This window comes from Acanthopagrus latus, chromosome 22 (genome assembly GCF_904848185.1).
Source record: "Acanthopagrus latus isolate v.2019 chromosome 22, fAcaLat1.1, whole genome shotgun sequence".
In the NCBI taxonomy this organism is placed as follows: Eukaryota; Metazoa; Chordata; class Actinopteri; order Spariformes; family Sparidae; genus Acanthopagrus; species Acanthopagrus latus.
In genome coordinates, this window is record NC_051060.1 from 13,466,991 (window position 1) to 13,588,886 (window position 121,896).

At 41.8% G+C, this 121,896-nt stretch overlaps 3 protein-coding genes across 6 annotated transcripts; all 3 read left to right on the top strand.

Moving 5' to 3' along the window:
* The first annotated feature begins 16,627 nt into the window (after window positions 1-16,627).
* On the top strand, window positions 16,628-21,662 carry LOC119012161 (cartilage intermediate layer protein 2-like). Of its 2 annotated transcripts, XM_037085703.1 has the most exons (10): window positions 16,628-16,695; window positions 18,650-18,751; window positions 18,942-19,002; window positions 19,128-19,161; window positions 19,282-19,317; window positions 19,631-19,669; window positions 19,756-19,927; window positions 20,080-20,189; window positions 20,349-20,532; window positions 21,445-21,662. In XM_037085703.1, exons 1-10 carry the CDS (start codon window positions 16,643-16,645, stop codon window positions 21,548-21,550), a joined length of 897 nt encoding a protein of 298 aa, XP_036941598.1. In that variant the 5' UTR covers window positions 16,628-16,642; the 3' UTR covers window positions 21,551-21,662. The 2 variants fall into 2 exon arrangements, with proteins under 2 accessions (XP_036941598.1, XP_036941600.1); XM_037085705.1 differs by lacking the exon at window positions 16,628-16,695 and having other exon boundaries at window positions 18,971-19,002; window positions 19,631-19,706; window positions 19,748-19,927.
* Window positions 21,663-23,302: 1,640 nt separating this feature from the next.
* Window positions 23,303-25,296, top strand: LOC119012594 (cartilage intermediate layer protein 1-like). Its single transcript, XM_037086567.1, has 7 exons — window positions 23,303-23,329; window positions 23,457-23,490; window positions 23,612-23,647; window positions 23,924-23,971; window positions 24,058-24,229; window positions 24,811-24,920; window positions 25,080-25,296. Exons 1-7 carry the CDS (start codon window positions 23,318-23,320, stop codon window positions 25,265-25,267), a joined length of 600 nt encoding a protein of 199 aa, XP_036942462.1. The 5' UTR covers window positions 23,303-23,317; the 3' UTR covers window positions 25,268-25,296.
* Window positions 25,297-37,041: 11,745 nt separating this feature from the next.
* On the top strand, window positions 37,042-114,756 carry LOC119012681 (glutamate receptor ionotropic, kainate 2-like). Of its 3 annotated transcripts, XM_037086707.1 has the most exons (17): window positions 37,042-37,278; window positions 44,482-44,558; window positions 66,391-66,558; window positions 68,233-68,496; window positions 70,969-71,150; window positions 73,466-73,519; window positions 76,017-76,190; window positions 92,542-92,685; window positions 93,448-93,555; window positions 93,665-93,778; window positions 93,916-94,122; window positions 95,720-95,943; window positions 100,126-100,244; window positions 101,595-101,812; window positions 102,866-103,091; window positions 107,110-107,360; window positions 111,726-114,756. In XM_037086707.1, the coding sequence occupies exons 2-17, from the start codon at window positions 44,537-44,539 to the stop codon at window positions 111,888-111,890; spliced, it is 2,640 nt and encodes an 879-aa protein (XP_036942602.1). In that variant the 5' UTR covers window positions 37,042-37,278; window positions 44,482-44,536; the 3' UTR covers window positions 111,891-114,756. The 3 variants fall into 3 exon arrangements, with proteins under 3 accessions (XP_036942602.1, XP_036942603.1, XP_036942604.1); XM_037086708.1 differs by lacking the exon at window positions 37,042-37,278 and having other exon boundaries at window positions 43,991-44,558; XM_037086709.1 differs by lacking the exon at window positions 37,042-37,278 and having other exon boundaries at window positions 43,991-44,558; window positions 68,233-68,490.
* The last annotated feature ends 7,140 nt before the right edge of the window (window positions 114,757-121,896 follow it).

Here is a 121,896-nt window from a genome sequence, read left to right on the forward strand (position 1 = left end):
AGGAGACGGGGCGCAGCAGGGGGGTTCTACCAATCATGCGTCAGCACAGAGACATTCTCGGCTGCACGCCGTCACACATCAGAGATGAACAATAAAGTGGAAGGGGTGAGTGAGAGGGCGCTGACAGGAAGTGGATGATTTCACTTGTTGAGGTGTGAGGCCTGTGATGAACAGATATGCAGGTGTTAATATCCTGCAGAAAGGAAATAGTTGCACGCTTTACTGACCTCCACTGAGCTCGGGGCTGTCCTCGGCCGGGCACTGAATGCTTAATGCCTGGTTCTCTTTTCAGACGACGCAGCGAGAATAGACTAAATTCTTGGCTCATTTTTTAGTGGCGCTATGAACAGAAATGTTTTATGCCACACAGAAGAGCCACACTGAAACGCTCCTTTGTTTTTTGTTCACCATCATGGAGCACGCCTGGCTCTGAAAAATAACCAGATCAAGTGTGGGACTCTAGCGCCCTCTTGTGTTGTAGCCGTCTTTGCTTCCTGAGCACACTGAAGAAAGCGAATCAGACGTTTGGAGTGAAATGCAGGTCTGTCTTTGTAAACCAAGAAACTACAAATGATGTTTCTGACTCTAGGAGCTGATAGTGGATGGAAACAAGATGAGAAAAGCTTGTTATTGTCCCGATACACAGTAAAGTATATCTTCTGATATACTATAGGTCATCTGTCTATCTCTCATCTGCATTTTATTGATCTTTGCATCTTGATTCACAACTGTTTTCTTTCATGATATGATTCTTTTTCCTGTGTCATTGTTATATATATATATATAAAACCTTGTCTGCTGTCTGAAACAACTTTATTTTCTGTTTATGTAATCAATGATAAGTTCATTTACTCAACCACTTATATATAATTTATTTGTGCTTGTATTTACATTCCATGCTCTGCTCTGCTACAAATAATTTACCAGACAGCATTAGACAGTTTTTAGATTACAGCTGGTCAAACCCTTCTTCCTACGCTGTGAAAACCATCTGTCTCCAAATTTGGTGATTTTGAATTTCTCTGATGAATTGATGGATTAAATGTTCCTTTACGTTCTCAAGACGAACTCATTAAAAACCCTCTTTGCTGTGCTGAAAAGCCTGCAACCAGGCTGGTTTTCTGAGCTACTGAAAGAGAGTTCTAGGTATGCAGAAGTCTCATAGGACAGCAACGCTACAACATATATGACGATCTTATGGGATCTGATGCATTGCTTTACATTAAACTACACATGTTAAATGTGAAGTGAATCAGACTCCAGGCAGGCAAATAGTGAAACAAAAACCTTTAATTAGAAAGGCGGTAATCTAAAGCCCAAAAGTCCAAAATACGAGCAACAGAACTGCCATAGACAAGAAGGAGCAAAATCAAAGAAAAATAGGAGACACAGAAAAACTTAAAGGAGTACAGGCTGCAGTGAAGCTCGGGGGAAAACACACACAGCAGAGACCAGGAGGAACAAACACAGGGACACTGGGAACTAAACAGGCAAACTGCCAACAGAAAGAGGAAAAACACAGTGACTAATTACACAGGAGGCTCGTCAGAGACAGGCGAGACTAATCAGGACAATCACAAGGGAGGGAAACCATGAAGAAACACAGGAAGTAACGCAACATGACACATGGGGATGGACCATACAAAATAAAACAGGAAACAATAAGACTGAATAGCAATGTCACGGTTACTTGTGAGCTTAACCTTAAAATATCAGATCAGAACATAAATATCAGGCATGATAATTAAACACTGACAGGGACTCACTGTGAAAGAGCTGTACTTTTACTTTTGATACTTGGAGTACATTTTTCTGACAATACATACTTTCACTTAAGTAAGTTTTTGAATGCGGGACTGTTACTCATAGCGGGGTATCATCACAGTGTGTTATAGTGAAGAAAAACATCTGGCACTGTGATTCAGATTTCTCTGTCCTTGTTCTTTTATTTTACAATATTGTACTCCTTCGTATCAGACACTGAATATCTGTCTTCGTCTTTGTTATTCCTGTTGGACCAGGGACATAAGGGAAATAGGTCCTGGCTTTATGATTCTATCTGATATATAAGTCAGATATGTTGTATTTTTATTATAATTTTTTGGTAAATGTGTTTCCCCTTGGGGACCCGGTGGCCCAGTGTTTGGAGCCGCCCTTCTTGTGATAGTGAGAACGGCTCTGGTTCAGTTCTGGCAGGGGACTTTTGCTGCATAATGTCCCCCTCACTTTCTCCCCTTGTTTCTTTGTTGTCTCTATCAAATTTAAACATTTTTGAACATTTTTTAAAAAAGAACATGAATGAAAAGAACATGGAACCATTAGGACTCGTGACTTGCTGAGACATGACACCAATATGTCAACATATGGCTGAAGGTGTTTTCTGTTCCTTCTAATAACCTCGCAGTCGTCCCTTCGTGGATGACGACCATTTGTGTTTTCAGTGTTTGCGTAACAGGTTGCTGCTTGCCATTAGACTATGCTAACTGTTTACATTATAATGAAGCAGAAATGCTTTCAGCAGTGGCAGCGGTCACCAGAGAGTTAATTTACATGGAACTTGAAATAACCTGAGCTGGCTTCCTGGGGCACCGGCGGTGTTTTTCTCAGCTGGGATTCGTCCTTCAACCACAGAAACCAAGGTTCAAGTCTTTGCCTGGTGGAGTCCTGCTGATTTGTCCTTTCAGCAAGACGCTGAATCCCTTTATCTCCAGGGAGGTCGTTCTGTAATTAATCCTGACCCCGAGTCACCCCGGAGGATTGTGAACAAGAGGAGAGCTTCCCTACTGGGATCAATAAAGTACCTTAAGGTTAAAGAAAATATGTCTGTACAGTAGCAGGCTGCTGTTTCCACCACTAGGTGTCAGTTCGGTGTTACTTTAAAACTGCAGAGGCGGTGGAGTCACTGCTTTGAGCACACAAAGGAAATTTTGCTTTCAGTGTAATGACACTTCATCAGATGCTGTTTGATAATAACACAGTTTTTATCTTTCTTTTTTTATGCCTATCTTTGTCTGCAATCACTGTATATCTGGTGGTGGAGGAAATATTCAAATCCTTGAGTACTGATAATACGCTGTAAAAATACTCTGTTACAAGTTTAAGTACTGCATGCAAAATGTTAAATGTAATCAAGTGTTATCAGGAAAAAGTAGTCAAATTTTGAAAAGTGAAAGTAGTATATATTTTATAGATTCCTTACACCGTGTGTGTGTGTGTGTGTGTGTGTGTGTGTGTGTGTGTGTGTGTGTGTGTGTGTATATATATATAATTGCTGTCACAATCAAGTGACACCTTCATATTGTTTGTTTAAAAAGAAGAATTGCAGGCTGGAACCATGAAATGATTTTGGATGAAAATGACTTTCTGTCAATCGACTCATCGATTAATCAAGAAATTGTTTCAGTTGTGTTTGTATACTTTTGTTTTTTTTTTGTTTAATTCAGTACAAATCAGTATATTTTATAACATCTTCGTATGTTTTTTTGAATCCATTGTCAAAGGATGTACTTATTACTTGTTAAGTGACAGAATATATAGATATGACGTAAAAAGTATAATATGGCCCACTAAGCTTTAGTGGAGTTGACATAGAAAGTTGAATGAAAAGAAAATACTCAAAGTACTCAAGTGGATGCCTCAATATTGCACGCTTAATCAGTAACTGCGCTAGTAAAAGATACTGCTTTATGTAATACACTTTTCTTTAATCTCTGTAAAGAACCAAATATAAGATTCCTTTAAAGGGTAACTCTGCTGATTTTACACATTAAATTGGGTTTAAAGGTCTTGGGGACAACTTTCCATGTGAAAAATATTTGTATAAAGCCTTTTGAGGCCAGATGAAGTTGAATGTAATCGCATGGATTGCCTCCAGTGATGCCACTCAGTGGCAATGTTGCATTGTGGGTAATGTAGGTATCCGGTTTTGGAAAGGAATGCAAGGAATTTAGAAAATATATATCACTGGTTCTGCTGTATCGATTTTGATCTTTTGTTTTAAAAACTTTCCATGTCTGCCAAAACCTGGTGCATACATTACCCACAATGCAAAGTGAGCCATGGTGTGACATCACTGGAGGCAGTTTATTAGATTGAATGCAGCTTCCTTTGGAGCCACAAAAGGATTTATACTACATTTTTAATGCAGTAAAACTCCCCAAGAGCTGTAAACACACTAAATGTGTAAATTGGTGGGGTTACCCTTTAAACAGATGTGACACTAACTCAATAATTAGCACTGAAAACAAAAGACAAAAAGTTGTGTATTGTTAATTATTATTTGCTGTGCATGACTTTATGTTTTCATTATATAAATCGACATGTTTGTATTTATATAAATATATTTATGAGATGCAGTGGCCTATATTTAGATGCAGGTAGCAATCAGTCGCTGACGGGTTTCTGTTTCTTCTAATCAGGAGCCATTTGTATTTAATAGACAGCTAATCAGTGCAGACAACATTTATTATCAGCTGATTAACAGTACTGTCTATCAAACTAAAGCTCAACAATCTCCTCTCAGCATAATTTACATGAATTATGGATTTAAAAAAGAAAAAAGCTATCAATATTGTGAGATCAAGAAAGAAAACAGGTTAAACATGACGATACTTGTCTTTGCCTAATAAAAGAACAGGTGGAGGCATTATGTATGCTGCAGGATGACACACTGTGTGATTATTATTCTGCATACTTCTGAGTCCAACGCAGCATGTGTTACACTGTCACAATCACATTCTCATTCATAATTAAAGGGGGGGGGGAACGTGCCCTCGTTTACTCCATGTTTCCTGTTGTCGGGTACACGATGTCTGGGTGTTCTCTCGGAGACTTCCCCCGTCTCCCTGGGAGCCAGTGCCCGTCAGACCGTTTTTAGGCAAAGAGGCCGCTAAGGAAGGGCTGTCAGCGGATATGGATGTTTCCAGAGCTCATTAAAGGGCTGTCTGCTGCATGCCAGGCTCTGGGAGACAGAGCCGGAGATAGAAGGCAACATCATAAAGGAATTCCATCCATCATGTTCCTCCGTGACATTAATATCTGTCACGCACCTCTGACAGTGTTATACTGCACCCCTGGAGTGAGACATCTTTCTATCATAGAGCTGCAACGCAAGCCAAGAGGGAGTGAGGGAGTGTGTGTGTGTGTGTGTGTGTTTGTGTCGTCATGTAAATGTGCGTGCGTCTCTGTGTACTTACATTTGTTTGAAGGAGAGAGGTTCATAGATGTGTTACCCCTTCTGCCTTGTTCCTGTTATAAAACACTGACTGCTGCAAGACTCTGTGCTTTTTCCCACTAGGAAAGCTTCAGTAGTATTCTGCACAGAGGCGGCGTTTTCAACGCACAAAGCACTCCGGGCTGTTGAACCAAACGCTGAATCCGGAGCACTATTGTGGGATGTTTACATTGAGATGATTCATAATGCGCAATATCAGAGTGAAGAAGCAATATTGAGGTGAAAGCGCTGTGCTCAGCACATTGTGGATTTAAATGCGAGTCCTTGCTGTAGGACGTGCCGAGCCCCCCGCGTCCTGCCTCCTCGCCGAGCTGTGTGCGAAGCAGGAATGTCCCCAAATTATCCCCTTAATTCCTTCTCTCACTGAGACTTGCTTGATTCCCAGAGGAGAGACTCACTTCTGCGTGACTTCACAGCTGCGCCTCTGCCTCGCAGGGATTCTGTTGCTTGCTCAAGGACACATCAGCAGCAGCAACTTGGATGAAGGACTGTTTTGCTGTTTACTTTGTCACCCTGGAGTCAAACAAGAAAAAAAAACAAAAAAAAACGTAAATAATCCAAACATGCATCACACTTTGGGAAAGTATGCTTTAGCTGCGTTTCAGCATGAAGACTTTCAGAAACTTTACTTAAGCAGGAGTTGTAAGTGTAAGTGTTGTCATAGTTTTAGCTAACTTCCTGTCCTTTCTTCGTCACCACACTTGAGGCTGCTCTCTTGCCTCTATTTTCTATATAATTGGTTGGTCAGAAACAGACACAGATAACTGTGTATTTGATCATCCCTAATAAAATTCCTCAGCAACGCCTAAATTATCAGTAGAACTGCTCATTATGCAGAGTGTTTAACACTGTTTAATGTTATTATTACAGATGTAGGCATAATTTAAAGTCTCAGCTGGTTGAGATGGAGATAATATTAGACGATAATTCAAACCCCCCCCCCCCCCAAATTAATTCATTAGCTGCTCTCCACTGAAATGTCTCTGGAGCTTCACATCAAGGCGGCGTTGCCATATTCTTCCAAGCAACTGAATGAGACGTGGACTTGGACCCACTCCGCAAACCTAGACATCCCAAACTGATCTGAGAAATATGATCTATTTCAAAGCATGTCACATGTTATCAATGACTGTTTTAACATTTCAACCTTTTTTCAAATCTGCTCTTCTTTTTTTGTAATTCTCGCAGCACCTCGAGATGTATTCTCGTAATGAAAGCTGCCATCGTTTGACATTTAAATCCAACAACAGGTCAATAAATTAAACATCGACGGTGGGTAAACAAATTGCCTGTGAGCTGTGCTGCTTCTTGGCAGAAGTATCTACTGTCTCTGAGCCCAGGCTATTACCCTTAGACTCCTCCGGTAATGCTCCCCTGATTGAAATCAGGCATTGAGGAATACAGTTCACATTCACATTATGGGATTATTAGACGCTTTATTCCCCCTGTGCCAAACATCAAGTCTCCATTTGAACCTTTGCTCTCTGTCTCTTTCTCCGCAGATCATAACCAGACTCAGCAGTTTTGACCTGAATAATCAGCCAATAAAACTGTAAATCAAGCTGCCGTGGATGGCTTTTCAATTGCACGCTGGTTAACCCCCGAGCGGATCCATTTTACTATGGAGATGGCTCACACGGAGGCCAGAGTGTGAAAGACTACGAGTTGTGATCATCACTGAGCATTCTGTATTTTTTTCAGTATCTTCTGCTTTTATATCGTAGCTGTGTATATTGCCTGCTGCATCAATTCAAGACATTTTAGATTACACTTTATAAGGTTACATGTGTTAACCATTAACTGGCTCCTTTTTTAGCACATTACTTATTCACCAGTGGGACATTTGTTAACCTACACTGGTTCTATAAGAGCTTTGGGCTACACCTCAATTTAAAATATTAAAATTAATTAAAAACATGTTCAGAGTTAGAAGGATTCATTTATAGTTATTTGTAATATTGTGTTTTGTTGTATGACAGAGCATCTTTAATAAATGTTATTTAGGCACCAGCCGTCTAAAAAATTGGACCTTTAAAATGTCCCAAAACAACTAGACCTTTATTATGTATGTTGTTGAGTTATTCATAATATCCAAGCTAAGGGAAATCTACAAGTTTACTGAAGGGAATGGTGCGCTTCACTTGGTCAGCTGTGGCTAAAACAGCCAGGATAGAGTCAAAGACTGAGGGAAGGAAGACAGAATACAAACAGAAACATTACCTCATCCATAAACATTTGTGCCTGAGTCACGTCAGATGGGTTTTTGTCACAAATGGCAGTAGTTTAACTGTGTAATTCATCACCTGCATTTGTCTTTACTCGCATTACTCACTGGAGTGTTTATTCGCCTTAAACAGCCGGATTACTTTCCAGTGCTTTAGCTGTAGGCTAGGAGGCAATGTCACGCAGAGGATGTGTGACTCTGTGTGAAGGACTCAGGTCAATCACTAGACTCAGCACTCACCAGAGAATCCGGTTCTCTCACCTGTTAACAACTCCGAATCACAGCAGAATTTGATGTGTGTCTCAGGGTCTGGCTCTCTCACCCCCGAAGAAATTACATCACCGTACATGTAAAAACACCATTCTTATGGCACTTCCACCTAACAAGGCCTGAGCAAAGCATCTTAAGATCACAAGTCGTGTGTGTACCTACTTCCTTACTTGTTATTAATGAGCAGTAATCGAGAGGCTATTAAAGGAAGTCTCTTCGATTGTGGCAAGTAAGCTGTGGAATATTCTCATGCTGAATAGAGCATTAAAACGTGCTTTAGCATGACTAATAGAGAGACAATATGCAATTATTGGTTTACTAATAAGCAATTAGTTTATAGTGATTGTGTGTACCTTAATGCAATACAGAATTTCCATCAGTTTTCTGCGCCTGTTTGATATTTTTAACTAACTTTTCAAGGATTTACTTCGTGACCATCTCTTCTCTCTCTCCGTGTCTTACTACTCCCCCCCCATATTTCGTTAGATTGCTGCAGCAGCAGTAGAGCGCTGACTGGTTCTGACAGGACTCTCCTTGGACCTCTCCTCCGGGCCATTTGTCAGCAGGCGAGCCCCGCGCAACGGAGTGCAGATTGGCAGTTGACTGTAACAGAGTTCAGTGTGAGCGAGCATAGGCACCGTAGGGGCTGCGAATGAGAAATAATACAGAGCCGAGCTGAGTAAACATGATCCTGCAGCGTAATGAATCAGTTCATAGCACTTCCTTGACAACAGAAGCCTGTCGGGTATAAATGAAAACACATGCATAAATATTCTCCCTGGTTAATATTTTATCAGCTACAACCCGCCCTGCATCCACATGAAACACCACAAAGTGATGAACCAGCATCCATCTCAACGGTGACCATATGTTGTTCCACATTTCTTCTTCGCTGTTTGTGAGTTGAGCGAGCGGCGCAGCTTGTTTGCTACAATTCTCCCCTTCCAGCGCAATTAATCATAATTTCAACCATAACACAAGTGCAAAAAAAAAAAAAAAAAACACCTTAATTCTCCCGAGTGCTGTTTTTGTTTGCACCCTTGAAACTCCTCCAGCAAACGAGGGTTTCATTAAACACCCCCCGTTCTGGAGCAGGATGCCTAAATCACAGCTGGTGTAAAAAAGCATAGGTGACTGGTGTTTTCATAGATGAGAAAGGAGATATGTGCTTCTAATTAGACTACTGGCTATCTCGGCGGACCTCCTGTCACCGCACGCGCCCAAACGCTCTCCTTAATTACTCGCAGAGAAAAGAGGATGTCAAGTGAAAATAGCAAGCAGGCTCCGTGCGACACGCGCCGGGTGATTTCTGCTGTGGGGCAGCGGAGATTCACGCCACGGCGCAGGGAAGGATTCTTTAGATGTGCAATCAATCACAGAGCTGAATGCAGCTTTGAAAGAATAACTGTGGCAGCAGCAGTTAAAAGGGGGTTTTGACTGGACCAGATTTCACCATGAAACTCCCCCAACAGATTAATACATTAAGTTAATGTTCAGTTTTATATTAACTGTATCTTTATATCACTCTGTGAAACAGTACTCTCATGTACAATTATTTTCAGACAAGACGGTGACTAAGATAAAAATTTGACTACTTATGATGATGAAACTTCCCAAATTCATTACTCACATTGCGACAGTTGTTTTTCCTTTCCCCCCTCTCCTCTCTGTAACTGTCTCGAAGTAGAGTCTTTCCCCTGCGGCTCCAGTCGGCTGACAATAGAAGGGAACAACTTCATCGCTGCTGCAGTCGAGTTGATAAACAGCAGTGAAGATGAATCCCAAAAGTTTAACAGTAATCTCTGAGCTCTTCTCCCATGTTCCCACTGTTCCAGATTGGAGCAGAATCCGGGTGTTTTGTTCTCCGGAGGGTCTGACTCTAATCCAGACTCTTTAGGCGGCTCCAAGCAGCTGAGCCCCCCTTCTCCACCCGGCCACGCAACACTCTGCAGACATCTTGTGTTTTGTTTAGATAGACAGCCCCCTAGCGGCACAAGTTCACATGCAAATGAGAATACCTTATTAAATATTGTTTAATCTTCAGACCAGCCAAATGGGACGTTGTGGACAGTTTCGCTCCGCTAGACGTTATGAAAATCTCAGAATTGGCATGGATTCTCAGTTGGCGGCAGCACCCGTCTGATCCAGACAGAAATGTCTCAGCAACTACTGGATGGATCTTTATGAAATCTTACACTCATGATGAATCCCGATAGTTCCCTGATATTTCCTATAGCGCCATCATGAGGCTGATATTTGTCGCTGCAAGTGAAACGCCTTTGTTTGGATGAATTGCTATGGCATTCTGACTCACACATTAATGTCCCCCGTGGGATGAATTGTAATCACTTCCCCGACTTCTATTTCTGCAACATTTTAGATTACGACCAAACACCTGCAAGATGAATGACCTCCCCGTCAGCCTCGGATGACCTGTGTGTCAGGCTAATTGGCTAACATAGGATGGTGAACGCGGTACCTGCTCAGCACCGACATGCAGCTCCACTGTGCCAGACAACATCCACCATGGCTTCAGACTATTTGTGCAAAGCATATGCACTCCTCAGCATTTTCACTCAGTTTTGTTTACACCGTTTGCTTTTTTTTGGCAGTAATTTAAAGCAAACACATTTCATCACCATGATGCAAAGCTCCATGTGGATATAATGCTGCACCTGCGTTTGCAGCCTGCTTTCGGAAAAGAAAAGAAAAAAAAAAGAGAAAAAAAAAACAAGTGTGGAGATTTTGCATTCTGACAAATGATGGGAGAAACCTTGTGTGCTCCGACGCACCTGTGGCACATCATGATTGCCCGCAAGCCCCGGAATTGTAAGCGAGAGCGGGAGGTACACAACAACCCTCCACGCTGGGAGAAATCAGACAGAAAGAAAGCAGCAGGGACGGGTAAACTAACACAAACTTGATGTTTTCTCGGGGAGGGGAACAAGACAACACTGCATTCTTTGGCTTGTTGGTGGGTCGCACACCTCCTCAGTTACCATGGTAACAGCCGTCCCCGCGGAGAAGGTTTCCGGCTCAATCCCGGAGGCCAATGTTTGATTGAATGGTTGTCAGGATGCAAGACGAATGATGACGTGTAAGAGCCTGCACTGTCTGACACACTTCACACAGAGAGGCACGGTTAAAAGCAATAAAAGGTTTGTGTGTGTGTGTGTGTGTGTGTGTGTGTGTGTGTGTGTGTGTGTGTGTGTGTGTGTATGCACAAGTGCAGGAGTGCGTGTACGAGGCATGCATTAAAGAGTGGGTCACCGGGGGGTCTAGAAGGATTTTTACCGGCCTGAGAAAAATATCAATGAGTCCTCACACTCAAGCTCGCTCCCCGTCAGCTGGAAGTACACACATGCATATTTCAGGGCATGGATTCTGTAGGACCTAATGTGTGCATCAATAAAGTTACCCATCGCTGCGTGTGCATGTCTTTCTTGTGCTGCAGGTATGAAATGACTGCAACAGAAACACCGTAGTACTGGCTGCAGCTTACATGTGGTATGAGACTGTAGTAAATGCAGTCCCACTCTGCATGTGCAGCAGTCACAATAATACCTTTTTTTTTTTTTTGCATTGACGGGCACGGGTTCACAAAATACCTTTCTCCAAATTGAAAAGGGACTGCTGTCATTGAATTGTTCTCATGTTTCCTGCCAACTCTTTGCCTCCACCAGTAATAAGCAATCCAAATAAATGAGAAACAAGATACGGATAGCTGCATTTAAAAGGCACATTATCAAAAATCACTGCTATGTCTTTCTTGCCTTTTTCTTTTTTGCAATGAAGTGAAGTTCATTTCCAGTGATAATTAAACCCTCGCCACGTGTTCATCTTCTTACCTCTTTACTTTACATAAATTATCCTCGGGCCACTTTCTACCACGGTGGACTGAAACAGTTGGAAGCTGAAGACAAGGCAGAGAAAATAGTCTTTTCCAGTTCATGGTTATTCTCGGCGCCTTGTCTGCCCAAACTATAGGCACATATGGAAAATAATTAAGGCACTTTAAAGTCTAACGTCAACGTTGTGTCAATGCAACATGCAGTTCTCTTTTTTGAACGGTAACCAGTTGTTGTTAGGTCGCGATGACTCTTTTGGCTAACATCCAGGAACACCGCCGCCAACAGTTACAAACAAAACCAATCTACATCTCTACTAGCAGAATGTGGTGTGACGTCTGTCTGTTTCACAAGCTGCTTGTCTTCTTCCTGTCAACTCGACGGTTACGTTACCTTCTCCTGGTTGCTAACGGTACAAACCTGAACACGCTAGCAGAAATGCAAGTCATTTCTATGGCAGGGCTCGCCTCCCTCACATGCAAAACGAATTCTCCGCCCAAGGAGATTGAGATTGGTTTAAAGAAATACAAATGAGCCAGAGCGTTTTTTAACCTGCTCTAGAACTATGATTGGCGATGCCAGAATGAGATTACCTCACTTTATGCAGCTACGTTTACTGTGTCTTGTCTTAGATAGCCATTAGCAACATTAGCTAGCGACTCCACGCACCGCTTTAGTCTAATTTTAAGAGCTTGGCTAACGACAGGTTGCTGCGGGTATTTTTCTTTTACGCGTGTTGTTCAGAAGAGCTTCCAAGGACTAAAGTGACTGACGCACGCTGTCCTGCGAAAGCTGTGCTGTACTACGGTACATTTTAGTAGTAAGGTACGTATCTGACCGGCTAACCTTACCATTGCTGTCAAAAATGCTAAAACCGTTCAAAACTAATGGATAACAGAGCACTTTGGTGCACTTTGGTTGAAAACAATGCTAACATTACTGCCAGGTTAACAGCAAATCAACAAATGTGTATTTATCAAAACTCGTCACGCTGCATTGTGCAAGCGAAGAATCACCACCTCTACTTCAGATGTACCATTTGTACTATAAGTAAGTGACTAGGGGGAAGCAGGACCACCAGCCAATTCGATGAGTGGTTCGCGATTGCAATGGTAACGTTTATGACCCCCCTGAACAGCCTGTTTCATTAGAGGTGAGTGTGGAGCACTGAAAGGTCACAGTGGGCTTCACAGACACACAGCAGCACTAATGCATTGTGAGAGCATGAAACATTTCACCTGTGAGACGTTACAAATGACCTTGCTCCTTTGCTTTCTTCAGTGCTGAAGGAGCTGAGATATCCAATAATAAAGATAGAAATACACAGGTGTGCTGTGCACGTCTGTGAGGGCTTTTAGTTTTCCCAGTAATGGGAACCTGCTTGAGTTTTGTAAGACCTCTGCAGAGGAGAAATTGTCAGTCTGGCCAGGGTTTGTACTTTTCTGAGCAGTTGTCTCAGGTTGAAGGGATTTTGATGGGAAATAAGACGGGGGAAATGCACAGTTCATACAATGGACAAAGCACATTACTAGTAGTTCTAATTTGTTAGCTTTACAATACATCAGAAACACACTATGTTAATGCTCTATGCATTTATAATGCGCGTTATTTCACCCATATTGCTGACATGGCCACAGTGGTGTTTAGGCAATGGTGATAGTTTTCTAGTTTTATTTAATCAGGTTTTGAGATGTGCCCGACTGGTGTTCATACCTAAACGACTGAATGACTCTAATGGCAGTAAGTCTCAAAACGACATACATGATCGATGGACAATCGCTGAACCAGACCTTTGTCAAGCCAGACCGTTGTCATGTGGTAAACGTTGTAGATTGATCTAGGGTTAAGTTTTGGCACCAAATCTACTTGGTTAGGTTTAGGAAAAGGTCATTGTGCGGGTCAACAGAAGTATATTATTAACGTGACCTAATTTACAATAACTCACCACTGACTTTTGGTTTCGCACGGTACAAGAGCAGCTTTCTCCTGGGTCAAAGTCATCCATCAACTCCATCCTCTGCTCCTTTGTCACTCTCTGTACTACATAGCCTTTGCTTCTGTCAGCTACTCGTGGTCACAGCCTGAAAACGAATGTAACTATGGGCTGTGATAAGCTGCTTGCACATGCGACCTATGAAGCGTTTTTTTCGATGAGAACTGGCAAGAAATGCGTCTTTGCGATTTCTACCTGAATATTCTGCTTGTAGGTTTTGTTCCCAGCCTTGTTTTTAGCTGCAGAAAGAAGGGGAAAAAATATTTTTTTCTGCTTCAAACTGCCTCCTGAAGGTGATAGAAGTTCTTGGCTCTTCTACCTATACTCCATAATGGAGGCATTTCAATGGGCTTTGAATGTAAATTGTTTGAATCGCTCCTGTTTCGTCCAGCTGAGAAACATCGCTAAACCACTGTGTCGACAGCGCAGATGGAGCGTTTATTTCCTCCCCTCTTGATTTCTGCAATTCCCTTTTCACCTGTCTTAGCGTGACATAAAGCGCTTACAAAATGCTGCTGCCAAGCTCCTGACCAAGACCACCAGCAGGTCTCAAGCTGCACCAATCCAATGTACTTACAATGGCTTCCAATCAAATTCACAGTCCAGTTTAAGGTTCTTGTAATCACGTTTAGAGCCTTGCATGGGCAGGCACCTGCCTACATCAAGGAGCTACTGCAGCCATATTACACCAGAGGGAATCTGAGGTCCTCTCATCAGGGTTGGTTGGTTGGTTGGTTGGTTTGCTCTTGCTCCTGTTCCAGGATCAAGACAAAAGCAAAATGTTCTTTTGAGGTTGAAGCTCCTAAACTTTGGAGCTCACATTTAAAAAAGAATTAGAGGAAAGAAAAGAATTCAACACATCTGTTTAGACTGGGTTTTGTTTCATTTTTTCTTTTTCTTTTTGATTGTTTTTTTTTACGTGAAGCCTTTTTTTCTTTTTAAATTTGTATTATTGATACACTTATTTTTAATTTTAGACCATAGGTAACTAATTTGGCTGTTTTAGAAAGAGAATTTGGAGCACTGAAGCATGCATTTGGTTAATCAAAGGTGTCATTTGAAGAAAACATTTATTTGTCTTTTTTTTCATAATTAAAACGTGTTCATTAAACTGCTGCCTGACAATTCGGTCTGACTGTTGTGACAAATGGTATTTAGGAGAGATAAGATCATTCAGCTGAGATAGTTTTTGTGTTTTTTTGTTAAAGCTGGTGTCAGGTAACATTTTTCACTTTCACTTACAATTACCTCAGCCATCGTGATTAAGATGGAGATTGTGCACTTGTGTAAATCACTGTCAACTGCTGCGGTTTGCATCCATCCTTCACTGGAGCCCCGCATCCCGACTGGACTGCTCACTTTTATGGCCATCGCACTACTTCCTGCATTGATCGGTGCTGAGTGTGACCAATGGACATTAACTGCTAATGCAGATTAGTTGCATGTGAACATAATTTTGTTGCATAGCGACTGCGGTGGGCATTAGGTGAACGCCTCTTAATGTAGTCGGTCGTCGGGAAAGCTCTCACAGAGACACATAAACAGGAGAGTGTGTGTGTGTGTGTGTGTCTGCGCGTTTGAGATCCCACCTAGAAATTGCTGTTTTCTCGGCGCTCCATCTGTGTAAATGGGACGGATGGTCACCACAAAGTCTGCAGTCAGCCCCTCCACCACACGAGGATGGAGACACCAGTGATTTCCATGGAGACGGAGGAACGAGGGAGGTGGGGGTAGAGAGATAGAGGGAGGTGTGTGTATGTTGCGGGGATGATAAATGAGTCTACAGCATGCTGTCATTTGTACTTTGGCATCCAGTCCAAAGCACAATTTAGTGTAAAATATTACGCCGGCCCCTTTGGATGACAAAGTTTAATGCTGATGTATGAATAGACACAGACTGTCCCCAGCTGCTATTGAACAGAGGGAGGTAGCTATTCTTCACAAAGGGCAATTAATTAGCGTACACACAACCACTGCAGAGGATGGACACTGAAAAAGGGCAGCCGTACTCTGGTATTGTACGTGTAACAACAAAAAGCAGGCAGGCCAATGTAGCGAGCAGTGACGTTAGATGATTAGAAAGAGCTAAAAGAGGGTGGGCACAGAAGAGGAAAACACTGAAAGCTTTGACACAATGCATCGCACATTTCTTGATATCGACATAATTAGAGCGTGTGAATTTAAACGGTATTTTTTTTCCCAACAAATTCACGAGCCGGGCTGAAATCTCTTGAACAATTTGCATATCACCCAATTTTTTTAACACATGCTCATTATTTTTTGGCATTCAATTCAGCGTTTCACTTTGCAGCTCATAAGAGGCGATGCCCTTAAACCTATTCAGATCATGTAATCCCTTGCAGAAAAAAACACAATTTAATTAAATATCTTTTTAAGCGCAATATGTAAGAATTTAAAGTATAAACTATTCCAAACCGAATATTCATTGTGTTGCATCTCCTGAAGTTAGCATGCTAACCAGATAGCCCCAACCAGTCTCATCTTCTAACACCACTTTTATACCTCAAGGGGCAAAAGTCAGATTGTTTACTTCAGGCATCTAGACTTCCCGCTTCACTTCTCTCCTCTCCCTGCCTCAACCTGCCATGTGTGCTGCCTCCCTGAGCTTCATGGAACCTTTTAGCATTTTCAAGAGTTGCAAAGTGCAAAGTCACTGTTAAAATGCTAGAATTGCCTTGATTCTGTTAGGCATTGTTCGGTGTCCTTCAGAAAAGCTGTGCAGACCAGTTGGAAAGTACTCTGGGACAGTGCACAGACAGGTCATTGTTAATGTGCGCGAAGAGAATTCAGGAAGATCTTTGCAAAAGCAGCTTGGTTAAACTCCTCAAACAGAATGTACCCAGGCGTCAAGATGTTCCGTTACCCTGAGACAAATTACCCGCCTTATATAACTGCAACAGCCTCTAAAATAACTGTCTTCAGAGTGCAGGTGCTGTGCACTAATTCCTATCAGCCACTTGCACCTGAATCGTCCTTTTATAATTACAGAGATAGCATGACAGCTGCCTTTAACTGCGAGAGGCGGCCAAATTTCTGTCTGGATTAGGGCAATCATGGCAGCTGTGCGGTTTCAGCCCCCAACCACAGTTCTGCTGAGGACAAGAAGGTAACTGCTCCAGCTGTAAATGTTCATTAACATCGCAGCCCTTAGCAAAAAATAGTTTTTGCAATTCGAGTATGCTTATTTTATGCTAAAACTGAGGCAGTATACTTGAAGTGTACTTTTTATATACTATATTTTATATACTTAAGAAAAGTATAGTGAAGTATACTTGGCTTATACTGAAAAGTATAAAGAATAGTCTAAGACTAAGCGCATTAATACTTAGACTTACACTTATACTTTAATACTAAAGCTTATACTTGTACTTTAGTATACTGTAACACCCCTTGTGGACTGTGACGCAAAGACTCTTTGGTATTCTGTTGTTGTTGGTGTAATTATGGTTTGTGAATGTGGTTGTGAATAAGATGACGTGTAAGACGGTTGCGGGTTAATTCACATCCTTGTTCTGCGGTTAAATTGTGTCGAGTTAAGAAAGATGATAAAAATGTTGGCACCGTGAGTGAAGGGGTGTTTTCCGGGAGAGACTTCCTGTTGTCGGGAACTTGTCAGTGTGTGTGGTAATAATTGGCAAATCTCTAGCCAGAACTTGCCAAATTACAAATACTAATACTTAGTACATCTTGATGTAAGTGCAGATTAAGGCTAAGTCATTGACTTGTCCTTACATGTAAGTTAACAGAGTAAAAATGTTTTTCACAACACATTTTGCAGGTATTACCCTTGTTATAAATGTACATGTTAATAAACTAAAATGTAGACTTGCAGTATATACTCAGTACACTAGTAGTATATATAGATGAGTGTACTTGTTGTATACTTGAAAGTGTTTCGCTGTTAACTTAACATGACCTTATAAAGTATACTTAAAGTATACTTTTATAGACTTAAATGTTCCAATTTAGTCCGAAGAAGTATTAAATCAGTATACTTTGTAGTACGCTACAAGTACATGGTCCATAGTATACTTGCTATACTTACACTCAAGCATACTTAATAAAATGAACTTCAAGTATGCAACTTTTTGCTAAAAGAGTTCCAGTTAACTAGTCTAAAGATGTGTTCAGTCAGAAGAATATGGGCTTTCACATAGTTTAGCCCACATCTGTGTCTGTCTGTCTGTCTGTCTGTCTATGTTGCAGTTCCTTACAAAGTGAATCATTAATTGACAGTTAACGATTTATTTATCTTTACAATTGTTGAAATGTTAAGTTGTGGTTCAGACTGAAGGAATTTGAAATGACCCAGAATTTAAATCTATCTCACCCAACCCCTACAACACATTCATATATATGTTGGTTAGTTAACTTTACAGCCTGTCTAAAAACACATTGGCTCCATTCTTCCAGCAATCACATGTTATTTATTTAACAACTGTATTAACTTATTGTTTGTTATTTGTCTGTGACTTCGACCTTTGCCTTAACTACTATCTTATCTGTGATGGCCCGTTTCCAAGATTCTGGCAGGGGACGTGCTGAAACCGCACACATAATATTGCAAGTGTTTATGTTTATGCATTCATTATGTTGTATAAGACATGCTATAAAAGTGAGAATGCAAATGTTCTAGGCTCTGTGAGGTTGTAGTCACAGCAGAGGTCTAAGCTACATGCTAACATTGGTAATGCTAGAATGCTCACAATGGTGATGAAAACATGCTGATATTAAGCCGATTTAATGTTAACATCTTAGTACAATGTGTTAGCATGCTAACATTTGCTTAATACTGCTAAATGCAAAGCACAGGTGTGACTGATAGGGGTTAGTGGCATACTGGGTCGGAAACAGAGACAACGTATTTTCGCCGACTTGGCAATGTGAGCTGGCTCACTCACTCCCAAAACATTGTCTGTCCTTATGAGCTTCTAGGCCCTAAAAATCCCATTATTGCAGCACTTCTGCAAAGTGCTGCAATAATGGAATTTGGTCTGCAACACATGATGTCATTGAGTGTGACTGTTTACTTATGTTGGTATTTGAATACCTGTCGGCAGAGTATTTAAGGTGAGAACCGGTAGAGAGGCTCATCAAACCCCGAGAGGCATCAAACCCCGAGCAATCCACGCATCAAACCATTCAACTGAAAGGTCCTGCAGGTGAGGTTTTTTTTCACTTTTACAGTGATGTTGTTTTTGAAGATTCACACTAGTTTCCAAATGAAAATGTACTAAAATTCAGATGTATTAGATATATCAAATGCAGTGAAAATTGAAATATTGTACATGAATGTTATTATTTCATGCACCAGACCTTTTATCTAATATGACGCAATCATTTATTCCTAAGGAACAAACAACTTCTTTATATTTTTAAAGGTCCCTTGCTATCTTCCATTATGATTAAACTGGTAATGTATGCATTTTTGCATTTTGTTTCAATGTATTCAAATGAATTATTTTTTACATCTTCGATAAAGATTTAATGTTCTGTGTCCTCTTCTGTGATTTGAACCATTTTGATTCTCTCTGATAGTTAGGTGTTGCCATCATTGCAGGGCTGCTTTTCGGTAAGTTAAATCTCAGTAACTGCAATGGTCGTGATCCTAAATACGATTGTGACTTGTCAATAATTGCAAATAGATGCAGTCATGCCACACAGTATTTATTATTTAACTTTATGCTTTTAGCTGAAAGCGACCTGCTGGCCATCGAAGCAGCTGAAGGTAAGACCCCTGACCGATGCTCAGTGTCTCCTTGCTCTACTGAAAACTCAGACAGGAAGACTGTCTGTTTCATATCAAGTCAACTTCTGTAACACCTCAGCAGTTTTTAAGTGATTTTGGAATGGCAAGTCGTTTTTTATCAGATTCTTGTGAGGTCTGAGAAAAAGTCAAACAAAGAAAAATCATTTGTCACACAGTAGTGTCTCGTCCACTCTCCTCCCCTCCAGCTTAGTTCCTTTCTGTGGCAGTTCTGACAGTTAAGGTACCAACAAAACCATTAAGTGGTTCTGATGTTTTTTTGTTTGTTATCTAGTTCAATCAGGAACGCCCAGCAACGTGCTTCACCACAACCGTAAGCGTGTTCACCCTTTTGTTTGCACATATAATTACAGTAAGATTTCTGTTTACTAACATCTCAGTTGAAATACCTCACTCCAGAATGCTGGACAGGCTGGTTTGACAGAGATGACCCTTCTGGAACTGGTGACTGGGAAACCCTCAAAGAACTTCGCAGAGAGAACCCAGGAAAGATCTGCCCAGAACCAGGAAGCATGGAGGTCACGACTCTGTCTGGGCTCAGTGTGGGCACAGCAGGGGAAGTGATCTTTAGGTAAGTTCTGAACAAACTTTGAATAGTTTGAATGGGTTTATAGGATTCAAGCTTCGTTCTACTGAATGACAAGAGAATGGCTGAAAAGCACTTCTGTGAATGCATCCACTGGATAATTTTCAGTATGTGTCTCTCTGTTTTTTGTTTTTCAGAAATGACCTGACTGATGGATTCGTCTGCAGAAACCAGGACCAGTCTGACAGAACGTGTAATGATTATCGTGTTCGTTTCAGCTGCCCTCCCCAGTACTGTGGTGAAGAAGGTACATTGAGAGCACATTGTACATATGCAGTGTTAAGCTGCTTATTCAAAGTGCATTTCACCTTCTCTTTCATTGTTCCTCTGCATAAAACACTTGTTTAGAATGACTCTTTGGTGCCGCAGCTTCCCACCCGTCACCGTGTCTTTCTTTCATTGCTAGTCACAGTGTGCTGGACAAGGTGGTATGACAGGGACGATCCCAGTGGAACAGGGGACTGGGAGCCTTTGAGCAACCTGAGGAGTGAAAACCCCGGACAGATCTGTGACAACCCGCTGTACATTGAGGCTGTCACCACTGGCAATAATCCTGTTCTAGCCACCAGCACAGGGCAGACCTTTCATGTGTAAGTTGCCTCATAGGGAAAGAACTAAAAAGTTTGTATGATGTAATTTCAGCCCACTAAACAATCGATATGTCTTAACATGAACATCTTTTTTGAAAATCCTTTAAAATGTATCACCTGGAGCTAAAGTTTGACAGTGGATGGAAACTTTGTAGATGTACATTTACATTCAATCAGATCACATTTTAATGAGTCCCATGAGGAGACTGAGTAGAAGGCACATGACGTCTGAAATTTGAAACGTACAGCAGCTGAGCCTTATTTTATTCTTCAACAGCTTTGACTGAGAAAAAAAAGTATTTGTGCTCAGAAGAAGCACAAATAACCCTGTGTATTGATTATTTACTTTCATTTTCCTTGGATTTCTGAGACATTTAACTTTGAAAAGAGGTCACACCTGACATTACAATGCAGTATTACACAGGATGATAAGTAGATCTTGTCTTTTGACAAATCAGATCATGTTATTATCACAGTCAAACAATGATCTGCGGGTTTAATAATGCACCTTTTAAAGTTGGGTTTGGTAAAGTTGAAGAGAATGTGGTTGAGTGCTGCGAGTGCAGCGCATTGTTGTCATCGTCGGCATATCCAACTACCTCGTGTCTCTTTCACATGCAGAAAAACTGTTTTAATTGGTGGGAAACTATGAAGCTCAGCGTATGATGGAGCCAGGGTATCTCTCATATGAGATACAGTTTCGGTTGGACTTGCTCGCTAATAGTTTTTGCAATACACAAATAACATCATGGAAGACTTTCTGTGCACGTGGGCAGGCAGGTTTGATTGCTTCAAATATGAAAAAAAAGCTTCTTACATGAATTACGAAACCGTAGCTTCAAAGAAGTTCTTTTTTGCTTTCAGCATTGTCATCATATACTGATTCATTAACTGCCAGGACTCATTTTTCAGCTTCAATCCGACTGTCGGATTCGTTTGCCGCAACGCGGACCAGAGATTTGGCGGTTGCCGTGACTACCAAGTTCGCTTTGGATGCCCGTGCTTGGGATACAACTGAGAAGAAGAGAAGATATTCAATTTTTTATTTTTGTCTGCTTTTTCTTTTCTTTCATGCCTGATGAAAGATGTATAATGAGCTTTTTTTTTTTAAATAAATGAGTTGAATGTAATAACCTGTGTCGGGTTTTCTTTAGGCCTAATAGGCTGTATTTTAATATGCTATAGTGTATGAAATATATTTATCTAAATTTATCAATTTGTTTTCACAAAAATCACCAGAAGTCATCATTTAAGGGTTAAATTGTCACATTTTTCTTCCAGGGGGGCATGCCCCTGAACCCCTTCTTGCATGGAGGGAGCCCAACATTTCTAGTACCCTTTACTACATAGCAGATTTTTAATTTTGGAACTCTGCCTTTCTAAAATCCTGCATATGGCCCTGAATCTCTCCCAACCCCTACAACACATTCATACATCTGTTGGTTAATTAACTTTACAGCCTATCTAACGTCACACTGATTCCATTCTTCCAGCAATCACGTTATTTTTTTAACAGCTATATTAACTTATTGTTTGTGGTTTGCCTGCAACCTCAAACTTTGCCTTGCCACTTATCTTATCTGTGATGGCCCATTGCTGAGATTCTGGCAGGGGGCGTGCTGAAACCACACACATAATATTGTATGTTTATGTTTATGAATTCATTGTGTAGCACAACACATGCTATAAAAGTGAAAATGCAGATGTTCTAGGCTCTGTGAGGCTGTAGTCACAGCAGAGGTTTAAGCTACATGCTAACATTGGTAATGCTAGAATGTTTATAATGGTGGTGAAAACATGCTGATATTAAGCCAATTTAATGTTAACATCTTAGTACAATGTGTTAGCATGCTAATATTTGCTTATTACTGCTAAATGCAAAGCACAGGTATGGCTGATAGGAATTTGTTTTGCAGATATTAGGTCAGAAACAGAGAATTGGATGAAGGGTCGGGTCTTGCACTCAGATTCTTGAGTATCCCCCAAAATAAATTTTCGGCATTTTGGGAACGTGAGCTCACTCCCAAACACATTGTCTCTGTCCTTTTGAGCTTCAAAGTTAAAGGAGCTGAAGTGCTGCAAAAACTGTATTTTGAAACAGGATATGTTTTTTGACCTATTGTGTTCCTACACTCCCACAGCTTCTCTTTCATTGTTCACGTGCATAAAGCACTGTGGGAACACATCACCTTATCCTCAACCATTGTTTGTCCATTCAACCCTTGTGAATGTGAAAGCTATTATTTTCTAATATGTAAATTTAATCGAGAATCACTTGTCTTATATGGGACATTGTTTTCTTTAGGTGTGGTCCTCAACACATGATGTCAGTGCACATGACTGTTTACGTACGTTGGTATTTGAATATTTGTTGGCAGAGTATTTAAGGGGAGAACGGGGAGTGAGGCTCGTCAAACCCCACAGCTATCCACACATCGAACCATCCAACTGGAAGGTCCTTCAGGTGAGGTTTTTTTTTGTTTTTTTTTCACTTTCATTCGTGCTGTTTTTGAAGAGTCACAATAATGTCTCTTCTGAACTTTATTTTTGTAAAAATATAGTTCATGTTCCAAAAAGTGGCATTTTTTATGAATGAGAATTTAGTTTCCAACTGAAAATGTACTAAAATTCAGATGTATTAGATATAACAAATGCAGTGAAAATTAAAATATTGTACATGAATGTTATCATTTCATTACTTTTTTCTAATATAACACAATTGTTAGTATTCATCAGTAACAAACAACTTCTTTATATTTTTAAAGGTCCTTTGTTATCTTCTATTATGATTAAGCTGGTAATGTATGACTTTTTGCAGTTTGTTTCAGTGAATTCAAATGAATTGTGTTTTTTACATCTTTGATAAAGATTTAATGTTCTGTGTCCTCTTCCGTGATTTGAACCATTTTGATTCTCTCTGATAGTTAGGTGTTGCCATCATTGCAGGATTGTTTTTCGGTAAGTTAAATCTCAGTAACTGCAGTGGTCGTGATCCTAAATACGACTGTGACTGGTCAATAATTAGAAAATAGACATGGTCATACTATAAAACATTTATTATTTAACTTTATGCTTTTAGCTGAAAGCGACCTGCTGGCCATCGAAGCAGCTGAAGGTAAGACCCTCCATTGTAGTGTGATAAAGATTCTCAGCCGATGCTCAGTGTCTCCTTGCTCTACTGAAAACTCAGACAGGAAGACTGTCTGTTTCATATCAAGTCAACCTCTGTAACACCTCAGCAGTTTTTAAGTGAATTCGGAATGGCAAGTCGTTTTTATCAGATTCTTGTGAGGTCTGAGAAAAAGTCAAACAAAGAAAAATCATTTGTCAGTAGCGTCTCTCCATCTCTCCTTCCCTCCCTCCTTCCTCTTTTCTCTGGCACCCTGGACAGTTAAGTTACCAACCAAACCAACACCCAGCACCTGCCCTACCCACATCCGTAAGAAGATTACACCTTTTGTTTGCACATATAATTACAGTGAGATTTCTGTTTGCTAACATCTCAGTTGAAATACCTCACTCCAGAATGCTGGACAGGCTGGTTTGACAGAGATGACCCTTCTGGAACTGGTGACTGGGAAACCCTCAGTGATCTTCGCAGAGAGAACCCAGGAAAGATCTGCCCAGAACCAGGAAGCATGGAGGTCACGACTCTGTCTGGGCTCAGTGTGGGCACAGCAGGGGAAGTGATCTTTAGGTAAGTTCTGAACAAACTTTGAATAGTTTGAATGGGTTTACAGGATTCACATTCTATACTACTGCATATGATACATTAATGTTGTCTTCTGCACAGCACACTCAGCAAAACAATGCATTTATCTGAACAGTTGTTGAAGGAGCTCTGTGGAACTTTTGTGTTGTTTAGCCTATGTGAGCAGATGCCATTATTAAACTAACATTAGCTACTGGCTCAGCATAGTACAAGATAACCTCACACCTTAACCTCTGGGGACCATGAACACCTGTACAAAACTGCGTGGTAAACAATTCAGTGTTTTTGGAGATATTTAAGTCTCAACCAAAGTGGTAGAACAAACAACTAAAACATCAACAGACCATCCATAGAGCCATGACAAGAGCATGGCTGAAAAGCATCCATTGGATAATTTTCAGTATGTGTCTCTGTTTTTTTCTAAGTTCTGAACAAACTTTGAATAGTTTGAATGGGTTTACAGGATTCAAGCTTTATTCTACTGAATGACAAGAATGGCTGAAAAGCACTTGAATGCATCCACTGGATAATTTTCAGTATGTGTCTCTCTGTTTTTTGTTTTTCAGAAATGACCTGACTGATGGATTCGTCTGCAGAAACCAGGACCAGTCTGACAGAACGTGTAATGATTATCGTGTTCGTTTCTGCTGCCCTCCCCAGTACTGTGGTGAAGAAGGTACTGTATGAGCACATTGTACATATGCAGTGTTAAGCTGCTTATTCAAAGTGCATTTGACCTTCTTTTTCATTGTTCACGTGCATAAAACACTTGTTCAGAGTGGCTCTTTGGTGCCGCAGCTTCCCACCCATCCCTGTGTCTTTCTTTCATTGCTAGTCACAGTGTGCTGGACAAGGTGGTATGACAGGGACGATCCCAGTGGAACAGGGGACTGGGAGCCTTTGAGCAACCTGAGGAGTGAAAACCCCGGACAGATCTGTGACAACCCGCTGTACATTGAGGCTGTCACCACTGGCAATAATCCTGTTCTAGCCACCAGCACAGGGCAGACCTTTCATGTGTAAGTTGCCTCATAGGGAAAGAACTAAAAAGTTTGTATGATGTAATTTCAGCCCACTAAACAATCAATATGTCTTAAAGCGAAACTCTTGCCAAAATGCAACCTAGGCTTTTTTTTGTGAATGTGCCCAAGTCAAACCTTAGTGTAAAAGCATAATCACATCGAAAGAGGCACTTAAGATTTATCATATTTCATTTTCGGGTCAAACTCATTTTCAATGGGAATGCTACAGGCACTTTTACAATAGTATCAAATTCCCTATTTTTAAAACACTAAGAAGGCTCGACACAACATGAAACTTTGCTCGTAGTATCACCAGGGTCTCTACACATGAACACAAGCACTGGGAACACTGTTTGTGTACACAGAGTTTACTAAAAAGAAGAACTCAAAGATAAGTTTTTGTACAACTCACGTTAGCAGATGCTTGTTCCACTAGCCGCCGTCCTGATTATATTGATTTCAGAATGTGACTCAATATGGAGGATTGTTAAGGTGGACTGCTCCTAAAGCTTAGTTCCAAATAAATGCATGGATAATTTGTTGTTTGGTCATTAGCGAAAAACAATATTGACCTTGAAGTTGAAAAAGAAGCCTCATATCAGAAACAATACTAAAATAAAAAGCTGGAAAAGTCACGTGCATTTTGAAAATCGACACTTCTCCACTGGCAGGATGGTGGCTAGCAGAACAAGCAACTGCTAATGTGAGTTGTTCAAAAACTCTCTTTCTAGTAAAGTGTGTACATAAACAATGTTCTCAATGCTCATGTTCGTGTGTAGAGACCCTGGTGATACTAGCAAAGTTTCATGATGTGTCGAGCCTTCTCAGTGTTTTGAAAATAGCTATTTTTGATGCTAAAAGTGCCCGTAGCACTCCCATTGAAAATGAGCTTGACCTGAAAATGAAAATATGGTGAAATGCCTCTTTTGTCGTAATTATGCTTTTATATTAAGGTTTGACTTGGGCACATTCACAAAAAAGCCTAGGTTGCATTTTGGCGAGAGTTTCACTTTAACATGAACATCTTTGTTGAAAATACTTAAAAATGTATCACCTGGAGCTAAAGCTTAAACAGTGGATGGAAACTTTGTAGATGTACATTTGCATTAGATCAGATGACTTTTTAATGAGTCCCATGAGGAGACTGAGTAGAAGGCACATGACGTCTGAAATTTGAAACATACAGCAGCTGAGCCTTATTTTATTCTTCAACAGCTTTGACTGAGAAAAAAGTTTTTGTGCTCAGAAGCACAAATAACCCTGTGTATTGATTATTAATCATTTTCTTTCATTTTCCTTGGATTTCTGTGACATTTAACTCAAACCTGACATTACAGAATGACACCAAGAACAATGCGGTATTAAACAGGATGTTAAGTAGATCTTGTCCTTTGACAAATCAGATCATGTTATTATCACAGTCAAACAATGATCTGCGGGTTTAATAATGCACCTTTTAAAGTTGGGTTTGGTAAAGTTGAAGAGAATGTGGTTGAGTGCTGCGAGTGCAGCGCATTGTTGTCATCGTCGGCATATCCAACTACCTCGTGTCTCTTTCACATGCAGGAAAACTGTTTTAATTGGTGGGAAACTATGAAGCTCAGTGTATGATGGAGCCAGGGTATCTCTCATATGAGATACAGTGACGATTAGACTTGCTCGCTAATAGTGTTAGTAGTATATGAATAACATTGTGGAAGACTTTCTGTGCACATGGGCAGGCAGGTACACAGGTGAAGACATTTCATTTGGGCAGAAGGTAAGGACCACCACAGATACCAGATTGTTTTCTCTTTCCTCTTCAGAGTATTAGATGTACTGATTGCTTCAAATATGAAAAAAATGCTTCTTAAATGAATTACCAACCCTAGCTTTAAAGAAGTTCTTGTTTGCTGTCAGCGTTGTCGTCATATACTGATTCATTAACTGCTGGGACTCATTTTTCAGCTTCACTCCAGCTGGTGGATTTGTTTGCCGCAACGCAGACCAGAAATATGGCGGTTGCCGTGACTACAAAGTTCGCTTTGGATGCCCATGCTTGGTTTAGGCTGTACCCCACAGCCACCACTGAGAAGAAGAGAAGATATTCAGTTTCTTATTTCTAGTCTGCTTTTTCTTTTCTTTTCTTTTCTGTCTGATGAAAGATATATAATGGGCCTTTTTTTTCCTTTTTTTTTTTACAAAATACATTTTGACTTGTATGAAAAGCAGAGGTGTTACAAGCAACACCAAAGGGACCCTGGCACCTTTACAGCTAAATAGGATTCAGCCACAATTCATTTTGTCCTTTACGTCTGTGCTTTTCCCACAGCGCCAAAATGTCTGCACAAGGCCCATTAAGTGATTTATCAATCTATCTTGTCTTTTTAGCGATCGTGAAATTATTACCTCGTAGAACTCTTGTAAGACATAAATCAACAGTCAACAGCAATAAAAAATACTAATGAACAGCACGTCCCCTTTGTCATTAACTTCCACTCATAACTCTTCACAGCTTGTTAGGATTATACAAACGAGCTCACGGGCTTTCGCAAAGTTGTGATTTAGTGTGAGCGATGCAGACTTGTGTGTATTCAACAGATGGTGGGAACTGATATGATATACAGACGGTAGGCGGTGCTGGATAGCAGCGCTGTTCAACGGCATTGTGGCCATGTGGAGGAGCATAAGCCAGTGAATCTGAATTTCATATCCAGAGCACATGAATGCACTAACAAGCGTAGTTAATGCAGGCGCCGCTTCTCTTCCTTTTCCTCAACCTTTAACTTCCTCTCTATTTATAGAGGTTCGTGTTGTCGGTGCAGGCCTGGTGTCTCTTCAACCTCTGCTCCTCTGACCTAAATCACACCTCTGCCACGTTTCCCTCAAAGTCAAATGCTCCTGATGCGAGCCTACACCTACACTAACTGCTGCAAACCCCCTCAGTGTACACACACACACACGCACGCACGCACGCACGCACACACGCACGCACGCACGCACACACACACACCAATACACACACATTGAGAGGAGCAGGGAGGTACAAGGTGATTCCTGCTACATCAACGCCGTCAACATTTCCTCAGGAGATGAGCGCTCGTGATAGGTGCTGCTGGAGAAGAAAACTCTGCAGTGCATCATTCGGAATGTGAAATGAAGGGAGAAAACTTTCCCACTGTCTGCTGTGAGGAAATACTTGGGGGTTTTGCTAATACCTGCATGTTTGCACTGCATCAATATTTCAGGCCATATTTATGTATGTGTGTGTGTGTGTGTGTGTATATATATATATATATATATATATATATATATATATATATATATATATATATATATATATATATATATATATATATATATGAGGTTAGCGAAGTATGAAAAGAAGACAGTAAAGAGCAGAGGGGGGGAGTCAACTGGGTGCAATCTGGTGAACTTCACTTTTTGGTTTTTTTTTTTATGATGAAAGTGAAAAGAAGGAATTGTGCGATCGGATGGCGAAGTGAAATGAAATCTGCTTCAAAGCGTTATGGTGTTCCATTCTCTTCTATTAATCTCCCAATATTCCATGGTTGTGGAGGCCTATTAATAGACCAGGGCATGATTAAGTGGTGAAGCACTGTGCCAAAGAGGGAACCAAGCTCATTTTCTTTTTTACCCGTCCTCTCTCTTCCTTACACATTCTCTTCATACTCCTTTCTTTTCCCTCCCCTGGTGACTTTATCTTCTCACTCTCTCTCCCCTTCCTCCTCTTTTCCATAAGTGCATACACTATATTACACGCCAAGCTTCTTTCACATAGTTTAGTTGTTAGTTGAATTACGTTAAACTCAAGGGGGTGGGGATAAGGTCCTTAAATACATTTTTTTTTTTTATTATTAAGCATTTAACAAAAGGGTTTATGCAAGTGTTAATTGTTATGAGGCTTCAAGAGGAAGAGTGACAGCCTTAACGAGAGTGGATAAACCCACAGCGCAGCGTGTTTCCATCACTAAGTCAAGCTGGATCAACACTGAAGAGTGTCCATTAGATGGAATTGCAGGAGAAAAAATATGCACAGAGAGATCCCTACTTATACCTGCAATCGCAAGGTGTCCTTGAGTGGAAGTAGAGCACGTGAAAAAAGGGGTTTAGCTCATTTTCGTGCGTACAGACGTGATTAATGGGGAAGAGGAAAGGAGGAGAGGAGAGGAGAGGAGAGAGGAGAGGAGTGACCTCGGCGAGCTCAAGACCGGCCTCGTTTCATCACCTCCAGAACAGCGAGGGCATAAATGAGATCAAACTCCTTCTTTATATTTCAACGCTGACGCTCTATCTGCTGGTCCACATCCAGATTTTATTCTCTGGGTTTTACAGGGGCTTAGGTGGCAACGTTTTCCTGCAGGATGGACTTTGCACAGGGCTTACTGTGCAGATGCTGAGGACCTTTGTAACAAGTATTTGTCTATTAAAACCACACCGAGGATTTGTGCGAGGAGGAGAAACCACTGACAGCAATTCAGACTGCATGTGGCTTGAATATGTTAAAGGAGATGTATTATGCATTTTCAATTTTTTTTTTCTTTTCCCTCTGTTTGAATAGGTTCTGGTGCATGTCAAAGATCTTGAAAGTTGAAAAGGCCAAAGTCCAAAGCTCCACTTTCCTACAGTAAACACTGCTCCAGAAAGGCCTCATCAGTAGTCCCGCCTTTAATTCTGTGACTTTGTGACATAACACTGCGTCAGCGTATCACACATTTGCTTAATTTAAGCCTTGTGGCTAGTTTGGCATCTAAGAAGTAATTTAGCACAGCTGGTCTGTCGTTGTTAACAGTGCTGGCTCAGGCATGTATGAGCGGACCAGAGCATTTTGAATAGAGTGCTGCAGAACTGGACAATGTAAGAAAGCTAATGTGTTTTTTACATTTAAACCTATTCCACTTCTAACCCCAAATAAACTTGATACGTCTCTTTAAAATCAACCAATTTGTCAGGCAGGAAAAGCGGCAAAGTGTCTTGATATGATCGTGAGTGGGATGTTTAGAATTTCATACTGAGAGTTTATGCCAGCATTTATTCATCTCTTATGCAATGAAACTGCATGAGCGAAAGCGATGTATTTCTGTCACTCAGCATAAGAGTTTCAGATTGAAAGTAGCTACATTTCTTGCGCATCTCATACAGTGTGTCCTTAAATCTCTCACAGCTCTTTGCAGTGAGCGAACAACCGGTGCTTTAACAAATCTGTCACACTGTTTACTATTTCTGTTTATCTGTCCAATATATTTTTAAACTACTGCAGTCTTGGCAACCCATGAAAACACTTGAGCTGTGGAAGGCACAGTCCATGTACCTTGAGTTATATTTAATAAATCCCTAACCAGGCAATTTCATAATTCTCAAATCCATGCGTCAAATGCTATTTATTCTAAAGACCCAAATTTATCACATTTTATGACGCTATAAATTTGATTCATGGTGAATTATGTGTAAATGAATGAGCTCAGCCTCCATCACTACACTCTCTGGATAGTGAAACAGCAACTTTAAATCCCTCTTACCAAAGCAGTATGAGCCTGAAAAGCTATTAGAGCATGACTCCTGAGAGATGAACAAGACAAAAGCGTTATGCCTGTACCTTTCCGGAAGGTGAGAACAATACCAGGCTATTTTCACTCTGACAAGCCATATTAGTCGTGCCAGCTTTTGCCTGCCGGCAACTCCTACGTGATAGCTGTCTGGGACATTTTGTTTCCAGTCACACTAACTGATCCCTTGATTGAAAACATTGAATGCTGAGAGGGTGTTATCCCTGTTTGGAGTTTCTGATCCTGGATGTCTGAGGCGAATGCTGGGCCCTCTCATCCTTGGCTGCAACAGTTGATCCCCGGATCTTTGTGGAAACAGAGTGGATTGCATTACTGAGGTGGAAGCGTAAAAAGGTCAGGGATGTGTTCCTGCTGTCACCCCTCGCTGAGAAGATGACTTAAAATGTTCACGTTACAGAAGGTAAAACAGATTTTAAATGGAAAAGTTGTGGCATTGTTACACCAATGAAAATATCCTGCCAGATCTACTTTAAAGAAATGAAGACAGGTTTTTGCATCAGATTGTTATATAGGTCAAGTCAGTTTGTTGTTTGTGAGTGATACATTTCTACGTCAACTTAATTTTAGTAAGTTTTTTGGGGTTTTTTTGGTGTATTAGCTACTTAAGAGTTTCAAATGACTAATTTTAATTGGGATCAACCTCTTCATTTGAAACATGCTGGTGTGGCATTTACTCACATACTCTTGTCAGCAACTGAGTAATGTTTTATACCAGAAATGTCAGCTCAGATAGTTAATTATTTACTTCAGTAATGCAGGAAGGGTGAATGAGGTTTGTATGTTTCAGCCTGAGGTTGAGGAAAGGTCATGTGGTCAGCTACGAATCCCATCATGCATTGCCCTAAATTGAACAAATGCAGGTTAATCTTTTTAATTGTTTTGTTGAATCTATCTGTGAAACCTGATATAACCTTAATCAGGTTTCTTACCTTAACCTTAAGAGGCCCTAACAATTCTGAAACCCAGAGGTCACATGTGTCCTTAGCGACTCTGTCAGGACACTCCCACATAGGGTTTAAACGCCTGCAACTCCCCTCCAGTCAGTTAGAACTGAAGGAGCCTCCTGGATGAGAGGCGAAATGTCTTCAAGAAACTGAAACACATCTGGTGGCCTATGATACAGCACTTAGAATCACACTAATGAACGTTTAAAAAGAAAATAATATTCCTTTCTACATTTTCTAAATTTGAAGATCTCCTGTAGTGTTTGAAATTGGTACAGTAATAACAGAAACAGTTAGAGTGTAAAGACCGAAGTCAATACTAGCCTTTGTCATGGTTAGCAATATTTTCATTATTGTGAAAATAAACAACCATGACTTATCTTAGTATGTATTGATTTTCAACTATTTTCTTCAGACTATGAAAAAGAAACATACATTGCATGCTGGGAAATTAGCTAATATGGGTATCATGGTTTTTTAGAAGCTTAATTTAATAAGATGATTGAACAATGTACATTTATCTAACTCATCATAAGACATCATAAGAGTTTAATTCACTTGGAACTTGAAAAGTATTTACATTAAGATAATGAAAAAAGGATTAGTTGATTCCTCTCGATTCCTGTATGGCTTTTTACTGCGTAAATACACAAATCTATTTTGTTATCGAGTTAACATCACAATTTAATTATGATTTGACATGCCTGAAAGCCGCCCTGTGATTTCCTGCATTACTGTGTGTGTCCACACAGGTCTGGTTTAGTATCACCAGTTGATGTGTGTCATCATGTTTGCGCCGTTCTTTTGTCATGGTGTGTCAAAAATTAGATCAAGCCCTGAAGAGTCACTAATAGGCACCTAGAGAGCCCATCAACAAAGCCCCAGATGTGCACAAATCAGCTGTGTGTGTTTCTACTCTTTCTTTACGCGTCCACATCTGCCTGTGAAAGGCCTTTCTCTTACTCTTGTTCACGGACGCCACAGATTGAGATGTCTTTGCAGGGGGGGGAGTTCATTCGAGGCTTTCCTGTATCAGAACGTGGAGACTTGTGAGTTCCTCTCTGATTCTCCAGTATCTTTCTCTGCAGGCAAACCCTTGGCACCGACCAGTCCGATGGGAAAAGTCACTTTTTGCAAGCGGTGCCAAGATTTCTGTTTGATGGCCAAAACACTATGTAGGCAGACGGATGCATCTGTCCACGTTCTGTCTATTCCTCACGTTCAAACTTTTCTCTCTGGGTCTCTATCAGCCTCTCCCTCTCTCTCTCTTTCTCTAATGCACACATGCACGTACACACACGCACACGCACACACACACACACACACACACACACACACAAACACAGGGGGCTGTTTCCTCATCATTCACACTGAGAAATGCCCTGTAAGGACGTCCTTATCCTGCAAACCAGACTCTGCTGGATGCTCTGTAATAACAACTCCAGCCGTCTACCATCCAATCAGCCTGGCTCTCTGCTGTGTATGCCTGTGTGCGTGTGTGTGCGTGAGTGTGTGTGTGGGTCCGTGAATATGTATGATTTTTCCCTCAGATCTGAAACCACAAAGCACAGACAGCATTTATTTCCCTGACAAGACCAAAGACACAAACAACTCATACAAAAATGAAGGGGGGAAAAAAGGGAAGATATTTATTTATTTAGACTTATTTGTGTTGTTATGTGATTATGTTCAGATGTTATTATTAGAAATATCTCTGAATTTTATATTTGTCCTATGAATAATGCTGTTGGCATCTGGCTAACTATGCCGAGGACCATAAATAAAGTGAAAAAAAATAAAATTCATAATAAATGAGTTGGGATGTAGTGAGCGTGCAGACGGACGGAAGTGGATTATGCTGCAGGAGAAGTTCAAGAAGTTTGGACATCCTGACTTTTTTATATGCCAGAAAACTGGGTCAGCTTTGCTATCCAGAGGAGTCAATTGTAAGTGACTACAGCCACCATAAACTTCTCAATCCTACCTTCCAGTGTGTGAGACTTTTCACGGAGTATTCCTTTGCAACAGCATGGCACAGATACGTTAGAATAATGGCAACAATGGTCGTCCTTTGTAAATGTTGAATACACAGTCTGTTGGCTTTTATTATGTACTTTTGTGCAAATGAATACAAGCCCTCAAGGACTATGAAGCATAATCCTTTAATTCTTCTTGTTCACTCTTGTCTGAAATGATGATGCTATCTTCGGCTAAAACTAATTTAAAATTATGGACCCAGAGAGTGAAATCGATTTAACTTGAGATACACAGTCCAAGAAAAATCTGAGCGTGGGCCAACTCGAAAGCCCTGCAAACCTGTGGCGTGTGAACCAACACGGATGTTTTCACTTGTTTTGCCTGATTAATCTTCTTCTCGGGGGTTATGTGTGCATGTAAGCTAAGGGCTTGATGCTCCTGCTCTCCACCTGCACAGTGCAGTGTGACGGATGTCCACTTTATGACCTACACATCCTTTTGCCTCCAGTGCCAACTCAACAGGACACGTCTATGGTTATCTCAGTGCTTTTTCATCCCTAACTTAATTTTAATACTTAACTTTTCACAGTACACTTTAGATAATCATGTAGGTGTTTTTAAATAGTGGGGTTAGTCTGTCAGCTAGCCTTGTTGGCTTCCTAAATAGTATAGCACCCCTCTCTCATTTTTTTATTTAAATCCGTTAAATCTCCCTACTGAGTTTAAAAATGAGCCTAATGTTAGGGTATGGCCCAGCTAACGTCGCTGACAATTGTTTTAACTAAGTTACGAATGAAAAAGCACCAAGATAACTACAGACACACGCTGGAGATAGACAGATAACTGTTAGCGAAGTCAGCTAGCGACACGATTAGTTGCTGTGGCTCATTTTTAAACTCTCTGCTGATGAAGCGCTGGCAAAAAATGAAAGGAAATGTGAGCATTAAAGCTCCAACCTTATTGCAGTATAAGGGATATAAATCGTGCTGCTCTATTTTTTAGGAAGCCAGCTAGGCTAGCTGACAGGCTAACCTCGTTAGTTAAAAACACCCACGGCATGTTCGAAAATGTTAAAAACACTAAATACAAAAACAATTGCGATAAACTATCAATAAAATATATATATATATATATGTATTTATATATGTATATATTTATACATATAAAGCAGAGTGTGAGAAGTATTTTAACTAAGTTATGGATAAAAGTCTAAATATAGACTGCAGTGTGCGAGTAGAGAGTTGTTGCACCTGTTTTGCTGGGCGAAGTTGCATCTTTATCATTTTACTGGTTTGTGGACTTTAGTTCACGGCGCCACCTACGTTCAACATGAGCTCAGGTCTAATCAGGCAGAATAAGCAGAAACATCTGCGTGGCTGAACTAGGGGCTTTCAGCGTGAATACATCCCACAGCGGCAGACATTTTGACTTGTCATAGCAGGAAAAAGCACAGGTGGAACTAATGATACTGACAATGGTGCAGTTCCATTATGTGTTCCGGCGAGCCATTACACTGAACCAGAATGCACAATATCAAGAGCACTGGCTGGAACTGCTACTCCAAACGGAATCCATGTTGTTATTAATGTTATTGATTACATCTGTGCTTTTCCTGCTCGGACCTGTCAGAATGTCTGACGTGAGAAAGGTCCACACTGGTCTCATTACAGATCAGGGCTGTCAGTATCTGTGGCGGGCGGAGGTGTCGCAATTGTCAAGGAAATCACTGGTATTGATTTTTATGATGTGATACACTGCAATGAGGATGCACAAACATGACTTGACTGCACCACAATGAATAAACACTCACAGACAAATCATATGGATAACGTCTCGAAACCAAGGGCAGAGGTAACTAATTACAGGCAGTCAAATTACTGCAGTTATGTAATTTTTGGGGTTGTACTTTTTGTACAAGTACTTTTTTTTCCAAGTCTGTAGTTTTAAGTATGCATTACACCATGTAGTCTACTAAGCATTTTTTTAGCCAATAAGGCTAGATGCTCACAAATGGGCAAATGAAAACCCTGAGCCCTGCAGCAGGTGCAGGATTGGAGAGGTGACCACGGCCACTGAGCAGAACAGAGCTGATGTTTTTAGAGCAATTTAGACTGAAAATTTGGAAATTAAGAAACTCTTTTGATTGAATGCCTGCAATTGACAATGCATTAAACAACAACTGTGAAAAAGTAACTAATCTGATTTGCATTTGAGAGGAATACTTTGTACTTTATAATTTCAATACCAGTGGTTTTACTCATGATCAAAACATGGCACAATACAGGAACTTTGCCACAAGCTTCGTGAAATAACTCTGTAATGTCCAAAATTATTATTTTTCCCCGAGAGCTTTATTTATCATTCATCAGCGTCAAGGTAACAATACTATAAAAAAGGACATAAGCATTGTGGCGGCATAAAGTTCATGCCTGAAAGCCACTCTGTGATTTCCTATCTTACTGTGTATGTCAACACAGGTCTGGTTTTATATCACTAGTTGATGTGTGTCATCATGTTTGCACCATTCTTTTCAGTGATGAGCATTAGATCAAGCCAGTGGATAGTTTTTCTCTCAGTGAGACGTTACATTCAACGAGGCATCGTGACAAATGGTAAATGTATTATAAGGAAGTCAAATAAAGGTAAAAAAAAAAAAAAAAAAAAAAAAGCAATGATATGAAATAATAACTTAACAAAGCCTTCATGATCTCTATGAGGATTTCTTGTAGCATACTGATTGTAATTGCACATAATTTGGGTAGACTCTAAGTATCTCTTAAATTCCATCCTTAAGGGTTCAAAAGTTGGGCGAGACTTTGGGAACTTGGCTTTATGGATGTGAAACTTCCCCAGCAGAATTATTAAAATGACAGTCCGGATTTTGTTCACAGAGTATGATATTACATCCTCGGCTTCCAATTTAACTGTATAGCTGGTTTCGGGATCAAGATAATCTTCTACTTTTTTCAAAAACCCACACGTGTACAGACACTCATACATTAATTTACTATTAGTGTTAATACACCTTGACAGGCACACACACAAGGATTATTAGTGGAATGAATGTTATGTACAACTCTAAAATTTACTTTAATGTGTTGGGGGACACTAAATTTACTGTTTTCCCTTCTCCGCAATAATTGCTGCTGAATCCAAGGCAGGTGTGACGATCGTCCCGCCCACAAGTAACCTGATTGGACAGGTTCTCGAACAGCCAATCCCTGAACAGTATCTGTCCTCCCTGCTTCACGTCACGTGACCTTGGTAAGCAAATTGTGGTTAAGTCGCTCTGATGTTTTCATTCATGCTTTGACGGGACTGTCAGTCTGAAGATGCTAGTTTAAGAACATTAGCCCTGATTCAGGACGTCTCAGCATGTCGTCTGACAGAAATGACGTGTGGCAAGAAAAACGTTAGCTTGTCGTAGCCGTTATTGCTAACTACAGTAGCTATAAACAGGACTACATAATGACGTCGACCATAATGACTTTTTAGCACGCTGTGGAGATATTTGCCAGCATCAGGTAAGCTAGCTTTATACTTCAGCTGAAGTTAGTCTCTGCTGTTTTTGATTTCTACAGGAAGTAATTTGAGCCAGTTAGCTAACTATATTTTTATAAGTTATATTAGCAGTAGTTTTATGTGTGTTGTAGACATTTGTAGAAGTAGAATTACCTATTTTTCTGCTGTCGCATAAAGCTACAGGTGAGATTATGTGCTGTGGTTCTGTAGTATGCTAATTTCAATGAGTGAATGAATGAGTGAATTAATGTTGGTTAAATGCATCTTGAAGAACAAAAATACAGATGTTCTCTCAGAGACTCAAAAGGTTTATTTTTGCCTATTCACAAAATAGTCTGCAGGACCAAAGAAAGAATAGAAATTAAAAAATAAATTAATACATCATACTATATTTTCTTTATTTTACATTATAGTCTGTGCTTGTTTTACATTTTAAGACTTTTTTTGTAACCCAACAGAGAAAAAGTCAATTTCCAGACTCCAGAAACTGAAACACATCTGTATTTTATATTGATTCTCATTTTACATGTTCCCTCTTAAATTATAATCTCCTGGGGAAAAAACAAACATTTTGAATACAGACAAGAAAGCCTTTGTTCACAACTTGAAAATGTATTTCCAATGTTTTTAAACACACAATGTCTCGATTTGCTCAGTTTGCTCATTATAGTCCTGATGAAGCTCACAGAAGTGAAGTGACAGTGGCAATTTGCTCACAATTATGATCATAGAATTGGTAGAATGTACCATATTACTCAACCATCATGCTTCTGACAACAGCTCCATGCCATTTTTGGCAGTATTGCCATGATAGATGGAAGTTACAGATGGCTGTCACAACAAAGTCAGAGTGCAGCTGCAGAAGTAAGTCTGTTTGACTGCGATTGCTGGAGGGGGGGATTTGCGGGCATCCGTCAGCACTAACAGGAAGTGACAGTGTGCAGAGAGGTCCTAATTACTGTCTCACTTGACTAATTGTCGTCTCTGAAGAATGTATTCCCACTGAGGTCCCGGGGAAGTCACTGACAGCATTGCTCAAGACATATAGGCCACTGCTGACTTCAGCATGCTGTTATGTTCAAAGGCACCGCTGAAGCAAAGCCACAAGTGGGAGAATGCATTGAACTCAAAACAGCCATGATTACAGGCTCAAGTGAGGCGCGTGGTATGGTGCATTTGCAAGGACATATGCTGTTATATTGTAGCTGTGAGAAAGGAACAGGTTGACGCGCTTTGTATGTAATTGTGAGTGCTAAAGGGGAAAGTGTGCATGTTTTTGTAGGGCCCTTCTTCTACTAAAAAATCCCCTTCATTCTTAGCTACAGTCATCCTGACATAATGGGCTGATGAAGTGAGACCACTGTTGGATCTCTGGAAGCAGCCGTGTTAGAATAAACTTGTAGCATTCGAAACAATGCGGTAGAGATGAGCCTTTAGTACAGGCCGACTGAACTGAATGAATGTCTTCTCTTTCAGGGTCTTAACCATTCAAAGTGCATCAGCTTCTCGTTTCCATGGTTTCCTTCCCTGTGCCAATGCTATCTTTCCACCAGTCTGACTGCAAGAGAGAGGGAGGGGGTAGAGAGAGAGAGCATCAGAGAGAGCGAGCGAGAGAGAGAATGACAGAAGGCTTTTAGCAGTGGTTATCTCTCCTTTGCATAAAGTCCCCTTTGCATTACCCAGCGCCTGAATGGCGTCTGAATAAACACACCAGCCCAGCTCATGTGGAAGCCTCCGTGGGTTACAAGCGAGTGGGTGTGTATAAAGTAATCTAATTTGTGGTCTCCTTCAAAAAACGACACGGTTTGATCACGGATGGAAAAAAAAAAAAAAAAAAAAGAGTACATCTCCCAAATGGCGTTTTTCCTATTAGTCACAATGGCGCTGAAGGAGCAGGAGTCATTTTAACACCATAATGAGACAATTTGCATTCCCCATCACCTCTTCTTGTCGAATCGGTTTACACACGCGGTTATCTAATCCTCACTGGCTTAAAGGGAAGTGAAAAGTTTGTTAAAGTGTGATTTCTCATTTAATAATCCAAATATCAACAAAACATAATCTCAGCAGGGGTACTTACGGGGAGAACAACTGATCCTTCTGTCCTTAAATGCCCGCTGCTCAAGCATAGACTTACAGTACTGCTCAGATGAATGTTGGAAAATTAGGTTAGCATCATTTGTGGGAACCTTAATTCTATTTCACAAATTAAATTGTGGGCAGGGGCACCTGAGGACTTTTTCTCAATGTAATACCTTATTATCGAGCCAGAGGGCGCTGTGACTTTAAGTGGAGACCTATGTGCCTGTCAGTTGACGTCTTCTCCCTGAGCTCAATAAGCATTCCTTTCATGCTGTGTGAGGCTCTGCTGACTTCTACGGAAACCCCTGAATTTTTCCATAATTATGCTAATGGTCCAGATGGTAGCATGATGAGTGCCTTTCTCTTTGATATCCTCGCACTGCACAGTGCTGCTTGTGTGCAAACCCACGCAACCTGCCACACGTTCAAAGTCAGTGCTCCCACACCGCGTATACTTGATCCCCTGTAATTGCTTTGGTGTTTCCTTTAGCTGATGCACCCTTAGCCCTCTTAACTACTAAATGCATTTTTTTTTTTTTTTTTTTTTTTTTTTTGCAAATGGGGATTTGACAGATCCGGTGATGTATAATAGAGTGGCACTCCAACAAAAGAGTGGGTAGGTGGCTGTATCATTTGCTTATCCACACATTTACCTTTATTTTCATTATGCTGCAGTGTCATAAAGATGCAACACGCAAGCGAAATGCAGTGACGTCAGACTTAAAGAACACTTTAGTGACATCAGAGGAGATAAATATGCCATAAAGTACGCCAAGGTCACCTGGAAGCCCAAATTTAAACAGGTCATGCAATAATATTGTAGGGGAGAACGGGATTGGTCGTCACATTCATCAGATCTTGCTCGATCTCCCTGAATCAGGTTTTCCGAATTGCGGTCAGAGGTCACCTTCAGGGTTTGCCACGTCAAAATATAAACATCCAGCTCTTGTGTGTTTCTTTTAAATGGATTTACGATAAAAGAATTAAGTATGAAGAGTAGATAGTAGTTTTCTTTGCTAGGCTACAACATCATGCTTCTCAGGGATGGTTGACACATGTGACAGTGAGTGACTGACACAAGGATGAGTTGAGTGTTATCGTGCTCTGTATTGTTCTTTTTGTTGTATCAGAAACGTTATGAGAGCAGGGACAAAACACGAAAGCATTTTGAATAGCGAGAGGCAGCAGTTGCATGACACATACGAAAAGCCAATCATCTGCTTTATCACAGGCGAACCAGGAAACATATCGGCCAATCGTGTTGAGCGCACAGTTTGGATTCATGTCGAGTTTAATCGATTTGGTGCAGCTGCGGATTAAATTCTAGGAGGCATAAAACAAGAGTGTGTCACATTAATGCACAGGATTACCGAGAAAGCTGAGGTTATTCAAACATTAGGATTTCAACTCGCATTTGTTCAGGTGCTCTGGTGGAATGAGCTGTCTTCATCATGTCAGGGCGCTGTGGTTTGAGCCGTAAAAGAGGTCGGTGTTGTGAAGCTGCGTGCTTGCGTAGTCGAGGTATTTTATGAGGGGAAAGCATTTTTGGGTAAAGTCACTGATCTTTTTTAGCTGCTTTTTATCAGATTTGACTGGTGATTCGGTGAATGCAGTTTTAATGTCCTGTTGACCACGGAAAGGGAAGTTTTGGCTCTCACATTCAGATAGAGGTGTGGTCTCGTTAGTTAGGAAGAACTGCCTAGCTTAAAAGGAGTGTGGTTATATACTAATTATACAAAAGTATTATACTAATATTCTTAAGGATAACACATTTTTTTTTAATTCCTTAATCACTTTTAAATAGCTAGCACCGTTAGCTTGATGCTAATTCACGATGGGAATTGCCATTACGTGCTAACAAATGATCCATTTTACTTCACGCTGAAGAAAAACGCAATGTGTGCTTAGGCTCAAAGGCACAAACCTTCATTAACTTCAATGTGGACACAAACTATTGACTGCTAACATCACATAGTGAACTTGCTGTGTTACTCTGCAGCTTCAACTGAGCAGCTACAGCATCCTCAAACGGTTAAAACTCAAAATTCCCTTTGGGTTAAAAATATAAATACAGACAGGAGAGGGCAGCACATTAACAGTATGTATGTTTATATGTTCTATTTTATGTATTATTACTTATCGCACTAGTTTGATGAGCAGGAACAGCTAAATGTTTTATCTGCACCATAGCAATGATCAGAGGGACTGACAGACATGGGATATGTGTAGCTTTTGGAAATATGTTTCAGTCTCCGGAGGTGTATGATTAAACTCTTTTCCTGTGACCTGGTGTTAAGAAAGAAAATGAAAGCCCCAATAATTCTTTATACTGAATTGCAGTACATATGGATTCGCCACCCAAGTATCGTTATTGTATTGAATTGAGAGATTGTCATTAGGGGTCGTCTAATTTCGCTTTCTAGAGGGCCGATATGATACAGATTATTAGAAATCAAGGAGATTTGAAAACCAATAGTTGGGACTGATTTATTTGCAGTAAAAATGAAACTTTGTGTACTCTTTGGTGAAACATTTTGTAAGAGGATGTTGCAAGTAGCCCATTGTCAAATAAGTTTATTTTGAGCTGGCTGCAAAATCACTGATACCGATAATCTGAAAATGCAGAAAATCCTCCCTGAAAACCAGTCTAGTCCTTATAAGCATATCCACTCAGCTCTGTTGTATTTAGGTTAAATAAAGGGATGATTTTTCTCTTTATGTTCTCCACCTGCAGGAGACGTGTGAGGTCGAGGTCGCTTCAAATGAAACGAAATGTTTCAAATCCATTCTTGAAGACTCGCTCCATTTTGTAATTCCTTTCCCCCCCTATTGCAAATGACAATGGGACATCCAACCCCCTTAGTGTGTGACATCGGCGGCGAACAAGACGTATTAAACAGTCATCATCATTTTGAATGGAAGAAGTCTGAGGAGAGTAAGGTCACTCCATTTCTACCTGACACTTAAGACTTCCATTACACATAAAAGGGGGTGGTGGGGGGGATCTGTTAAAGGGATGCGGTTCTTGAGAGATTCAAATGAAAGTGGAGAGTGTGACGACCAAACCCTGTTCTCCCATAGTGGCTTTATTTTGGAGTAGTTCAACACCACACACACACACACACACACACACACACACACACAGGCCAACCATTCACACCGGGAGTCACACAATGACGGTGTTCATTCAGGCTCCAGGACTCCAGTGGCGCCGATCAAAGAGCCCCTTTCACGTCTCCTTTGGGATTAAATCGTCCTCCATCCCCTCAGCGCACCACCACACCACCGTATACCTACTTATATAGCTCCAGCTGAGGCACCGGCCCATGAAGGAGCTGCTCTGGTGAAGTTGGGGGGTGGGGGGGCAGACACTGATAAGGTGCATGTAGTGTTAAATCAATAGCATGTAGGGCCCGAGCAGGAGCGGCAGATATCTATCTTGCCGGAGACGCGAGCAACGTTTGATTTCAACGATCAGACGCAGAAACGTGATAGGCCCATGTACAGTCAGAGATATGGGCCTGGCTTATTCCTTAAGAGATGTAACCAGCAGAGGATCAGCCCTCTGTGTGGAGGACACACACACACACACACACACACACACACTCTCGAGAATAGTCTGTTGCTGGAAGGCTTTCAAGTCTAAAGTGGAGTTATTTGCATAGGTTAAATATTCGTTGCCTTTCAGCAGCTACCGTCGATATCACGGATTTGCTGTTCTGCCAATTTTAATTTCCTTTCAAATTTCCTTTCATCCCACCTCCTCCTCCTCCTCTTCCTCCCACTCCCACATTTCTGGAATGAGGCTGGAAGTTGTTAAAAGGTCGCAGCTTTGAGATGCCGTAAAGAGAGGCGAGGTGGAAGTTGTGAATGATACAAGACAGACAGAGAGAAGGTGGGCAAAAGAAAAACAATGCAATTAAGTCCTGCAGGCATGAGACGATATCACCGGTGTGCAGAGGGTTGGACAGTATTTGTTGTTGTGTGCAGTGCAGTGCAGTTGTGTGTGTGTGTGCATGCGTTGTTGTTTTCTTTACGTGCCAAATAGAGTGTTAAACGCGTCTGTGGACTTTGCCAGGCGCACAACATCGGCTGGATCGCTTCTGGTTGGTTTTGAAGCATGAGGAAGACGAGGAATGTCTCTGTCCGTGGTGCTGAAGAGAGATCCCCGCTTCATTCGAATAACTAATTAGTAACTCTGTTTTAAATTCTGGTGCGGACCTGCTTCGCTTCCTGTGAGCCGATGCGCATCTGGTGGTCATCTGGACGGGCTGCATGCATCCAAGCCCCCGAAGTTGCACATTTAATTTCAGACAAATCCTCCAATCTCCGAGCGCAACTTTATTGGAAAGACACGGAGCAGCCCAGACGAGGTGGAATGAAATAAACTTTCCCCACTCCTCCTCCTCCTCCTCCTCCTCCTCCTCCTCCTCCTCTTCTTCCCCTCCTCCTCCTCCTCCTCCTCCTCCTCCTCCTCTTCCCCTCCTCCCCTCCCCGTTATTCCCCCCCACCTCTTCTCTTTCCCACCTCTTTCTATCCATCTGTATCTCCATCTCCCTCGCTCTCCCTCCTCGCTCTCTCCGGTGTGCGCGTTCACAACGCTAACCTTGGCTCGACGTCAGAGCCTGTGCAGCAGTGCAGTATAATGGGAGCGCAAGCAACCCAGAGCGCCTCATAGGGGGGCTGCATATCGCTGCTGTATCCTCTGCCTGGCGCTCGCTCTCGCACTCGCTCTCCCTCTCTCCGTCTCTCCAGCACCTCAGCCCCACAGCCCATGCCCGGGCGCCCCCCCCTCCTCACTGGATCCGTACCCTTCGACATGGATGTCCCGCCGTCCCTCGACCCGGAGGATTGTTGCTTCTTGGCGCAGTGAAGGAGGAGAAGGGGAAGGGAGAAAGGAATCATGCCGGGACTGCTAATGGATTTAGGGAAAGCGCAAGTGACCATGCCGTGATCTTGCGCATCCAGGGCCGCCGTCACCCTGCCTTGCCCAGCGACCGTAGAAGAATTCCGGGGGAATCGAACCCGCGCACCGGGTGGATTAAAAAAACCACTGTGCATTTTTTTAAAAACAACATGAAGATTACCTCCCACCATCTGATGATAACCAGTCTCGATTTCAGGTCCAACCTCAGGCTGATCCCGCTTCTGCTGCTGTTTCTTGGTTACTCTCGCGGGATGCCACACGTTTTAAGATTTGGTAAGAATCTGTGTGTGTGTGTGTGTTTGTTTGTTTGTTCATTTAGACACGATTTCATCTGTAACGACGTCCGGCCGCACCAGCCGGCCGTGTGGCCGCGCGCCGTGGAGCGACATTCACGGCACGCAGAAAGGCAGATTTGAGGAGACGTTTACGGTCTCACTCCCGCCGTGTTTTGTCACGAACAGCCGGCTGTAAAAAAAAAAAAAAAAAAAAAAAAAGAGAAGAATTTGTCGAGTTACATCTCTTCGTGTCCGATCATGTTTCGTGACAGTCATTTGGAGGCTTATAACCGGGTGCTACACGAAACCTCCAGTCCGGTCTGACAGTAACTTTGAGTGTAAATGAAGTGTAAAAGGAGTTTCTCCTATGCAACAGTTCACGGAGACGTGCAGCTGATGAAACTCGGAGAAAAAAACACCACCACCAGAGTCTTGTATCTACACGGCCCTTTTTAAACTGCTGACACCCCGACATGTCCTCTGCACCAGATGTTTACATGTAAACATTACACCCGGTGTAAGACTGCCAATCAATCACTCTGATCTCTCGCCGGGGGTCGATCAATAGTTTTACTTTTCATCTTTAATCCCGTTGAACCGCCATCCGAACGGGAATCCCTGTGGTTTTAACAAAAAAAAAAAAAAGAAAAGAAACAACTGACGGAGTAACATGAAAGTAACAGCTAAAACAGAGAAAATAATCAGCCACGTCTTAAGAATTAACTGTTGATGATGAAAGTGTTTCCTCAACAGTTGCTGATTCAACTTGGAAAAAAGAAAAAACTGCGCTCAAAAAAAAAAAAAAAAAAAAAAAATCACTACATCACATCCTCTTGTGGCTGTCGCTTAATTAGATCCGTCTCAGGCTGGCTGCTCAAAGTACACACAACATCTTGGAGTGACAGGGGGAACCCCCACCACCACCACCCTCCTCCTCCCCCCCCCACCCCTGACGAGCGGATGTCATCAAATGTTGACAACACATCCTTACAACCCCCCCCCCAAAAAAAATCCCCCCTGAGGGTCCTGTTTGAGAGTCAGGCCGCGTCCGCAACAGCCGCCGCTATGGCAACGGGATGTGCTTGTCCTCCTGCTGCATCCTCGGCCCGATGAGCGATTTCCCGTCTCGCACGTTGTCTGACAGACGCCGGGCGTCTACTCACTAATCCTCTGAGGGGGACCGGAAAAAGTCCCCGAATGATAGTATTGTGCACGAAAGTTTCCAGGCTGGAGAATAATGAGCACATTCTTGGGAGGAACACTGAGGGAATAATTGATAATGTGTCTGTGGAGGGAATTCTGGTGTGTGTCCAACAATATGAGATAATATTTGCCTCCACCTCAACATGCATTTCCAATGTGTCGCCTACGGTGACGTGCAGGATCTGGCAGCAGATTTATAATTTTTTATTTATGCAGCCCAAAAATCACACTCACATTGCCACCGTGGGCTTTTACAGTCTGTGCAGTGAAAGACATCCTCTGTCCTCAGACCGGCAGCGAGCAAGACAGACACAAGAAGCCAGATAAGAGGTGATTCGTGTCACTCAGATCTTGATCTCTCACGTCCGTGTTCAGGTGGCAGAGATGCTGCCAGAAACGCTGCTGTAAAAAAAAAAGAAAAAAAAAGAAAAAAAGCCAGATCTCTGTCCGTGGTCCTGAAAAAAGCGGCTGCACGAGCTGCCGAAGCTCCCGCTCAGGACCACAGGCAGCGAGCGGGCTCTTCGGTGCCTGTTGCTGCACAAGAAACATGACACTAAACGCCTCCCTTAAAAGCCTTTCGTCTCTTGGCTTCACATCTCTCTGTTATAACAAGGCTCCATTTCGCGTGGCGTAATTCGTTCCCTTTGGTGAAGATGATCTGCTTATCTGTCTGTGTTTGCTTGTACTGTGAAGGAGCTGAGTCTCCAAAAGAGAGGAGATGGATGACGATAGATTTGTGCGTGCGCGCGGCTGATTTTTATCAAAAGAAGAAAATGTATGTCAGTGTGCGATGGAGAAGAGAATTACAAAACTGCCTTGAGAGACAATAGAGCCCACTGGCCCTTTTTCCTCGAGCATTTCCTGTCCTGCAGGATGTGCTTGCTCAGCAGATCATCCCAGCTGCTCCTGCAGGAGGCCGGCTAAATGAGGAGGTCAGCTCCCCAGGGCCTGTCTGTTCCCTCACTGCCCCAAGTTCCATTCTGCCCAGACAGGCGGCTCACATTGTACAACCACTGTTCTCCTGTCAGCTCGAGACCTTTTACACACACACACACACACACACACACACACCATACAACCGAAGCATAGTCAGCCCTTTGTATGTAGGCAGAGCGACAAGTGTCAGAGGAAACAAAAAAGAAAAATCACGAGAAGCGTTCCGGCCACCAACCGCAGCCAAATGCTGAGCCGATTTCAACACAGAATTTAATTATTGTGCTCGGTGGTCCTCGTTTATAAATCTTACAGGTAATTCATTTACTTTGATTCAGAAATGGGCCGCGGTGCAGCCGTCACAAGGTACAATAGAATACCTTCCGGTGAAGATTCTCTCCTTCTAACTGGCTCACACTTGCCTTTTGGGAGCTCTGAATGAGACTCTGCAGCTACCGATACTTAAGGGTCTCACAAACCCGGAGAAAGAACTGAATGTTTTTTCTCCTCCCTTCAATAGCCGCTTTGGTTTTCTCTCCACTTTCACTCACACCGTAGGCTGAAGGAAACGCTGGAAAAACATCCACTTTAGACATGAAATGAAACGTTACCGCTCAGTAGTGAGGCACAAAAGACAGAACTCAGTGTTGAATTTGCAAGCTGAATTATAGTCGGGGAACATGCTAATATTCTCCTTGAATTTGAGAATGCAGTAACATCTGACCTTCTTCCTTAGATCATCTCAGTACAGTAGCAGTTTAAGATGCGGCTGCTCTCAAAGTTCATCTTTCTCTTTTTGTCGTAGTGGAGCTGTTAGAATTGAGTGAAGTGAGCAATCACAATTTTGATAAATTCTGGGTATATATATATGATGTGTCAGCTAACCTTAATCCTACTGACTGAGTGATATTACTCACAGGAGCTTCACTCCTGAGTGATATTACTCACAGGAGCTTACTCACAGTTTTTTCAATGCAGTTTTGATATATGGAACTATTTTACATCAGTTAGACGATACTGCTGCCCAATATTTGACCGATCAAAGATCCATCGATATCAGCATTTTCATTGACCGATATGTGCCATTATTAAAACTTAACGCAGAAAAAGATGCTTGGGGTCATTTTCTCATTATTACATTTGAAGCGGAAGGTATTATTTCTGTGCATTGATGTCGTTTTGGGCTATTTTTCTATAAAATGTTAAATGTCCTTCTTCCATAATGTGTTATAAATACGTTTGAGGCGTTGTTGCAAAAAAGTGCATATATGTATAAATTATACAAAAACAAGAATTGGCAGATATATCGGTTTCAGATTTTTTTAACCCCCCACAGTCAGTACTGACATTGTCTACTAAAATCTATTATAAAGCCGATATCAATAGTTCTTCCGATGTACGCACACTTTTTGACACGATCCCTCACATGTTGACATGAAACACTTGACAAAAACTTCTAAAGGAGGCAGGATATTTTGCAGTTTGACAGTAAATTTAAGTGTTTAATATGACATCAGTGAACTGAAACAGTAAACTTCACTCCAAATGTAATAATTATAAATCACCTCAATCTTTCTTTCCCACACTGGGTTCTTCTCATATCAGACGATAACGACAACACATCCGCCAATATGATTTATCTGTGATGTACCAATACAGGACAATGATATCAGCCAATTGTATATCGGTTGGGTGCTGGACTATTTAATGTGTTCATTTTACCGTACACACTGCTGGGGGGAGAACAGAGGCTCATTGTCAGTCATTTTTAAGGAGTAAGGCAGCAGGCATGCAGCAGACACAGATTGTTGGAAGTTTAAAAGACTGTGGGTTCATTTCAGTTATCTTATATTGAGTTGAAATTCCCTTGGTTAGTTTCAACATAACGTTTACTTGAAGGTATTAATGATAAAAGGTAATGGTAAACAAACCTTTAAAGGGACTCTATATAACAATTTGTAATGAAATACATGTATGAATCACTTATTTATTGGCCAACTGTGAACAGATTGTAACGTGATGTGAAAAACGAGACCTTCCCCGTCTTTCTCAGTCGCCTACAGCAGCCTGTAGATGATTTGTTTTAGTTGTTTAATGCTGCTGGACTGCAGATTTCTTCGTGACAGACTTGGGTCAGATTTTCTGTGACAGTCCAAAGGCTGTGACTTTATGCACGTTTGAGCGCACAACACAACAACACCAGCGCATGTTTAGAGATGGAGTCCACTTACGTGAACTAACAGGCTTCTAGCACAACACAGTTCAAGTTCCACAAACCCTCTTTAAGACATAATGGGGATTGTACGTGTGATAGGAGCTGCAAATTGTGTTTTTCATTTGCAAATGAACTGTAACATTCCTTAAAATACGTTGTTTTTTTCAGATCACGTTAATTACATACCTACAAATGGTAGATTGACAGTTAATTAAACTTCAGTTAATAGCTATTTCCTGATTAACAAACATTGACATGCTTTATAAAGCATTTATCAAGCAATTATTTATTGTGACTTGTGACTGTGACTATGTCAGGTTGTCAGCTCATATTCCATTCTACTGTGGAAACAGTGTTGTATGTGCATGATCTTACTTGGCTGTCCTCATAGATAATGTTCATTCATACAAAGAAAGACTGAGTCATCACATCTGCCACCCCGTCCGAGCTAATCAAGTTTAACTTTCCGACATGTGTCCAAATCATGAAGGTGCCTCAGGAAGAAGTAAAACAACAATGAAATTGAGACATTTTTTTAAAATTCCGATGGCTATAGTTGGTCTGCGGCTGTGAGGTTGAGTGATAACATTATCACCGCCATCTTCAAACAGCACTGGCAGACGCAGTATGTCCCTGGGCTGTCATCGGCTGCTGAAAGCATTGTTGACTCAGAGATGCTCATTTTGTTTGTTTATTTCCTGCTTATGTTTAGATTTTTCCCAGCGCAGAGATGTCTGGGAATATTTATGACTAAAAACACAACGCTGTTTTTCATTTTGGAAAGGACATCAAGTCTGTTTTTTTTTCTCCCTCAGTCCTCTGGCAAAAGACACAACCCCCTCTGGTAAAAGCTATGTTTATCTAGCTACTTCCACAATGCTGTGCCAGGATAAAGGTTCTTTATTGCATTTCTAATATTTAACAGCCTTTTCATCCCCTCGACTGGGCTGTGGTTGCGAAATTACAAGGCTGTCAAGAACAAGCAAGGGTAGAGGGAACAAATTCAAGGGGAGTTTGTAGTTAATTGACTTTATTTGCTTTTGCTTTTTCCGCCAGCCTGGATTATCAGCGCGCCGGAGTTTAGTTTGGGATTGCAGGAATTACGGATAACACCCTGTGCTCTGGCCCACTGCCAGCGCGTTCACAGCAAACACATTTAAACAGGCACAAAGCTGCTTAAAATATTCATGTGTCACTTGGCCCCGCTATAGCTTATAGAAATGTGAAACTATCTCCTCTCTGCTGGCAAATGATTTCCATGGTTTAAAAATACCCACCGTGGGTTTCAAGAACAAAAAGGAGATCTGTCCTACATTAGCATGCAGCACCACACATGGGCTTCAAGCAGGGAACTATCTAGATGGATTTTTTAAAACATGTTTACGTTCCTGAGTCTTTGAAGGTCTTGCTGTCATGCCTCAGTTACAAAAGGCTCAATAGTCATTAATTCTTTTTTTTTTTTTTATCCGTTTTCAAATGGAAAATATCTGTGAGGTATGAAATTAGTTGTTGTGCTCAGCGTTAAAGCAAGCTTTGACATTTACCAGCTACATTCAAATAGATTATTTACATGGAGGAGGCTTTAGATGATTGATGGTTGCAAGGTTAACCAGTTCCGGCATAACTGCCTCTTCATATTGTCTATGTTGAAAAATCAAATGGAGAATACATGTGAGACTTGCGTGGAAGGCTTGCGTCCTGTATTCATTATTCACAGCCCCTCACTCTATGTCATTGTCACTCAAGGATTTCCCCAGCTTTCAGGAAGGGTTAGGGGGTCATGTGTGCAATTGTTCTGTGAAACTGTCCCTTGAGAAGAGCCCTGCAGCTCGTCTTGCCGCGTGGTTGTCTGGCTCAGAGCTGACGGAAGGTCAAAGCGGAAAGCGCTCACAAGGATTCACGTTTTTTTTTTTTTTGTTCGTTTTTTTTTCCATTGTATCTTTTAACACATGTGGAGCTGTCCTTCTCACAATCCCAACAAGTGAGATAGGAGAAAATTTAAAGCCACTGAGAGGTGTAAGAAAAAAGTGTTTGTGAGAGAGGAAAAAAAAAAGAAAGAGAGAAAGAAAGATGGGGGTCTGTGTAAAGTGTGAGCGGGAAGAAAAACAGCAAGTGTCGAGGCCAGCAGATACAGAGTAAAGATAGATTAGTTTGCCTCTGAGCAGTCCACTCTCAGCCCACTCTCAGTGTTTTATTACTGTTTTTCTGATGGTTTCTGTGAAGAGAGACAGAAAAGACAGTGGGAGTCTAGGAGTCAAGCACTGCAACTCTGAATAAACATCAGCTGTGTAGTACTAGCAAGCTGAGAATTTGCAAGGGACTAGACTGCATTGATTATTTTCATTAACGATTCATCTGCCTCGGGCTGGAACATGTCAAAAACTTGTAAAATATAAAAGAAATGCAAATCAGATTTTCCACAGTTCAAAGTGACATCTTTATTTTGCTTGTTTTGTCCAACCCAAAGTCTAAAATCGGATGAAAATTCGCAAATACTTCCATTGAAGAACCTGTGATGAGCAAATACTTGAGATTTTGACTGATGCAATTAATCGACTATCAGAATAGTTTGTGATTAAAGGGTAACTCCGCCAATTTGACACATTAAAAGTGTGTTTTATGGATCATGGGGAGTACTACCACTGAGTCTTAAGAAAGTAGTTTTTGCCACATGTAATGTGATAAATTGCCTCCAGTGATTTCACTCAGTGGCTAAGTTGCATTGTGGGTAATGTAGAAGCAAGGTTCTGAAAAGGAAAAAGAATGTGTGGAATAAAATAGGTGTGTTCTCAGGTTCTGCTTTGTCAGTTTTGACCATTTGTCTTAATTTGTCAATCTTTGTATTTGTCATATCCATTATATTGTCCTGGTGCCTACATTACCCACAGTGCAACTTAACCAACAATCACCAGACATCACGGGAGGCAATTTATCACATATCACAAAACTGTCAGAGTTACCCTTGAATCACTCACTGTTTTGATAGTCGATATATTGTTTAAGTCAAAATGTCAAATATATTCATTACAGCTTCTTCAATTTAATTATTTGTTGCTTTTCTTCTGGCTTTGGACTTTGGGTTAGACAAAATAAGCCAATTAAGTTACCTTTTAATTGTCAAATATCTGCAGCTCTGCCTGGGACTATACAGATATACACATGAAAAAGCTATTACAGGAAAGAAAAATGCTAGAAAAACAAAAACCATAAATAACACAGATATCCTCGGGGGCTTAAACCCAGAAATGTGTTTTATTAAGATCTCATGCATTCATCTGTATTGTTTCATTACATACGTTGCCGTCTCCACATCCAGTAGACTGCACAGTGGTGGGAATCAATACAAATCAATATGTTTGTTTTTGCAAAGAGGAATAATAGGGAGGGGAAAAAAAAAAAGAAAAACTGGCAGCAAAGCAAGAAACCAGTGCCAAGTTGCGGTTGGCCTCTCCTGTGTGCATCTATCACAGGTTTCCTTCCATCTGCGATAATGCAAACATATAAACCAAGATAAAACATAAAACAAAACAACAAATGTGTACGATAAGGAGGATGTGTGGGATCGGATTAATAATGCATGTAGCTGTGAATTAAAGACGACTTTAAACTGCCACGCGCTGTGGGGACTCGTGTAGGCCTGTATGGTATTGATGTAGTCATTAACACGTTTCGTCTTCCTACTTGACACCCCTTTCCGCTACGTTCAAACCCTCGACCGAGCGCATTTGCGCTGACTGTGATATGCATTCCGAGCCGGCTGTGCCTTAAATGGTGTGAAAAATAGACCATTTACTTGCCGCAATGTCGTGCCACTGTTTGCGTCATACGTGGGAGTAACACATGAGCCCTTTGACTTCATAGGAGCTCAGCCGCGGCGATTAAGTATTAAGTGATCTCTTAATAGAGGAAAACAAACACACAGCTTGTCAATGGTTTGTTATGGAAGCTGGTGATAGTGCTAATTGGGAGCCAGAGTAAATGTTTACCGTGTATATACTCTGATACAGTGGAGGGTCATTGATTTTCTTTTTGCTGGATGGGTTTGTTGCCATAGAACCCAACGGTGAATATGTACATATCATTTTATTCATGCAGCGTTATGTATTCTGTAAAAGGGAAGACATTCGCATGTGAATTGCAAGCACGCAGAGCAGATATTTGGAGGCCCATAACACCGTAAATGCAAGCATTGACGTCCAAACTACCCGGGATTCAGAAGTCAATCGATTACAGAGAGCCCTCCTGCGCTTGCTATGATATGAGGCACCGATCAGGTTAGGAATGTGGTGATTCACCTTCATCTCCAGCCAGCTGAATAAAAGAGTAAGAGGAGGAGGAGGAGGGCGAGCGGCTGACTGAAAGAGAGAACGCAGCAGAGTTCGGGCTCCCATTGACAGCACAGTCGGTCGGATGTATGAACGTTTCTCTGTGTGAACCAAGGACACGGGGGGAAATGAGCTCTGTGGGAGGACGTATTGAGGCAGGCTTACTTAAAATCATGTTCTTTGAATCAGCATGACACTCTATTGTCCGCAATCCACCAGGGCTATGCAAAATGTCTCCTCCTGCTATGTTGAATTTCATTTTTTCTGTTCTTCCCCTCCTTTTCGCTCAGAGGATTTTCAAGTGTTTTTGTAGCTTTCTCTAAAACAGTCCTCTTGTTTTGAGGGTATTTTTTGAAAGGAAAGGTGAGAGCAGAGGATAAATGCGCACAGGAAAGAATGCGGCTCTTTTGTGTCAGCTCTTTGCCAAAGTAAATGGACCAGAGAGGAGCACGAAAGAGTGTCTTTACTTGAGGAATTAAAACAATCTCCTAGGGCTGTGCGATATTGCGGAAAGTATTGACACGATCAATTTAATCCCAATCGCGATCCAAGATCTAAACTGCAATCTTTTTGTTCCCTGTAATCCACAGCCAGACTTGAAATGTTCTACAAATTCCCCCATTTGCAGCATCAAAACACAACATTGAAATAAAGATAGCTCCTTATTTTCCATGTTGTGATCTATCAGAATGTATTACTCCACATGGCTCTTCTGGCTTATTGAAAATAATCAGCGTAGCTATCTAGTTGGCAACATCACTGGTTTGTTTATGTATCCGCTGGTCAATGAGGTCACGTAAAGTTTGCAAACGGAAGTAAGAAAATGGTAAATGCTGCGATCAACTTTTTTCTGGCTGCAGTAGCGTCTGTCAGGGTTTCTGCTGCTTATCGCCCTCACCTGTGAAGACACATTTCCTCATTTGTTTGATATGAGCCACCGATCCCCACCCTTATCCATGTGCACAAAGCATTACGGGGGCTTGGAGCAGACTCGGATTGATCTCCTGTCTTAGGTCTTTTTTTTTTTCTTTTTTTTTTTGAGGGTTTGAGGAGACATAATGAAGCCAATCGACTCTGTTTCCCTCTTGCGCAGCTGCCGGTGTGATTATACCCACACTCGGCCATTACTTTCTGAACATGACAAAAGGCACCGAATTTCCTCCCCAGCAGGGTGTGGATGAATATGAGGAATGGTGACATAAACAGGAGACTGCAAGAACAGAAGAAAGATTAGAATAGCAATCTTGATTTTCACCTTTATTCTACCCTTTCTTACATTTATCCTCAAGATCTTTTTCTTATTTATTGAGAAGAAACGAGTGCACATTTTTGAGGAACTTCATTATTCAGTAATTTCTTTTTTATCGGCAAGCCTTTGGCTGTTTCCCTCCGTAAAGTCGGGTCTCTTTCATTTGGTTTTTCTGCTGCTGTGCAATTGCCCCTGTGTGTGTTTGCAGAACAAGCGAGACAAATTGACACGCCTTTGCAGGAGAGTGTAGCATATTGACTCGTACCTGTAGCTGTGATTATTGGCTAGCTTGTGTACAGCGGTGGCTGATGGGATGCTGATGAACCCAAACTGGGAGCTGACTTTATCATGCCCTGTGGCTGAGGGGGAGGGTGGAGGTGGTGGTGGGGGAGGGGGTGCTGGTGTCCGTTCAGGTCTAATGGGCCATCCATTCAGTCGTTTAATTGAGTGTCTTTTATCTGCCTCCAGTGACCTCTTTTATTCTCCATTTCTCCCTCTTCGTTTCCTGCGCTCATCCATTTTTTTTTTTTTCCATCCTCCCTCCCTCCCGTTTCCAAACTCTCCTCTTTAGTTGTCTGCAAGAATGCCCGACTTCAGTCATCATGGCTGTCACCTGTTGTTTTTCTGAGCACATCTTGACGGGTTGTGAGGAAACAGTGTGATGGCGGGCTGCACTTTCAGATTCAGATCAATACCCAGCATACAGAAAATAGGTTTTCTCTTCTTTTCCCTCACGTATCTTCCTCTCTGTCCTTCACTGTCCTTCTCTCAGTGTCATCTTTGTCTCCCTTTGGCTCTCAGCTTGTGTCCCAGTCCTTCCCCTTCTACTTTGTTCTCTCACACTATCATCGAGCGTTACTTTCCCTCATCCCCCGGTCTCAGTGTCCTTGCACACAAAGGCACGAATATGGCATGCACATTCCGGACCATTTCCCGTCGCACCTTCGAATTTCAATGCAAAGAATACCTTTTCAGTGTCGGACGTCTCCAGTCCGTGAATAGAACGTTGAACTGTAGGTTTTATCGCCACAGATGTCTTTATAACATGTCTCAACGTGTAAGGGACATTGTTGAAGCTTAAAATGAGCCCACATATTGTCTCCTCTGCTCTGTAGTGACAGAAATGGCTTTGATGAGGCAATGCACTGTAGATACAGTGTGAATTTACTGTGGTGACATAACTCAAATTCAAATGCACTCCGTGGAAAATGGAGTCCTCTAGCAGTGCTTGTGATTGTAATTTCATTTATGAGTTAAAGAAAATATTGTCCGTGATAAAAATATATCACTTCTCAGCTTCTAGGTCATTGCCTATCTGAAAAAATGATAATCACCTTCTGTGCAAGCATATCTAAATTTATGAAGATTAAAAATTATTATAATCAGATTATCGAAAATCCTGTAAAATGTCTTCTTTTCCTCTCCCATCGCCCTTCAAAAAGCCCAGCTGTGAGCAATAAAGAGCCGCCTCCTGAATTAATTCTTGACCTTTGGCTCTGACGGGAGATAACATCTGCCCTTCTACAAGAAAAAAAGTCTAATTTTACAGCCATTTTGTTCAGAATTACAATGGGAAGAGTGTAATACAGGGCCATTTTGATGAGCGGGAGAAGAGTGAGAATAAGAATGAGAGCAGCGAGGGGAGCAAAGAGAGACGATAAAGTCTCATATAATTTGCTGTGACCTAATTGCATCATTATAAATTGAAGTTCTTTTTTAGAGGTTCTACACCAAGGTCGACTGGCTCCATATGATCTATGTTAAATGCATGTTGTAATTCAAGTTTTTCCCTGGTATCGCTCTCTCCTCTGATAGGAGTTCGCGTCTAAAATGCAAATGTTCAGGAATGGCACGAGTGTGAGAGCATTCTGGCGAGTGTGCTGAGAGACAGATGGAAATCCCCCTGCTTAACTTTCAGAGGGTTAGTATAAGACTCCAAGATTACTGTTAGTCAAGTTCTCATCTATATTTATTTTGGTGAGCGATGCAGCTTGAGGGCTGCTGGAGTATCGAGGGACGCTCGAGACACCCAGTCCATCCTACTTCTCTCTGCTGCGGAGCCATAAATGGATGAAAACGCCTTTATCCCAACGTGGAAAGTGATTATGAACAAGAGACACACATTGTGCATGCATAGTCACAATGTTCTCCAGGCTGGACTCCTGCCTCTCTCTTAGCCTGCAGTGGATAATTAGCATCTCTCACACGTGCTTAGGCTTGATTAAAACTCAGTTTACAGTGAGCAGCGCTGTGAGGTCGCCATCTGTCACCTGCCGAGGCCACCGTGAGATATACTCTAGTCAGAGGCAGCGGGGAAGGCTGTGTGCGTGTGTCTGTGTGTGTCTGTGTGCGTTTGATAAAGCAGGCAGGGGGAAAAATGGGGGCCAGAAAGAGAAATGGCGGTGACGGGCGCGGCAGTAAGCATCAGGATGCATTCTGTTCAATAACCAGTCCCTCTCACTCCCCGGCTGTATATTGCAGCCAAATCACATATTTTCTGTGCTGGCAGAACGGGCTCCCGAGTGCAGTTTGGGGATTTTGTGTTATTTACTTGAACTTATAACCTTGCGACGGCAGTTCTGGGAATACTCATGTTTACACTTGGAAGTCAGATGGGATGTGTGAAAGCTCATAAAACCCAGTGTGTGAAAGCCGCTCTATTTGTCCCCAAAACACAATGTTTTCGTGCCACAGATGCAGTATACACCCCTGTCACAGTAACTACTTTTGTTGGGGGATATATTGTCAGAGAAATAATAGCAATGAGCAGTATTATTGTCATTCTAACACTATTCTATGCTACTTCAGTAATGTAAAATTATAATATTGCAAAACACCTTTTCAAACGGCAAAGGAAGAATATTCAGGCATTGGAAGAGGAAATGAAACAAATACACAGATATCCTAAATAGATAAAATGTAAATAGAATAAAGTTATCATATCCTGCTCACTTTCGGGTCATACTTAGATTTCCAAGTGATCTACTATAAAATGTTCACATGCTTTAATGTTTGAAAAAGCACATTATTGGTTTCAGACTGTCCATTGCTGCAGCACCTCTATTCAGCCTCTGTCTGAACGCTCTGTTTCAGTGCTTTAGTTACTTCAAGGTCCCACCTTCTGCTTTTGCAATCCCAGCCGTGCTGAGGGGCGTGGCTGAAGGGCGTGGCTGACGGCGGTGATTGTGTCCTTGTGACATCACAGCCTTACAGCTTTCATGGCGGGTCATTTAAAGGCACAGATCCTAGTCACTGTCTGTGTGCATTTCACCATGGCTTGAGCATTTTGATACTTTTACATAGTATGTATATTTTACATATGTATAGTACATTCATAGACCTGCACTTTAATTTAAAAAGAAATGTACATTTCAATCCCAACAACATGGGACCTTTAAGATATCTACAAGAAATCGATAGGGCCATTATCACGCTTTTGTTGTTGGATGAGTGCATTTACATACCGTGTGCAATTTAGAAAAGCTTGACTCCATGTGCCCTGTATTTACACAAAATGTTACGAGTGAAAAAGATTCCCAAAGTGACCTGCAGGGAAACAACATAAAGACTTATATTTAGAAAAATATTTGTCAAACTGGCAACCCTGAACGATGCCTGAGGATGTGCTCAAAAACACGCTGCCTTGTTTCTACATTTCCCAGCTCCTGTCTTCTGGTCCTCTATTTATTTTCTTCTCATTTTCAACCGACCGAGAACTTATTCCACAGAGGAGAATATTTGATTTATTAATTGAATTTTTGAAAAAAAGTAATTGCTATTTACTTCACACTATGATCTTTGCTTGCAAACTGTTTTGCTTGGGTTGATAAAGCGCCTCATAAACAGATGACATTATCAACAGAAAAATGCTGCTGTTACTATTTTGACAATCATTAATCTTTCGAGCGGTTTTTCATATAAAACATAGTTCCAGCTTCTCAGTGCTAAGACTTTACTGCATTTTCTTTACCTCTAGTAAACTGAATATCAATTGGTCGTACAAAACAGGCAGTTTTAAGATGCTACTAAGGCAATTGTGATGGACATTTTTCACCATTTTCTGATGTTTTACAGACCAAACCATTAAACGACAATTCGGAAAGAAAAGACATACCATTATTTTTTCTTTTCATTTCAAAGCTTCTTTTGAGGTTTTTGAATGCAGCTGTGAAAGACCGTCATCAAATTTTTTTGTGGGGTCTAAGCAACCTTTGGAACATCCTTGAACTAAATCATCAATATGAACAAAGCAATTAATCATCAGCAACCTTAAAATTCTTACAAAACCTCGGTTTCTTTGAGATCTTTACGCAGGTGTCATTGCCATGAAAATGATGACGTAAGCAAATGAGCAAATGCAGATAACTTGGCCAATATGACCTCTTTTTGTAAAGCCTTAATTTATTTACTATAGTGAGAGCACAAATTTGCATGTGAGTTTGTGCGACAGCCTTGTTAAATGTATTTGCACTACACTGCAAATCATACGCTGGCCTCTTACTTTGTTTTCTGTCTTTGTCTGAGCAGGTAGTGGAAAATAATTAACTTCAATACAACACATGCCGCATGAAGAGCTGTAGTTGTGACCTCATGTTTCTGTAAAAAGCTTTTTTCAAATCTCAGGAACAATCTGTTAGTTCTTTAGAGTGTGTGTGTGTGTGTGTGTGTTTTTGTGTGTGCGTGTGTTTGATAATACTACAGAGGCGCTGCAGCATTTGACTCGAGCTGCGTTTCTTTAAGGAGCTCGTCTAATCTCAAGAGTTTCGGTGAAATGTGTTCGTGTGCGTCCGTGTAATGTGCGCGTGTGCGTGTGCACTTCCACATCTTTATTTCTCTCGGTCGTGTTTCTTTTCAGTTGCATTCACAGTTTGAGAGCGGTGGAGAGGTTGGAAACTGCGAGCAGACAGAAGTCATTTGGGACTTCAGCGATTCAAGGCCCGTGGAAGTGTACTCACAGTTTGGCACAATTAGTACCAAAAGGGGTCCCTGCTTGACAAATTAGCACACAAAATGTCAGCCGGTAGTTTAGCACATCCACAATGAGCCCTTGCAAATTAGCACATATTTTGAGGAGGGAGCTGGCACATTATTATGAATAGAGAGAGTCTGGCAAATTAGCACATCTGTTGCCAGCGCTCAGAATTAATAGATGTTATATGATCACTGGTTTCCCACTTGGAGTTGGGTCAGGGACGAGGGTGGTGGCACACATCTCTAATTGAAGACTGTATGTGTGCTCATTATAAGAGATTGATGAGACTGAACTTTTGGTGATGGTATAGATGATCATCACCCCGAGTGCAGCTGAACCTGGTTACCTCTGAATGCTGCGGGCGCCGGCTTTATATTCTCACGTCGCTCACGTTTTCCCCCGGTCTCAGTTGTTTCTTACCTGACACGTTTGCTTAGGCTCAATCTTAAGGGTGTGTGTGATTGCGGCCGTACTCGTGCTCGTATTCAAGTGCATGAGTCAGCCCCGAGGCTTAGCGTCCAGCGGTGGCAGGTGACAGTCTTGTCCAGTGTCAGGAGGCTTTAGGGTGACAGGAGTGATTCTATTCTAGTGGAAAAAACACACAACAAGCCAAACAAGTCGGATAACAGGAGCTAAACTGCTGTTCGCGTAAGCTGCTTTCTAACGGTTTCATGTTCCGTTACCATAACTCCAACAGAGTGATTGATTAAGCTATTGATTGATGGCTGACCCGCTTTTTATTGTGCTCATTTGATTTATGGTTTCATCTGCTTTTCTCTGGTAGTGGTTCCTTTTTCATAGCCTTTATAGCTTAGTCTAACATGCTGTATAACACCTGATTTCTTACTCTAGTCATTGATGGGAAATTGTACAAGCACATCTGACAAATACAAGTAATTTACTCTTATTTTTCAGTTTTGACTCCTAAATAAGTTTACAAGGCTCAACCAAGATTGCTATCATGTATCCTCTTAGAAAATGTGCCTCTATTAACAAAATTTACTGCTTTTCTTATCTTTCTCTTACAAAACCAAGGCTCTATATGATGTTATCTTCAAGCCACAGCCGGAGAAGATGTAGCTGGTGAAATAATACACTGATATATCACCTCTGCAGTGGTATTAAAGCAGTGTTTGGCTCTGCCCATACACGTAGAATACAATAGAATACACTAATGTTCTTTCTTTTATTAGAAATAAGGTCAAACGCCAGGACTTCATTTCCTTTACAGGCTGCATTGATGATAGCTTGTTTGTGTGATATCGTAGCCCTTGCGAGCATCCTGCACAGTGGATTTATCCAGTGCCCGTGGTCACATTTCTGGGGAATCTTCGGGGAGAAGGAGAATTGGCCCTTGTGCAACGTAGGAAGGTCAGTCCACCGCAAGGGGAGCTTCAGATTAATGACCAGGGGCGGCGACTCTCTGCAGGCCTTCATGCATCATGTCCCATTCACCGCCAAACATGTCAGGGAGCGCTCCCACTGGGAATTTCGGGGATATTTACGGAGCATTTCCATCACTTTTTGCCTCCTGCCTGTTGGCTCTGAACACCGATGCTCAGCGGCTGAAAGACTGGGGGAGACAGAAACAGGCCAGGGTGTTGGGGTGTGGTGTGTCGAGGTCTTGAAGCCTAACTGACTTCATACCTGGGCCACTCGCCTTAGCGACAGTGTTGCTAGCTGGTTGCTATGGCAGCCTCCCCGCAGCTCGCCGCTATCCTGCAGCTGCGCTGCTGGTCATTAGTCACAGAGACAGGCTGTATGCACTACTATCACAATGCTCTTCCTCCACCAATCAGCTGCTCACATTCCAAAACTGCCGATGTCTCTCAGCCATAGCATAGATGTATGAGTCACCATGGCAACATATCTGAGTCCCATCTCCCAGAGTACAAGAGCATCCTTGAGCAGAGAGGGCTAATTATGTTTTCATTCATAGTTCTGTAAGTAACAGCTTTCTTTTAGTTGTAAATAAATTGTCTTTGCTGGTACTGACGGTGAACTGACTTCTCAGAAAACTTGGGAGTTCAAAATGTAATACTTTATTTCCACGTCAACATGATTTATCGGAGTTTGTCTGATTGGGCTCACTTAAACAAAATCCGACAAAGACAGAAATCATAAAACAGCTCTCTCATAAAGAACATAATAGATTAAACAAGTCTAAATCAGACAGGTAATATCCAACTCATTATCCTTAAAGCATAAAACACGTGAACAGTGGATTACATTTTACAGAAAGACATTTTGATGGCCGCTACATGATCTCCAAGGTTAATCTCTGTCCTTAATGAAGCCAAGTTACTTTGTAATGTTAAACCCAGAACACACTTTGATTAACTGTGCACAAACATATAAAAGGGAGTCAAATTTACATAGAGGAGACGCCCTTCCGCAATGCCTTTTCATTTCCACTTTCTCTCTCTCTCTCTCTCTCTCTCTCTCTCTCTCTTTCTCACACACACGCACACACACTAAGACACTCAGATCAGCAGGCCTGTTTTCTCGTCAGGGTGATTATCCAGCTCATAACTCACTCAGAGCTTTCATCAGTGCGATAATTCACACCAGTCCCAATGATGGCGGCTCCATAATTCACACACGTGCTGATTATCTTGGCCGTAACTCACACACCTGCAATCAGATGGACCACGACGCCGGAGAAGGGAGAGGAGGATGGATAGATAGATAGATGATGTGGCCTGAGTGTTATGAGTGTTATTAGACTATAAGCAAGATACATTCATATCATAGGGATATTACAGGATCGGATATTTAGCCAAGACAGCAACTAATGGTTATTACCATTTCTTTCAAATGCTTTGTTCTGTCCACCAAACTGAATCACTGAATTCTTCTTGTTTCTCAGTCCAGTTAATCGAACTTCAAAATGGATGGCAATTGATTTAATAGTTGACAAGTAATCAGTTAATTAATTAATTGTTGTAGCTTGTCATCAGTTTTTCTGGGTATTTGTGTTTTCTGTTGTCAGAATGCCATTTAGTTAAACTCATTTTCAAGTACACAACACTGATTCAGTCTGATTGGTTACAAATCACAGTCCGTCAGAGCTGGGTAATCTGAGCTTGTGACTAGAATCTGTAACTAGTAACTAAAGTAATCAAATAAATGTGCAGCGAACGAAGGGAAAGTACATAGTAGCAGAAAATTTAGATACTGAAGTAAGGCCGTGTTGGGTAATGCTACTTTTAAAGAAACTAAGATAACTGTTATTAAAAGGTAATTTGGAAACAAAATCAACAGGAGAATATAGAGAAAATTCTTACAGCAACAGATTATTCATTTGAAAAAAGGCATCTCAGTAATGGATTACATACATTACTCATTATCACAAGAAAGTAAACTGAGTCCTTGAAATTGTATAGCTCTTGAGTAAATTGTACTTTATTACATTTTGTCACAGGTTATTCAATGTCTTGACACTATAGTTTTTATTTTACTGCAAATGTACACTGGCAACAAATATTTGTTACTGGTCCCCTCAATAATAATCATTTTCATATAAAGGTGCAACACGTAAGAGTTGGCAACCCTGAATTCATACGGGTTAGCATATCATCAGTGTAGTGCTAACTGATACTAACTGTCTTTATTATACATCCCTGACTGTAGCTGCTGTTGGCTTGTTTGCTCAGTTAGCCAGGGGAGGAGGCTCTGGACCCCTGGGAGGAAGAGGCTTACATGAGCTAGTTGGCTAGCATGCTAACTTTAGCGCTCTTCAACACAATGCAGACAGACCTGTGACATAACACCAACACGTTTTTCAATTTGTTGATAATTCAGTACATTTTTGAACGTTTTGAACCTAAATTCTTACATATTACACCTTTTAAATCAGACAATAACCGCTTCATCTTCAACATATCATCTTGCAGTGAAATCTAAAGCTTGACATCTCCTTTGGAAATATTGAATGTAACCCTCTGCGGGCTTAATTTAATGTTCCCGCTCGCCTGTGTACTCAAAGGTGTAGGATTTCTTTCAAACCGCCGTGTCCAATGCATACAGTATGCCGAGGAAAATCTGATGAGCATAACTTAATACCCTCACGCTCATTTTCACACTGGTTGAGCGGGCCTGTGGAGCTCCGGCTGCTCCCTCAGGGCAATAGAGTCATAATTATCTATTAGGTCAGACTGACATGATTCCAATCATCTTTAATGGTGATTCTCGGGTATTCGTCCCTTTGAAGATTAATATGCTATTTCAGTGAGATGAAATGCCACGAATAGCAGCATGTTAACATCACATCGTGGTACTACGGGGGGGTGGGGGGGGGGGAGACCAACACATGAGAAACTCATTACAGCTCACTCAATTACGGTGAAGCACAAAATATGTACTCAAGTTCTAACACTGTGGCGTCTTTCTCTTTTCCAAGTCATCTCCTTCAATTCTCCGCTGGACTTTATATACAAGGAAATCCAATAAAGTAAACCAAGGAACCACAACATATGATGGTGACAGTGATAAAGCTCGCTCCCCTAAGTTAATGACATCTTCTTTGCCCTCCTGCACTTCTTTTCCGTCCCTCCCTGCCATGGTCAGATGCTATTTATAGTGTCGGCGCCCATTATTGCACAGCTCTCCCTCTCGTTCTCCTCTCTTTTAGAAATGCGTCACTCTCCCTGTCTTTTTCTCTTTCCGTCTCACTTTTCCCCCTCACTCTCTCTGTAATTGAATCGATAAACAGGCTTTAAACTTTTTTTCTTCAGTTTTCAGGATTTCGTCAAACTGACTCTCTGTCCTCAGAGAGGACGGGAGGCGTGGACAGACTACTGAGCCGAGCTCTGGACGCAGGGAGTGTTTTCTCAGAGCTGCTCTCACAACCTCCCTTTCATCTTTTCCCTCCCTCATCCATTCTCTTTTAAGTTCGATTTCTGTAAAGCTTTTCTCATGATTTAGTCCATCCTCAAAGGTGTCGTAGCCCTGCAAACGTGGGTGTCGTTTTCTCTTTTCTTTTTCTTTTCTGTTATGTTTACTGTGAAAGTTGAGAGTAGTTGCTGGACTCTACAGCTGTTTCAGCTGTTTGACATAGAAATGTTCTGTGTAAAACTTGAATATGCTACAAACCCCACAATATTGCATCAACTACAACAAGACTTCATCATTCTAATAATGGATGAGTGAAAATACTGTAATCATCCTCACTGACTCCACTGACTTGGAATCAGGGATGCATGATAGGAATTCTAGCAGGTAAAACTGCTAATTACCCGCTTCTACAATACCTTCACTTGAGTTAGCATTTCTGTTTTTTAAATAGAAGTAACTCCTACTTCTCTTTCCTCTTCTCTATGTTTATTGGTGGATTGAAAGCCATCTTTAAAGGTGTATACTGCCCCCTACTTTAACTGGTTTTGAAACAGTCTTAATAATGATGCCTCTTTATCACCCAGATAAGCAAACAATTAGTAAGGAGGATTCCATATTTCTGTGTAGTTATTGTAGTTGTAAATTTGAATTTGTTTCACTGTTGTCATATTACAGTTATCATTTATACATATAAATAGATATATAACCTCTGCGTCGTGCATCCTGCAAACAGCTTTGCAGAATGTGAGGCGTCTTTCTTTCAGGTGGTCCAACCACAGGGGTCGCCAGATTCAACTAAAAACAAAAGTTCCATGTTGCTCCTTTAAGCCAATGAAAGAAAGTTGGCTTCTTATTGTACATTTTTTTTTTATATTTATCAGCTATACTTTCATGATAGGAATTATACTTAATAATTTACATTCTACATTACCAGGTTGATACACAGTACATCATGCTAATTCATTTAGATTAAGCGTGTGCTGAAAAGATTTGACAAACATTGTCAGTGAATGCAGGTAAATGATTTCCTGACACAATCTTGAAATGAGACACATGGGCAGGTTTGAACGTTGCCTCCTTTTGTTTTAGGATTCTGAACCATATTGATGGACCATCTGGAGCCTTAAACGTTTTTGTTCAGCTCAGAGTAATTGACAGGTCTGAAGGGAGCTGTTTTAAGTTGACAACACCTTACTTTGTGGTGGTAATTATATTGTCTGGCTAGCGCGATGTGGTGAAACGGCGTGTATTGTTTGTTTTTGTTGTGTCGAGGCTTATTCCTTCGTCAGTTATTGGCCGTCACGAGGTGTGATTCACATACATCTCAAAGGCAATGAGATTTCTCAGGCAGGCACAGCTTGAAACTCCCATCAGGATGCTTTTACATTGAAAACTAGCAAAAGTAACAGAGAAATATGATGTAGAATTAACAATCTGAAATGTTTCGAGTAATTTCAAAAATCCCTGATGTTTCATCTCAATTTCTGAGGTTTAATGATTGGCGTTCTCCTTCACTTTCTCTGTCTGTCTGTTCTTGGTGCCCTTTTTATACCACTTTAAGTGTTTCCGATTTTCCCATTGCTCTAATTTTCTCTTTCTCAATTTTGAATTCGTTTTCCTGCTCCCTGCACTATTTTTTTGCTCTCTTCTAAGTTGAGAATCTTTGAAATCAATGGGACAAAATGGAAGAGTGAACCTTCCTGTCAAGGCTGAGTGAGGAAGTTAAAGAAGGGCACCCACCCCTGAACTCACCTCCCTTCATAACTAATTGCCTATAATTACACTGACGACTGCCACAGAATACAAATCAGATGAGATCTGATGGACTAATCTGAGCTGGAAATCAGTTTCATGACATTCTGTGACTGAGCTGTGTCAAGTAAACACCATGCCATCGATACTATGAGAGTACAAACAGTGAAGTGTTGATATTGATAGCACTGCTGGGGCTCTGGTTGCCTGCATCGTATCAATCATTTACTTGAATGTCAAATTTGTTACAGAATCTATTGCAATTACAGGAGAAAGAAGTGGCTTTTTCAGAGGTCTTTCATCTTGGCTGAGTGTTTTTTTTTATTTTATTCTATCGACCCTCAGGAGGAATATTTGAATCCATTGAGAGCGGCCCCTCTGGAGCAGAGGAACTAGCCTTTAAATTTGCCTTGAACACAATCAACAGGAACCGCACCTTGCTCCCCAACACTACGCTGACCTATGACATCCAGAGAATAAACATCTTCGACAGCTTCGAGGCCTCCAGGAAAGGTGAGTAAAGGGAAAGTATGCACCATGAATGCATGATTTGCTATCATTTTAGTTGCAACAAACCATGATGTAAATGAAGAAATAGATGATGTAAGGAAATTGAAACTACTCCAATTATATAAAACAAAAAAACCAACAACATGAACATTCAGTGTGACATGAAAATTCATCCATAATAAACAGAAAAAATGTAATACATCCAAAACAAATTTCATCAAATGATTTTTAATGTTTGACACTGACTGTTTGGTGTAACAGCTCTCAGATTATGTGAAGTGACAAAAACCAAAGATTGGAACTAAACACTTGAACCTATGTGCAAATGTAATACATGAAATGTCTATACAAACCATATTTGATACCTGTTAGAAATTTGATATATTGACATATATGTCTGACTCATACACATATGTATGTTTATGGATTTAAATTATATATTTTGGCATATATTGTACCTGTACAATTATTTGTACATTGAAAATATGTTGTATGTATTTGTATAAATGTGTAAAATACAAACAATACTTATATATACACTTACAATATCATGTACACACATTCATCTGTGTTATAAACTCACATCTTTACATATTTGATTTATATTGTTAACCTGTATGGCCGCAGCATATAATACCATATAAACATTTTACAGATACACATTTTCTTATAAATTCTTTAAATTTGCCTATGGGGCTATGTATTATCGAGATATCCAAGGATGTGTGTATGTCACAATCAAATATTACCTTACAGGTAACATTTGGTAGCATCACTCTTGATATGCAGGCATACAGTATATCAGACATTACAGTTCCATATGGGAAGTCAATTTACAGTACTGCAGTCTACTGTATAGTGACATCAAAATGTAGTGCGCATGGCTTTGACACTAGTTTTACATTACCTAATGTGACGTGTAACATTTGATAGATGCAGAATTTACCACAGCACACAATGAGGATGATAAATAAGTGTCTGAAATCTCAATTTACTGCTCATTATAGTAATAGTAAATTATTCATTGTTTATTCTAAAAGGAAAAGGGGATGAGTGTACAAGACAGTGATTGTAGTCACTGCCGTTATGTCAATTTGATTGACAGCATATGTATAAACACCATTACAGTCTGTATTATCAAAATGTCCATGAAGGCTAGACGTTAAATTGCTAAGATAAAGAATTTACCAAACGGAAACGAGAGGGGAAAAGGCTGAAAAGTGTCCTTGCCACAGATTGTTATTCACACTAAAGGTACTTTGTGGAGATTTCTTTGCAAGCCTCCAGTTAACCCTCCAAAGTTAATCATGCTGCTTGAATGAGACGGATGGAAACAAAAACGTATCCTTAACTTCAGTGCACATCATAGCATGTCGCTGGAAAAGGGACTAAAATTAGGCGTTGTATTTCCATAACTGCAGATCGGTGCTGGAGCCAATAGATAACAATGACTACTGTAGAGGCATTTGATGTGGGACTGAATGGCAATTGTACCCTTTCCCCCTGAATACAAAAGCCCGAGTTGGAGGGATTTTTGTCCAATATAAAATGGGTATTATTGTTTGCTTGGGGTGATATGTGGGCAGAAGACAGCACAACAAAAAATAATACAAACAGTGACATTTTTCGAAACCCATTACACTGACTTGGTGCTTCTCACTCTTTCTAACTTATCAGCATGTGATCAGCTTTCTCTCGGGGTGGCGGCCATTTTTGGCCCCTCACACAGCTCGTCAGCCAATGCCGTCCAGTCCATATGCAACGCTTTGGGAGTGCCCCACATCCAGACCAAGTGGAAGCATCAAGTGTCCGACAACAGGGACTCGTACTATGTCAGCCTGTACCCCGACTTCTCCTCCCTCAGCAGAGCCATCCTCGACCTGGTGCACTTCTTCAAGTGGAGAACCGTCACTGTGGTGTATGACGACAGCACAGGTACAGGTACAGTTGGTGTCTGTCTTCATCTTCCAGTTGTGCATGATCAGCATAATAATGTTTGCAACATGCAGCCTCCACTGCTTAGATTGTCCAGAAAAACAAGAGGTACCAGGTGAGCGACAAAAAGCAGCACTGCTGCTCAGAGTTCAGTGAGTGCTTTGTAACCTGTCAAGTTAATTCAGAAATCAATAGCTTACTGTTCTGCCTCAGTCCTGCAGGTGCTGCCCATGTCAGTCTTCCAGAAGAGTGAGCAGCAGCTTAGAAAAAAAAAACACATTACCCAGAATGACCCAATGTCTCTTCAGATTAATGCCATGCAGAACTGTAGTATGTGGGGGCTGACAACAGCCATTAATAACACACAGAGACACTTGATCTCTGAGGGTGGCCATCAAATGTGTCTGCGAGCCATTTCATCTATGCTGTGACTTTGTGGAGAGGCTCATAATATGCATTTTAAAAAGACGAGCTGTATTTTAGCGGGAGTGCGGGATATTTTTACGAGGTAAAATGTAACCGGCGCAGAGAATATAACGATATTCAAATGCTCATTCGCAATTTATGAGCTGTTTGGCATGATGTGGTTGACAAGTTAATGTAAGTAAATTAGATAAAGTTGAAAGGAGGTTGAAATTTTAGACAGATTGAATAATGAATTCACTCCCTACTGAGTGAGTGAATATCATTTTGTAGATGACATCCTAAATGGTGCCTGGTGGTGGAATTTGAGCCCCATTCTGTTCCTTTAAAAACCATCATTGTCACAGTTTCATTTTATTCCTCCAGCATCTCAACTTCCACATCTGTTGCATACATGCATGTTAGCACCCGTACGTTAACCTCCCTATGACTCGTCCCACTTGCCACGTTATTCTTACTCATCTCCTTGAACTCGCGTCACTTCCTGCCTCCGAGCTCAGAATGTTAACACCCTCGTTCCCCTAGCAAACTGCTCCAGCACGTTGCCAAAATGTGACCTCTCGCCTTGCTCTCTGTCAGCGAGGAGCGGCTTGGGCCTCCACGGTGGAGCGTTTCTGCTGCAGCACACCTGACGCCCTGGAAAGTGTGACAGCTGCATAGCCGCGTTGCTTCCCCCACCCCTTCCACCTGGTCCCAGGCTGTAATCACACAGCTTCATGCTCCAGGGCCCCACGCAGCTGATTGGAGCCTATCTGACGGCTGGCAGGAAAAACTATCGGAGGGGATAAAATATTCACACACAGCCGTTAGAGGATCCAGGGGGAAAGTCTGAAGGCATTAGCCAGAGCCCACAAACATCTACACTGACAGTGTTTCCCAAATGTTGAGCTCCCTTGACAGATTCTTTTTTCTTGCTTAACACCTCCCAAAGTGTCGGTATGAACAAAAACAGGGAGACGCTGACATGCCCTAGAGTAGGGATCTATTGGGATTACCTGCGGAAAGCTCTAGGAGGTTCAGTATTCCTCCCTCCAATGCCACTTTTCACAACAAGACCTGCATGTTCCTATTTCACACCAATCTTTCCATAGGCTTCAGGGAGACCCAGTCCCACTCACAGTAAGACCATTAAACTGCTCACCCAGCACTTCATTTCAAAATAAAAAATAGGCTGAGCTATCTTAAAGTGGTTCCACGGAAAGAAAAAGAAAGTCCTATCTCTCCAGTTCCCTCTCAAACTAGCCGGGCTGCTCCATCCATTTTTATACCCATGACAAGTAATCATCTCTCCCATCAATCCAGCCTCTTTCATCCCTGTACTCTGAAGTTCTTTACTGAGGGAGAAACTCATTGTAATCTCATCACAGTATCTCCCGGAGAGCTTTCTACCTGAGCGTGTGGTCGAGAAATGAAAGGTGAAGATTGTAGCTCAATATGTGACAGCGGCATCAGGCTCCCTAGGGGCAAGTACGAGCTGGGCAAACAGAGGCTCTCTCATCAGAGTGCGTCTTAAGCGCGCGCGTGTGTGTGTGTGTGTGTGTGTGTGTGTGTGTGTGTGTGTGTGAATGAGTGAGTGAGTGTGTAAGAGAGAGAGAGAGAGAGGATTGACCACGGCTTTCCATCAGGATAAAATTGAACCTATTCCATGGTGCTGTACGGTATCATGGAAGACGCGAGTGGATCAACATTTGGGAGGCTTCTGTGGGATTGGAAGTTTCTGTAGGCGGGTGCAGATCGAGGCTCTTTCCATTTTGTGCTTCTGGTATAAAAGAGTGCAATGTGCTGGGTTGGTGTTAAATTCTCTTGATAGGTCTGTAGCAGTCTGTTTGCCTGCCAAGCATGAGTAGGAGGATCAATAGACTGTGGATTAGGAAGGCATGCATATGAGCCTTTTTCTGCTGAGAAAAAAACCTGCATCCTGCTTTTTGTTTTTTCTTTTTTTTTGTGGCCTCTTCAGAATAAGAGATGCTTCGAAATGGCAGCAGATCAAGCACATAATGTTGCAGCATCTTTAAAATTCCTTTTTCACGCTATATGTATCCTCTTTGTCTGCAGGTCTCATTCGACTGCAGGAGCTGATCAAGGCACCGTCACGATACAACATTCGTTTGAAGATCCGACAGCTGCCCACAGAGACCAAGGACGCCAAGCCACTTCTGAAGGAGATGAAGAAGGCAAAGGAGTTCCATGTCATCTTTGATTGTGGACATGAGATGGCTGCCTGGATCCTAAAGCAGGTATGGGCTCAGCTAATGAGCCACGATAGTTCATTAGAGTGCTTTCAAAAACAGAGCCTGGGGTCTATTTATGGCGCCCCACAGTGATTAATATTAAATGAAGAGATACATGAAAAATTCAAATTTGAAACGGAATTAAAAATTGTGTTACATAGCTATAAGTGTATGTGTGTGTATGTATATATGTGTGTGTGTGAATGTGCATAAGTATATATAATTTCCCAAATATATGGTTAATTTGGGAAATAATTTAGAAAAAGTGAAGTCATTATTAGTGTGTAGAGTGTTCTTATTCTTTTAGTAGTTATGATAATAGATTTTTTTATCAGAGTTTATTCAAATGTCTGTCTTTATGTCATAATAGCAGTTTTCCTCGCAACACTATTCAATGTCACTTCATGAAAAGTGTTTCCACAGCAAGCTCGGCAGCTGCCGCCAGATTTAGCCAATAAGCACATATTAGCCAACGTAATGTTAATGTCAAAGTAATTTTGAATCACTTACAAAGCCGCTAAGACAGTACACGGACACAGAGAGAAACATCTTCCATTCACCTATCTTAAGAATGCTACACATGCAGCCCACCCAGCCTGCTAACTGACTGAGGTTGGTTTATTAACTTGGCGCCAGTGACGACGCAGTGTTAACCTCAGCGGCTATCGTTAGCCAGGTGACTCCCAGTTAGGCTACCTCAGCTATGTTTTGATTCTACTTGTGAAAAGATCAAGAAGCCCAGAGTCTCTAACATTGTTAACATTAGTTACTGTCTCCGTGTGCTGGTAATTAAAATAGCTTTACTTAAGTTAATAATTTGTACTTATATTTTGAAGGGTTAATTTTTGAAAACATTATGAAAAATGAAAGCATCATATGATGTAAATACAATCCTGAAAAGGATTTTTCTTTTTTGATAAACTGCCTATAACAAAATAAAAATGTTAATAAAGATAACTATTAAATAACATTTTACACTGATATGTTGAGTTTTAAGAATTCCTTCAATTATTTCACACAATTAGTTTATTTATATATTTTGCGTAACTTATTCAAATAATCATTGATTTCATGACGTCTATTTTATCAATATTGAACAACAACAATATTTGTGGCTCCACATCCACCTTTAACTGCTCACTTATTGAAGTAGTTAAGTTTATTTATTTGAACAGTCTGTTACATTTGTCGACACGTAATTGCATCATAGCGCTTCCTGAACTGAACAAACCTGAAATGTACATTATTTACCCTCACAGAAACACAGACTCAGTGCTCAATAAATACACTCATAGTTCATTCATTATGAATGTGCACTAAATCAACAAGCTCCTATGTGTTCCCATTCTCTCCTTCTTTAAGCATTGAAGCAAATGCTTCAGATACCTACGTTCTGCTCTGTGCATCTTTAATCTCCCTGTAAAATATTAGATCTCTCCCACTGACCCGTCATAATGGATGCTCTCCATTGGACAATAAAGGTTTTTTAATTAGAAAGTCTAATTCTGCTCACAGGCATGTTAAATTCATTTAACAGGGGCACATTATTTATGAGAATGGAGGGGGGTTCTTATTGAATTGAAGTCTTCTCAGAAGCATATTGCGCTGCTTGACTTCTCTATACAGCCATGAGTCGAAAGGGAAGCAACAAGAATGATTATTTATTGATGTTGAATATACTTTGTAGCTGCCACGAAGCTGTGTCAACAGCTCAATTCGGTGTCTCTTCCCTGGATTCGTTACGGCCACAATGTTTTCTTGCCTGTGAAGAGCCGTAATAGTGCGCTCACAGAAAATAACAAGGACATCAGAATGTTTATTTCTTTTTTATTTTTGCCTTTTCACATCAAGCGGGAGCTGTGAAATAAACAACATCACATCAGTACAAACAACACATGTTGTGCGAAAAATATCTACTTAAAAATCCTCCTTTTTCACAACAGGAAAAAGTAGCTTTAGATGTGTCATTTGAGCTGTTGTAAGATGTTGTTGTCCGCTCCTTTTCATTCATATTTCAGAATAGATTTCTCCTGCTTTTTTGGAGGGGGGCTGGGGATTAGATGATGTCATACCATGTGTTTGTGTAATAATAAGTCAATATATGTTTTCATTGTTTGATTATTTAATTTGAATTTAATACAAAGTTGTTTGAAACTTTTTCTCTCTCACCTGCCTTCCTGGTCAGGGAAGAGATTTCAGTATCAGAGTGACTGTGCAAGTTCTTTTAAAGCAAAATTATGATCTGAATGAAAGTAATAGAGTAATGGGCTCATAAAGGTATAAATCTTTGATTTCTAGTTACTGTTCTTTTCTCCCTGTAGGCACTGGCCATGGGTATGATGACTGAGTACTACCATTATATTTTTACCACCCTGGTGAGTACTCTGGCACCTCTTATTTTTTATGTCGTCAAAATGCAATTATATACAATGTTGTTTTATTATGCTTTTGTTTGTTTTTTTTATGCACAGCACCGTCCACTTGACAATGCATGTGTACGGTTTGAACTGTTTTCTTTTCATCACATCTCACACAATCACATGTTTTGGCCTTCTTGCGAGGCAAAAAATACATCCATCTGTCTGAGTGTCTGACAGCCGTTTTTCTTCTCTGAGAACAAAATTAAATGTGACTGAACCAGGAGGCAGTCGAAGAAAAACACGCCATTATTTTTCGTTTTGTGTGAAGCTTTTTGAACCTGAGCTACAACCTGAGTGTGCACTGATGGAAATAGACGGTGTTCAAAAGCCGACTCATTGTCATGCAGTTGATTATAAATACACTCTTTGCATTTTTAAAATATCAGTTTTGAAACTTCTTCTTTCATTCGTTCATTTTGTTAACTCTGCGCCAACCTTTTCGACCCACCTGCCCGTCTACAACCCCGCGTGTAGGAAAACCAAAGCACTTGGATATATTTTATTCCGACTCTGGCAGCGATTGAAGTTTTCCAAAGTTCTTTGATCTAGCCTCTACAAAGATTACTTGCCACGCCGCTGATGAACAGCAGTGCATCTTCACTGAGCCATGGAGAACAGAAGACTGAGAGCTCTGATAACAGCCCTCAGCAAATGAGACTGTCACCCATTTGGTCCATTATATAACAAACAAATGGCATGCTCTGAAAGGCTGAGGGAAAAGGTTGGACAAAAACTGAACTAAAGCAGACATTTACGGGTGCACAGGACACGTAACTACCCCTTGTTCATCCACATAAGAACCTGGCTAGATGAAAGGGGGAGTGAGTGACAGCAGGTATGTCATTGGGAAAGGGAAGAGAATAGTGATTATGGGGCTGTTTCAGTGGCATGCTGCTGCTTGTCGGGGTGGAAACATGCCTACTTTAACATCAGCCAGTGTTTGGCAGGTTGGAGGCCGCTGTGCCGGCCAAAGCCGCTGTACACTGGTACTAAGCCATCCATGCTGCTCTCGGAATAGGACAGCAAACATTGACCGTGGCGCCCCCATTCTGCGTCCATCACCTGCTGTTGCTCTGTCAACTGTGTTGCTGCATCCCAGAGACATCTGCCTGGTGAGATGCCAGACATGCTGTATGCAGGACAATTGGGTTGTCCTTTCACTTCCACATGATAGATGGCAGTCCACCAAAAGCCTGCCTGTAACCTTGAAAGCCTTGCCTTAATCAAAGCTACTGCCTCAGCATGAAATAAAATAACCCCTGAAAAACCTTCAGTGGGCGCTCCTCTGCTCTTCTTTTGCTAAAGCCGCCACTCAAACAGAGCTGCAACCATCAAATAGAAAAAAAAGGAATCACAACTATCTTGCTATTCGTTGAAGTAATTCTTTTAAGCAAACATTTGTTGGCTCCCGCTTCATAAATATAAGGATTTGCTGCATTTACTGTACATTTTGATAGTAAATGAAGAGTTTAGGGATTTTGGTCTGTTGTTTGGACAAAAAAAGCAATTTGAAGAATTCCCTTTGGCTCTGGGACATTGTGATGAGCAACCCACTGTTGTCAAACTGTGTCGCAAGGAGCAAAAGTGGTATGCAGTCTTCTTCTAGTGGTGCCCAGAAGAATCCAGAAAACATGTACTATCAAAATACTGCTGAATTTTAGGAATCCTGTAGTATTTTCATTGTAGCTTCTTAGATAGTCATTTTCATGTGCCTAAATACATCATCCATGATTTGTTACGAGCATAAGTCAAACTGTGATGGCAAAATAAGCCGAGGTGAAATTAAAAGTAGAAAACTAAATGTGAACTATCAGGAATAGAGGTGCAGTGCTGAAGGGGAACATTTTGAACAGCCCTGTTCAACCTGAAGTTGTTGACAAAGAAGCGATCATGAGTGCTAATGGCTACTTTAGCGTCCACTGGCTAACATTAGCAACAAATGATGCAGTAACAGTAAAACAGTAACCATATGGGTTGAGTAGATCTTACGTTGCTATATTTTAAAGTTGGTCATAATGGTGGTACTTGGACAGCCTAACATTTGTTGAGGTGGTACACAGTGTATAAAGTTTAAGACACACCGAACTAAACAATGAATCATCTGTTAGTCATGAAAATAATTGGCAAATTAATCTATAATGACAATAATTATTAATAACAGCTATACACCCGAATGAGTACTGGCGACAGAGATGTACATTGTTGAATATTCACATTTTTCTGGTTTCTTTACTCCGTCATGACAGTAAATTGAATATCTTCGGGTTTGTGGACAAAATAAGACATTTGACAAAGTCATCTTGGATTTGACTGAGAAAACACTGGTTTCCCAGCATTTTAGAGACCAGACAACAAAATTATCCCAATTAATTAACAATGTAAATGAGTTGCAGCCCTAAGAGAACAAAATGAAGTGTCTCTGCATTTCTGACTGTCACCTTCATGCATCCAGGACCTTTTTGCCCTCGACATGGAACCGTATCGTTACAGTGGAGTCAACATGACGGGGTTCCGCATCCTCAACACAGAAAACACTCAGGTGTCGTCGATCATCGAGAAGTGGTCAATGGAGCGCCTACAAGCCCCGCCCAAACCGGACTCAGGCCTGCTGGATGGATTCATGACGGTAAGCCCAACACTTCTTATACTGCTGACGCAATGCATATGTTATGCTGTGTTTGCAAAAACACGCTTATAGCTGCACTTCATCCTTGTGTGTCCATATGACCGGATCAATCGGAAGCCATATGTAATTCAACAGCACCTCTCAGGGTTTTATGCTGCAGGCACTTGTGTTAATCTAGAATGATCTTTATGAAGCTAGGTGACTGTAGATTGAAAAAGAAAAATCAATGCTTTGAAATACACAATAATTTTTAGAGGAAAATGAACGAGCAGCAGTTGTCAATCACAAGTTCCGTGGTGCAGAGCTCCCGGGGTGGGCGCATGAGCAGCATGAACGCCCTCTGCGTGGAGCCTTTGGGTTGGTGCTCCTGGGTCTAAATGCTCAGTAATGAGCCGGTGTGAATGGTAATAGCCGTTTATCTGCCCTCCTGCCTCTCACAACTCTCCTCTGGGAGCGTGGCCAAAATATGACAATCTGTCAGTGCTCATGCAGAGAGAGGGAACAAATTGGATGGAAATTATGGCCTTGGTTTTTTAGGATGGCGTCCAAAAAAGCATGGGATAAGGTGATTTGAAAGTGAAAAAGGGAATGGAGCTCATCATGGACATTCAAGGTCCTTCTTCGGGTTTGTTGTTGTAAACAGTCAATTTTCTCCACCTCCTGCGCAACACCTTCCTCGCTGACAAACACCTTTTTTTTCCCTCCATCTTTCAGCCTGCCTTTTCTTGCTTCTTGCCAGATTTGAGATCGGGTATCTGAAATTGGTGTAATGAAAGGAGTGTCTTTACATCAAAGAGTGAGGGACAAGCCTTTTGAATGGTGCATGGTGTCTATTCATGTATCTGTCACAGCCTTAATTTGCACTTACATGTGATGAAAGATGGAAATGCATTGCAGCAATAGAAATCAATGCGTTCTTTTCTTTACTCAGCTGTGTAAATGTACCACACTTTACTTTCAAGAGTTGCCAGGAACATGCTGCAAATATAGAAATATTACATTTTAGTTCCCTCAAACTAAAGCGTGTGCCTCCCTTTCGTCATGCAGAGCAAAAAGATTAATGCAACGCACAACAAGGTTAAAGCACTTGTGCTTTTTTTTCCTCCACCGGAAATTAATGGACATTAGTGGAGAATGTTGAATTGATTAATTGCGTTGCATGAATCATTTTGTCAGATCCTATAGTACATATTGACATATTTCACTGGACTAGAACCATCGTTGAATAATAAATAATAAGTCCGGAGGCTCATGCAAGCTTGATAAAGTACTTCATTAGAGTGCTCTATTTATGAATCCCGGCTCTGATGTGTTTTATTCTTTAGAGTGTTTCACCCCTAAGAGGATTCCTTATAATGAGTGACTGAAGAAATAGCAGCCTGAGAATAAAAACATTGTCATTTTTAATGTTTTAATGAGCAGATAATGGAGAAACAGTTTTGCTTGTGATTTAAAAAATAGCCTCTATTTGCGTTTCAAGATTTCTCTGTATCTCAAATAATGGATTTGTAAGATCTGCCTGACGTATAATGTTACAGCGGGATGAGAAACCACCTTGAGGGGCATTGTTAAGTGAAAGCAAGAGAGGGCTGCAGCGGTCAGTGTTTGACCTTCCACCCCCGACCCTCCCTCCAGCCTTTTATTTCCTCTCCTTTCATACCTTCTTCTTCCCTCTGCAACACTGAAGCCTTGCTGGGCTCTGGGCTTGTTTGCGCTTGGTGACCAGGCAACAGTTGTATAGCAGTGGTTACCAGGACAACGCCGTCCGTGTCACCTTGTGATTTCATGAAGGATTGATTGACTGAGATTGGGAGGGGGGTGAGCGGGATGGGGAAGGTGAGATTGTGGCAACAGCGGGCGGAGGGCTGATGAGGAAGAGAAGGGGGGATGGGAGGACGTTCCAAGCACCGAGAGGTGCATGCAATGTTTTCTCACGCCACAAGGCTCGCATTAATGCAGGGCAGTGTATAATCACAGTGACACTCTGTGCCCTGGGTGAGGCCGAGTGTTGTCTCATGGAAAGGCTGCATAATGAGGAGTCCCTCCTCGGTCCAGGCAGGCTTGCGGCCACAAACACGTTCGGTCTCTGCCGCTCTTAACTCTGTTTGTCAGGGGTATCTCTGACGTGGAGGGATGCATGATAACAAGGGGAGGATGCTTATTAGTTCAGTTCATTTGTGTGCCGACGTGCAAGTGCGGGTGATCTCGTCTGTTTGTGTCAACACTTGAACCGCATCCCCAGAGTAATTAGGAGCTCAAATTGTTGTAACCCTCCATCTCTCCTTCATGTGAATTAACAGCAGTTAGTCACCCCACCGCAAGATTGGTAGGTAGGTGGATGGATGGATGGATGGATGAATGAATGGAAAGATGGATAGATAGATGGATAGATGGATTTGTCTCGCCTGTGCATAATTGCCGCTTGCAGCTAATGAGATATTTGGTTTTTAATGTTTTGTTGTAATTTGAATTCTTTTAAATCCCCATTCACTGAGCTAAGTATATCCTTGGATTTAATTGAGGAGAAGAGAGAAAAAGAAAAGAAAAAAAAAACAGCATCCCAGTTGAGCTACTCACTAAGGGCCAGATATTTTCTACATTTGCATCATTTCATTAATGTCTACATCTCAGTGAGCTATAATTACCACAACAGAGGGCTGGTAGTCCTCGACGCAATTGAAAATTCTGGTGTAATAGCTCAAAAATAATGACTCTGTTATTAATAGAGAGCAGTTATTTGCGTAATATGTATGACACGATGGAGCTGGTTCACATGGGACACAGTTAAAACGGCGTGTTGGTGTTACACAGGCTAAATGCACTGGAAAAACACACGAGGATACTTCTGAACCAGTAAATCTGAGCAAATGCGACTAATTTCTTTTTCCTTCCCATCAGCAGCTACTTCTGAGATTATGCAAGACACTTTGCTTTAAATCAGCACAAGAACGTGCATGATCAGCAAACTTCTCCAGGATAGTGTAAATGATAGCTAATGACAGGGATTTTAAGAAACAACAATGCAGCATTTGTCTCTTACACAGAACTGTTAATTGCCTTTTTCTTACCCCCCTTAAAAAACTGTCATAAAACACTGTTTGACTGCACATAGTACACCAATCTAGTTTTGGTGGCGTATAGATGATGAAAGAGGGGAACAGAGAGATGGCTACATAGGTAGGTTTAAAATGTTGTATATTATCCATAACTAAAATTACAACCCTAAAGATTTTAATGATATTATGAAGGTTATAGCTGACATTTTTACAGCAATACAGCATTCACATTATTGGTATTCTGAAACTGCCACCATATATTTCCCCCATGATATTTGCAAAACAGGAATAAATGCATGCAAGTACTAGGTCTCATTCATGGATTTGTAAGGAGAACTGTTTGCAAGGCAGCCGAAAAAGTTCGACATGCGGGCAGTAGGTAATTTGAGGGGGGTTGCCATCAACCTTGGGTATGGAGCCTTTGGGAATCCCAAAATATGTCTCCCTTTTTAACCTGCCAGCTAGACCCACAACAGATTAAAAAGATAAATTATTTCATTTTGAGAGAATGTTTCCATCTTAAACGGCGCAGCTTTGCCTGCCTTTACAGCACTAGTGGCTCAGGGAGCTCACTGATCAGTTGCATGCATTGTAAATTACTCAAGTGATGCTGCTCAGCCAATCAAATTAGTGTGTCGCATTAAGCACTGTGATGTCAGCAAGAGACTGTTAAAGATTAACAGACCGTCTTCTGCGTCTGGGTATAAAACTACCTGGATCTCCCAGACTGCCTCTGCTTTGTGCGGTCCATAGAGCATGTGCACCATAGACTGACTTACGCTCTAGCCCTCTGCTAACATGAATCTCGTCTGGACTTTCCAAATATTATCAGACCAAATGGGTCAAAGATTGATTTTCAAACAAGCCATTTCACGGGGGACTCTAAAAAAATTGTGCAGCTGCTTCTTTCACAATGTAAACTTCTGAGAAGAAGTATTTTTTGACCCCTGCGTATCAAGTGATGATATAATTACACAGTTTGGCCTCCTTCATCCTTCGGGCTGGGTTGCATTACAGGATCATTCCCTATCCTGTTAGTATCGACATGTTTCACGACGAAAAAATCTCCAAACTCAGTACCTCCAACTCATTCCTGAGCATTTGTAAAACGTGCCGCCATTTGCAATCTGCATGTAGCACAGCCCCTCGATACTGTTCTTGAGACGAAATCTGGAGCGCGCAAATGGCACAATTCGAAGGCAAGCTCGGCTTACTTCTTCATTAGACTTCTATATTAAAACAGTGACACAATGAATGCCCTCAGCCACAGCTTGTTCGGGTGAGCTCACTAGACTGTGAACACACAAACAGGTCGCTCGCCAATCGCGGTGTATTTACTGTTCCCAGTGGACGACGCATTTAATTTGAACTGAACTCTGGGACCTGTTTTGTTAAAGCACACCAGATAAAACAAAGATATAAATTATTACGGCAGGTTTTTATGCCGTGTTTTTCCTTTTAGTGGTGGATGACTCGTCAGTATTAGGATTGTGCCTTTAAAACATAGACTTCACTTTTCAAATTAGGAGATACAGTCTGCAGTGTTGCAGAGAAACGTACAGGGGGAACGAGGAGTGGGGAGAGAGCCGACACCTCGCTGAATTAACAAGAACTACTGGGAATAGAGTAGAAGCCACCCACACACGCACAGAGAGAACAGGAGAGATGATAGCTGCTGGGTGGCAGCTACACTCTGGTTTTACCACCATGCTTGTTTACATACATGCATGTGTTTGTACTGTACTGTATGTAAGTGTGAAACACACTGAGCTTGTAAGATGTCTAATTCAGTTGCCCACGTTTGGTCGCACCTCCTGAGGGGAGGACTTGGCTCAGGCCTGGCCTCGACGGTGGGTTTGTTGTCAGGTAGCACATGGCCAACAATGGGACGAGAATACCTACACATGGCAAGCTTCATTCATACAATATTTCAACCAAATGAGGGTCCTCGGTGTGGGTATCGAGCCAAATGTGGTGTTGCGCAGTCGATATGATATTGAACTGAGGACACACTGTAATTTAGACCGATATGAATCACTGCACAAATGAGCTTTACTGGAAATTAGATTCAGTATTCAGGGATCCATTTTGTTTGTTCAGAACTGACTTCAGCTTTTCTCCCTGCAGCTAAATTAAGTACTACAGTGGACTTGAAGTGCTCACATTAAATATCCACATTGCAGTTTTGCGCAGCTGGTTCTGTCTGGTTCAGGAGACGATTGATTTATCAGCATGAGTGATATCATGCGCAGATTTTAGCACCGTCGAATGTCAGCTAATTAGTGACCAGGGACTTTTTGAATGTTAAAATATCTTACAGTATATGCATTTCTTATACATCATTAATAAATCGATCTGTTTGTCATTTGTGCACATTGTAAAAAGCAAATATCAGCATATATGTGTACATATCATGAATGATATACATTACATTAATCAGCATGTGTCCAGCTCTAATTAGGTGCTACTGCAGGCTGACCTCCGGCGCTTTGATAACACACCTATTTTCTTGCAGCTACATATTATAGCACGACGCTTTGATGTTGTATTTGATTCAGGATGGACAGAGCTAACAGACCGGGCTCCACACAGTTTCACAGGTTGGTTGCGTCCATTACAGCACTGTGATCTCCCTCCCTCTGATCCCAGTTGGCAGAGGAGAGAGCCTTTTAAAGACAGCAACTGTGGAGAGCAGACACTCGATGCCCTGTGCCGGGCACCACCAGCTGGGCTTGGCACAGCATCAACATTATTAGCACTGATGCTCCCTCGGTCCATAGAGGGCTTTTGTGAGTGCAAACAGGCAGCAGGAGAGAGACGGGAAAAGGGGGAGTTTAAAAAGAGAAATGTATTATCTTTTTCCCCTTGGTTTTGCTCCCTTTAACACGTTTCACTTTAATGTCTCATTCACTGATTGTCTTTCTCTATTTATAAAGTGACGTGAAAGAGAAAAAAGAGAGGTTAAAACGAGGAAACAAATGACCCCAACAACGTCGTCATACAGTGGTACTCACACACACACACAAACGCACACCAGAAATTCCTCGACAGTAATGCAAGCATGCGCCTTGTGATGTTATATAGCACTATGAAAGCCTGTGCAATCAGGGACTACAACCGTCATCAGATCACTATCATACAACTCCCCCCTGGAGGCGGCTGCAGGCGGCAGGAGCTGCGTGTGTCATGGTGACACTCATGCTCAGGGATACTGGCTGGCCTTGGGAACTCACTGCAAGTTATCATCTTTGAGAGCCTGGACCACCCACCCCCACCCCGACACACACACACACAGATACACACACATACACCCACCCACAGGCATACATTATGCAGTATGTATATAGTATGAACATAGCATGTAATCATCATCTAGTGAAAACGTGCAAGCACAAGAATACAGTACAATCTATACACAGACATGGGCCAAAAACTATGCTCTATAAGGTCAGATGGTCATGTAGACACAGAAGCAGATATGCAATTATGCATGAGCAGTGGTGGAAATTATTAAAGTGAATACATAAATATTCTATATCAGTGGTAGCCTGGTCTGTGGAGTGTATTTTCAGCCACACGGACACTACTGAATGATCATAGAAATATTACAAGATTGGAATACGTCAGGCAATAATGAGTCTTTGTGATGCTGTTGTACTTTTAGTCTACAGTTATTCGATAAACATATTTAGTGGTTATTATGCAGATTAAGCATGTAACGATTTCTCAGACGTAATGTAGGTGCTAACTACAAACAAAACTCTTGTTATGTTATGTGCTGAAATGGGTTGACTTGTATCTTCAGGTAAACATGTATGTAACACAGTGATCCTACCCGCTCACTGAAGCTACATAGTGCAGATACAAGTGATAGGGGGGCGGAGCGGCAGAGACACCATTCACCCTGTTACAAGACTTTGTATCATCAGAATGACTTTGAAGGTGGTACTTAAAGGTAAGAGTTGCAGAACGTTGCCAGGAAACAGACAACTTTCCTGCTCCCTAGTGCCTCGAAGTGGTGTTATTGTTGCCACCACTGGATAACCTTCCATTTTCAAACCACCAACATCCAAGAACAAAACGAGTCAATTTATTAATTAAGTTTAGAATGGAAATCTGAAAGCAGATTGAAATGGTGCTATGCTGCCCAGATCTCTAGTCAGTCTTCATTTTCCTGGTAGTCTTTGTCCCTGGTGGCAGAAAAAATATTATATCTATTCCATAGACAATACATTGTGCAATCAACATTTACCCCATAATGATACGTTAAAGCAGAACCATGTCCATTGGCAGTTTAATCACTCAACATATTTCAATTTAACTCTACCTCAGCTATATGTTAAATATTAATCATCCAATAATAGTACAATCTAATAGAGGTCATAATGTGCACTTTTACAAAGTCCATTGTAGACATCTGCAGTGGAGTGTTATATGGTGCTGAGATATTGCTACTGAGTTCGGAAAATGTCAACTGCTGCACACCTTATGTACATATACCAGTATGTGCATAGACATGCACATAGACAAAATGACGAATACAACTTTTAAGAAATTTAAGAAGACATGTGTCCTATATGCATGTATGGAAAACAAGCAGGAACACATGCTGGCATTATGATCACAGTAAATCAAAGCATATTCTCATGTAACATCCGCATGAGGATAGCCAGAGATGTTGGTAATACCTGTTTTTGAAATTAATAGAATCTTCCTACCCAGGTATTCTGTAGAGGTCCCTGCAAAAAAAAACCCACTGTTTAGCAGCAGCCCAGATGTAATTAACACTGCCTGTGCTGTTTACACTATGAATCAAATGTTGACTCGCTCAATACCGCCTGCATCCTCACTCTCTCCCTCTCTCTGGCCACACAGTCCACCAGATGGTGGCGAAATGCGCGGAGCTGTTCAGCCCTCCAACAAACCCTCCCTCTCTCCTCCTCCACTCGATGGAGTCCAGCTCTAACCTGTGTCTCTGATGAAGCCCAGTTTTAAATGACCTGCCATTTAATCACAGGCCATGTTTCACAGATGCTTACAAGTGGTTTGAGTGATAAAAGCTTTGTTATTCCTGGAAATTTTAAACAGTGTGACTGATGGACTTACTGGAAGAGAAAACCTGTGGAGTAGGCACCTACTAGCCTCTTTAGCTAAACCTAGCTGGAGGCTGATTAAATATGAGGAAAGGCCATCATGTTAAACAGCCACTTAATCAGATGTAGGTTAGGCAGCGTGGTGCTAATTAGAGTGGACTCTGAAGAGGACAGTGCTGCCAACTGCATGCTGTTGCCTGAAGGGTCTGGTGGGACACCACTGCTCAGAGCATCCACAGCCCCTTTTGTCAGATTTAATAAAATAGTCAGGCACGCATCATATTGGATTTTGCTTGTGTGCAGACACTTAGAAGAAGTATGTGGTACATTTTAAGCCATGCTAGCGGCATTGGCTCAAGGCCATGGCGGACAAAACTGTTGGATTGACTGCCATAAAGTTTTGGACACAAAGTCAGTTGCAATGGATAAATGCAACTGACTTTGGTGATCCCCTGGCTTTTCCTCTCGGACAGGGGATCAGACCACAGACCAAGACTCAAACTTAATGGTGGGCGAATGATCAAAAGCAAACGCGATTGTATTGTTAAGGTGTAAAAATTTGGATCTGAAATAGTTTTTTTGACCCAACCTTCCCTCCAGCTTCTGTGGTTTTGTAATCATTTTGTTTGTCCCTTGATGAGATAAACAAACAAACATCAACGTCAAATTTCGAATGTGTGACGTTTCCATCAGCCTCACCTGCGCTTGGTCATGAGTGCTTCGTATGCCAACAGGCATAACTAACATGATCAACACAGCAAACATTACCTGCTAAACATCAGCATGTTTGCGTTGTCAATGTGAGCAAGTTGGCATGCTGACATTAGCATTTAGTTAAAAGCACTCTTCAGTGAAGCCTCTCAGAGTGGCAAGCGTGGCTGTAGACTTTTTTGCTTATTGCTTTTTCACCCAAAATTAGCCTTTTTTTATAGAGAAAAACCTGGTGCACAAAAATGTATTTTTGGCAGCAGCACCGGTGGTTTGTTTGGAACAAACAGAAGAGGGACTAGGTAGTTATCATGAGCAGCCTGTGCATGTTTGAACTGCTTCTCCCATTCAGCTATTTAAACAAACAGTTTGTTTTTAATGTTTTATGAGCTCACTAACAGCCTCCCCTTTTGACTTTTTTCCCAAAGTTCAGATATACTGTGTACAATATCTTGTGAGTATCACTTAGACATAGTATATAACAATGCAGGGTCAGAGTAGATGTTCATGTATATCACAGTATTTGATAATATAGGGATACTGTAATAATATCAGTGCTTAAAAACATACATCAGAGTTCTGCCGGCTCCCACTTGACTCCCGCAGGACCCTCTCCTTTAAACCCAAAAACTCTGCAGTGTAGTCCTTCATCCCCCTTTTAAAGTGCGCTTAAATCTACAATGAAACCATGAATGTGCTTTCACATAAATCCAGCACCATCAATGGATCTGTTACCCAGGGGTCCTCGTCAGAAGAAGCCAGCCTTACATCCCTGTGACAAAAACCTCATTTTGGGGGGGAAAAAATGAAATGCAGCAACTCTGCTCTGTTGCCTCAGCATGTGGAAATGCAATGTGAGAAAGGGATTAAACCTCCAACGCACAAAAGAAAAAGAGGAAAAATGACAGCGACTGCACTGGCAAAGGCCCCCCCCCCCTCCCTTTTTACCCACAATCTGGGCAACACTCGCACAGAGCTCAGTGAAATACTGTAGCGAGCAACTGGGGAAGGCAGAGAGAAGACACTGGAATAAAGACAAAGGGGATAAAAGAGAGGAGTAGACAGAAGTGAAGGGAGGAGGGACTGTAGAGGGACTGGGGCAGAACATAGACGGTCAGAAAGAAAAGGACGAAGGGAGACAGAGTGGAAAAGTAAGGGACAGGGAGAAAGATGGCACTACACTGAGCCGCAGTCACCCGAGGGCTTTTTTTCCCCACCAGAATGATCAGAAACTGGCTGCACTCCCTTCTTTGCCAGGAGGCCTGAAACAGCCATAATATGCCCCATAAATCACATCTCACATTTCAGAGTTTTTCCAACTGTTGTCTTTTCATTTTTGTGCTGGAAGTGAAAGTTTGCACAATTCTCAATGCACTGGCTCCGTTTTGCCTCACCCAGGGTCTCATGGTGCACATCAGTGCCAGAAATATATGGTTACATTTTACATTACAATTTAATGTCTCTAATAGTAGACCACTAAAGGGAGCAAAAAAATAGAACATTGCAGCTCAGTCACTAGAATAAAGTGTTGGCATTATATGTTACTGCAAGACCACATATACGTTTATGTGCACAATAGGCTTGTGTCTGCCATTTTTGGATGACAAAAGCCTCGACAGCTTTGTGGTTTTGATACTCGAATCAGGGTCAGAGTAAGTTGGATCTTGCAAGAAAATCAATAATTTCATGGAAATAATGAAATCCGCCTGCCAGCACCTGTTTATCCCACTAATTCTATGGTTTGTTTAGTTTGTTTGGTACAAAACCAGAAACATAAAAAAAGACAGGCTGACCTGTGCATGACATAACATCACAGTAAAACCCCAATGTGTTGTTGTTTTTGTTCCCTCCGGACAATTAATGCTAGTCGTCATGGTAAGCTAAGCTAACTAACTGAATGATCCAGTTTAATGTTGAATGGTTAGATTTAAGGGCAGTCTCAATATTCTGGTCAGCAAGAAAGCAAATTGGTATCTGTTCCAATAACCTCATCAACCTCATTATTGGTGATATAATTTGGAAGAGTTATGCAGCCTCATTTTTTGTCAGAGTATCCTTTTGTTTGCGGTTAGCTCGCCAACTAGCTGCTCTTCAGGAGGCAGTATTTCCCTCAAAAGTTGGAATTCAACACTAATTATGTACAGACAGTTCTCAACAGTGGCCATGCTCCCCATGGGAATCTCATTTTTGCAGATAAAACAAATGGATAAAAACATTGTCTCACTCAGTAGGGGAGTGAGTGAGATTGGGTATTGTGATTGAAATAGAAGTTCTAAATCACGGCGTATTGTTTACAGAAAACTCTGCTCGACTAGTGGAGATTTAATTGCCAAAAATCACAAAGTTGAGAAACGGCGTAATTTATCTGACAGCCGAAATTGTGACTCGAATAGCAAATACTCGCACCGACAGTGCAGTGAAGCAGCACAAATACATATAAACTATGGAATGAAATGAATAATTGCCTCCTTCTTCTATCAAATCATCAAACCCCATGGGTCTGTCTGTGATCTGAGGGCAAAGTGACTTCAGCTTCAAGAAAACAATGAGCTTCTCTCTCTCCCGCTGACACTGTGACTCTGATGCTGATGGCAATGCTGCCTGTGTGTGTGAGCGAGTGCGTGTGTGTGTGCGCGCACGCTGTTGCTCTGTGTCTGGCAGCTGCAGCCCAGCGATGCATGGTGAATAACAGGTCAGTGCTAATCTCATTAGGGCTAATCAGATGTATATGATATGTATAAACAGAGGAGTTCCACTGTACACAAGCAAGCACAGCACACGTCCATCACCAGACGGCTAGAAGTGTGTGTGCGCGTGTGTGTGTGTGCGTGCCTGTGTGTGTGTGTGTGTGTGTGTGTGTGTGTGTGTGTGTGTGTGTGTGTGTGTGCGCGCGTGTGTTCAGAGGAATTCTGGGAGGAGGATGACTGATTGAGAAGAGGTGAGAAGAGAAAGGGAGACGTCATTTTTCAGGGTGCAACATTATCAGAGGAATTATGGAATTATGCACAGGTGGAGAGCTGCTGTGAATACTGATGCAGCGGAGGGGAATATATTTGTGTAAACACACACACACACACACACACACACACACACACACACACACACACACGGCAGGCGGCTCTGTGGAGTTTGCCGTTCACCTGCTCTAAATGAGGAAACTGCATGCAACTACGACAAATGAGCCGTGCCTCTGGGAAGCTTGCGGCTCGAGGTTCTTCGCTTCATCTGATCGTGCTCCTGTTTTGTGTGTGCGGCGTACACACATCTCGCTAATTGGCTCTTGCGCGCGTGTTAATGTCTGTACGTTCCTGATGTTTGGCGTTTATGATAAAGGGCAAAATGCATAGGCGAACCGAGACGTTAAAGGAAGGTGTGGGAACGATGTGAGTCATTAGAATGAATGCAAACAGTGTCTGGACTGGTATTTTAATTGAGGCAGAAGGGGATTGTGTTATTTCAGATGTGGGTGTTTGACAGAGAGAGTGAAGAGAAAGACAGACAGACAGAGAGAGAGAGAGAGAGAGAGAGAGAGAGAGAGAGAGAGAGAAGGCTACAGGAGTTTTGGGCATTTTGTTTGAAACCCCTTTCCCCTCGCTGTTTGAGTGCCCCAGGGGTTCGAGATTGGTTTCACTTAAAGCACTTAAAACACCCCAAAGGGATCTGCGCTTGGCTCTGAAATAAATATCAAGATCGCTCTTGGATTGTTTTTAAATTGAATGCAATCTGCCAGAGCTGTGAGCCATCATTTCACGTTTTTCCTCCCCCCTTGATCTCTCCGTCTTCCACTTGATGCCAGCCTCCCTTTGTTTCCATCACAAAGGGATTTTCAGGAATTGTTCTGCTCTGAAGGCAAGTAGGGAAAAGATCTTTGCCATATAAATCATTTGAGCCAGACAATATTTGATGTATCACGGCAATCAAAAGTTAAAAGATGGAGGAAATATATCCAGGAATGGTTGTTACGTCGGAGGGGTAAGCTAATAGAACGGCATAAATCATTCAAACAAAGAGGCTGATGGGTGATTTGGCGGAGTGGTTTGTCCTCAGAGTGAAAACACAGCAGAACGGCGTTCATACTGTAAAACATCACATAAACTCCTGTTCTCAAATAAGCTGATGTGTCCTGCAGCCAAATCATTCTTTATGTTTCAATAAACAAATTCCTTTCTTTAATGTGGCCCATATAAAATGCTCTTTACACTGCTGCTGATGAAGCATCTATATATTGTTTTTGAATCACTCCATGAAATTGTCATTAAAGCATGTTGTAAGGATTTTTTTTCCCCGAGTGGAACAGGATGCGGCTCACATATATAAACCCTTGTATAGAAGTCTCTATCGTTAAGACAATTCTCTTATCAAGAGTGTGCTAAAATGTCCAATCCATCCATCCGTCATTTGCACCCACTGAGTCTTTTGATGGTCGTGGAGGGCTGGAGCCGATCCCAGCTGACACTGGTTGAGAGGCGGAGTGCACCCTGGGGACACTGTGCTGAAATATGCCAGCTGGATTTAAAGGAGCAATTTTTATGATACGGACAGAATTGAACATTATCAACACAGTGCGAAGAAACAGTGCTGACATTATGTCAAAGACGTCTTTGTCTTGTGTTGCAGATGTGTCTATTTAAGATGGCACGCCAACCAGCTAGCCTGAGCAAATCCAGTTTTTTAACACGACTTTTGTAGCGCAACAGGAGACAGTCTGTTTCATCTGGCAGATAAATACCAGCTTGTTAGTGTGACAGATAATCTCACAAAATGACAAATGAACAAATGAAAACTATTAGTTCTGTTTTTTTTTACTACACCGAAGCATTCAAACTCAACATGAAACTAAATTAAACCAAAACAGTGTGGATTGTCTGCCTCCAGTCACCTCCAGGTTTCTCGTTATAAATCCTCAGTTCAGTGACTAAAATGGGAAATATTCCAGCTCCGCACGCCGTTTTTACCTGCTGAAAATGTCCAACTCTGTCGTTCCAATGACACTGCACGCTCCTCTTGTCATCCGTGAAGTTAGTCTTGCTAAGACTGGCTGTTAATCACCTCCATGCTGTATCCCTCTGTTGTCAAACTGGCCTCAGTCTGTCCTGAAGTCTGTGTTCAAACCCAGTTTGGTGTCCTGCAGTCTTTAATCTCACCTCAGGCAGCCAAATCCGTGGTGACTCCCCCTGTGCACCAGTGTACCAACCACAGCTAACTGAGCGAAAATATGAGTGATCATCGCATTCTGGACATATTCTACATATTATACCTTTAATAATCAATCATGAAATAGTGCCAAAAGCACTGGTGGACTCGAGGGAGGATCATGATAAAGTGCCCTCTCGGGTGACCTTTCAGCGCCCTTTGTGCACATGGTGCTCCACCTCGTACAGCTGGTACCCCTTTTGCCCCTGCCCCTGCCCCTGCCCCTGCCCCTGCCCCTGCCACTGTCATTAGTGCCCTCAGTCATCCTGAGACCGCCACTGATGAAAAGTAAACTTCCAAGCAAAACTCCAAAAATCAAATCTAAAAAATCGAAATCAGTTCTATTCTTCTTTTGTCAGAAATTTTAAGCAAACAAGATGTCAGATTTTTTTTTCTCCACAGACTATATTTATACTGTATATTTAATGATTTACTGAGCAAGACCTGTGTTGTAGTTTGACCCAAATGAATAAAGAGCGTGTCGATAGAAGAATAGAAATGTGGTTTCAATCGATTCTGGAAGGAAAGAGTCCGGGTCATTGCTGGAAAGTCAAAAGGTCAAAAGCTAAAAGTAAAGCAGTGGTAGAGGGCAGATTTAATTTGAATTGCATGAATTCCACCATGACACAGTCGAACGATTATCATTTCCAAAATGAACTCCAAGTGTATCATGTTACTTGTGAGGTAGAATGAAACTGAAGGTGATTAGAACAACTTTTTTCTGAGATCGGATTGAGCCGTTTGTAAGAAGACATGCGTGAAACAAATAAAAATAAGTCTGGATTCAATTTAGTCGCTAACACAATGACTGGATGATAGCATGCAATGAACTTTCCCTTCAGTGGAGAAAATAGTGTTTGGATACTGACTGTGTGTTTACTCCCTCTCCTCCCCCCTCCACTATTCAAGAAATAGATTAGCAGGATGGCTCTTTTCGTAATCAGTATTTGCCATGAAACCCACAACATTAGCGCGCACACACACACACTCACACACACACACATCCACACATAACCAGCACTGGGAGAGCAGATATGGCACTAGCTGTTCCCGTTCTCGAGGAAGCAGTGGGGATGAAAGAGTGCAGAGATGGCTTTACCGTCCTCTGATCTGCTGCTCCCTTTGACATCAGCAGTCGCCAGCTCCAAAAGCACAGGAGAACCGAGGGGGAAAGCTAAAAACCTACAATCTGCCACAGCCACACATACTCCCTCCCTTCCTCTCTGGTTTGCTCTTGGAAGTTTATGTCTGTAATCGAGCTGTCACCATGAATATTAGTCGGATGAATTCTGCATGTAACATAATTTCTGCCCCTCCAGACCCTTCATGTTTTCCCTTTTCTCCCACATGGATGGCATGGATGCTCCACTGCACCTATAGAGGCAGCATAGGGAGCTGATATGAGCTGAACAGCAGCGCGCTGGTCTCCTGCTGTGCGCCTAGCTGTTCTGGAGCCCGGCTCATTCTCTCTGACAGCCCAGTGCTTTCACAAAGACCCTATAGCTGCAGATGCTCCGCGGTCTCAAAGTCATTTTTCATACTCCCTCGCAGGTTGGTCACCCAGGACTTGTCAAATAAGATCACCACAGTGTATTTCAGCCTGTGCGGGACCATGGAAAGAGGATCTGAGCTGAGCTGTAATGTGTAGACCTGGGTGAATGTGGAGAGTCTCGAACTGTGAGGACAGACAGTGTGAAAGGAGTTCATGTGTGCAGGGCAGAGCTGTGAAGATAAATCTCAGCATGTCGGTGTGATAAATTCCAGCTCGAGCATTTACTCCCTTTGATGACTTATTACTGGGGTTCAACGGACGGATGTCATCCAGGCTTTTCAATGCAGCTCACCGTGTACCCCAGCTCTGCTTTGTGCCATGTGCTTAGCATGTTACACCAAGTCTGTCAGTCAGAGTCGTCCCATCTGCACTGGCGCCTGTTTTTGCATTTCCCTCTTTCGGGAGAAGAAGCGCACCCATCAGGACCCATTAGTCTTCACCGTGACAGGCCAGCCTTCCACCGAGAGACTCTCCCTGGCGGAGCTTTCTCATCGCCTCAGACAGTGGTCGGGTATTTTTACTAACAGGCTGAGACACTGTGCCATTTGTGCAGGGCATTTACCGCTGGCATTACTCCTAATTTATGTTCTCTTGTCCCGGCTAAAGAGTAAAGCAAGTCACCCGAGACCTCACACAGTTTCTTATGTTCCTCCGCAGGTGAACAAATGGCCCGATTAAAAGGTCATGTGGACAGATGTATTGGCAGGTGTTATAAAAATGCCTAATGATATTACGCCTTCTGTTTGCAGACGGACGCGGCGCTGATGTACGACGCCGTGCACGTGGTGGCCGTGGCAGTGCAGCAGTCGCAGCAGATCACCGTCAGCTCTCTGCAGTGCAACCGCCACAAGCCGTGGCGCTTCGGGGGCCGTTTCATCAGCCTCATCAAAGAGGTACAAGGCCCGTCAGTGTGAACCCTGCCTCGACCTCTGACTAATCTGCTGAACGCTGTGGTTTGGCCACATTATATTGATCGGTGCAATCACGTGTTTGCAAGTATTTCCTTTGTAAACCTCTGCAGCATCGTCTTTTCTCTTGTGATCATCATGCTGAAACCCATTTAAACGTCATTAACAAGTTTATTGCTTAATCTCAGTAACGTTCATGATGATGTCCTCTGTGCAATCCACATTTAACGACGTGTTTTTTGTGATGTCTCATTTCCGTTCTCCTCCGTGCATATCTCCACCGGTGCCTATATCAAAGCCTCTGTGTGTCTCCTTAACTCTAGTCAGGGTCAGCCATTTGCTTTGTTCTACAAAGCTCTTTCATTCCGTGGATGGTATCATTGCAGGTAATTTTCAGAACGAGCCATTGTAGTAGCTGCACTTCCTCCCCCTCCTGTGTCGGCTATCATTCTCCATGCCCGTCTGTTCCTCCAATGGCTTTGAAGTAAAACTTCAAGCACAATGAACCACATGCATAATGAACTCTTACCTGTCAAACCCGCTTCCATCCTCGCTGCCTTATTGTTTCTTGTTATGTTGTCGAGATAGACAGTGAGGGGAGAGCCAGACAGAATTCATAATTGGGACGGAAAAAAGTTTAATGGTTAGTGGAAGGATTGATATTGTCGGGAGAGACGATACCTTAAGGTTAATGGAATGACTCCGCTGAGAGCCGAGGATCTTAGTTTATTATGCTGCTGTCTGCAGGCTCACTGGGACGGTTTGACCGGACGTGTTCTCTTCAACAAGACCAATGGGCTGAGGACAGATTTCGACCTGGACGTCATCAGTCTGAAGGAGGAGGGGCTGGAGAAGGTTTGTCACACAGTCAATGCGTGCTTCTGAGCCAGAAAGTCTGGGCATCGTACTGCTATCAGTCGACAAGACAAGGTGATATAAACTTGACACTGAATTGTTTCAACAGATTGGAACATGGGATCCTCCCAGCGGCCTAAATATGACAGAGACTCACAAAAGCAAGACGTCCAACATCACAGATTCTCTGGCTAACAAATCCCTGCGTGTATCCACCATCCTGGTAGACACAGAACAAATTAAAACACACACACGCACAGTCAACAAATACACACAGGAAAAAAAAAAACAAACAGCTCAATATCTAATACAGAACTGGCAGACGTGCTACTACACCAATTTATTTTTTCCCGTGTGCAGGAGGAGCCCTATGTGATGTTTAAGAAGTCAGACAAGCCTCTGTATGGGAACGACCGCTTCGAGGGCTACTGCATCGACTTGCTGAGGGAGCTCTCGGGCATCCTCGGGTTCCGCTACGAGGTGCGATTAGTGGAAGACGGGAGGTACGGGGCACTGGACGAGAGCACGGGTCAATGGAACGGCATGGTGCGGGAGCTCATGGACCACGTGAGTCAGCTATATCACCAGGGTTACACACAGTCACATGGAGAAAATGCAAAAAGAAAAAAAAATGAAGGAGTTACCATAAATCTCTGAAAGCACAAGTCATTTCATAAGCTGATACTAAACAAGAATGCAATGCAGCAGTCTTGGCTGAAACAGTAATATCTAAACATGTATGCAGTTTTGTTTTTTGTTTTTGTCTAGACTAACGAAACCTTTCCCAGTATGCTCGGGACATTTAGAGTAGCTTCCAATTCAAATAAATTTGTTTTTGATCGAGAATCTGAAATCTTACTCTTTTTTTCCATTGCAGCAACTGGCCTCATTCCTAGTGGTTTTATAGTTACCGCATCACTATTGCAAAACATTGAAATGTTCGGCTGCTCCGCTATATCTGTTCTCCGAATCCCCATTATCTCGGCTGCCCATTGGTGGTAGTTCCCTGTTTCTACCCTAATTTGTTTCAGTGTAGCAGCTGATAAAAGACTACCCTTCTATGAAATCCTATTTAAATCTGTTAGATCTGGATTTTAATGAGGATCCACATCAAACTTTTCGCTCACAGATACCAGCCACCTAAATGCAGCTGATTTTTTTCATCAAGGTCTCGGCAAGAAAGTGTCGAAAGAATCTCAAAAGTTAAAGAAAGTGAGAAAACGTTCCTGGATCTGTCCCATTTTATCTGGGGATCCGCACCAAAAGTTAATGTGGTCTATTCTGGGCCGAGACCCAAACTCCATCCAGGTTTCTTAGAAATCCATTTAGTAGTTTTTGTGAAATCCTGCTGACAAAGAAACCAACCAACATAACCTCCTTGGCGGAGGTAATAAACACACTCCATTGCTCAATTTATAGATGTTCTGAGGCTCTGACTTGGTCTGGTATGACCAGTAGTTTATGGTGGCTAACGTTAGCAAGCTTCATGTGCATGTTGCTGTTTAGCTGACATTACTGAGCCAAGTTGCTAATCTAATTACAGCTATCTTCTTGTGCTTCTGTCAGACTATGTTTTAACATTCATTAATATTACATAATTGTCACTTGCAGCCATTTTGATAAGACATTTCATGGAAAGTAATGTACATGTCTTACTTTCCAATGTCATAAATTGTAATTTGTCAGGTAGCATGAAAACGAAAGGGGCACCACCTCCACAATCTGAAAAAGACTGAAGGAGAAAACAGAAGATTCACTGTAAAACTCTGTTAAAGGAAAAAGTATTTCTCGAAGGTTTTATGCAGAAATATCTCACAGCAAGTGCTTAGCACCAAGGACGCTAATCTTATGTTGAGAGGGGACACAGAGTGCACTTGTCATAGATATATCTAATCCCACAATAGTTACCTTCATGATTCACCTCTGACGGCACATAAGAAGGAGCAGACATATAACCTGTAATTTACAAAAAAACTCCTACCTGCTAATCTATCTGAACTAATGACCCCAGCTATTTCCTCTCCTCTGTCGTGGCTCTCCCTCCTCTACATATTGACCCGGCCAGCTGTCGACAGAAATCAGATGTTAATTCAATTGGTTGTCTTTTATTGGTGGACTCAAACCCCTAACCTCCTCCCACTCCACCCCAATTATCTCATTACAGAAAGCGGACCTGGCGGTGGCTCCTCTGGCCATCACCTACGTCAGAGAGAAGGTCATCGACTTCTCGAAGCCCTTCATGACACTGGGAATAAGTATCCTGTACCGCAAGCCCAACGGCACCAACCCCGGAGTCTTCTCCTTCCTCAATCCCCTCTCGCCCGATATCTGGATGTATATTCTGCTGGCTTGCTTGGGTGTCAGTTGTGTGCTGTTTGTCATAGCCAGGTAACATGTCAACCCTCCCTCCCTTTCCCTTTCTTCCTTCCTCATTCCCGCCTTCCTTCCCCCGCTTCCTTTCCTCCCTCACTGTTTGCCTGCTTTGACTAACACACAGCAGTTGCTCCCTCCGGACTTGAAAAGGGGAATTCATTCACCGAAAGTCATCAAGCTGTGACTGCTTGAAAAAGCAGTACTGCAAGAGGCAGCCTCTTTATTCTCAGGTGCCTTCAGTGATGTAGATATGGTCTCCAACAACAGAATATCAAATCTAAAGGCCCATACCAGTGTTTCTGCAAGCTTCCTTATACACTTTACTACTGTTGATCTTTTCCCATTTGTTTTTATATTCAGAATGTGATATTTCTGCAGCTAGGGTTTTCAAAATCAAAACAGTGACAGCAAAAGCTCTCATTTGATGATCTAAAGCAGCATGGAACCATGGGAGTTGTGGTCTTTATCAATAAGCAAACCTCCACTGCTGCTGAAAAGCTGATGTTTCATTTAGCAACGTTAACTCTCTAACGCAGTGTATCTCAACAGAGGCGTTGCCGCTTTGTGTAAATGGCAAATGTACCTGAGCCTACCTGCACCTTGGTCTTAAAATGAGGTGTGTGTTTAGGCGCACTGATGGTGCATTACTGTCTTTAGGCAGCAGCAACTGACCGAACAAGACGCTGGTAAAGGGTGCATTATTCATACTGTAAGATTTGCCTACATAGGAGGGTAAAAGCTGTAGTTGTGAACATATACATATATCTTTAAAAACTCTTTATTTTTTATCAGGGTTGGATTGTCATGACCCTTTGAATACAGCCAAAGCATCTGACAGTTTTTTTGAAAAGTTGCAGTCAGCAGTTGGCTGCCCAAAACAACAAATGTCAAATTTCAGAGCCTCACACACACACACACACACACACACACACGCGCACACACACACAATTGCCTTGTCACCGTTCACTGATGAAGTCGCTTTGATAAAGATAACAAAGACGGTAATAAAAAAAAAGGAATCAGTTTAAATCTGATTTTGTTACCTCACAAAGTAAAAACACTGGTATGGCCTTTAAAATCAGCAGATTCTTCACACTGTTCGGGGCGTATTTACGCAAGCCTCAGCAACAATAAAACCAGCTATGCGTTATATCTCTAAAATCGGCTGTAAGAAATGTACAAGTACAATGCTGACGTTGCACAAGTACAGTTCTTACACATGTCTTTATAAATCCGCCCATCCCAACCCAAAAACCCCCCCGATGCATGACCGATGTAGGAAGATGTGTGTTAACCCCCACGGCTCCTCTTCTTCACTGCTTCCATCCTGAGGGGTTTGGTTTAATGCACGCTCCATCAAAATGTTACCGGCAAAATGATCATATGAGAGGAAAGCAGCAACTGTCACCTAAGTTAGTTCAGAATATGCAAATAAATAACCCTCCCCCTTTTTGTTTCCACGCTTGGTCAGGGTAAGTGATTAGCATGCAGTTACATTGATATTCTTCTGCTTGGAATTGAAATGGCCTCGGTGCTTATTAAATTATAATGCTCTTGTCTGAGTGCATGCACAGTGCCCCTTTTTTTGCACACCATGGCAATAAATAGTGCTTGCCCTCACACCAAAAGTATTCAGCGGAGTTTAAATCTGAAATACAGTGTTTGTTTTTTTCCTTTTAACAGTTCGCTGAGCTGGTTTGTCTCATAATTGTAGTATTGATCGCACAGCCCCTGATTGATTGGTCAATCCCCCAGATGAATAGCATATTATTTTCTTTAATCCCCTGATGAGGGAGCTTATGAAGTCCCGGTTTTGCACAATAAAACACTAAACACCTCAATCTCACCAGGGATTCACGTCTTCGGGCCGCTTCCCACACATATACATGCTTTCTTTTTTCTCTGACTAAATAAGCAATCTCATTTCAAGCTCCGGAGAAATACAGTTCACTCAGCGGTTCCTTCAAGCTCTGTTTGTGGTTGAATTGATTCCTCTCTTTATTAACAAAAGAAATGGCATTCTCTCTCAGATTGCAAAACCTTTTTTTCCCTTTGTACGCAATGTCCACCTGCCAGGAGGAACGGATGATTTAAATTGCATTATAACGTGTTTACATGTAATTACAGGCTGTTGCAGTTTTGTCCCAGTCCCGGACCCTATGATTATAACACCCCCGACACAGCCCCCTAACTTGGCCTGAGAGAAGAAAGGCAGCAGATCCATAATGCCAGCCAGAGTAATTGAATCCAACAGACAGTTAATGGAGGGAGCGTGTTGTGTTATTGTGGCCGGGGACGGGGCGAAGGAGGAGAGGAACGGGAGCGGAGGAAAGAGACAGGGAGAAGAATTGTTTTAGAATTCTGTGTGCAATTCGACAATGTCCCTGGTGCTCAGTGTGAGGAGGTGACCTTACGTCCGCATGTTCCACATCGCCTTCTTCCTGGTGATCGGTGTGCAGAACACGGCCCGCAGGAATACGGGACGGCTGCAGGCAAAGGTCATACAGAGGAGCCGCCGGGCTCGGTGCATACAGAAGACACGTGTAGACACTGAGGGGGACGAATACAATTCAATCAGTGTGTGTGTGTGTGTTGTATGGATTTACACAGATTTACCTGCCCTACGGCACATATCGGATGTCACCCACAATTTGCTTCAGGCTGCAGCTTAACACTAAATATAACGTCCGACAACAGCATAAATAAACCATCAGAGAAAATGTTTGACTTTGAGATGGATGTGATTGAGCCAATGCAAATGCACCGACAAGCGCACACCCACGCAGCTGTAAAGGCTCAAACATTCATGCGCCAGAGGCTTGACACACGCAGTCATAAAACCGTACGCGCATGCGAGCGCACACGCCGCATTCCGCACAGCTCCGCAAGGCCATCGTGCCGTTTCTGTTGCCGGTGGTTTCAAGGAGACCGAGCTCATTGACATTCCAGCAAATCAGGCATCCTGATGGGGTTGACAGGGAGAAATATAATATGTCATCGCAGCCACGTCCACCTAGATGAATCTCACGGGGGAAGGCGGAGGAAATACATGACAGTGTGACAAAAATGTTGCCGCATCCCCGATGCTTGTAAAATCAGATAATTAGGCTGCTGCAACAACAAAGAAAGATCAAGTGACATATCTTGCATGTAGATCTACAGCAGTCTCTGGGAAGTAGTGCTGCCATAAAACCGCCAACATAAAACATTTGGTTTGGTAATGTGAAATGCCGCTCTGGGTCTTGTAAACACGGTGCATGTACTATATATACATATACACGTCTCTGGAAGCGTTGCTGACAAACGGCATCGCATTTTCAGCACAGTCTGAACCTTTAGGACTTGGCACATGGGCTTATTAGCATGCCACACGTCTGAGGGGGGAAAAGCTCCCCAAACCGCCTCACCTGATGGGCCCCTCAACTCTGCATAAGCAATGTTCCCTCCATCACCCACTTCAGCACAAACTCAATCAGATCCTGATGCTTAACGCTAACCCAATCACCCTGCGCTAATGCCGTGCCACTTTTGCTTAGGATAATAAATGAGAAATGTCCACAACTGACCCGGAGACAGTGGCAATCAGCCGAGGCAGGCAGCAAGGAGGTGAAAGGGGGAGGTTCATGGGGCAGGAAAGGCAATTCGGGGGGATGGAGGTGGTACTGGGCTGGGGAAGGGAGTGTGAGGGGGGAAAAAAGGGAAATGAGCTAGAGAGTGTGGGAGTAGAGATGGCTGTTGGGAAGCCAGTAGGAAAAAAGAAGAACAATCCCGTGTTGGGGGTGTGTGGGAGGATGTGGCATCAGCAGAGTTACTGTGATTGCGCTTGCTGGGGGAATCACATAAAGGCTCCTGAGTCAGTGAATCCAAATGGGCTCCAGAGATCATCACGCTCTGGGACATTATCACCAGTGACAGTGTTATTCCAGCCTATTGATCTGTTCTCACAATAAACTGATGGCATTTGAATATGCCAATAAGTTGATCTCGGCGAAAGCCAGGATGATTTGCTTTGGTCTCTGCAGAGGGGCTCTGACCCTGAGGCCACAGCGCCAGATTCCTACACATTTACATTCCCTTTGTTCCTGCTCACGATGTTTTAAAATGTATGTTTTATGTGCCGTTTAATCTGCACCAGGGAACACGCTGCTCCGCTCTTTGTGCTGACATATCTCTCTCTGTGCTCTCTCCTTTTTATAGGTTTAGCCCTTATGAGTGGTACAACCCGCATCCATGCAACCCAGACTCGGATGTAGTGGAAAACAATTTTACGCTTCTCAATAGTTTCTGGTTTGGAGTTGGGGCTCTCATGCAGCAAGGTAGTTGCCTCAGCCTGTGGCTGCTGTTGCTCTGTGGAGCTGGAGCTCTCTATATCCCACTGTCTCTGAGGGGCCGGGTTGTTTTATCCAAGCCAGTGGCAACAAGAGAGACCTGAGGCTTAATGTGCGAGGAAGAAAGAACTTAGTGCAAATGTGCATATAATGTTATTTTTTTATCAACTAGTTCATAGGAACGTAGAATAAACTTACATGTGTATTATTAGCTTTGGTTTCAAAGGTCCCATAGTATGCTCATTTTCAGCTTAATACTTTTGTTTGGAGTGTCTGCTAGAAAATGTTTTTGCGCTTTAATATATTAAAAAAAAAGAAAAAAATGCTATGTTTCCTCATAGTGTTCTTTGCTGCAGCGCCTCTGTTCCCTCTGTCTGAATGTTTTAGGGTCGCTTGTCTCTTTAAGGCCTCTCTCCCAAAAAGTCCTGAGCAGGCACCGCCCAACATGTTTCCGCGTCAACTCTGCCACGTTTCGGTGACTGTACAGTTGCAACATCATAACCTTAAAAGCGCAGTATGTCAGAATTTTATTATCCAACATTAATTCTGAAGTCGTGATGGCTCATTTGAATTCTCGTTCATCTCTTCATCCTGGCTGTGCGCATTTGAATTGAGCAGTTTGATACTTCCACAGTATTTATGTAGCGGCTAGATGTACTTTATGATGAAAGAGACATGGATATCAAACTTTCTTCCATGTGGGACCATTAAAAACCTGAATTTATTTTATTAGCAGCAGCGCAAATAGCCCATCTACAGTCTATTATTCTTTATCATAGTAATGTTGATACTATTATACCCAGTGTTCTCTCCGCTTGCCCTTGGCCCATCAGCACCTTAGAGGTCAGTGGGGTGTGGAGTCAGGATGTGAGGTTACCTTGGGTACATGACTCTCTGGCCCAAACAGCCTGTCACTTCTCCGCCCTGTTCTGAGCGACTGATATTGAATGTGTTTGATTTGATGTGATTGATATTTAAATGACCGTCTTGTTCTCAGGAGACCGTTTTTTAAATAGAATTTTTTTCTGAGTCTCCGCTATTATTTCAAGTTCTCACAAGATAATTTCACTTGTTTGAAATCTGATTCGTCATCTTGGTTTGAGAGCTCTCTTGAGCGAGAGAGACTTCTTCTTGAAGCGAGTGGCACATCTGCCTGAGCTGAAAAGAGAGTTCTTGAAACAAGTTGAACTGTTCTTACAAGAACTCATTTTTGTTTTTTCACATGTTTAAAAATAAACTTTATAATTAAACGCGAGATGAGAATCATAATGAGGACATGCTGAGATGAACTCATTTTGCAGTGTAACATTCACTCCTGCCACCCCCCCTTCACACCAGGCTCAGAGCTCATGCCCAAGGCCCTGTCGACTCGAATAGTGGGAGGCATCTGGTGGTTCTTCACCCTCATCATCATTTCTTCATACACGGCCAACTTGGCCGCCTTCCTCACTGTGGAGAGGATGGAGTCGCCCATAGACTCCGCCGATGACCTGGCCAAGCAGACTAAAATCCTGTACGGGGTGGTGGAGGACGGCGCCACTATGACCTTCTTCAAGGTAGCTGGGTGTGCCAGGGTGTTTATAGGCGGGTTTTATGAGGAATCTTCCTTTCTGACTGATTAAAGTTATAATCCGTGATGTTTCGGCTCTGATTTAATTGGCAGCACCTGCCATTAACGGTGGTAACTGGTGGGACTTCGTCATGAATACAACACAACAGAAACCGGTGCACCTGTTTACTGTGCAGCCAAACAAGCTTGCCTTGTTTTCAAAAGAAGTCAGTCAATACTAATTAAGACTGCGAATTTCATGCTGCACACAGTAAGAGGAGTTGGTTACCTTGCTGATGAGCTGGAGGTGGCCTGTCATCTGCAGCTCTTCATCTACCAGCTCACCTTGGCCGCTCCGTCTTGTTCCATTACTCCCCGCAATATTTAAAAATGATCCGCTGTCAGAAAATGCAGAAAATGACCATGTCCTGTTTTGTAGGTGCATTTTTGATGAACGGTTGCCGTTAGTGACGACCTTGCCGACAGACACATTGATTTTTCCTGTGACTGCTTCACAATAAAGCCGTCCCCCATGTTTTGCAAGATAAACACCTTTAATGTTAAACGGGCAGCAGAAGGAGATTTGCAGGAACTTAAAGGATAATTTTATCCCCCCCAAAAAAAGAAAAATTCAGTCATTGTTTAGTCACCATCATGCTGATGGAAAGCCAGGTGATGTTTCATAGTACACAAAATATTTCTTGAGTTCCACCTACCTGCCACTAAGTACCATTGTAAAAAAAAGACTGTATTTACACAAAGTAAATACAGTGAATGGCTATTTCTGAGACAATCCAGACCGTAATTAGGATCTAAAATAATTTTGATTTCATTAAAAATATGATTATTATAGCTCTAACCACCTAGATATATCATTGCATGTGGGTATTTATCTCTCTCGTTTTTTAAATGATTGTGGTAAATGCATTTTGCGAAGACATTAAACAAAGGGCCGGCATGTTAAAAGCTTGTAGCAGCAGAATTAAGGGCTGGTCACCAAACTTAATTTGGACACAATAACACCAGTCTCATTCAAATTCTGTTCTCTGGTATCTCGTAGAAAACGAAAATCTCCACCTATGACAAGATGTGGGAGTTCATGAACAGCAGGAGGCAATCTGTGATGGTCAAGAACGTGGAGGAGGGCATCCAGCGCGTCCTGACCTCGGACTATGCCTTCCTCATGGAGAGCACCACCATTGAGTTCGTCACCCAGCGCAACTGCAACCTCACACAGATCGGAGGCCTCATAGACTCCAAAGCCTACGGAGTGGGAACACCTATGGGTAAATGACCTCAAAGCTCCCTGTGTTTTTGTGCCGCCTGCTGTGTTATGAAAGGCGTTTGAAAACCTTAAGGCTCGGGGAGAGCTACTACGTGACAGATAAAGGTATAGAGTGTAGATGATGGATACGCTCTGAGAACTGGGAAGGTTGACCTTTATTGATGGGGTCGGGGGCATAATGGTTCAACAGCATGAGGTGTAAAAGGTTTAGCTTAATGAAAAGCGAATGGTTGAATTTATGGATAAGGTTAAAAAGTGCCCGGGGCTCGAGAAACAGGCTCCGATCGAGCTCTGCCTCACCGAGTGTAGGTTTATTTCTCGACCATAATGATTTTTTTCACAGGATTATTTACAGAGTGGAGAAGCAAACCTGGTTTAAAGAACGCTCAGACACACTTTTAATGGTGTGTTTCGGCCTACTTTGGAGTGCAAGACAGAGAAACAATCGCACAAAGCAACCCTTAAGTCAATTTGGTGCAATTCTCCGTGACTCTCTTGACACCGTCTGAATCGTACCTGAGCATTAAACCACAACAGAAAAGCACTTCAAAGAATATAAAAGGAGCACTTAGAACATTTTTCAACTTCTCATTTGATGCAACTCCTGTCAAGAATTAGTATTCTGACATTTTAAAGCGCCGCAGAATGAGCCAGAGGAGCTAAAACCATCAAAAGCAGTGTTTTTCTTTTTAGCAAATTAGATCATACATTTGAAACTTTCCACCTCCTGTTTGATTGCAACAGTTGTGCTGCATACAAAGCATTCTGTGTCAGGGTTAATAAACATTCAGCTTACGACCCCGACACTCCAGGGGACCATAGTGGAAAAAGCTGGTGACGGCTCCAGTGTCACAGAGGTTAGACTGGTCGTGACGAGGCCACAGAGAGCGCTGCAGCTGGCCATAATGGCCACATCTATCATCAGCGAAACGAAGGCCATCAAAATATGGCGGATTCATTCGGGCCATCCACATCTGGACCTGGCCGGCGCTGATGAGTATGGGGCAGTTATGGATCTGCGGGCATGCGGTGATTGCCGAGGCTGTAACAAAGCCGAGGTGATGCTGTGAAATATAGTCCCGCTGTGGCTACGTAAATGCAGAAGTACTTTCACTGATGCCCTTGAGATTGACACAAAGACATCGCGCGCGGATCAGTCCGACTTCCATTCATGTGCTAATACAGCGTGTGAAATATACGACTTGAAAATACATCCCAAATCACTTTTAATTCCGCAATAAGTGGTTTAGTATTTTAATGCATAAAAAATAATGATTAAAAACGTCCGCTCGCAGAGTTATTACTGCCCACCAACTCATTTCATTCTCTAATCCTGATTTTCATTGCTCAATATTTCAGAGGTAAAGCTGATCACAGCCTCTAAAATGTTTCGTCTGTGATAGACGGGGTCTTGAGCCAGTTAATTGCTTCATTAATTCAAAGTGACTTCTGTTTTCATGCCAGCACTCGTTTTGGAAGAACAGTTATATTTTATTTCATCAAGAAGGGCTCTTCACCATGAGGAGCAGCGGTGGAATGTAACTTAGTACATTTACTCAAGTACTGAACTTTGGTACAAATTTTCAAATTCAAATTTAAGGCAACAAGTAATCGATAAATCTGCAATCTGTCAACTGGCCAACCATTTTTATAATCATTACATTTCTTGAGATCCTCTGTAGATGTAAACTGAATATCGCTTTCCACATTTTCTGACATTTCACAGACCAAGAAACTAATTGATTCATTGAGAATTACAGTCAAGATAATCACTAATTACAGTTCTTCATGTACTTTAATTGGGTATTTCCTTTTCACAAAATACTTTCAAACACTAATATTTGGAGGAAAACATTGTAATTCTTACTTGAAACACATACAAATTGAGGTTTCTGCATACAAGACTAAAACGTGACTGTTCTGAATCATTTACTGTCACTTTTTTATGCTAAAAGCCCAAACCTGTCATGATTACAGCTTTTGAAATGTGAGAATTTTCTTCTTTTCCTTTTAAACATTCTAATAATTTTCATTTGTTGATGATCATTTTCAAGAACAGGTATTGTGTAGGTGTCCCTCTGGAGCCTGAGTAATTCAGCTGCATTGAATACTTCTCTCAATACTGATAATACTCACTTTAAGTGAGATTTTAAATCCAGGACTCTTACTTTCACTAACCCTGTTAATACATTTCCAAAGTGAAAGCCTCTGATGAAGACCTCAGCCTTCACGTCAACCTCTAGCCTATAACTTTTGCCCTCCTCAACACTGTTTAGCAGCTCATTCCCTGTAGGGCTGTTACAGCAATAAACCAGAGCGAGCCGTATAATAATAAGTCTTAACCTCTTAGTGCTTGTCGGTTTTAACGCGTCCTGTTCCCAAAACGGAAATGCGTCATCTGAAGCCATCGACTTAAACTGTGATCACATTAATACTCGAGGCCAGACAGCGTGGGAATGATGGATGTCCTCCGGTGTTGAACATCTGTCAGGTAGTTGTGTATGCACAGTGTGTCAAGCACAGCGCTTTTTCCATTTGCCCGGGCCCCCTCTCCATATCCTCCTCTCTAAGGACCCATCCTATTAGCATTTATCCAAGGCCTGCTTTGTTAGGCCATCATTAATCATTTGAAATATGAGCAGAGCTGGAATCAGGGGACTGGGATACTTGATAGATCTCTCATCTTCAAATGAAGCAAGCATATGCTTATTCCTTATGCACGTGCACATGCGTGTACCCGGCAGAACATAACATACTGCACATGTACAAATTGAGCGTGCGCCTTTTCCTCATAGAAAAGCATGCACACATTCACAGTAATACAAGACTATTTATGATCAAAGCAGCAAGCACTGATGCGCTGTTCAGGAATCAGTGGTAATTTACCGTTTTTGTATTAATGCCCCCTCTGTCAGTCTAACTACTCTGAGACATGGAGATGAAAGGATGATGGATGGCGAGTGATGAATGATAGATGAGACAGAGAGGGAATCAAACTGAAGGGGCTGACAGGCAAAACTGTATGAGAGCAGCAGACAAAGTGATGCTACCTGGAGCCCCGGAGTCTCAGCACAAAATGTTCCCAAACCGTTTCTATTATAAAAACGGGACGTTTTATTGCTCTCTTTTAAGTCCCTCTGAATGAGCGCACGAGCCTGAAATAGAAATGTACCACCAGGCGCCATTATGTGTGCGTTTCTAGAATCACATAAACGCACTAACAAGTTTTTAAAGCGGTCTATAAATGAAACATGAGCGCTCACTGTACGTATTAATCTTTTCTTGGCCCGGCTGGGGCAGAGAGCGTGCGCTGCGCCTCCGTCGGCCCCTGTGTCGTGTCACACGCAGCGGATGGCAGAGGAACGCGACCCCACTCAGGGTGCTCAGCGACAATTACTCCTCCTTTGATCACGCCAGCACCCACTGCGCCTTAATGCCTCGGCGCTAATTCTGGCGCCTTCCCACCGTCTGTGGATTTGGGCTTCTTTTTTACTCATCATGACATTAAAATGCATAAAAACGCACTGATAGAGGCAACCCTATCTCAGATGCACACATATAATCCCAAACGCACATGCACCCATGTAACGTACACCCCACTGGGCTCCTCTTGTTTTTCCTGTTTTCAGGCGCCATTTATGGCGTATGAAAGCGTGTGCAAACAGCAGCTAATTCGTCAAAATCAACAGCAGCTCTGCCTCACAAAGCCAAGTCTTTGTTGCCAACTCCCTGCGCATTATAATTCACACACTGCAGAGAGGAGTGAGAATTTTAGAATCACTCTGTGAATATAGGGATTAGCGGGATTTGAAGAAGGACTTACAAAAAAACTCCCTCTAAGCAGCCAACAATAACACGACAGGTTATATGATCACATGCGAGCCCGAGCGTGTTTCATACACCCACCAACACTTATATATGCCTACTCAACAACGACTTTGCCAGGCACATTCCCTTTTGTATCTGGCTGTTATCCATGCTGTGTTTTTTTTTTGTTTGTTTTTTTTTCTCCTCGCAAGGCTCTCCGTACCGGGACAAGATCACGATAGCCATTCTGCAGCTGCAGGAGGAAGGGAAGCTGCACATGATGAAGGAGAAGTGGTGGAGAGGGAACGGCTGTCCCGAGGAGGAGAGCAAAGAGGCCAGCGCTCTGGGGGTGCAGAACATCGGCGGGATCTTCATCGTGCTGGCTGCGGGACTGGTGCTGTCAGTGTTTGTGGCCGTGGGGGAGGTCCTTTATAAGTCCAAACAGAACGCCCAGCTGGAGAAGGTACTGCAGTCCTCTCTGTTGGCACGCTCTGAACTGAAGTCGTCACTTTACATCTCAAAGGTCATCAGTTCTATTCAGAATTCTTACCTTTGGGATCTCTATCCTATTATTGAGGATGATCTCCTCAGTCGTCACTCATCCCTCAATTTAAACACACATCTGACTGGGTATGAAATGTCTCGGCTTGATACTAATGCCTCTATGTGACCTACATAAGCAGAAAAGGACCATCAGCAGGGAGATGTGCGTTAGCGTTTCACTGGATAAGATACCAAAAATTAAAATTCTTTTTTTTATGAAGGATGCTGAGGATTGAGGTTTCTCACAGCCTGAGGAAAGAAGATGCTCTGTAGTCCGCTGGTTTGGCAGCAAATGCTCCGGTATCTCGCGCCAGACGGCAGCAGAACAACTGGCTTTTAGCGTAGCATTTAATGTCGCCTTGCCAACAAGCTTTATCTTGCTGCTGGCTTATCATTATGAAGACATTATTATACATGGGAATTTTGATTGCTTTAGCTGTAGCTGTAGCTCAACAATATCGCTCTTACTGAGAAACCACATCTGTTAGCTGTCAGATAACATGTAACCTACACGTATGAAGTTTACTCAAGCCTGTGTTACAGTTGTCATATTGGTTTTTAGGCAGAAGTGTTTAGCAAAGAAAAACAGTAAAGAAATGAAAATTATGTTCATCTTTCTTCCAAAACAAGTACACCAGTATGGTAAACCAGATCAAGAAACAGCTACTCGGTAGCTATTTGCTTCAGCATAGTTACGTGTTTCCTGTGAAATAGGCAGCTAGGAGGGGATATTGATTGGCATGGTGTTATGGTGGCCAAAAGCACTTACAGCTGATGCCGCCATTTTTCATTTTATAGCCTCGTAAAAATTTAGGATGCGTTTATTGGAAGACAAATTTAGTATACGCCCCTGAGTGCTGGATGAGTCATCAGCATTTTTGATTGTTTTCTAGGACATTCCGAACTCTGAAATACCATCAAGACTATCTATGAATACATGTGTACATGTGCTGTTGGTAACTCCTCCTCCTGTCCATACTGGCTGAGAAGAGATCTCCTGGTTTCAGGCGTCATGTTTAGCAAAATCAAGTGGATTTAAGTTGGTCTCTTTAGTTCAGTATTCCTCTTTGTGTTCCCTTGCTGAGCTACAATGGTGGGATAAAAAGTGACAGCATTTTCTACAGAAGTTGGGAGTGTGCTTACTTACATTGCATTTTAGTATGCAGGACTGGATTTTTTTTCCCAGAAATCACCTCAGGGTGGGATCTCTTCACAGCCAGTATGGACGAGAGGAGCGATCACTGCGGACAAAAAGCTTTTTCACTGTACATTTGGCCATGTGGGCATTCTTTCCAGGCAGACTTTGGGGGAAAAAAAAGAGCAAACTTATCCTTTAATCTTGAGATGCAAACAGTGCAGCATATTTGCAGCTTTTTTTTTTCTCCCCCTCTGGTTATGTTTCTTTCTAGCAAGAGACTGAGATGCATTTCAGGCCATTCTCTGCTCTATTTTAGTCCTGAGAGCACATGATTCATCACACAGTGTGGAGTATGTATTTTAGTGCACTTTAACTTGTACAGTGATGTTTCCCAATAATTGTGAAAGTCCGTTTGATAGCGCGTTTTAATTATTTACATCTACAGAATTAGCACAGCGCAGCGGCGTGTTACTTTATTGCGATAGTAATTAGTTTCCGGCTTTTTATACGCTCCGCATATGTTTCAGAGCTCATCTTAGATGTCATTAATCAAGAGCCGCAAGACTGGGTCACAATATTCATATAATTTGCAAATGCCACAGTCTCTTGGCTGCCAAGGTGCTAGTAATTTACATGCCGACAACAAGCCTCTCATTTTCTATTTTCTCTCCCTGCCAACCTCCTCCACCTCGACGTCGCCCACTTTCTTTACCCCCTTCTTTTCTCCGTCACTCTATGCCATATCCCTCCTCATTGTTTTCCCCACGTTTCTCTCACCCTCTCCTGCCCCTCTCTCTATTTCTGTAATCACTCATCTCCTCGAGGATACAGAATATCTCATGCATTCACCAGACGCATATATGTAAATACGGAGGAGGGGAAAAAAAAGCAATATGTGGTGCATAAGCCACCTACAGATACCAGCGTCACACACCTACGCAAAACCGCATACACATACACAAACCGCAAAAATAATAGCTCCATACTTTACTGCTCTTCCCCTTTTCTTTTATGTCTCCTGTCATAATTTGAATTAGGTTTTGCATAATCAAAAAGTGAATGTATGGGAATATCTCTTGGCAATGTTGGATGGATGGATGGACATTTGATGGGATTTCACACCACATACATAATGCAAGGAGGCTCATATTGCAGCGGTTATATAATACGTGTCCCTGCGAGGGGGGTGATTGATGTTCAAAACAAGGTACCAATGTTTTTGGATTTAATCTGCTGAAGTGGTTATTTTGTCCTTTGCTCAATACCTTTGCATTTTCTGCTCGCAGGACAACATCATGAATGTTTCTCTTGGTTCTTGGCAGGGTGCAAAAGGCTCTGAAACAGCATTTAGACTATTGTGTGACTGTAAAGCTTGACAAGGGGGAAATCTGAGATGGATCAGACACATAAATGATATCCTATAAATCCCAAAGATATTGTTTTGGAACTAAATTAAGAGGTCCCCGGTGTTGTTACTAGCTTGAGTAATCCTTGTTGCTGTATTTCTCTTTCCTTATTTTCAGCTAGTAGACGATAATACAAAGGCCAGTGTCATACATGCAAATCAGTGAAGACATCACCACCTCCATCAAGATCCTTCCATAACTTGGAAAAGCATTGGTTAATTTTCTTTCCGGGCTCTAGAGGGACCCGTCAAACTTGGAAAAATCAGTTTTGACGGTTTAAGATTTATCATAATCATAATAATCAATAACGGAAATTTCAGGATCCCACCCTTACTATCCTGCCGTTCTCGCAACGATCTGTATCTCCCAAATTTCCCTTCACGAAAGTGCAATGCTAATGTGCCATATTACTAGTGACAGTCATGCTGAGTGTAAATATGGAACACATTCGCTCAACAGACAGCACAAAGAACATAGAGACATAAATAGTAGTGGAAAAGTTGATGATGAGATTCGTTTCCACTCTTGGTCTCTTGTGATCAACAGCAGCAGGCGTCCTCCTTCTCTTTCCCATTAAAGTCCTAATCCAAACCGTAAAGCCCTTTAAAGCTCTTTGCAATTTGTGATTTTGGGCTGTTTAAACTAGAATTTGACCTGACCTCACATCAAGTCCAAAAGTATGTGTACATAATTTTAGGGGCTTTTGGTGCTGAGCTGTTTTTACAGCTTGATTTTCATGCTCAACAAATGGGAACGTTCTTTGGATGTCCACATACTTTTGGCCTTGTTGTGTTTTGTGAAACAATCACGGACACACAGACTTCAGAACAATTTTTATAATGTCCACTACAGTCAACAGCTATTTGGCCCGATGTCACAACTATGGCGGACCCCAAAAGCCTCGTTCACAACTCCAGTTGGATATCATTTGTATCTCTCTGGCAATTTAAAACATGGCATCATGAATTAAAAATGGCCGAGGGGAGAAGAGATGCATACTATACAATACTTTTACACTGAGTCAGATGTTAAAAATATTTCCTTCCACATTTTTCTTGTACAACTTAATTCTGTGACTGAATTTGCACCAAGGGTGTATTCTGGTTATTAAGATAATGCCTTATTTTTCTCTAGTTTATTTAAAAGTCTGATATAATTTCCACTTGAATAGTTTTATGAAGTCTTCAGATTTTATCTAAATCTGGGTCCATTGAGTCGAGTTGACAGAATACAGCCTTAGGCATTTAACATCAAGTGTAGTGGACAGATGTATTTTAAATCACAGGGGGGGGAAATGAACAAGAAAATATTATTAAAATCTAGATGAAATTATTTCTCACATCTTACTTACTTGGAAAATATTGTTTTGACCCAAGATTTAAAGGATTTGACAGTTATTTCAGAATCACTTTTTTATTCTGTTGAGTTTTCTGCAGTTGACATCTATGTCACTCCTTCAAAATATATATATTTTTTAAAGTTGGCGGGATTTTTCTTATTTAAAAAAAATATGACTTTGTAATTTAATGATCAATGCATGAAAGGGTTAAAACAATAGAAATATTAACAGCGACAATTTTCATCAGCTGTGTAGGCTTGACTCTACAGTACATTTTGGCAGTGATTCCCACATCCAGCTAATATTCAGCGTTTTCAACTGAGTTGAACAGTTTTGATTCTGGTGTCGAGCCACACGGTGCCAGCTCTAACTTTTCCCCTCTCTCCTGTCGTCCTCTTGCAGCGTTCGTTCTGCAGCGCCATGATGGACGAGCTGCGCGTGTCTCTGAAGTGCCAACGGCGCCTCAAACAGAAGCCTCAGCCGCCCGTCATCGTTAAGACAGAGGAGGTCATTAACATGCACACGTTCAACGACAGGAGACTCCCAGGAAAGGAAACCATGGCATGAACACTGAGCATAAACCACCACCAACCCCCCTCCCCCGAACACGCCCCTCGATTAAAACCACGGAGAGGGCGACGGCGGGGTCAAATTGATGCTGACTCAGCCACAGACTGAGGTTAGCCGTCCAAAACAGGATTCTTTTGAACCCACTTGCTTATGTAGACAGATGTTTCCTGTGGAAATATAGATACCTGAGCAGTGTCACCTCACTGTGACGTTCACTTTTTCGAAGAGAGCTGGAGGGGAAGGACTCAAGTGTATGTAATATGAAAAAGATTATCCAAGCAGGTTGGGACAAAACACAAGTCTGGTCCACACTAGAAAGTGGACTTAAAAACACACACATAACACATATAGGTACACGCAAACACACACACATACACACTCTCATCTGAGGGAAAATTCTATTGTGACAGTAACACCAGATGTAGTTTTTTCTGTTGATGTCAATGCCCTTTTGTCTTACCTCCATGTGTGTGTGACCCCATCGGCCCCTCCCCTCCAGTGGCTTGAGTTTCTTTCAAACGATTCGAACAAACACTGATCTCACACCAGACAGAAAGGGGAACGGTAGTCAGTGCCAAATGGTTTGCTATGAACTGCTGTATAAAAAGTGATATTTTAGTTTGGGATCATCGATGCTGACCTTGTTGAACGCCTATCATTTTCTTCTGTAATGCCTTTCTCGTGCCAAAGTTCTGCCATTGTGAAGAACTTTCTGCCATGCCTCCTCTGTTCAAAGCCTCTACAAGCAATGTATCCTGTCAAAGTCCTTCTTCATGTCCGTCCTTTCACGCAGTTGCAATTGTCACTCTGTACCAGTTGTTGTTTAAAAATGCAGGATTTCTACAAAAATGTTTGTTTTTGTACAAGAACAAGAAGTTTTGTAGTACTTTGTATCATGGTAGCCCCCTCCTGTGGACAAAATATGTAGCAGATACCAACTGAGCCCTCAAACTGTGTCAACTGTTGGCCGTGGGGCTTCAAACTCTGCTGTGTAGGGTTCATCTCTCTCATCAATCAGAGATTCAGTCTTTTGTCTGTCGGTATCGTGGGGCCAGCTGTACATACTGTCTGGGGACAATGTGGTGCGTGAGAACAATGAAACCTGTGTATCAAGTGGTGCTGAAAGTAGGAAGAGGTAGTGACTCATTCTAGACATCTGAGCGGTTCGTCTGTTGGCAGAAAGTCCGACTGACGGCAAGTGTGTTCGACGATTGGTAGATAGGATGAGTCACCATGAAAGACGTAGTAAAACATGCAGATTGCTTGTTGCTTGTGTTAAAGATGAGTATAACTCTCGTTGCCAGGCTACAATGCTGTTACCAGACTGTGATTTAGCCGTAGTAGACTGCAAAAACTAGTAAATAAAGACTACTGTGAAGTCCTCAAAGTTTTACTTAAAGGGAAACTTTGGTTTTCCTCCACCTCGACCCTTTTTCCCACTGTTTGAGTGACTAATGGGGACAACAATTTCTGAGTGAGACCACTGCAGCCGGTGGCTGCTAAAAAGGCTGCGATGTCTCTAACACAGTGAATTATTTCAACCAAACCAGAGTCGATGATTTTTGGAGGATTTGGGGTTTTTTTTAATTTATTTCTTTTTTCTTTTTTTTTTTTCTTTTGCCATATTTGAATGAGGTTTGTTTTGAAACAGTAAAGATGCAAATGGAGTTTGGTCGCTTTGGTGTGCAGCTGTTTTTGGTTACACAAAAAGGATAATATTCTTCAATTTGAGAGAGGTCTATCTCGACAGGCAACTATTCTAATATGTTATCATACTGTCAGCTGCAGCTGGTTAGCTCAGTTAGCCATGCAGCTAGCAGTACGGACTTGGAATTCAGAGCAGCGGGGGAGTCTTGGTGTTTCCATCAATAACTCGGTACCTTTGGAACAGCATGAGACATAAAACACAAAACACAGATGCCATAACATCAAAATTGTTTGCACTTGACGTTCTTTTGATAGTTGTAGTTCATTTTTGAATGGATGGATTTTGTTGGTTCACAGTTGCCCCCTAAGGGATTTTATTGTAGCCCGTTTGTGGCTTCATCGCTCTTGCTCGATATTGGACCAAATTTTATTTTTTTTAAATTGTCTTCCCTTTGAATCACTTATACACAAATCTTGGGAAAATAGGGTCAGTTGGAAAATGCAAGAAGTACCCTCTCACCAGAATACGGCGAACTCTTACACTAGAAGAAGTAAACTCGATTGAAGATAATGATGGAAACTAGTTCATTTGATAGATTGAAATCTTTGCATTGAGGACGGCCCGTTTAAATTAATATTCAGCTTTGAAGAAATCAATAAAAACACAAGATCCATTAAGTGGCTGGAGTTGTCGATCACATCTTCTTCAGTCAACTTCTCACTGTGAACTTTGAAGCCAACAGTGGATGAAAGTTCTTGTAAAAAAAAGGCAAACTCTTAAGTTTTGAACCTCAGCAGTGGGCGACTTGTGAATGTAAGTGCAGTTGCAGTAAATCTGACGGGGGGGAATAATCAGCAGCTTCGGGGTTAAATGTTTCACCTTTGGGTTTGCTCCTCTCTCGCAGCCGGAGCAGACGATTCATCAGCTAATTGTCTCCAGATGTGTTTTTCTCTTCGTGATCGCATTTGGCCCCACGACACATCCTGTCTGTTGTTCCATGTTGTGAAATGACAAGCATACTTGGTAGGTTACTTCTTCACTGCCCCTGTCTTCCCACCCGGTGACTCATTTGACCCGTTCATAAAGGGATTTCAGAGACAGCACACACACACACACACACACACACACGGGGCCTGGCTCTGGTGCTGAAATCTCTGCTGTACATGTGTGGATACTAGTTAACAACTTATTTTAAAAAAAAAAAAAAAAAAAAAACATCACATACTCAACACATGATGAAAATTGACAGGGAAGACGCGCTCCTGAAACTCATTGGCATTCTACCAGTGTTGCTTGTCATTTTCCACACAGCTAAATCTCGTGGTGCGAGCTGAAGTGATTGAATACTTGGAAACATTTATTAGAAGCGACTCCAAAGGCTTGGCTGTCCTGTCGGGGAAAAAAACAAAATATATATATATATATATATATATATATATATATATATATATATATATATATATATATATATATATATATATATATATATATATATATGAGCTCATGGAATTTGACATTGATGCAAGGTTTTACAAATAATGTCATTAAAAAATGTCATGATTGTAGCACTGCCTTATATTATTCATGCAACCTTTTTTTTCTTTCTCCTATTCTCTGAGTAACAACTGAACAGAAGACAGGGTATGTTTTGCTAACTCGTTTTAAAGAGTGCATCGAGCATAATGATGAGCATTATGTCTCGCAATATCCTGAAATGTCAGCCTCCTCTAATTGATTAAGTGCCCAAAGACGTGATTTGCATTATCCAAGGGAATGCATTAGGTAATTGCTAAGTTGTTAATCAAATCAAGATTGTAAGCATGTTGAGCAGTTATTTTTTTATTTCTTTCTTTTTTTTTTTTTTCCTTTCTAACTGGCCGTGTGCCGGGGCTGCGTATCGCTTTCCCTGCTTTTCTAAAATCACCCCTCTGAGATCACAGAAATCCAGATGACTGTTGGCATACAGAATTCAGAATGATGCACAGGAGGCGGCTCAGCCTGACGAAAAAAAAGGGGCCCGAGAACGTTCCACGCCTCCTGACTCTCTGATTTTTCATTGTTTATTGTTATTCTCCCTCCCACAGGCGGCGGCAGGCGGTCAGACAGCACCGGGTTTCTGACAAGCATTTTTTTTTTTTTCTTTTCTTTTCGGGGGGGAGTAATGATGAAAACTGTTTCTGCAGCCTGCGCTCCGCCGCCACAACATAAATGGCCACCCTGTCTGCCCTCCAGATTGACAGGGAAGGTCAGTGTATGCGTCAGTACGTTCAGCGGGGACCGTTTAGTCTGTCACACTTATTTCCATCATATTAAGTCCTCTTCCTCCTTTTCCTAAGTGGTCATTGGAAAGGTATCCTTGGATAACATCTTGTTCATTAGGCAATTAATGGCCGAGATTGCGTTGTGGACAGAAAATTGCCTTCTGAATGTGACTTTGGTTTGTCATACAGATATTAAAGGCTAATAGCACCTGCCACGGAAGGTTTCGTGAAGGAGGAAATGTATTCCACTGCTCATTTCCCCATGCCTTTAATAATTCAGCATCCCAAATTAAGAATCATGTACTGTAAACCTGCTCTGATTTTTTTAAACAAGTAGCAGCACATGTACTTGTTAAGTCATTACATATGGTAACAGTGGGGGGTTGATTGAACCCAAGATTATAAGATTGTCTACCATCACAATACTGTTTATACCTCGGTGTTTTTCCCTAAATATCCTTTTGTGTATTAGACCCCTGCAGGCAACAGTACAAATCAATGATCAGCACTTCCTTATCGCAAAAATGAATTTCTTTATTATCTTTGCATCAACATGATCAGGTACCTTGATTTGATTTGTTTAATTAACCCCAAAAAACTCTGTCGGTTGGCCAGTTCACCAGTTCTGTCCAATCCTACAGATATTCATGTCCTACTCAGGATTAATTGAAAATAACTCTTGATTCCCTGACATTTCCTCGTTTATTCAAATTCAAATTTCCCCAGTAGTCAACAACAGGTCAACAATTAAGTACATCTACCTGCAAAACCAACCCGATCACCACGATGTGCATGTGGCGATGTGCGTTTTCTGCAAACCACGAATATATGTTAAACCTTAATGTTTGTTTTGGTTCAGTTTAGCTTGTGACAGCGCTGCACAAAAACCACTTGGTTAGGGTTAGGAAAACATTCAAATACATGTTTTGCCAGCCACAAACACAGCTGGAAATTGTCCCAAGGTTTCTCTGATCTCTCATCTGGTGGTTTCACATGAAGGTGATGTGACACGTATAGAAATGTTAATATGACAGGAACAAATCTGAACCTATTAGTGGTTTTCACTGCTAAAATTATTATCATAGCGGCCCGTCAATCCCATGAAGCTCAGTTGTGCTTTATTATTATTATTATTATTATTATTATTATTATTATTATTATTATTATTATTATTGCTAATCATCAAATGTCGCTAATATGCTAAAGTAAGATGCATATAAACATGTTAGCACTGTCATTACAAGCATGTTAGCATGCTGACATTAGCATTTAGCCCAAATCGCTGCTGTGCCCACACGTCTTACGAAGCTGCTAGCATGGTAGACTTTTGGTAGACTTGTTCACTTGATTTTCAGTAAAAGGACAATATCCCAGTGTATATGTGGAGTAATGTGATTATAAGAGGATTTTATCCATGGGCTCATCCGTAGCACCCTCACACCCAGAAAAACTGCAATTACGTATAAATATATGCAAATCCCTGCAACTCATATGCAGAGTAATGCTTTGAAATATAACTCATCCTAGAGTGTATAATTGATTTTATTACAAAACTGTGCAAAAAAAAAGTGTAAATATGAAACGATGCGAAATTAAATAACACAACTTGCCACTCTGTATAACGTTTCAGGCGAGAGCAAATGAAAGTGCTGACTGCAAAAGCATCTGTTGCTTTCAAATAAAAAGGCAAGAAAAAAACCTCAATAATTCAACATTTTATTCGCCCTCCCTAAAGCAAATCGCTGATCTCTGGCATGCGCCGCGTAAATAATTTAATGATTTGTTGCCATGTGGCTCATATCAACAAAGCTAGTAGCATTTTTTTTTTTTTTTTCGGCGCAATATTCTGCCTGCGATGGATGATTCCCCTTCTGTGGCCATTTCGGGCCTCGAAATGAGCTTTGACTCTCTTTCTGTGGAGTTCAGCATGTATAATATGAAATCCTGGGGAAATGCAATAAAAGGGGGAATAGCGGTAACTGGCTGAGCCGGGGCGGGCGTTGTTGGTTGAAAAGTGATGATTTGGTACGCATTAGGATCCTGCCCAGCAGTGGCATGTGTCTGCCCAGAGATAGCACAGGGAGGCGCGCTGGAGGAACCATTGGCCCCACGTGAAGAAATCTAATGGTCTTACTGGATCCATGTGCGGCGGCTGTGTGCACGGCCTCCACCATTTGCCACCTGCATGTGGGTTTTTTTTTTTTTTTTTGCCAGCCCGTGGGGACGAACCCCCCCGTTTCGACTGCAAATGAATTTCAATTTGAGGAAGTGATCTTTTGTGTCATGTAGCAATTTGTTTGGATGTGGTTTTCTATCTGAGTGTGTGTTTTTTTTTTTTCTCCCACTGGCAGATGTGTTGTGGTGGGTGGCAGCTGCAGAATGGAGGAGCACAGCTTGCTAAGTGATTCACCCTGCTCCTGGCGTCTCCGTTACCCCATGAGTCTTTTCACTGACAATGTTTTCATTTCTATTTGCTTTATGTGTAACTAGGATGGTGGGCTCGATGCTTTGACAGCTCTGTCAGAAAAAATGACAGCGCCGGTCGTCTCTCGGAGTAGGGGCGAGCGAAAGTAATAGGATGTTTGGAGGCTATTTTATTTTTTTCATGACCTATTCTACACTTGTCCGGGGGAAAAAAATAAATAAATAAATAAATAAATAAATAAATAACAAGGTTTTGGCTGAGCGTGACACCAAATTTTCATTTTGGAGGCAGACAATTCTGATTAAAAAAAAAAAAAAAATCCCCAGACTGATCCTGCAAATGAGCTCTCTAGCTGATGACATCTGCTGCGCATTTTTCATTTTGCTTTGTTTTTTTCTATATGCACACACCGGAAATAACAGCGTTGGAGTGTCGACCCAGTCGCAATCCTCTGACAGGGGAATCGCTGTTTTTTTTCCTCCGCCACTGTCAAATAGCACTCTCGTTCCCTCAACAAAAAAATTGTTCCCTCAAACAAATGTTCTCTTTCCAACGCCCCCCACCACCACCACCACCTCCTCTCCTTCTCTGCCTTTGAGTCATTCATACTGTTGATTCCACCTCTGGAGGGATACATCAGCCATAACGCCTTTTTCTTTCATCAAGGCAGCAGCTTTAAAGTAATTTTCCTCCTCTCATAGGGAGCCAAATGGAGACGAGAAGATGTCGATTCTCTCATCTCTTTGTCTGTCCCCTTTGATCTCTTTCAACATGAATTCCCGATGCACAGAAAGTAAATGGGATTTTTTTCTCTTCTCTTTTTTTTTTTTTTTCCGCCTCCTCTCCTCTTCCTCCGGAGCATGGTTGATCATACAAAATTGACCAGAAATGACTCCTAATGACCCCTTGTGTTCCACCTCAAACACAAAAAAAAAAAGAAAAAAACTTAAAAAACACACTCCTGGCTATCATTACTCATAGTGCATTTTAATGAGGGATGAATAATTCAGGGGGGGGCACTTGTAGATGTAACAGCCAAGTCTGCTGATGCTGTGGACATCTTTATGGAGGCATGGCCATCTGCAAGCGTGTGTGTGTGTGTGTGTGTGTGTGTGTGTGTGTCTGTGTTTGTGTTTTTGGGGGACAGTGTTGCACAGCGTGCCCGCATGCCCGGTGTGTGTTGTTGCCTGTCGCATTAACAGACAGCGGTTTGTGATTTATCTTGTATTCCCAGTGCAGGGGCCCCCTCTATCTCACTGGAAAGGTTAAAGCATACAGCCCGGAGGCGGTGCTACAAAGGTCAACACACAGTTTAGGAATGAGGAATAGGACGATGGGGATAAAGACCGGCGAAAAGATATGTACGCTTCTCATCTGTGCGGCCTGCGTTCTTTCCCCCTCCGACGTCCTGAAAAACACGCAGCGCACTGTTTGCAGCAAAAGGGCCCCGGCAGAATTTATCCTTTAGCTCTCCCATATCCTTTCTCCCCCGGTCTTCCCCTTATCGCTGTCCCTCCCTGCGATACCTCCAGTATCGCACGCAATAAAAATAGCCTGACCTTGGCGAAGCCATCTCCAGAGATTGTGTATGAAAAAAAAAAAAGGGGGGGGGGGGCTGTATAGGAAAATGACGGTGTGGGTAACAAAGGGGAAACTGTAAACAAAGAGCGTTCATTTTAATGGACCCCCTCAAGACTGGATGTGCTTAGCAGGGAGACGGCGAGAGAGACAGCTGGTTATAAAAAGCCAGGCGCTCGGCCATTAAAGGGGAGCAGGAGACTAGAGAGAGGGCTGTGAAGAAACACCAGAGTCTTTGGTGAGTCAGATGTGTTGAGGTGATTAATCTGCCTTGGCTGTGTCCTTCACAGGCCTGGGGGGGGGCACTTTCAGAGCGGCACCAGGTTGCCCCCTAGTGGAGAAAGCTGAGAACCGATCAAATCAAGAAGTACTTTTTTTTTTCCCCCTACACTTTGAACTCCGTCATCACTCACTGTGATTTGATGTGTCTTGCTGTTTATAAAGAAGTGGCTTGCTACGAGGTCAAAAAAGACTGAAGTTAATGCGGTGAGCGACTGTCAGAAAGCTTTTAAACGTTAGCTTCACCAATTTCAATCATTAATGTGTCTGTACAGTTCTTGTGGAGGACAACATGTAACACATGTCTAAAAAAAAAAAAAAAAAAAGGAGTGTAAAGCCTTTTTGTGGCTCCAGAGGAAGCTGCGTGCAATCTGTTAAATTGCCTCCAGTGATGTCACTCAGTGGCTAAGTTGCATTTTGGGTAATGTGGGCACCAGGTTTTGTAAGGGAAGAAGAATGCATAGAATAAAAAGGTGATATCTCTGTATCTGCTGCATCAATTTTAAATTTGTACCTGTCCACAATGAGTCTGGCAGTGTTATGGGAGACCAGTGGACTGCAGTGACACCTAGAGTACCCACAATGCAGTTATCACTGGAGGTTACATAGTTTATCAGGTTGCATTCAGCATCCTCTAGAACCATAAAAGCCTTTAGATAGATAGATAGATAGATAGATAGATAGATAGATAGATAGATAGATAGATAGATAGATAGATAGATAGATAGATAGATAGATTTTTTTTATTAGCACAGAAATCTGCCCCTTATATTAGCAATAGATTAGCAATGGATTTAGGTAGCAACCAGGTAACTACCTGAGCTGTTCTGGTTATCCAAGAGGCAAACTGCCTCTTCCTCTGCAGTAATAACGTTATTACTTGTGTTTTATAGATCTCAGGTTGAAAAACAACTGAATTTACCTGTAAAAAATAATGGGCACAATTAAAGCAGCACAGGCAGAGAGACTCTGATTCTTAGACCTTAATCTGAGTCAAGTTTTAAAAACATGCCAGATCCTGTACAAATGCAAATGTAACCCTTGTTAGACCACTCTTTGTCTCCAAACTTAAGATAATCACTCACGTTATGTGGTTAGACTTGACATAGCTCCTCCAGAGCTACAGTAGAACCAGACTTGCATGTGTAAAATGTGTTGATTTGACCTTCAACTCAGAAACATGACTTTGGTTAACAATCAGAAACCCACAAAAGCTGAAAAACAAGCCTGTGTGCAAATGTGTATAGAGTAAATTTTTAAATTATGAATAAAGCAGATATCAAAGAAACACAATCAACCACGTTAGTGTCTAATAGGAAATTATACATACTTTAATGCCAATATAATATGTTTATTTTCCAATCAAGTAAAACGTTTCTGACATATTTAAAAATCCAATCCAAGATTCACAGAAATAAAAAAAAAAAAAGGCAGTACACTTATATCGGGGTAAAATAATGTGTGATATGCACACAGAAGAACATTTTTTTTCCCCATTCAAAAGCAATCAGTGCTTGGCTCTAGACATACTCCAGAGAACGAGAGCATGGAAGACTCCCTCTGGCCACGACATAGAGAGTAAAACATGAACAAACATGAGCAACGTGAGGTTATCGGTCCATACAAGCAGGTATCTGCACTTTTTAAACTGCCTTGGTTGGATTTATAGGTCCTTTTCGAGGTCCGATGTTCCAGTATGATTTCATGTACATCAACACAATATGAATCCGACATGATACAGTTCAGTTTTTAAAAAATAAAATAAAAACAAACATCATAAATGATCATCCGCTAGAATACATTGTTTCTCCA

Coding starts and splice junctions, on each gene's coding strand:
- LOC119012161 (XM_037085703.1), top strand. CDS start 16,643: ATGGCAGCTGTGCGGTTTCAGCCCCCAACCACAGTTCTGCTGAGGACA. Junction 19,318..19,630: donor GGCCATCGAAGCAGCTGAAG/GTAAGACCCCTG, acceptor TTTGTTATCTAG/TTCAATCAGGAACGCCCAGC. Junction 20,533..21,444: donor ACAGGGCAGACCTTTCATGT/GTAAGTTGCCTC, acceptor CTCATTTTTCAG/CTTCAATCCGACTGTCGGAT.
- LOC119012594 (XM_037086567.1), top strand. Junction 23,491..23,611: donor CATTGCAGGATTGTTTTTCG/GTAAGTTAAATC, acceptor TTATGCTTTTAG/CTGAAAGCGACCTGCTGGCC. Junction 24,921..25,079: donor CCAGTACTGTGGTGAAGAAG/GTACTGTATGAG, acceptor TTTCATTGCTAG/TCACAGTGTGCTGGACAAGG.
- LOC119012681 (XM_037086708.1), top strand. CDS start 44,435: ATGAAGATTACCTCCCACCATCTGATGATAACCAGTCTCGATTTCAGG. Junction 92,686..93,447: donor TCATCAGCCTCATCAAAGAG/GTACAAGGCCCG, acceptor TGCTGTCTGCAG/GCTCACTGGGACGGTTTGAC. Junction 93,556..93,664: donor AGGAGGAGGGGCTGGAGAAG/GTTTGTCACACA, acceptor TTGTTTCAACAG/ATTGGAACATGGGATCCTCC.